Source organism: Oryzias latipes, chromosome 13 (assembly GCF_002234675.1).
Source record: "Oryzias latipes chromosome 13, ASM223467v1".
Classification (NCBI taxonomy): Eukaryota; Metazoa; Chordata; class Actinopteri; order Beloniformes; family Adrianichthyidae; genus Oryzias; species Oryzias latipes.
In genome coordinates, this window is record NC_019871.2 from 19,177,669 (window position 1) to 19,299,564 (window position 121,896).

Below are 121,896 nucleotides of genomic sequence, written 5' to 3' on the forward strand. Positions count from 1 at the left end.
GTACACAATACACTTATTTTTTAATGACAATAATATAAAAAGCAAAGTATTTAATAGATAAGTTTTAGTTCAAAAATACACAATTTACATCCTTTATAGTGCAACTACCATCTGAGCAATACCATTCATGCAGTTTTTTTTCAGCAAAACCATTAATATAAACTGAAATCCATGAAAATATTTGACCAAACCAAAAAAAGAGGGGTCTTCCAGTTATATAATTAAAAGAGAGTACATTTAAGTCTAAACTCCATTTTAATTTTACTTAAAGAAATTGGTCTAGAATTTTCTAGGCCTTTTTCTGAGGTTTCATAAAAAATATCAGCACCAAAAAAGTCATAAAATACATTTTCCTCCATGAAATTTTTTCAGCTTTTTTAAAGAACCTCTAACCTCCAGCAGGCCCAAACAGACCTGAGGAAAAAGAAAAAAAGATTTTTGCTGAAACAAATGAAAATATAAATAAGGTATCTCTTTCAGTCCTTTGTGTGTTCATTACATTTTGTGAGGTTGTCTTCAGTCAGCAACATTGTGTTGTTTTCATATATGAATTTTTAATCACTAATGTGTGTGTGTGAGTTTAATCTGTTTTCTGCCTCCTTCTTACCCTTCAAATGTCCTCTGAACAAAGTCTGTCACTTCTCTGTAGCCTGTTAGTGTTCGTTCATCTGCTGGATCAGCTCTTTCTGGTCCCCAGTCTGCTGCTGTTTCCCAATAAACTAAAGTGGCTGGCTCGCTGGCTCCAAACTGTCAACACATGGACGGAATCAATCAACAACTCCAATCAACTTTAATGGAAAACAGCTCTCAGTTTAACACAAAGTTGTGTCTCCTTTTCTAAGAGTGAGAAAATACTGTATATGCAGAACCCTTTAAACGTACCATAGCATCCAATGTTTCACTTGTGTTTTTTGTAATTACCATCCTCACTAGTACCTTTTGACATTTACAGACATCCTACTGTACCCAAGCTTCTTATAAATGGACACAATATATCAACTCCCAAACTCCCAAACCATCAAATCGGAGAATAATTTAACGAAACATTTCAAATCCAAATTATATAACCCAATATTTTAATAATTCAGAAAAGAAACAAAGACAAACTAAATATTTAAAACTCCCCATTCCTCTGAAAGCCAAGTCCACTTTAAAACCTTTTCAGGTATTTACCCTTCCAAGGAATTACTTAGAAAATGGTTTGGAATTCCTGAAATTTTTTTTTTTTTCGTCATGTGGATATTGAAACAACTGAGCATCTTTTCTTTGAATGTTTTATTCTAAAGTCTTTTGGAATAGTTTACATTATTGGCTTTTCCCCAAGATTCCACGTTTACTTTTCTATAAAGGACATCATTTTTGGGAATATAAACTTGCTATGGAACTCCAAAGTATCATATGTAATTTGCAGCTTTTTGATAATAATAAGTTAAGAATCATTAAAATATCTATGTAACACCTTTTTATTTTTTTATTTTAACATTTTTTATTCAAATTTGTATTTTTTCCGTATTATTGTTGTAATTTTTTATTTTATCTTGCATTTGTTGTTTGTATATGTCGTTTACATTTTTCTATACTTGTCATAATTGTAAGTTATTGAACATCTTATACAACTGTGACAAATTGTAAACCTCAAGTGTTTTTTCAATGAAAAAACAAAAACAAAACCTTTTGACTGTTTAACAGATTATGTGAATGAATATAATGTACATTACCAGCTGAAAGTTCAGTAGGGACTCAATAAAACTATAAGCAGGCAGATATGCCGGAGAATACAGGGTCAGTCCATGAGTAGAGCAATGATATATGGAAAACATGTTGACACAGTGTCCTGGAGTTACCCAACCCTGATTCACTGTTTGATGCTAAAAACAACCAGTCTCAGAGCTGCATGAGGTTGATATGGCAAGGTAAACAGACAGAACAATGAAGACAAAGCATTCAGTGGCAAAAATGTGTTTACAGGTAAAGTGTTAAAGGCTTTTTGGCACAAACAACATACAGTACTGTAGCTAGGTATTACATGGATAAATGGCTGTGGGAGTCACACTAAAACTCAAGAGCCCTGGACAAACATAGGGCAATGAAGAGATGAGGGTCTCACAAAAAAATTATGTAGCATGGTGTGGAGCACTTGAACATTGCAATGTAAAAAGTAAGAAATGCAGCCAAACCTACGTAAAGATACAAGATGTGTTGAAGTTCAATTGAAGAAAAAGACAAATGGCCATAGTTCCAGTAACAGAAAAAAATCAGAGTTCAGCCGATGTGCATAGCAGGGATCAATAGCTCTACAGATGAGGCTTGATCATGTCATCTTGCTAAATAGCAAGCAGAATGTGCTGCAATGGGCTTAAAAACAGCTTTTCTTGAAATTTAAAGTATTCTCTGAAATCCTTTACTTTAATGACAGAATAATTTTCACAATAACAGCTGCAGAAAGTGGGCCTCCATTGTTTTTCTGAAGCTGGATTACACTCAAAAAATCATCACACAACACAAGCACACACTCATACATGAGCAGGGCAGTCACCAATGAACCCCCAGCCTATCCCTTGTGGGCAGGGACAGCAGCTGGTGTGGGGTGGTGGTTGTGTCCTCACCACATTGGCTCCTTGGTCCCAGGGGACCCCTGTCCAATCCCTGAGGGTATTCCCTTTAATTAAGGAATTGAAGATCATGTTACATCTGAATTGGTGGTGGTGTGTGTGTGTGGAGGCTGGTTTTTGGTCCATTCTGGATCTTCATTTATATCTGTGTGTCTACTAAGGTGTTACTAAGGTTATATGTGTGCTTATCTGTCTGAGTGTGAATATGTGAGTGTATGAAGGCCAACTGTATAACAAAATCATAGGCTTCTAAATGATTAGTCTCTGCTGGATAGAAGAAATTAGTTAAAAAAATCTAAGTTAGTATGCTCCTCCCATGAAGGTACAGATCATAAATCCCTTTCCTGGTGGTTAAAGGTTGCGCCATGAAGGGAGCAGAGTTGCCATCAGTGTATGAATGTGTTTGTGTGTGTACGGGACTTTGGGCCTATATCAATGTAGAAAAGTGCTATAGATATATATTTTTCTGTCCCTAACAACACATGTTATACTACAGCAGGATATTTAAGTCAAAACTCTTAATCTCAAACTGGTGTACAGCTTAATCTTGAATATCTAAACTGTTGCCAACGACAGGAAATTCATGACTCTCTTCAAACATCTGTAACCTTTCAATCATTAATACAATTAACGTAATTTTGACGGATTCTGAAGCTGAGAAAAGCAGTTTGTACCAGGAAGTGCTGCATATCAATGTAAAACTGTTTTTCCTGACTTCAAAATCAGTTAGAATTTTGCTAATTGTGTAAACAGTTGAAGAGTTATAATAATTCAAAGAATGTCAAGACTGGAGCTACAGCTCTGGGGAATATTCCAGAAAGCAGGTTATGCTAGTTACCACGGTAAGTTTGAGACTAAGGAAGCGGATGACTTCAGCTTTGATTCCAAAAACAGAGGTATGTTTCAGGGTATGTCAAGTTGCCACAGCAACTCATGCTCTGAACATAACCTGGTCTGGAGCAGGTTTAGTTGAAGGTTAGTTTGTTTTCAGAGGTGAATCAGCATGACATGTCCATTTGAAGATGATTTAGTGGATGAAGAAGCTCAGATAATACTTTTTCCACCATGAGAGAGTGATAAGACCACATATGGATGTTGGAAAGTTAAACTTTTTTACATTATTCTAACTTTATTATTTGCTTCAGTTAAGATAAATAGTTTTTTGAGTTCAGTCAACTTAAAGATAACACGTAGTTATCAGACGTGTATTTTACTTTCATTCAAATTAATTAACTTTGGTGCTGCTGTTAGATCAGCAGCGCAAGGAATTGTGGGATACCATTCCATTTGCCTGTCTGGACAGATTTGTGGAGGTTTTTGTCTAACGTTTTGTCTAATGTTTACCGGTATTTTTTTAGCTGTTACTGTGTTTTGCCGAGTTATTTTACCCTGTTCTTAAGTACACTGTACTGTACTGTAAAAGAAAGCGTTACCAAGATATGAGCACCTTGGATGGAGTCAAAAACGGAGCTGAGGAGGGGTAAAGAATATTCATCTTTTATAGTGATTTGATTAAACTCCCGATAATCGATACATGGTCTCAGGGACTTGTCTTTTTTCTCCACAAAAAAAAAACCCAGCCCCAGCGGGAGATGAGGAGGGACGGATGTGCCCAGAAGCAAGCGCCTCTTGGACATATTTCTCCATGGCAACTTTCTCTGGACCAGATAGGTTGAATAACCTACCTTTGGGTAACGTTGCACCATCTAGTAACTGGATGGAGCAGTCGTAGGGTCTATGGGGAGGAAGAGAACTGGCTTTGGATTTACTGAACACATAGCTGAGGTTGTGATAACACTCGGGAACGTTACTGAGGTCAATGTCTTCCGACTGACCGCTAGGGGAGTTATTAATGGTAGGGACCGCTGAGCGAAGGCAATTGGCAAGGCAAAACTCACTCCAGTTGATAATGCAATGATTGGTCCAGTCGAACTGGGGATTGTGTTTTCTAAGCCATGAGACACCTAAAACTACAGGATTTTGAGGGGTGTGAGTAACGAAGAATTGAACCTCTTCCCTGTGGTTACCAGAGGTGATAAGTAATAGGGGCTTAGTACGATGAGTTATGAGGGAGAGGTGTTGCTCTCTCCGCACGGTGGGGGGGTTCATATTACACCTGAGCCGGGGGTGTTCGTGTCCCTGGGGGGTGGGTCCTGGTCCTTGCCCCTGAGCGCTGGGCCCCGCCAAACTTCCAACATGGCCGAGCCTGGTCGGGCCATATTTATAACACCCCTTGTGGGCCACCCTTTTTTCCCCGGGGTTCCCCCCTCCTGGGTGGGGGCGGTGGGCCCCTGCCTTGCTCCTCCCTGGACCAACCGTGGGCCGGGTGGGTGGCTGCCTGGAGTGCGGAGCGGGTCTCCCTTGGGGGGTCCTGGCTCGTACCTGCGGTTGGGGCGGGGGGATGCCCGGAACTCCTGGGTGGTGGTGGGGTGCTCGTCTGGGGCTGTGGGCGTCCTTCTCCGGTGGGGCCCTGCGTTGGGCCTGAGTTTCGCCTCTACTGTTGAAGTTCTTTGACTTATCACTCTTAAACTGTTTTCTCAATTAAGAAAAACTCCAACAGATTCTGAATCTGAGAAAAAGAAGCTTTGTGATGATATGCAACACTTTAAGATAGTCGTTTAGACATCTGCACGACCCTGCTTTGCCTTTGACTATAGAGAATCTATTGGATGGACCTATGTTGTATAAATGGTCAAAGAGTTATGGTAGCTCAAAGAGTGTGTGTTATTTTGTGTTCGCCAGAGACAGCTCTTTTATCAAAGAGTTATAGCAAACACATGAAGACCACATGACTCTTGGAGTGAAAGTAAGAAGTCACCACAGATTATGTCATAAGATTCTGTACCTGGCAATAAGTAAATCTGGCAGGTTGAGTCATTAGTTAACTGAAAACAACAAAAACTGCAGGATATAATGAACAGTCTGCTTTGTTACAGTTAGGCTGTAGGTTTGCCAACAGTAGCATTATCATCAGTGCTAACTGTTGTTGACACTCAGCAGCTGTGGCAGCAGGTGCTGTGGTCTGATGCTTATCTTGAGACAATGGTGTGTGTCATTTGCAAAGGTACATATGAGGATCACACATTACTTTCATGTGATATTTCACAGCAGGGGGAGTTGGAGGTTTAGTATGACTTGTCCGTCCCTGGAAAGAATAAATTACAACTTAAAGGCAGGAAGGAGAACATTTATTAGGTAGCACTTCAGTCTTTAGGATAAAGCTGTGCATCAGACCTATTGGGGAACACTCAACATCAGAAGTCCAAGTGTTGGAATGGTCCTTTCTCCCTTTCAGTGAGCAGAAAAGCAGGTATAACTCCCATTAAAAACATAAAGCTGTTTTCAATCCTTTAACACCAGGGGGGTATTCCAGAAAGCAAGATTAAACTACCCTGACTTTAACCCTGAACTCTGGCTGAAATCCCCCTGAACTTGCTTACATTGGGTATGTTGGTTCCAAAAAACCTGATATGAGTTAGCATAATTACGCTCGACTTGGTAACCCTGGGTTAATGTGTGTGCACGGCAAGTACATAAAGGAATTCTCAATGGATCCGGTGTCACCATGGAAACCATGGAAACGCGTGGAGAAAAAAAGATACAATCAAGTAAGACGTAGTCTTAGATTTAAATGACGGCGTATGAAGATTATACGTCCATCAAAAAAGTAATACGGCTGCATCAGCAGCAGCAAAGGAGTTTCTGCTTGGAGAAAAATAACGGACAGAGTAAACACACGAGTTTCTGATCTTATTTCCAATTACATTGTGATGTATATATATATATATATATATATATATATATATATATATATATATATATATATATATATATATATATATATATATATATATATATATATATATATATATATATATATAAAACTTATAAAACTTAAATGAATTGATTCAATTGGTAACAAGTAATTGAGTTAAATTTATTCAACCTAATTTCTTACGTCTATCCAATTCAATAATTGATAATACAACTCAAATTTACATATTTATCTAACTAAATGTCATATTACTCCAATTTAATTAAATGTCTTTCCATATTAATTTCAGCATACTCCTTCTCACTCATGGTGCAGAAAGAATTGGTAACGCTTTCTTTTACAGTACAGTACTTACAGTGTACTTAAGTGGTATTTACATGGTACTTATTGTGGAACTACTGGGTACTTTCAGGGTACTTTTTATGGAATTTACTGGGTACTTACATGGTACTTTTTGTGTTTAGTCTGTACTTACATGGTACTTACTGTGTATTTATGTGGTACTATTTGGTTTATACCTATGTGGTACAGTCTGAGTATTTATAATATACTTACTGGGTATTTACATGTTGTGCAAAGGTGTCTTTTATGGTACTTACCACATGGAAGAACAAGGTAAGTACAAATAAAGTACCTTGACCTTTAGGTCTGCACTCGTATGTTTCATGGTATTTACCATAAATTTACCACAGAAACTACTCCTTAAGTACACTGAAACTGGACTGTAAAAGAAAGTCAGCCCTATTTCCACTCAACTACATGGTATTTTCATTACTAAATACTGGGTATGTTCACTTGAATATTACTTGGTACTTACCCCTTAAGTACAATGAAACTGGACTGTAAAAGAAAGTCAGCCCTATTTCCACTTTATTACATGGTACTTTCAGTAGTAAATGCTGGGTATGTTCACGTATTACCTTCCTATACAGTGTACATACACACTTGGTCTTCTGACCTTACCAAAGGAGACAATGCTAATTTGTTGGTAAAGGTAAAGTAACTGCATTGTAAAAACATATTCTGGCCTGATTACTTCTTGTAACATGAGGAAAATTTAAATAGAAACAAGACAGCAGTGAAACGTCACATGATGTCTGTCAGACACTGCCGGCTAGCGTGGTCATAGACATTTACATGAGCGTGATGTCTGCATTAAAAGTTGGGAGAAAGCGGGAGAGTCCTATTTGGGACTTTTTTGAATATAACAGCGTAGAAAACAAAAGTAAGTGCCTTGTAGTCGAAGCAGGAGACAAAATTTGTGGAACACTCCTGAAAGGGAAAAAACCCTACAAATCTAAAAGTACATTTAAAATGCGCACACAAAAACGCAAATCAACAGTACCTAGACAAGCTAGCCTGTCGCCCGCCCTCCCCCGAAAAAGAAGCAAGAGCAGGGAACGTAATGCTGTTGTCGGCTGTTCTATTTTAATTTAAGGATGGTTGTCCTTGTGTCCTCTGAATAATAAGTGTTTCAAAATGGATCTTTGATTGAGTTTTTATTATACAATACTTATTCTGGTGATTTTGAATCATGCACCTGACAAATATCCTAATTTACAAAAAAAAAAAAAAGAAAAAATTAAAACTAACACTAAAACTAATAAAAACTAAACTAAAACGAATCAATTTCAAAAAATAAAAACTAATAAAAACTAGTAAAGCTGCCTCTAAAAACTAATTAAAACTAAATAAATTTAAAAACAAAACTTCAAAACGAAATAAAAACTAAAACTAATAAAAAATCCAAAACTATTATAACCTTGGTAAGTACCACAAAAGACACCTTTGCACAACATGTAAATACCCAGTAAGAATATCATAAATGGTCTGTACCACATAGATATGAACCAAATAGTACCACAAAAATACACAGTAAGTACCATGTAAATACAGACTAGACACAAAAAAGTACCATGTAAGTACCCAGTAAATTCCATAAAAAGTAACATGTAAGTACCCAGTAAATTCCATAAAAAGTACTGTGTAAGTACCCAGTAAATTCCAGAAAAAGTACCCAGTAGTTACACAATAAGTACCATGTAAATACCACTTCAGTACACTGTAAGTACTGTACTGTAAAAGAAAGCGTTACCCATATCTTTTCTAAACTCGATCTCCGTAACGCTTACCATCTTGTACGTATAAAGGAGGGGGACGAGTGGAAAACCGCTTTCAAAACCCCATTAGGACACTATGAGTACCTCGTCATGCCCTTTGGGTTAACCAACGCTCCGGCCGTGTTTCAACGCCTAGTTAATGATGTCCTCAGGGACTTCCTTATTCTTTTCGTCTTCGTCTACCTCGACGACATCCTCATTTACTCAAAAGACATCACCCAACATGAGAGTCACGTTAGGTCGGCTCACTCTCCACCTTCAGGGCTTCTCCATCCTCTGCCTATGCCTAGCCGACCGTGGTCTCACATCGCGGTGGACTTCGTCACCGGTCTCCCTGACTCCCAAGGTCACACTGTCATTTTTACTGTGATCGACCGGTTCTCTAAATTCTGTCATTTCATCCTTCTCCGTCAGCTCCCCACAGCCACAGAAACAGCGGACATTCTGGTTCACCATGTTTTTAGGCATCACGGCATTCCTTTAGACATCGTTTCGGACCGCGGACCTCAATTTATCTCCCAGGTGTGGAAGGCCTTCTGTTCTGCCCTGGGAGCCACAGTCAGCCTCATGTCAGGGTACCAACGGCCAGGCTGAACATGCAAATCAGGAGCTGGAGGCATCCCTCCGTTGCATCGCCGCCGATAACCCCGCTGACTGGTCCAAGTACCTAGTATGGGTTGAGTATGCCCACAATTCACATCCCTCTTTCGCCACAGGAATCTCCCCATTTGAATCATCACTCGGGTTCTCACCACCGTTGTTCCCATTCCACGAACTCGACCTGGCTGTGCCATCTGTGCAGGACCATCTCCAGCGCTGACAGCGTGTATGGCAACAGACCAAGGCAGCGCTCGTCCGCACCAGGGAGCACAACTGCCGGACGGCGAACCGTCACAGGGTGGTGGGACCCGAGTACCGACCCGGCCAAAAGGTGTGGCTTTCCGCCAGGAATTTCCCCATTTAGGCCACGTCTCGCAAACTCGCCCCCAGGTATATTGGTCCATACGTCATTGATAAAGTTATTAACCCCTCATGTGTCCGCCTCAAGCTCCCGGCCGCACTCAAAATTCATCCCTCGTTCCACATCTCTCAAATCAAGCCAGTCTCTGACAGCACCCGGCGGAACCCTCAAGCTTTGCCAAGCCGCGCTTTTACCTCCAGCCACGCCACAAGCCGCTTTCCTCTCCAGCTGCCCACCAACCCACACCAACTTTCCTGGAAGGAAAATAAAACTCATTTCTTACCTTTCACCTATCTTTGTCCTCTCTCTGGGTTTCAACGTCTGGGTATGTCAATCCTTCAAGTCATGACAGTAACAAGCAAACATGTTTTCTATGCAACTGTAATTGTCACTTCAAAAAGTTATGATGAATAAATAAGGAATTATTTAACATTAAGGAGTGGTTAAATTTATTTTTCATTACCGGTACATTTCGTTACATGTATAAGTTATATCTCGCCCTTTGAGGACAACCACTATGCAGATGTGGCCCTCGGTGAAAAGGAGTTTGACAACCCTGGTCTAAATACACACAAGCGGGCCCACTCTTCTTGGACCCTCCTCTTGGATCTTTTGAAGTGGTCTTGGATTGTTTCCAATTGAACTGATCTTCGGTCCCCTCTCAGTTTTTCTCAGTATGAATTGGCTCCATGCTCCGATTGCAACAACTTGACCAAACAGCCACGGAATCGGACGTTACGGGATATTAACAGGGTGGACAGGAAGCAGCCATGACAATGAGACACATCAAGGCAGACATGTATCTGCTGGACTTAATAACCAGTAACTTCATAACTGTCGGGTAGCTAAGTCACATCCACACGCATTCACCCGCTGTCCTTGAGTTTGTCCATTTGTTTTCCTCGTTACAGATTCTGTCATTCTGAATTAATCCGAATGTTTATGAGTGTGAATGGGAGTAGAGTACGGTGGTCCAGAGGTGCAAGACATGCTTACATTTAAGATACAACAACAACAAATCCCAGTACAAATTAACAAATACTGAACAACAAATCATGAAACACAACAGCAAATCATGAAACACAACAGCTAATCACGAAATACAAAAGCAAATCATGGAACAAATTACAGAGTCCTGAAACACAAAAGCAATACAGGTGCAAATTACCAAATACCGAATTACAAAAAATAACCCCGTTACAAATGACCAAATCCAGAAACACAACAATGAAAGCGGAGACACGACTTCTAACAGAAAGGGACGTAATATAAAACCAATCATGTTTGTTTTTTTAAAGTTATTTTTTACTATTTTCTTTATGTGGACATTTTAAAATATACATGAGACAATCCTAAAGCATTTTTTAATCTTTTGCTGTCGGGTTTTGCACTTGCTGGCTAGCTACCCTTAATACCGGAAGTGATGCAAAAACTTTACCTTGTTAAATACATTGTTGTAATTTTTATTGTAGTAATACTATTTAAAACTGCTTTCGGACTGTCTCATGTAGTAGTAACAGTAACAAATAAATGTAAAAAATCATTTACACATAGTTTTATATTACGTCACTTCCAGGATTTAGAACGTTCCCTTTCTGTTAGAAGCCGTTTCTCCGGTTTCATTGTTGTGTTTCTAGATTCGTTATTTGTACCAAGATTGTTTTTGTGTTTCGGTATTTGGTAATTTGCACCCAGATTTGCTTTTGTGTTTCAGGACTTTGTAATTTCTTCCGGCATTTGCTGATGTGTTTTGTGATTTGCTGTTGTGTTTCAGTATTTGTTCATTTGTTCCGAGATTGTTTTTTAGTGTTTCATGATTTGTTAGTTTGTACCGGGATTTGTTGTTGGTTGTATCTTAAATGTAAATGTGTCTTGCACCTCTCGGCCACCGTAGTAGAGTCCTCAAAGCATTGAATAAACGTAAAAATGTGTTATATAAGTAGACAGCATTTACGATTCATCTTTAATTCATGCTAGCACAGTCAGTAGTGTTCTGTGTCTTTCAAGATACTATTGCTGCTGCATCCAGCAGTATTTTAATGCTTTTTTTAAAACGTTTTTAGAGAAACTTGTATTGATGTGTTTCACCCTGTAATGATTTCTGTTTACTTCTTCATAGCAGCTCTTAGTCAGTTAGTAACTATCAGTTAAAAAAATGTAACTAACATTTCTCAGGAAAGTTTGTCAGTTTTTTTTTATTTCAAACATATAGAAACAACAATAGAAAAATTAAATAGATAGAACTTGAAATACAATTGCTGATTACAATAGCCATTCAGTCATTCAATCCTTTTTATTTTAGGAAAGAAAAAGAAAAAGAAAAAGGTCTCCATTTAACAGACCAAAAAAAAACAAACTTGTTGACAAAGGGATACCCATGAACCATAGTTTACTTATGCCCTCTCCTAAAGACTCCATTGACACACTTCAGGTGGAACATCTTGTAAACCATAGAAGCTTTGTGTTTGTGGAACATTTCTGCTTTTACTTGTTTTACCCATCACAGAAAAACATTCACTCAGAAAAGAAAAGCCATGATTTACTTAAAGCAGGTTACCTGACAGTTTAACTTGAATCTCGTGCAGAGAAAACGTTCCATATTTATTTATCTGAGACTCTGTGTTCTTTAAGTATGTTTGAAGTGCCAGTCTATGAGAGTGCCTATTTTGCTGCACAAAATAATCATACCATGTTTTGACATTACAGAGAAATAAAAAGCATTATTGGTTCTCACACCACCAGCTGATACTGTCACAACAGAAAGTCTTTCTACTTCAGGGTTTTGAGTGAAAGCTGAATAATGCCTTGGTCAGGATTTTCTTTGAAACAAAGCATTGGTCTTTTTTACATGAATAGCGTTGTTCCATGGCAGCCTGTAGGACAAAAAGCCCTTTTCTTCTTCCAGGAATCAGGTGTGGTGAAGCATGTTTGACACTTTAGTTGTTTCCTGCTGCTTGGAAGCAGATTTTTCTACCTTAGGTTTATGCTAAAGTTGCTGACAGCTTCGTTCAGTCCTGCAGCGTCCATGTCTTTGATCTTCACGGTTTTGTTGGAAGAGCCACAGAGGAGGTGAAGTGGCCAAGTGTTAAAGAAATGAAAGTAAAAAAGCAGTCATAGCAGGCAGTCTTTTTGCCTCTCAAACTTTGGACTTATAGCATCCAAATATTTTTGAGGCCCTGTGGTGTTTATTAGATGTTACTACTTGTTCCTGCTCACCTTTGGCCTGAGGTCTCACCTGCTCCTTGCATGAAGCTGCTTAGAGGACTTCAGTGACTTCTCTGCTTTTAATGATTTCTGGGAGTTTAGGAAGGCCTGTCTCTGTGGAGGTATTTGTGAAAAACACAAAAGAAGTTTTCCACCCTTTAGACACTGTCTAAAGTACTGCATGCTATTTGGAAATACATGTGAAATTTAAGTCTTACAATTGCAAATGTTAATGATTCTCTATTTCTACTTTATTTGTCGAAACTAAACATTTATACAAACTCAGTACTCCAGTTTCATGCAGAATGGGTTCTGACCAAGAATGAAACACTGTAATTTAAATTGACTTATTTTGTTTACTAAGTCAGAAAAAAAGAAATACCAGTATTCAAGAGATCCATATTAATTAAATTAAATATTATTACGAGATACAAAGTACTATAAATATTTGAAAGATATCCCAAGAAGCACAATGGATCTGAAAAATGGCAGACAAAAGGTGTAAAATATTTAAAGGAAAGTATTATAGAGGGTATATTACCTCTAAAACAACAAAGTTAAACTGAGAAAACATTAAGAAGAATTTACTGTCATTTATTACTCGTGTTATTTAACTAAAGTTTTTTATATACATTTTTTCTATGTGTACTGCACTGTATTTTTATAGTCAGGTTAGTATAGTAAAGTGTGTTACAGTTTTCTCAGTGTTTTCTTTAGTTTGGTGCAAAAGCTGCTCTTTAAACACATTCAGTATCTTCTAATGTGCTCAAAAGGAAAGTATTTAAAGGGTGATTCAAATATAAATACCGTGTAATTGTAAACATTTGTGTGTTTTGAAATTTTTTTGATTACTGCATTTTAGTTTTTCGCACTTGTTTCCTTCGTCATCTTCTCATTCCTGTGCAAATAATCTTTTTGTTCTCTGTCTTTTTGTGCTCATTCATCATAAGGCTCTATAAGCAGATTAATAGCTGAGCAGCCTTATTCACACACATGATGTACAAAACTGAATCCTGATCAACCAGAGATACAGTGAAAGCATCAACTGATTGAAAAGTTTTCTCAGGTTTTCTTAGAGTGGCTAAATTCTAACCAGTAACCGAAGCCAAACTGCAGAGACATGTGGGTATGTTTTCTGCTGGAGGGGACTTCAGCAGGATCCCTCTCTACACCCCCACTCCACCTCTGCACAGCTAGACAGTGACACCAATATTAATTTCCAGATCACAGGCAGGATGAGTGGGTTCTGCAGGTAATAACAATAAATGTCAGAATTAATGGAGTCCAGAATCCAGCATGCAGAACTGTGATTCAAAAAAATATCTTTTTAAATTAAAGAAAGCACTCATGTGTCGTAAGGTTAGTTCTGTTTATTACTGTTAGCTGCTTTACACCACATATTTAATCCACTGCATCCAGCTGCTTTATTTGGTGCTGGAGGTTGTACTTTACCTCAGAGATACGAAAAGGAATTGAACCTTGAAACCAGTTTTTCTACAGTGTTTGGGCCTCCTAAGTAGGAAATCTTGACCCATCCAGTTTTTGAAGGATGCAATAAACTGTTTTCCAATATATTTTTATATATTCATATTTTTGTTTTTAAAAATCTATTTCTGTCTTTACTAAGGCATCTCTCACTGTGCTTTACTACACTTTTCTGGTTGCACTAAGGCTGTGATGATTCATTTTACCAACAGTTCCATTTACATTATAATTTGTGGTCACCTATGTGATTAATAGTCAACACTGGTTCATTTTGAACGATCCATTTCACTGATCTAAGACCAATAGGACATCTTTAGCCAAAAATTCCACCAGTGCAACTCAGAGATAAAAACCTGGGTACTGAACAGTCCAGGGGAAGTTTTCCAGATTCCTTGTATTCTCTTCAAGATAATCAAATGTAGATTAATTTTGGGAACACACAAACAGGTAAACAAGAATTAATGGCAAATCTATTCACATTTTAGTTTCATAAAGTTAAGCCCAGTGTTGTTTTTCCTCATCAAAATAGTACAAACAGAACATTATTAGAACATTCTACCAAATTGTACAGTATGGTCACACGTCTTTACGAAATTCAAAGTGTTTCCACACATTGGACTGTAATGATGGTTTGATCATTTTTTGCATCATCACCTGTGTTGTCAGCACTTGGTTGTTTTTACGTTTCAGTAAAATACACCTATCACGCCTCAATCCAAAAGGTAATTTCCAATATTGATCTGATCAATTTATTTAATCTTGAAATTTTTTTATAATTGTATAGGTCAATTCGATTGATTAACAACTTGCCTCAAAAAGATCAATCTGGTTAGATAAACAGATTTATAGATTCATCAATTTATTGATTTGTTGATGCACCCCTAGCTTACACTCATTCAAAGGTAAACTAATGCTGCTCATGCGCAATGTGTTTGCTTCATCAAGTGCCAGGGTTTCTTTTTACTGAACATCTATTCCACCAAATAAGACACTTTTTTAAAAGTCTTTTGCCATTTTAATTTGAAAAACACTTATTTCTGAATTGTGTATAGATCAATAGAGTCTTATAGCTTCTGCGCGTGGGCGATAATCGTGCCTGGCGACTGGTATGTTATAAAGTTTCACCAGGATTTTTCTCCAGTCATTCACACACAAGCAAAAAACTCACATTAACTGTTTTTTCACCCAATGTTCTTCCACCACCAACTTCCAACAGCAGCTGGAATTAGACTGACCATTTTCTCAAGGAGTGGAGGCATCCGTTTGATTTTCCCCAGAGGCCACATTCAATATTGAGGTGGAGGAACATGAGGAAATGGAAGACATGGATGATAGAAAACAGGAAACATGATGGACTATGAGGCTTTGTTTGTAAGTGCTACTATTCTGCTCAGAAATTAAAGTCCAAACACATCAAATAAGTTTTCACCAACACAGTATAGTTGCTTGTTGTAACCCACAGACATGTGAAGCCATGAGAAGTTGCATTTTAATATATTCTGCAAGTAAATGATGTTAGATCTTTAACCAATGACATCCCATCTGCGTCTAGACCAAAAAAACACCACATTAGCTGTGAGGTTCAGGAAATACCAACAACATTTACAAACCCTTCAGGCTCAAGCTAAAAAGTGTTTTTTCTCCACAAACAATAAATGACAGCATTGCATTTTGCAAATAATAATTAAACAAACTTCTTTTTAAAAATCTAAGGGATTCAACCCTATTTTCATTGTTATTTGTTGACAAAGTCTGATGCTGAAAAGACAGAGGATGCAACACAAAGTGATGGTGATGGTTGTATGAGGACTTGTGTGGCAGGTTGAGGTGGATTTGTATAGGTGAGGCAGAAAGATGGAAGGATATTCAGGATGTCAGGGTGATCAAGGACAGAGATCAACTCTTTGACAAGATCTTGGAAAGTGAGAGGATATCTGAGGAATGGAGAAGATGTGTTCTGGTTCAATTTTAAGTGGAAGGGGGCTTAAGATGCTTGGATGGGAGTGACCAGGATGGATAGGATCAGGAATGAATCTATCAGAGGAACATATAATGGTAGATGTTTTGGAGCAGGGAAACAGGTGGAGATGGTTTAGACACATTGAGAGGAGGAACAGTGATTATGTTGGTGAAAAGAAGCTGAGGTTGGAGATACTAGGAAAGAGACCTGTGGAAGACTAAAGAGGAGGTTCATAGAAGTAGAAAAGGAGAACATAAAGGGGAGATGAAGAGGAGAGGATGATGATTCAAAGTGGTGCCTCCTAAAGGAAGCAGCCAAAGGGGAAGAAGGAAAATGTTGTCACTTTGCTAACACCCAATCAAAACGCAGATTACTGGGATTACTTCCTTATGGTATTCCAGGACTTTACCAAGAACCTTATGATAAAACTAGTTAAAGAACTGACTGAAAATATCAGCAATTACGAAGTTGTAACAACACTCTACCAAGCAAGAGGTAAACACTGCTTAGTCCTAATTAATATTAAACAAATTATGTAGCCTTTGGTCTGTAAAAATAAGAGGTAAATTTTGGCCCTGATTTAATTGGGTGTTTAAAGTTTAGCATCAATGGGTGACTATGGAGTTTTGGGTTCATATAATGTCCAGATTTAAATGATCGTACAATTTTGTTCCACCATTTGCAACAAATCACTTATTGGCAACATTACTGTGCCCTTATGTGGAGAAGGAGAGGGGTAACCTTGTTCAGATGTTTTTTTTTTTACCTGTATGAGATTAATTTGTTGAAGTGCGTGTTTGGTAATGTAGGAGACGCCTGTGAAATTCCTCAATGTCTGTGGTGACCCACATAACTGCAGCAAATTTATACTCTTAACTTTTCCTTCACGTTGACTGTGCACCCTGTTAAACTTAAAAAAAAAAAAAAACTAAATTATTGACCAATGAGTCATCAAACAGTTCAAATACACATGCACCAGGCTAAATTATTGGAAGTTTGGAGTAAAAGGAAGTCTGTGTGGAGATTCTTCATAAATCTGTCTGACAGTTTGGTGTTTCAACTGTCCCACCCACTAAAACTCATTTAATCCTATAGAGACTGACGAAGCACTGCAAGTGAACAGACTACAGTTCCTCCTTAATTTGGTGTGGCTGAAATGGAACAAAACATGACAGATGAGGAGGAGGATGGAACAGCAGCTAGCACTGTCTCAAAGAACTGCATCTTCATTTTTATAAAATTTAAATTTTTCTTGTAAACTCCACATGAGTTTAAAGTCACTTCTAAAATGTTATTTTTTTTCCATTTGAAGTTTACATATTGTTAGTGCAGTTTGTACAAACATGTTTAGAAACCAACAACATTTCACAAACACATTAAAGTTACAAATTATATGTGAAGGATTTGGTTAATCCTTTGCTGATGCTGTTTGCTAACAAATGAAAAAGCAACTGTCAAAAAAACATTATAAATTGACATTTTATAAGTAGTCTGGACACAGAGTCATGAGAACTTAGAGTTCACATAAGGGAACTTGAGAGCATCTTCTTCATATTCACCCTCCCCAAAACCTCTGCACTGCACAAGAAGCTTGTTAGTCCACATGATAAGAATCTTGCATGGAGAAATTAGGAAATTAGACAATCAGAGTGTATTGTGTGTGTTTGTGTAGACATCCTGAAGGGTTGTGTATCATGAGCACACTCTGTGCATGCAGCATTATTGCGAAATCAGGAGCCAGTACTCGCACCAAACTAATGTTTAGAGCAGGGGTCTCAAACTCAATTTACCTGGGGGCCACTGACGGCAGGGTCTAGCTGAGGGAGGGCCGCAACTTCAACGCACACACACAACTAGTGAGTGTCTGAGAGCCAATAAATTTGTATGTAACATGTACTATACTGTTAAATATACTCAATTATTAACTGTTTTCTGCACAAAATTTACTTCAAATTAAATACGTAAAAAAAAAAAATCAATAAGTAAATAAATCAGTAATACATTTCTGTTTATTTATTCTTCTATGTCTGCTGTTTTCTAATTTAAAAGTTCTTATTAACACAGTTCAGTTAACACTGTTGTATTCTAACTATTAAACACTAAAGAAGACTTAAATTCTACAGTTCTGCAACCTCCATCAATGGTTCTTCTGAACACTGCTTCTCTTGTCTTCTTACTGCTGGACACTTGGCAGCACTTCCTCCCAAACTGAGACCCTCAGTGTGGTTAAAGATGATTTTCATTAAGTCTGGACTGGACTTGGACTTTTTGAAATTGAAGGTGGAGACATCAGAGGGGATGTGCTCCCAATTCAATTTTGTTTTTTAAGTTTACTCTTTAGACCACAAATCAGTAAAGGAGAAACAAAATTCAGTAACCATTTTTGGATTTTCTATCTTATGACTTTTTCACATTTAAACCCTGGTCACACGTTATTGTAGAGCAGCCGGTCAGCCACTCCTATATTTTTTTATAAAAAAACGGATGGACATTTATGTTAGTGACACCAAATATGTGCAGCCAAGATGCACAATAAGCGTGTTTGAGATCACCCAGGTGGACGAAACGCAGCAACAGATCACCTGGTGTGTGACGGATGTTTTTGCTTTTGCTCCATCATCACCTGTCAATCATCAAAAAAATATTAGGAGAAAGGGACGGGAGCAGCAAGGTCCCAACCTGAGCGAACGCAGCTGGAAATGTACTGACTGCAAGCAGCAAATTGACTACAAAACAATGCATTGTGGGAAATGTGTCCTGATGGTTTTTGTAGTTGAGTGATCAATTAAAATCATTTAAAATACCTATTGATTAAAAAATGGCTACATACATTACAAAACATTAAAATCAACATAAAAAATACAATAACAGATCATACTAAGGGGGAGAGGCATAATAAAACTAAATTGAATTTGAAGGACAACTCCAACTTCCTGTCCTCCTTCAGTCTCACTGCAGATCCCCCCCCCCCTCCCGTGGCGCTGGTTCATCCTAAACACGGCTTACCTAAACCGTGTTGTTTTCTCGCACGTGTTTAATTTTAGAGCCCCGTTAGGTGTCACGTGTGTACGTGTGGGACATTTTTTTGCGCAGCGACCCGACACTCCTGCGGGAGACACGTTTGGTAGGGGTTGAACGCCGCCGCGCACCTAACCGTAACCATAACCCTCCTCCGGGTCCATGCAACCCAGAAACAAGTTCAGCAACAGCTGCATGGATTTAGAAAATTACGAGCGAATAGATCCGTTCTAAAAAGGAAAGTAAGGAACTCCTTAATGTGGTCCGGGGAGGGGGCTGTCAGGTTTCTTGCTTTAAATATTTTCCTGCTTTCAAGCCAAACGGTAAATGTCCCGCCCCCAAGAGTCATATACCCCACTGTGATTGGTTGGTTGTCAGCTCCGCGAACACTGAAAAGGCGTCATTCACACTGACTGGCGGGCCGTATTAACATTAAACTTTCATATTGAGGCGGGGGCCGCAAAATATAATCTTGGGGGCCGCAAATAGCCCGCGGGCCGCGAGTTTGAGACCCTTGGTTTAGAGTGTAGCGTAAGGACACAGCACAACAGTATCACCAGTATGTCACAAGTGTGTGCAACTTCCACTGCCATTACAAACACTCTACAATAGTACCACCTGTACATCAATGGTACGGTACATTTTCATGACGCCCTTTAAGGTGGTCGTACGAGCCTCGAGGGAACTGCAAGGCACACTTGCTTAAAATGCAGCTTCCCTTAAGATGTAGCTGATCCTCTCTGTGACCCTACATGGGCCCGGACAACACAAAAAGCCACAGCAGCTGTATGGGTCGACACCACCTATGAGTCTATGTGACTAAGGCTTAAGCAACGCCCCCCCCCCAAAAAAATAAATAAATCAATGGCTCTACTTGTATATGACACTAATTCATCAACTCAGCTGCAGTAAGCAAGCTGTTTCATGCAGTCTGTCATGGTTGCCTGCAGATGTTTGTTAATATCGGTTGCAAAGGGAAGAGCTTGAAAATAGTGAATCAAATTTTCAGGCTGTGACTTCATTACCAAAAAGGCAATTACACTTAAACTTTAATTGAGACAAAGCAGAGCAAAAAGTGTCTGCTCTTTACAGAGAATAATGAAAGTCACATCACGCTGTCACTCAGTTACACATCACGGACAGGAGCCTGCTGCAGACACCAACTGTGATCCAGCCTATTAAAGACACGCTTCTAGTTGAGCTTTGGAGTCCCTCTGCTTGGTTTCTTATCTCTCAGATCTCCCCTTGTCTCCTAAAGCTCCACTTGGCTACTGTCAAACCCAAATGATGACTATGTAGGTTCTAATTCTTAAGGCTTATTTCTGTCTCTGTTGTGTTACGTTAACACCAAAAAATAGAACGTTTATTAATCCATCAGAATGTTAACATCGTCGTCCCTCCGCACTGCAACTCAAGCTTTATGCAGGAGCTCTATTTCCAGTCAGTTAACACATCAATTTTGCGACAAAAAGCCGGGGAACTGGAAACAGATCCAGGTTTCGAAATAAAAACTTCTATTGTACTTTCAAAATAAAACTTTATAAGACTTAATTTCATATTTACGATTACATGCTTGCGCGATAACACTACAGATAAAACCACGGAAGTTTAATTGTGGAGGTTCAAAAGTATAATTTATGACACAAAACATGTATTTTACAAGGACTCAGTTAGAAAGGAAAGAACATAGGGTTTGATTATTTAAGTGTTGGATGAGGGAAGGGAGCAGGAAAAACTATTTGACTTACCATGGGGGTGACGAGATAAACCAGTCCTCCGTGATCAGGGGTGGGGTGGGGGGGGGGGGGGGTGGACCAGAGACACAATGAAATTAATCTAAATCAACTGACGGTCGTGAAAAGGACCCTTTTTACCCAACGCAACTGAGACACACCCTAGACAGACCAGTATAAATTCTGGTTTAAGTCCATAAGTGCTTAAAAAGCCTGTGCTTGGTCTTTGTGCCACCAAAGCACCAACTACAGATCTGGTTCTTAATAGGCACTAATTTTGCTGGAGCAGATTAAAGAACCTTCTAGCTTACAGGCCCTCACACCCCCAACCTAACAGTAGTGGAGCAACAAAAATGGTGAGCAAAATTGGAGTTGTCCAACCGTATAATTTTGAGCCAGATTCCAGCTCAGATGAGGAAAACAAAGACATACAGGGATCTGTTTTTCTGCACGTGGATGAATGCATTTGACTGGAGCAAAGCGGGGAGCTTCTGGGCCGCCCAGCCTATTTTCTTTGCCGAAAATACGTTCTTTTTCAAATGGCATTTGAATAAAGAGATACTTAGAAATGGAATTTTCAGCTTAATATTCTTTATATCCACTCACCTGTCGTTTTAATAGGTAATCCTTGCTAGTACCATTTGAGACCAGTGACCTCATTGTCATATTCAAGAAACCAGTCTGAGATGATTCCAGGTTTATGGCAGCTTTATGACAGCTTTTTGGCTTATCCTGCTGGAAGTAGCCATCAGAAGATGGGACACTGTGGTCATTAAGGGATGGACATGGTCAGCAACAATACATAGGTAGGCTGTGGCCTTGTAATAAAGCTTAATTGGTACTATGGGGCTCAAAGTGTGCCAGGAAAATATCCCCCAGAGTGGATCCATAATCTCATGTTGTTGACACCAAATTCTGACCCTACCATCCAAATGTGGCAGCAGGAATACAGACTTGTCCGACCAGGCAACGTTTTTCCAATCTCCTATTGTCCAATTTTGTTCAGCCTGTGTAAATTGAAGCCTCAGTTTCATGTTCTTTGCTGAAAGGAGAGGCACTCGGTGTGGTCTTCTGTTGCTGTAGTCCATCCGTCTCAAGGTTGGATGTGTTGTGCGTTCAGAGATGCTCTTCTGCAGACCTTGGTTGTAACGACTGGTTATATTAGATTCTGTTTGTCTTTCTATCAGCTGGAACCAGTCTGGCCATTTTCCTCCGACCGCTGGCATCAACAAGGCATCTCCACCCAGGGAACTGCCGCTCACTGGAAATTTTCTTTTTTCTGGATCATTCTCTGTAAACCCTAGAGATGGTTGTGGGTGAAAATCTTAGTAGATCATCAGTTTCTGAAATACCCAGACCAGCCTGAGTTATGTCCACAAGAGTAATGTCCTAATATGACCATTGACACAAGTCAAAGAGATTTCACTTTGCCCTATGAATGCGGGTGGCTTGTATGATGTTTTTTAAGTCTAAAAAAATACTAGCTAAAGGTAAACCTGTCTGAATGGAGCACAAGCAGCTCAAGCATCGCCTGATTATTGCTGGAGAGAGGCTTGATCTCTGGGAGCACATACAATTTAATTACGGCTGCCATCAATCTGATTTATGAGCAAACACACACACAGACACACAAACACACACAAACACAGACACACACACAAAGGTGCACCCAGGTCATTAATTTCTTTTTGCATAAGATTAAACCTAATCCAAACAGCAGAAGACACCACGGTCTCTGCTGGTGTCATGTCATAAAAGACGAGTCTCCAGACGTATCACACAGAGACATGCACATATCTCCCCCCAGGGAGCTAGAGCCACTTAATTTTGATAGATTGGCTGATTGATTGGAACAAACACATCTAGTTAAAGACATATTGTAAAGCATTGTTTTCAGCAGAAATGCTCCTCTGCTTCAGCCCCTGGCTTCATCAGCCAATATGACAGGAAACTGGGATTTATGTTTAAAAAAAAATGATGGATGGAGTGGAGGGGTAGAGGGGGTGTGGAGAGGTTACAGCCCTGAACTGACGCCACTTAGCCTATCAAGCCTGAGGAGGAACCAAACAAGTTTAAGAAATAAAGGGCAGTCAAAAGGGAGATTGGATCAGGAGTGGAGGAAGGGCCAGCAGTTGTTAATGGATGGAAGGAAGAACAGATTGGTAATAAAGATGGAAAGACTGAGAGATTGCTTGAAGAGGAATTGAAGGATGCAGTGAGAAACAGCTTTCAGGAAGTATGAATGATCAGATTTGAAAACAGTTAATTTTTTTATTTCAGGTTTGAAGAGGTGAAGTCCAACTGGGTAAAGACCTGAATTCAGGATATTTCAGCAAAGTTCAAGATGGAGCCTGACTGCAGAATATACTCAAGAACCCCCCTCCCGTCACCCCAAGAATGACTTGTAATAAATAAATATAGAAATGGCAGAAATACATTTAAGTGTTGGTTTGAAGTATTGTTCATAATGAAAGTAAAAACCAAGTGATGCCATGATCAGCTGTGTGTTTTAACGTGTGAAAGTTTTTTTAAGTTGGTGTGAGATGTTGATCATTGTGAAGAAAAGTCTTCAGTATGTTGTTGACAAAGGCTTCAAAGGAAGCAGAAATTTTAAAGGAAAATCTTCCCTGTCTGAGGCCTTGTCAAGGGTCTAATTTTCTATTTTGTCATAGAGATGGAAAATTGAAGAAAGTTTTATGAAAGGTTTAGTCGTTTGTAACCTGAGTTGACTTTGAATTAAGATGCAGAAAATGTATTTTTTTTTAATCTTTTTGGTTAATTTTTGCGCAAAAATAAGGTTAGGAAAAGACTAAAAACACAAGTCTGAAAAAAAGTTTGTTATATTTCTGTTATTCCTATATTTTATGACTGTCTTCCACACCAGTTCTGTCTGTTGACTAGGGATGCCACAATTAAAACAAAACATTATGTTGCACCATTGAACCGCATCATGGGAAACGTGAATTGTTGCATCCTTACTGCACACTCATTGACTAGTCTTAGTTATTTACACAAAACATTTGCACCGAACTGTCTTTGACAGGACCCTAAACTCTAGACATCGCCTCCTAAATGATGCACTTTCATGACTGTATTCTGGTTAAGTTGTTTAATGCCATTTTTGACAAATTATTTCCTGAAAGATACAGATGATGAAAGCTTTGTTTGCCATCATTTTTAACTGTCTGGTGAAATGATCTTCCTGAACTCCTAGCTTCCATTCTCATGTGTGGGTAAATGCTTTAAGATGAAATGTGTAGAGACACAAAATCTTTCCTGAAGGAGAAACTCAAGAAAGATCTCCGAAATATAGAGATGTCCATATTCTGGGACTCCAAACGATTCACGGTGTTTGCATTCAATGAAGTATTTGAAGGACTTTTACTTTAAAAAGTATAAAAACAGAAATTTTGCATAAATAAAGACCACTTGTAATTATTGCAAAGGTCCTGATGTGAACCTAATTCCAGGTGAAATGGGTTTTTGTGTCTTTTTGGCTGCTTCTCCCTACAATTAAATCAAACTTAGGAGGAAAAATGTTGGTTTTACAAAGAAAGGAAGTTTTGTTTGAGAGGAAAATCTTGAGTTTCTCTGGTGAAACTGATCACACATGAGAGTGGAAAGCTGGACTGTCTTTTTATGAGACTCTTATTGTCTGAGATCCACAAGACTCAATAGAAACATGATGTAACCACTTTGTTTCAAACAAAATTCTAAAAGCTTCAAATATTTTACTGTATTATTAAAAAATCTGTGTATTTTTGGTAATTCGTCTGTTTTTACACGAGGATTGCATCTTTGATTGATTGTTTAGTTTGATATAAAGTCCTGCTTACACTGATAAGGAGGTAGAAATTATTACTAATTCAGAGATATCTGTTACTTTAATAATCAGATTTGATTAGCAGTCAAAGGCTGTTTTTTTGTGCCAACGGACAGCTGATTTTAGAGAAGAAGCTCTTAAGGATTTACTGGAAACTGAGTGCTCTCATGTCAAACAGCTCATTAGTCCTCTGTCCACTGATGTTTTCTGGCATTGTTAAAATATGTATATGTTAATTTAAAAGCGAATCCAGCTAAAAATGCAGTTAGAGAAGATTGAGTGGACAAGATGACCAAAAGTGTTGTTTTTGTTTTTGTCAATTGTGGCAAACGCTGCATCTTGTCTTGGTATTGCCATTCTCTTCTTGCATTTTGTGATCAAAGATGTCTTTGTGGAGCAGCTGCAATCTATGTTTAAAAACTTGTGGTAGTGATTAAAGAAGATGGAAATATAGAAAACCAATTGTAGGCTAAAATAGGATTTGCTGAATGACTTGCTGAACAAAATTTACTAAATATACAATCAAAATAAGAGCTATGTTTTTTCTTAGTGGAGTTCTTCTCTTTTATGTTCGCCAGAAGTCACATTTTTGCCTACAGTTAGATGAATATGATCCTAAAAAGAGCTTCATAGCAAAAGTTTTGTATTCCGCAGAGTAGTATTAGGACTTTTTAAAATTCAAACATCCTAAACTATTGTGGATTCAGCTTTGTTGTAATTTCTTTAATGGAAAATCTTGCCTTTGGCATCCCCATTCAACTCCTTCAGTAAGACCGTTCTTTTTTGAAGTTTAACAACTTAAGGTACAGTTTAGATTAGACAACAGAAAAGTGTTGCCGTTTCTCCCTCCTTAACAGTGGCGCTTTGGGGAAGTGTCTCATTTAGGCTTATCTTTTCTTGACACAGTCAGCGTTGCTCTCCTTCCTTTGCAATAGCTTCATTTTTCTCTCATTCACTCATTGCTGAACATTTCCACTAACTAACGTACCACTGGAAGAAGAAGAAAGAAAACTTGGCGAGGTAGGTTGCCATGGACACTGCAAGGTTGACAGTAAACAGTGAAAAACCAGTGAAATACTTCTTTTTTTTCAGATTTCGCTATGTTTTGGAAGCAGATCGGGGGAGAAGCAAGAGCAAATCTGTTTTTAGAGATAAAGAGTCTTTAGGGTTTTTACAAACACATGTTCACATTTTTGCTGTTTTTTTTTAGTTCATCCAGTTTCATTATCTCATTTCCCCAATCTCCCTTTGCTGCTGTCACAGAAAACACACATTATGCGTTGAGAACATAGTTGGTGACGTTCAGGGCGAGCTATTGCAGCAACACTTATCTCTAAATGAACACTTGAATGCAGCGTGCTGCTGTGTGTTTCTGAATTCGACTGCTCTTTCAACAAACAATTCATTGTGTTATCCACAAACACTAAATACTGTAGCTAAAAAGTGTTGCTGTATTTTCAAATTATAAGAACAATCAAGGTAATATCCATTCATCCTATGTGTTTATTATCCATCTATCCATCTTCTTTACCCATATTTCCATTTTCTTCATCTATCTATTTTCTTCATTTATCCATCCATCCATCAATTTTCTTTATCCATTCATCCATTTTCTTCATTCATCCATTTTCTTCCACTGGCCCCAGTTGGATCCAGCCTGAAGTGATAAGACCCACTACCTGTAGGAGTGCTAAGGTACACTGTGGTTTGGGTGGCAGTCTGAGGCAGGTGCCTTGGCGGGCCAACCCCTGGTCATAAAACATGGCCTCTCTGGGAACATAGGAGCCTTGGTTTGTGCGGGAGGTTGAGAGGTACGGGTTAGATATAGTCGGGCTCACCTCAATGTACAGCCTAAATTGCTCTAAAATATCAGCTAAATAGCGAGACAGCAAAAGGTGACCTGCGTTATAGAGAGGGACCAATGTATTTTAAAACAGAAATGAAACCAATCAGCTGAGCAAAGATGAAGGATGTCCGTGAGGATGGACAGTTTTGGCTCAGCTATTGGCTCAGCTAATGAGATGAATGCAACTTGAGCCAGAAGACAAAACAAAATCCTCACACTAAAAACACAAAATCTAATCAGATAGAAAAACTACCACTGTTATAGTTCTAAAGTCCAGTGGTGCTACTTTTAAAAAGGACAATTGAAAATAAGAACAGAAAAGCTGACTTAGGATTTGGTTTGAGCAGTACTGAACCCCCAACTTTATAATTGTGTGAGGGAACAGGATTTCACCCACTTCCAAGTCCAGAATCCGCAACTGGAGTTAATATGAAAAAACATTTGCTGCACTTTATTAGTGTAAAACCACAATAGTTAGAACATGTTTTTACAAGTGTTTTTATAGAGATACAATATTTCATGATTGAAGCATTTTAACTCGTTTGTCTTTAACCTTTAATTAGGGTATAAACAGCCATCTCCATGGGCTTTTGTCACTAAGCAGCTATAAAGCCAAATTAAAACTCAATTTATGTTTTCATTTCACGCTGTTTTAGAGGAACTGATAATGTAAAAAGACTGGTGGGAGGAATGTGCAGAAGATGTAAATGTGAAGCTCTTCATCACGATGTTCTCTTCCATGCTCTGTGATTGAAAGTATCACCTCATATGCATCACAACAGAAATATTGGCAAAAATATTCAGTCACCTGCTTACACGCAAATGAACTTGAATAATGTCCTTTTTGTAGACCGTAGGGTTTGACATCAGCTCATTTTTTGCTGATGAAGCAGCCTAAATTCCTCTGTGAAGGCTTACTACAAGGTCAGGATGTTTGGCCCACAGTCTTCACACAAAGGTATTATATCCGGTCGAGGATGGCAGACCATGCCTGTGTCTGTATTGATATTGCCCTGTACACTGCTGTGCAAAAATATCCAAGCTCCCCAATATTATGAAGTTTGTGGACGATACTGATCTGCAACAATGACTAGATGCCAGGTCAAAAATCTCCTCTTCAACTTCAGCAAAACTAATAAGCTGATGGTGGACTTTGGCACAAAGCAGGTAAGGAACTTCTAGCCCCTTACGATCAGGGGACCCCAGTGGAGAGAGTGGACCGTCTCAAGTACCAAGTTATTTTTATCGCATATGATCTGGTTCCACTCACCCTGGTAAAGAAAGCTCAAGTTATTCTACACCTGCACAACTGAGAAAATCCTTATGGGAAGTATCGCAAAATAAGATGGGAAAGCTACATTTCCTGACATATTGTACTATCTATGTATATGTATATGTATAGGACAAATAACATTTGAATTTTAAACTCTCATTCACATTTGAATCGGTTAGTTTAAAAAGGGGCCCAAGTCCAAGAGGTTTGTTTTTCCAGGAAAGGATTTTAATACATAGCTCAAAGGGAGGCTACTTCAAATGATTAATACTTTACCCAGATTTAGCACCAATTCATAGCTTACAAATGCTATTATATGAAGCACCTCACTTTTATAATTTCAGAGGACTAGCAAACTAAAGTCTCTGGACTTGGGCCCTTCTTGAATTAAACAGGGGCGCTGTCATATTGGATAACTAGTGCTGCCATCTATGGGATAAAGCAAAACCCATGCAAGAGAGGCCCAAGTCCAGGAATTTTGCACTTAATGCATTTTAAATGTCAAGCATAGTCAATACATTACAACGGACTTGAGACTTTTTTTGCACGTAATCAGATAGACCATAGAACATAGAAAATCTCTATTTTGAAAAATTGTGGACTTGGGCCCCTTTTGAACTAACCGATTAATTTATCTGACAAACTTGCAAAATCAACAGACAGTTATATAGCAGGGAGCAGAAGAAGAGAAACAGTGGCAAGAAAACCAACAGAGATGACTGCAAAATAGAAAACAAGAGTTGCATCATCGGTGTTGCATGTCGATTTTCACAGAAAAGCTGGATTTTTGTGCAGAAAAATATATCCACACACTGAAACATCCATGCCTACACACAGAGGTGTATAGAAAACTATTGTCAGCCTGAATTTACAAACATACATAAATGCAGAACTACATAAAACTGAGCATACAAAATGCATTTACATATATATACCAATATGCATACAAAAGAAAACCATGTATATTTATACTTTAAGCATACCTTCATGAAACACATAAAACATGAGCCCAAGATTAGATTGGGCATCCTCCATGTCTTAGACGTTGTCCAAAGCCTAACCGTTACCGGGGCGTACAGTGCAGAAGAGCAGCAGAGGCTTCCAACAGGAAGCATGCCAACCCAAGACTGACCAGGTCCCATATGCCAAGGGGAAGGTGGTACCGTATGACCAGGAATGCATCTGGCCCCAAGGAGTCAATGCCTCCAGAATCCAAGTATAATATCTTTGCACCTTCCAGTCGCTTTAACCAAAACTATTCACCTTGTACATTCACCCCTAACTCCAAGGTCACTTCTCTATTAGTATTTTCAATTGTTTTGTTTAAAGCCTTATAATCTGTTTAAATTTATTTCCAGATCTTATTTTTTTTCTTAGCATCATGACACATCCTGGCATGTCACCCGAATTGGCCTTGTGCCTCAAGTTGAGATTTGTAATAGACCGTGTTATACACACTGTACTGCATTGTTATGAATATGTGTCTAATGAAGAAAAGCCATCAGATCCCTGCACAGACACTTGTTTCCCTCTGGGACACTATCTGGCTTAACTAATCGACTGCATGAGGGAGCGCACCAGACAAACTATGTACACCTGGCTCATCTATTTAACAGTTCCCTGGGGACCTTCTTGATGTGTCTGACACCCACCTATTCATCCACGCATACACAAACTCAAAGCCTGTCCTTCACCCACTACATTTTCAACGCTCCAATTTTTCTTTCCTTGGATTTTTTGACACATGCTCACTGAATCCCCTCTGCAACTCCAAACTCTAAAGGTCATTATCTTCAACTCCCTGCTTTTTTTGCAACATATTTAATAAAGTTAAGAACATAGAGTGTCTTGAAAGGTTAGTTTGAACTATCATGTCTACTTCTTAACCCTTTAACAACAGAGCTTTAGCTCCAGTGTTGACAGTATTTGAACTAGCGTAACTCTTTAACCGTTTATGTAAATAATGTAATTCCAGCAGAGTTTGATGCGGAAAAAAGCAGCTTTGTGGCATTATGCAACACTTTACTGTAATGAATTGTTTGTGCCAGGGGCGGAGCTACAGGGAAGGGCAGCCCTTGCCCCACAATTCTTGAGAAATGTTAGTTTCACTTTTGATTGAAATCTGATCGTGATCCTTTTGATTTCATGTTTTACTTCGAAGCCCATCGAGACGACTGTTGTTGTGATTTTGGGCTATACAAATAAAATTGAATTGAATTGAAAAATTGAATTAAGATTAAAGAATCATGCCTGGGTGGGGCGGGCTGGGGCGCTGCGTGGTCCTCTGGGCTTGGGTGTGGGGCTGCGTGGTGGGGTGGTGGGGTGGTGGTCTGACTTGGCTTGGGGGGGTGGTCCCTTTACCTGTGCTGGGGGGGGTTGGCGGGGGGCCCTGCTGGGGGGGGGGCAGCGGCGCTGGATGGGCCCATCTACACCTGGGGCTGGGATCAGCCCTTCCCTGGCTCTGGGACGGGACAACCCTCTTGGGACCCCCGGTCGCTCTGGGTTTCATCCGCTTCGGCTGCGGAGTCTGGGGTGGGGTGGGGTGGGGGGCTTTTCGGCCTTGTCCTGGGGGGGGGGGCGTTCTGGGGGGGAGAGGGGGCCCACTTTTGGTGCGGGACATGGGGGGTTGACGGGTCGGGGTCTCCGCTGAGGCAATCAGCGGTTGCCCCGGCCGGTTGGCTGCCTCAGTTCCGTCGAGGCCTGACCAGAGCTCTTCTAGGGCCGGCGTTTGGGGTACGGGGCCCTCTGCAACGGCGGCCGTGTCCCTTGGGTGCCGGTTTCCTGGGCCCGGTAGTGCTCTCTCCATGCGGGGGGTGGGGGTGTTCACATTACACCTGAGCCAGGGGTGTTCGTGTCCCTGGGGTGTGTGCCCCGCCAAATTTCCAACTGTGGCCGAGCCTGGTCGGGCCATGTTTACAACACCCCTTGTGGGCCCCCCTTTTTCCCCGGGTTGTCCCCCTCCTGGGCGGGGGTGGCGGGCCCCTGCCTTGCTCCTCCCTGGTCCAGCCGTGGGCCGGGTGGGTGGCTGCCTGGAGTGCGGAGCGGGTCTCCCTTGGGGGATCCTGGCTCGTACCTGGGGTTGGGGCGGGGGGGTGCCCGGAACTCCTGGGTGGTGATGGGGTGCTCGTCTGGGGCTGTGGGCGTCCTTCTCCGGTGGGGCCCTGCGCTGGGCTCTCCTGGCGTGGTGGGGGGGCTGCTCTCCTGGTTGGGCTGGGGCGGCGCTCTCTTTCCCTCCGTGCCTCCCTGCTCTCTGGCTCTGGGGGACTCGCGGCGGTCCGGCTGGCCCTGGCCTGGGTGGCGGATTTGATCGCCCGGGGGGCGGATTGTTCCCTGCCTGCTCCCGTGTGGCCTTGGGGGGGGGGGGGGGGGGGGGGGACCGGCTGCTGCGGCGGGGGTCTTGGTGTGGGGATGGCTGGGCTCTCTTTCCTTCTTTACACATTCCTCCATCCATTTTAGAAGAAGATAAACACTCACCTGAGCACAGGTGTTAGCTCACCTTTGCACTAATAGTTTGCGTGATAGAATTAATGAAATATTTCACACTAGTTGGTTTTAAGGCATAAGTATGCGTGTGTGAACACTATCTGTTTTGTGTGCATGTTGACATGTGGGCTTTTTTGCGGCTAGCAGGTGTGTTGATAACATTTGAGTGTATGTGGACAGGCCCCGCCCTTTTTGTACTACATTTAAACCTTACCGTAATGATAAACAACCAGTAAACTTGTTGCTTTATGCTGCTTCATTGTCTTATCCCCCCTCCCCTCCTATTATCACCCTCCTAACCCCCCCCCCCCCCCCCCCCCCTCTCTCTAACATCCCTCTCTCTTCTTCCCTTCTTTCCTTTTCCGTCCGGTCCAACACCAAAGATTTTCAAACATGATTGAAATTAATAAAGTTTTGCCTCAATTACAAAAGGGGTTTATTCAGACAGACCTTTGGTTTGTCTGAAGATTAATAACCCCTCTTGTTAAAGTAAAATATGTCCAACACAAGAGGCCGTCAGTTCTCATCTGCCTGCCCAGCTGTTGGACAGGACAAGTTAAAAAAAAAAAAAAAAAAAAAAAAAAAAGATTAAAGAATCATCAATACAAGACTTTTTAAGCACTGAAAATGCTTAAAGAAGCATTAACTAAATAAAACTTCAAAATTCAACTTTTAATCATTTCATTTGTATTGGCTTTCCAATCTGCAGTTCTCATTTGCCTTCCTTCTTTTAGTGTGTGAATTTGCCTATTAATGGGCTTCGGCCTGTTGGAAAAAGTCTATAAATAACTCAAATTAACAAATAAAGAGTGTGTGTTATTTAGGTGTTGCCAGTGACATCTCAAGTGTTAAAGGGTTAAAGGAAGAAGTGGGAGAATGTGGAGGGTTTTAGGGTTCGTATATGAGCAAGACAAAAGAGACATAAAGGAAAGTGGTCAACAAACAAAAAAGATTAACATTTAGATGACCTTCTCAGTTAATCAATTGGAAATCATAATTTGATCCGCCACATCCTCCAAAATCTCGTCTGCAGGCCTTCCTGTAATATACAGTAGATGCTCAACCAAAAATGATTGATTGGGTGTGTGGCTTTCGTAGAGGCTGGTGAACCCTGCTTACTCTGGCCTTGCATCCTCCTTTTTTTCTTCTGATTACCATATATCTATATTTGTTTGCTGGCCCTTCTCTAGGTGGTCTACTCAGTAATTAAACTCCAATCTCAGAAGCAGGCATATGGCCACTGTGTGTTTGTGATCCAAACACACACACACTACGACCAGCCCTCCACTCTCTACCGTGAATTCATAAAGATTTAAAAATGATTTATGACCCCGCCCTGCCTGCTGTGGAAAACCACCAATGGTGGCACTTTTTTATATTAAAAAGGAATGCACCATTGCACCATATGAAGTGGGCTTGTAAGCCTAAACAATAAAGATTTCTGGTTTCAGCAGAATCAAGAGCAGAGACTACAAGCTTCTCCACGGCTACCACACCGTTCCTCCAAGGCTCCACCCAACTCATAATACAGATATATTTGTGTCCTTTGCAGCAAATGTGCATTAAGATGTAGGTCGCTTAGGGGCTAAGTGGATATGTGTGTGTGTGTGTAAGTGCGTAGTGGGGGAGCGCGACAGTGACAGAGATGCAAGCAATGATGGCAGCTGACCAAAAGATCCATATAGAGATGACATCACCCTCAAAAGAAAAAAACGACAGAATAATTTTTTTTAAGCAAATAACAGGCTCAGAATACTAATGAGGATTGGTCAATACATCCCCACCAAAGAAGCTGCAGCCCCTTCCATACCTCCACCCTCTCACCTAATAGCGTCTATCATTTTTCAACAGCTCACCTTTTATCATGAGGTTGTGACATCTGTCCTTTTCTCTGCCTTTAAGTTTTTCTCGCAGAATTCAGATTCAAACCTAGTTTCAAAGTTTAAAACTGAAAGGTCACTCAGTCACTGACACACCACCGTGCTCAGTCAGCTGATTGACCAACATAAAATATATTTATTAGCTGTTTATAAAATAATCCCTTTTTCATTTTTTTCTCTACATTTGTGAATATAATTTTCTAAAGTTCTAAATCTTACATTCAAAACTCAGTAATCTCAATCAGAATAGATAATTGTAAAAGCCTTACTGAATGTGTGCCCACGGTTTTGTCATCATCTTGCCCAATAAAATCAAAATTGGAAAGCTTCTTCGTTTTTTGGCAAGAGAAGACAATGACTAATTCCTTAGTCACGTGGACCTGCTCAGGGGTTGACCTGTATGGGTGCCGTGGGTTCTTGAGTTCTTGTCTGGGCCCGTGGAGGGTAATAAATAGGAGTGGCCACATCTCAAGGGGAGCACAGGTGTGTCTGGCACACCCATGCTCCATACAGGTTTGACCATTTTTTACCCACAGACAGCCTGTATCTCCTTACGATGACAGTTGTGACTAAGGCTTTAGACAACATGACAACCTTTTAGCAACGCAATAGCAGGGAGCTTGTGGTCCGCCCATTGCATTTTCCACGTCACAAATACGATCTTTTTCAAACTTCATTTTTTTGTGTACTTCTGATTAACAATGATACTCAGAAATGAAATTTTTAAGCTTAATTTTCTCAATATGTGTCCTTTACTGTAAAAATAAAAAATGCCACAAGTACATGTTAAAAACACCATTTTCATCTGAGTGGGTCTTTAAACAAAACCCCAACTCATTTCTGCTGCTTTTGTTTAAACTTAAGCACCTAAAGCTCATGGCCCTAATTCGTGTTTTCAAAAACTTTAAAATCTATTTAACAAGGTAGAAAACTCTCAAAGTGTCAGTTATTAAATTTATATCAGAAAAAATGGAAGAAGAAATAGGATGAAGGGCTGGAGCTTGGTGGTATTTAGTGTTGAAGCCAGTGAGCAGTCACTGATGTTCATTATAAGTCCAGAGGCGGATGGAGGCTGTCATTCATGTGGAAAATGGACTCATTTATACTAATTACAGCAACATCTTAGAGTTAATGTGTTGCTGATTTACAGACGTGGAAAAGGCGACATGTTCATCGGAAAATTGCTTGTTGGGACTTTCCTCTGTTTACTTTTCTTGCACTGTGAAGCTGTTTGTTCCGCTTTCCCGGCCTTCGCGGACCCCTGCACTCCTTCATCTCTGCGACTCTGCAGGCCTCTCTGTGGAGCTCTCCATCCATCTCCTTCCTTCTAACCATATCGCTCCCCTTCCATGCTTCCCACATTCCCTAACTGTTTGGAAGAGAACTCTTTGAGGGTCTGCTGGCTTAATTACTGTAATGGGGTTTTTGACACTTGAGACTTAAGAAATAAAATAGATGGGAGGAGAGGGCCGGGGAGGGGACAAATGAAAGGGCATTAGTATTAAGTTATTAGTACGGAACTGAAAAAGAGGCTTCCTGGGCTCCACAAACCACAGAATTGCTTTCAGTTTAAAGATGCAAAGATGTCTCCAAACTGAATGCAGTGGCATGTATCTTTGAGTTATTCCATGCCTGGCCTTAGAAGACTAAGACCAATGGACAAATTGATTGTTGATTGATCAGATAGTTTAGCCGCATTCCATCCAGTGCACACAACTGCCTCTTTCAAAGCAGACACACATGAAGAACTTGGATTTGTCTCTTTTTATCAGAAAGCCCAGGCTGCAGACTGAACCAAAAGAAAACCTGATCTCTGCAGTCATGCAAAGATGTTTGCAGCATTCTGACGTGTTTGGAGATTTTTGAAGAAAAACACATAAACTATGCAAATAACCAATGTCACTCATGGGTTTGTTTTTCATATAAAAGGGTTTTTCTGTACAAACAGTTCCTTATTGGAATTTTTCATACAAGCTTTACCATTCTGCATTGTTTTTTTTTTTTTTTTCAGCTGATTTAGTTTAACATTTTAACATCAAATCTATTTTCAAATCATTTGCATTTGTTCATTTGAAATTCCTGCATTTTGGAATGTTGGGAGACATTGACTTAATTAAGAAAACATCCAAACATGTGGACATTACCGCAAAAATCTGTGTTTGGCAGGGAGAAACGAGGCACCTATACTGTAACAAGCAAGATGAGAAGAGTCAGGAATCAAAAGACAGCAGGAGAAAATGAAAACTGAGGAGGAAAAAGAGCAAGAAAAAAGAAAGCTGGAGAAGGGGAAATGAGGGACAACTTGTGTCTTGTGTCAAGCTACATTTTTAATTTATCTGTCAAAGACCCATCAAGACATAAATACGGAAAAACACATGGATATTAACATGAAGCTTAGTTCAGTTGCCGCTTCATTTAGCCATACATATAAATTGATGTCTTTGATTTTAATGTTTAAATTATTTACCTCGGAGAAGTCTGCACATAAATATGAAATACCACCTAAAAATCATTTTAAATCTGGTAAAATAAGAAAAAACAGAAAAAGTTATACTAATTAAAAATTACAGTGGGTTAAAATCAAGAAGCTGTAAAGTCTCCGAAATCTTTTAAGACCCGTCTGACTTTTGTCACATTATATGTGTTTCAAGGGATGCTTTCGAACCAGTTTTAAGTATCTGCAGAGTTTTGTAATAATTAAAGAAGACAGAGAACTTAAATTATCTTTCCATAGTGAAGTTTCAGAAAGCGTTGACTGTCAAACAGGGTTTGCAAAAAGCAAGAATGACAGCTGGATTTCATCTATAGTGTCTTATTTCTCTGAAAACAAGCACACAAAACAAAGGCTTTACTGCCGTCGGCAACAATACTTTTATTTTAGTGAATCATCTGATGGGAAACTGCTGTGCCACAGAGAAGAAAACTCATTTTGAAGAAGCAGAATATCCTGAGATACTGTGAGAAAAAGTAAAAGTCTCACATTACAATCTGTCTGCAGACGTTGTGACAGTTTTCCGAATTTCTCAAATAAATTCGATAAAGGTTTAAGGGATCCTTGTATGGTGAAAAAAAATTGATCAAAGTTAATTATATGTTTATAATTCACAGAAGTACCAACCGTCTGAAAATTGATCATGGAGAAATTAATAATTGCGGTTTGTGCCCGGCCAGAATTCTATGACACCAAGTCTTTCATGCATATTGCATTGGTTGGTGTGAACATAAGGCTTAGTTAGCTGTTCATTCGCTGGTTCATAACCTGGTGGACTGGCTAACAAACTTAAATCGAAAAAAATCGTTTTAACTGAAAGGTTTAGTAGTCAGTGATCATAATGTGGTGATGCAGGAAATATAATATTGTACCACAATGCAGAAGTAGAGCGGTCAGCCTCTTATAGGAAGGTCACAGGTTTGGTTCCCATCTTGCCAGCCCATGTGTCAAAGTGTCCTTGGGCGAGACACTGAACCCCACATTGTGCCTGGTGATTATAGGCGCCTATGTTCAGCAGTGGAGCTGCCATCAGTGTGTGAATGTGTGTGTGTGAATGGGACTATACCTTTTGGGCTTCACTGTCACAGGTAGTAAAGCTCTACATGAGTGTACTCTCTGCCTCCAGTGTAGCTCCACTGGTGTGTAAACGCGAATGAATGTCCCAGTGATGGTCAGAGGGCGGTAGGTGCACACTGGCAGCCACGCCTCTGTCAGTCTGCCCCAGGGCAGCTGTGACTACATCAGTACCTCACCTTCACGGAGAATGGATGAGTAGTGAATGAACATGCGAACATGCAAAAAACTTAATTGAAATTCTAGAAATATTGCAAAAAGGCAATTTCACAATCAAACTGTTTACAGTAATTCATAATTATGCGCATAAACACATACCAAACAAGCTTACGCTATGTAATTTAAAAATATAGATGTGAACAATATTTTGATATACAGCACATACATTCATAATTCTGCCACGGCTCTAGCACTTATCATCATCTATCAAAAGAGACGTCGACGTTTTAACCCTTGTGCTATCTTAGATGACCCCACCCTTACATTGACGTGTTCTCCCTACCATGACAAAGGTGGATAAAGGTGGAGAGATTTCATGTAATCCATGGACACCAGTGAAGATCACAAATCATTGAAGAAAAAAGGTTCAGAGAACTGTCTAGTGGGTCCTAGATGACCCAACTCCCAATGTTAAAGTGCCTAGGATAGCACAAGGGTTAATCAGGTCATGGAGTGGCAAGTTCCTTACACATGGGACCGGCTATAGAGGATGCGATTTTTGGAAATTGTAGCTGGTGATTTTACAGAGGAGCTGTGGATCCAACAATTCTGCATGACATGCTCAACTTTTGATGAGCTGTGTGATGCGGTGGGACCTCTAGTGGCGTCCACTGTCAGGTGCCTAAGGCCGCCAGTTCCAACCAAGAAGTGCATTGCCATCCGGTTGTTGACTCATTAAATTTTTAAAAAAAAAGTGTTTTAATTACAGTTTTGCAAACTATGTCAATTTCCATACATCTCAAAAACCACTTTCTCCAATCACTAAAACTTTTTTTCAATAGATGAGTTTTTTTCTAAACTGTTGTGTTTTCATTATGCAAATTTATTATCGCAAATCCAATTTGCTCACTTTCACATTCAGTGGAAACGCCGGCAGTGTCACACAGGTGGAGGTCTTCACAGATCAGTTGAATCATAAACTTTCAGTGAGATCTGCTCCAACTTATTACACTGGAGAGTAATGTGGGCAACTTTTACTGACTCCTCCAAAAACCCCTAAACGTGGTTTATAAAACACACACACACACACACAAGTAGACTTATTGTAATACCTCAAGGGGGTGAAATCGCTCTATCAGACAGCTGATGCTTGGTCTCTGTAGGGATGCAAGAAATATAAATGGTGTTCCCAGATGCCTATTAGTCTGTCTAAGAAGAAGAAGGTGGGGGGTGAACATGTGGGGTGGGGTCAGGCTCAGGTGTGGAGCAGAGAGAGAGAGAGAAAAAATCTCCTTGTTCTCCTCTTCTGCCTTTTATCAGGGCTGTTGTACCCTTTGGGAAAAGTGCCTCCATTAGTCTCAGGCTGGTTAAACCTGAAAGGGAAGCTAAAGGCTAATTCTAGCTTAGCATCCCTAAAGAAGGTGGAATAAGTTATCAGTGTTCATGTTCTTGGGAAATCATTTAATTTTGTGCAGCTTGTTCTTTCAGCATTTTTATCTTTGTCTCTGATAGAACTTCCTTTGCAGGAGTAATGCTTCATTAGGGACCTTGATGAATCAAATGAACCAGGGCAAAAGGGATATTTTTAGGCTCTCAGAAATAGACTTGCACACAACGTCTTATATAAACTCTTCAGCGAGTATCAAGAGAACGTGTTTGGGGTTTTTACAGCTTGACACGTTTGTTTGAGTAGATGTGCATGTGTGAGCAGAGGTACCCTCAGATGGCAGCAAGTGTGTAAATAACATCCGAATATGATGGATCAGAGGGCCGGGGGGACCTCTCCTTCACACTCCCCCAAACTGAAACTCAGCTCATCTGCTCATCCTCTGGGTTCCCCTGCCGGCCCCTCCCTTCTTCTCTGGTGTGCTGGGGCACTTGTTAAAATTCTGGGTCTGTAGGTCGCCATTGTGGCTTCATTTTGCCAAGTGTCCTGCTTCTTTGCAGACGGACAGCTGAACCCAAATCTACTGCTCCACTGAGCTGAGTTACAAGGCATGCTGCCCGGTTTGCCTCACCCCCAACCCCCACCCCAACCCACCCCCACAACTGTGTACTTGTTAGGAAAATAAACCCAGTAGAAGTAGAATAAAACGACCCGGTGGCAAAAATGAAGCATCTGAAAGACACGTCACACCAGTCTCTTTTATTCTGGATGTTTCTGGAAGTTTTTTATCCAGAAAAATTGAGCTATAACGAGTACCAGTAAGGAGAAAACTAAAAATTAAAACCTGAAAATATTAGATTAGAACCAGCCAACAAACTTTATTAGGAGAATAGAATTTGGTAAAATCGCCTAAAGAGAAGTCTCAAAAGTATATGTGTATTCAAAGGTTTAGTAGTGTGAAATGTCCTTACCAGAAAAATAGTACAATATAATTATAGCGGTGAGGCTTCCTAAGGTTGAAATACCAACCTTTCTGCAGGTTCAAAGATTATTTTGCAACCAAACTTTTATGTAAAAATTTTGTAACGTCCCTTTCTCGCACTGAGATGCCGAGACTTAATCCATTTTAAGCTTCTTTATTTCGTGGTTACTTTAGGCCATAACCAACGCTGTACAGTTTACCCAACAACTTTCATCAACAGAGTAAAAGAAAAATGCTCCCTAACATCTTAATTCCCTCTCTCCTGCACTGGTCGTCCCGTATATCCCCTGTTAAACCAATGGCTGATCCCAACCAGTCTAAACCCATGAAAACAGGTTGAGTGGCAGAACCCAAGGCCTACCAGCGTCTGCCTGGTGCTTTCAGTAAGCTCCAGATTTTAAAACATAAACAGAACCAAACTCAATTCGCTGCAATATGTACCAATTAAACTTTTTGTTAACCTGCTGACGCCGGAATTTATTTCCGACTATGAAAAAAAATTCACTAATATTTTTGCTTTAATGTAGCTGAAATAGTTTTGAGCACAAATGGTTTGATGCACATATGCATCAATAGGTATCAAGGGGTTAAAAAGTTACTGTAATAGAAGTTAAGATCAAAACAGCATGTGTCCTGTTGACTGGTTAAAAATGCAGAAATATCTGCTACTTTGTGGTATTGATAAATTAGTTTGAATGTATTTTTCATGGTGCTCTCATTTCACGTATGTTAATTGTTAATCATCAATATTTGTCATATTTAGAGTTTTAAAAATGTGATTTGTAATTAAGGACATTATTTTTGGTTCAGATTGTACATTTTCCACACCATTAACTTCACCACAGATGTATGAAATCCCTGACGATCTCTGAATTTAGCATACGAGATTATAGTGGATTAGATACATCTGCCATTTATAAGGGTTTAGTACTTAGATGACCATATTTACTAGACCTCTACAGGAAAACCATTTGAATCATGTAAAAGCCTCCAGGAGATGTTAATGGAGCATATGTCCAGATAAACCAAAGTGAGGCATAAGAGTGTGTCTAATCCCTAGTTTTAAGGATGATGAACATGAGATATCACTTTATGGCTGAGGATGATGCTTGGTGTGAAGGTCAGAGGTCATGTTTTTGACTGTTTTCAGAGAATGGAGCACAAAAATAAGATTCTGAGCATCTGCATTGTTGTTTTAACTTCTATCAAGACACAAGCAGTTGGTACGAGGGGGACATGGTAAGCTTTAATACTTTTTTTCACCAGACCAGAAATTGTGAAAAGACTTCTACCCTCCACTGCAGGGATGATCTTACAGCCATCAGCCTGTCCCTGCATCTCATGATGAACACTAGGAGTCTCTTGGTTTGCCACATCCCAACCCTCAAGCATTTAACATGCGGCAAATGTTTCACTGTGCACAGAAAGTGGCTGAATTTCTTCATATACAACATAGACAAGATCAGCAGTGGACAACTTTAAAACCTAAACTTTGTAAGAATCATTGTAAAGATAGTTTTAGCACTTTTTCATGGATTAATGGAACACTAAACTGCAGCTATGATCTCCACCTTTGCTGGACCTCATCCCAGTGTGAAGTATTTTATCAGAGAGATCATGATCTACACTAAAACAAATCCTATGTTGCATCTTATTTGCACTGAAGGAACACATTAATTGAGAAGTTTGTGGGATTTAAAAATTAGGAGAACCTTGTTTAATTGAAAAAAATTAAAATCCCTTATCTTTTCAATACTAAATCAATGTGGATAAAAGTATGCTGATACCCCTAAATTCTTGCAGCAGCAGAAGCAGTTTTGCAGAGCAGGAGAAGAAAGGGCAGATCCACAGCCTGTTGAGATGTGTGCAGGGTTTAAAACAAGTTAATCTCCAGCCTTTCATCAACTAATTAAAGAAAAGGACAATCCCAGATTAATAATTAAGTGTGTTAAATATTCAAAAGTCTATAAATGTGGTTTCCTTCAGCAAAGTCAACAAGTGTTCTTCTGAGCTCTTTCCTCCTTAGAACAATGGTGGCAGTGAAATGGTCAGTTAGTCACTCACTGATTTACATAATAATATTAGCCGACCTTTTGGTTTGATTAGTTTGTTTTTCAAAATACATGAAGATGAATGTTTTCTTCAGCTAATGACTAATGCATGTTCAAACCACAGAGTTTATTCAAATATACTTTGTAATGGACATGTGTAAAATGGAAGCCCTGCCGTTGACTGGAATTAGTCACTGGAACAGGCGTCCTAATTTAAGAATTAGTCCAGGTTCTTAACTGATCTGGCACCAAGGGAACTGAATTTGAATGCAGTGAAGGGAAAATCAAGACGGCTTCAGTGATGTGGAGGATGTATTCAAAAAGTGTGAAGGGTAAAGGCAAGGTCTGCTGTTACCTTTAATCACAAACTGTTTCATTAGTCGCGGAGGGAAAATTGGTTCATTTTTTATAGCATTTTTAACTATTTAGGACCAAAGTAATTAGGATCCTGACAGAATTTGGTAAATGTTTAAGATTTGGGTTGCTCTGTGCCTATTTATTCACAGAGAAACAAACAAAACCCAGAACACACACGTTTGGTTCTTTGGGAGGTTTTATTCTAAAAACCTGCGTGGCTTATTTAAGCAAGTCCCCCCCCCCCACACACACACACACACACACACACACCCCCCCCCCCTCATAGTACCCCCTCTCTTCTCTACCCTCCTTTTCTCTCCTCCTCCTCCTCACATCGGAGGCTGTGCGCTGCAGCTGCCGCGCAAACCCGCGCATATCCCGTCAGTGCGGTGGTCCCCAGAGAGAGGAGCGCGCAGGGATATCCAATTGGACTACCTTTTTCATTAAAAATAAATAAATCTTAACTATAATCGCTGCATGAGATATTGTTTTCTTCCACACAGGTAAGTTCCATTTCTTTCTGTACCACTATGCGTAAAGATGCTTTCCCGGGACTCCGGTTATGAGGCAGCAGAAACACTATTAAACCATTGGGGGGAGGGGGTGTAGAGGTGGAATACCTGGATATATCTTTATGTGTATCCCAAAGTTATGGTTATCCGCGGTCAAAGCAACCGTTTTAAGCTTCTATTTCTCATTCCAACCAAGGCATTACATTTTATTTCTCTGGTGTCTGTTTGCATGCGTCTTTGCGCTTCTGTCTGTGACCATTTTTGCAGCAAATGCTTTACAAAATCCCAAACTAGGATAACAGTGGATTATATTGGCATAAAAAAGCATTTAAGGCGCAAATTTGCGCAAAAAACTGAAACCGTTTGGTCGTTTTGGAATTGATTGAAGCTGCGTCCGTGCGCACATCGTTCCAAAAAGTTTGAATTGCACGCGACAGTTGACGGGACTCTAAGGTCCTTCACCTCTGAAGAAAACAAAATGAAAATGGTCAAATTAAACCATAACAATGAAAAATGACGCTATAACATCCTTCCTGCGTGTTTAACAAACGTTGTATTTAGATGTACAATAATAATCGGTTGTTTTGTTTTGTGTGTGTGTGCATTTTAACGCAGAACAAGAAATCAGAATGATTTTTTACAGTCTTTTAAATGAGCAAACGTCACTTTATAAAAAAACACAGGGCGCGTAGTTTCCCACATAAGTTAGTTTCTGCTTCCAGTTCCAGTCTGAGCAGAATGCTTGGACTCCTGAGCTCTGTGTCCAAACGTGGAGTTGCGCAAACCCACCGTGGCGCTCTGCTGCAGCCTCTGGCGGCTGGTGATAAGGCTGGAGGGGACTGACTCTCACTCCGAACCCTCCGGGAAGCCTCCCGCTCTCCGTGGAGGCTCTGTGACCGTTTCGATTAGCGGATAATACACCCATTTCTAAGGAGCTTTCAGGTGACACAGCTTCCCGGGGAGGAGATAAAAGCGCAGGGCTTGTTGCTATAAGCTCATATTTTCTCAAATATTTTCACAAACTTCAGTGATAGAAAAATGTTTTCAGCAAAAGGTGCAGAGAACAAAGAAGCTCACATCTGGGAGAATTTTTGGAGAAAAAAGTGAAATATGCAAAGTTGACAGAAGAGTTGTGATTCATTGATAAATATTCTTCCTTCAGAGGAATTAAGGCTCTTTGTGATTTTTCTAAATCCGTGTTTTTAACGTAACACATGTGACATTTATTGTACCTGATCCATGACAGATCTTTGAAAAAAAATTTCTGTTGTCATGGATGCCCAAAAGCAACTTTCTCAAAGCCTGTAGCTTTAAGGGGGGAAAAAGCAAAACAGAGAGAGAGAGCAACCAAACATCTTAGATTTACCTTTTAAGGTCTTTATTTCTACTTGAATAATATCCCTACTCTTACGTGGGTGCTGCACTGGAAGGTTCAAAAAGAAACATTATGAAATTTAAAAGAATTAAGTGGTATAGTCACTGTTTTATTGTTGAAAATGTACTATAAGAATGTTTGACCAAGATAAGAAGACTCCATGCATCACCTGGGAAGTGTTTGGGATAGTTTGAGGAGAAAACTGTGTGTCTATGCATGTGTTTGTGCAAGTTTATTAAGTGTGACTGCATATGTGTCTGCATGTGTTTGTGTGTGTGTGTGCCTGCATGTGCATGCATCTGTTTGTGCATGTTAGTCTGTGACAGCACGTTTGTTCATGTTTGTGTGTCACTGTATGTGTGTGTGCGTGTCTATGCATGCATGCATGTGTTTGTGCCTCTTCACGTTTGACTGTATATCTGTGTGTGCATGCATGTACGCAATTGATGCATGTTCATGTATGATTGCATGTGTGTATGTGTACCTTTATATCTGTGTGTGCATGCATGTATGGAATTGATGCATCTTCATGTATGATTGCATGTGTGTATGTGTATTTGCATGTCTTTGTCTGCACGTGTGTTTGTGCATGTATATGTTTGTGCCTGCAAGTGTGTGTGTGTACCTGCATTTTTCCGTGTGAGTGTGCATGCATATTTTTGTGCATGCGTGTATCTGCATGTGTCTGTCTGCATAGGTGTGTGTGCATGCATGTGTGTATTTGTGGGACAGAGCGCGTTCACCAGTATTAGTAAACCTCTCAGATATTAGGTCCTGTCATGTTAAGTAAATAGCCATTTATCAAGTATACCTTTCTGCAAGAGCACCCATGAGAACCAATCCATTAGCAATACACCAAATGTCCACTCGAAACGTGTGTGTGCGTGCATGTGTGTAACAAAATGGATTAGAGGGTTTAAGTAGTTGTGACACAGAGAAAATAGTCGTATATTTGATTGAGTAGAAACTTTTCACAAAGAGACGATGCGGCTGATTTTTGATCAGAAACCAGATTATATATACTTTAAAATGAAGTGCGAGTGGATTTGTGTGCAGGAATGTGTGTGACCTGATATGGAGGTGTGCGCACATGTAACAAAGGAGAGGACAGATGGATGATAAGGTGGAGCGAAAATGACACCGACTTTATAATTCCCCTCTCTTTAGTGTGAGCAGTTTCCTCAGCATCACTCCTGTCGCCTGTCAGCCTGCAGCTGCATTAAAAAGATGAAACTGGGAGAATTTCTTACAGGGTCCCAAAGATGAAACTCTGAAAAAAAAGTTGAGCTTTGGAAATTTGAAGTGGAGAGCACTTTCATTGACTCTTTCAGTATTAATACATTTTATGAGAGTTTTGCTGATGTAATCCATGCTCTCTAAATGTATGCGTTAGTGTATGTTTTATGTGTGAGTGCAAGAATCAGCTCACCGCTCCGTTTCTTTTCCCTTCGGCTTTTCCCTGCAGGGGTCGCCACAGTGAATCAGCTTTCTCCATCTAATCCTGTCTGCTGTATCTTTTACTCTAACACCAGCTACCTTCATGTCTTTGTTCACTGCATCCATAAACCTCCTCTTTGGTCTTCCTCTAGAGTCTAGACTCAGGATTCTCAAGATTTTTCTACCAATATATTCTCTGTCCCTCCTCTGGACTTGTCCAACAACCTCAGTCTGGTCTCTCTAACTTTATCTCCAAGTGAATCACTTCACCAATAATTGCAGAAAAAAAAAGACAATTTTCATTACAGAATTGCAGAAAATAAGTATCCTATTGTGTTGACTCAGGAAAAAATGAAACCTGCGACAATTCTTTGATTTTTATTCTAAATAAATATTGTGAAAATGTTTTGAACATGTTTACTATCACTGAGATATAAAAAGAAGCCATGTTATTGATGCATGAAAGCAGAGAACTCCAATAAGTATTTAGGACTTTGCAGAAATTCCCTCACAAATACTCAGAATGGGCTTGCTGAGTGATTTTGAGTTGATCAGCAGCACACACAAAAAAGTTGCAATTTCATAACCATCTAAAACAAGAGAAACTCTTCAAAGTAAGATTATATTAACTTCAAACGAAGACCAAACAAGGGAACCCTGTCTAGCCCGAAACCAAATGATCTATGTTTACCTATTAGGGATCTCTGGTGGCACCGACTGACTTTCCAGCTGACAATTTAGCCAATTTATTAGTTAGACAGTAAAAAGTGGAGGTTAAACTAAGGAAGCAACATATACCATGAGCTATATAAAATTCCCAGCAGAGAATGAGAAGCTGAAGGTGATTATTGATGTATAACACGCAGAGGACTAACAAAGCTAGCCCAGGTTCTTCTTCTTGTTTTTTCCTCTCGGTCATTAATCATTTCAGACAAAATATTTATTCATTTTTGTTTTGTGTCTGCTACCCGATACAAGGAGCCACAACTTGGCAGAGGTTCCACACCAGATGCCATTTGTAATGCAACTGCATAGTGGCTGAACTGGGTCTGAAACTGGATACTTGACAACTACAAGTCCAATCAGTTCCAAGTTTATCCCATCCCAGAGATCCGCCTTTCAGAAATGACTTCCCAAAAGAGCAGCAGTTGAAATTGTGTGATGTCTGCAGGCGGTTTGACTTTTCTCGTGGTCAGTGGAAATCAGAGCGACAGAACTTTCACATGAAGGTGTGAAGGTTCTGTCGCTTTCCACCACTTTGATCCACATCTGAAAGTGAGCCAATCAGATAAAAATTGTGTTTTAGATTCAATCTGCTTTTCTGAATATTCAAATCGTTGTGAATCATGAGCAGACAAAAGAATACTGTTTGAAAAAGATCGCATTTGTGATGTGGAAAATATTCTGGGCGGCCACGCCAACAGTCCAGCACATAACAAAGGTTTTATTTTTTTAGGTAAAAATAGAAAAAAAGCATAATCATGATTAAACGAGCACTGGGAACACTTTGGAAATAGATCAAATGATGATCCGTGTGGGATTTTAAACATCTAGGATTCAGACTACCTGTCATGTGCATTACTTAACCAACAAACCACGAATTATCAACTTTATCACTCAACAGTTGTCATGTAACAATCAGATTGGAAGTTTCACTCTCTGTGCAAACTTCTGAAACTTCTCAGCACAGCAGCACTCATACATTACCCCCATAGTGTAATTGCAGGGCTATAACAAAAAGCATCCTGTAAACATGGCTGTTTCCTTGATAACTGAGGTTAATGTCTAATTTAATGTTAACCATTTAAAATGGGATCAAACATGAATGTGGTTCTGTACTTTTGCTCAGAGTTTTCTGGTGCATTTGTAACATTTCTGAATGCCTTTTTTTGTTGTGACCCATGAGCGTCTAATCAGAAGCAAACACGCAGCCGATGCAGAGCAGAAAGGCATTGTGGGACGTTTCTGTTTTAACAAACAGCATAGCGGCATTCCTCTCTACTTCATTTTGGGATTAAAATGTTTCACAAAATGCTGTAAAATGTTCTGTTCTTTGAATAAATAAAAGTAATCAATGCTTTACACATTACGCCATCATTTGTTGTTGTACAGATTTACTCTTCTGGTCCACACATTTATGTTTTAGTGACTCACTTGGTTGTTTTCTGTGGAAAGCCTGTAAAAGCACAAGCTGGTTTCCTCTCAGCACATTCTGAACGTTTTGTAGCTAAAGACCCAGAAATTTCCCAAAGGACTTTGTTAATATGAAACCCAGACAGAAGGGAATATTAGGTTTAAGGTGTTGAAGTAATGAGCACCATGTGTTTGCAGGGAAGCTTCATAATTTCTGTCCTTTTCTGAAGGGTTATAAAAGTAGGTAGTAATGTTTGTATGAATGTTTGATCAGCTGCAACAATCTTAGTTTCGGTTTTCTGACCTATTCCAGTTTCCACAGTGAGAAGTTACGATGAAATCTTGTTAAATTTCACAGTAAGATGTTTCAACACTTAGAAATACATGTGCAACCCCATTGCTTATTTATAGCAATGTGGACACCTTTAATGTCCCAGTCACTGCTGTCTTTACAAATTGACAAATCTGGACGGGGCACGCTGGTGGCCCACACGAAATTTTAAGAACTTAGACCACTCAATCAGGTCGTACTGAGCATATGTACAACATGTCAGGGTAGGGTGAAGTTGATGAGATGCAGGCGTGCTGTACAGATTTTTCATTAATTCAGCACTAGCGAATTCTACAGACTGCACAAGCAGTCCGTTAGTGCTGTTCACGTGATAAGTGCACGGTCCTTACGTGCAGCCTGACTGTTAGAAATGAGTAAATACGATGATCAGAATGTAGTTTGTGAGGACATCTTACCGGCGTCCTAGGGGCATGTGCACACTGCAAGACCTGCGTTCCTTTTGAGATGCAGCCACTCCTCTCTGCAACCCTCCACAAGCCCAGATAAGCCAAAAACCTGCAGAACCTATACGGGTCAACCTCTTTATGGATACATGTGACTAAGGCATAAACAGATAAACACATTTTTTAAAGTGTAATAATCAAAGGAAGTTTATCAATTTTCTCCTTTTATTCCATGCTTTGCCCAAGATAGAGTGTAGTACATTCCAGATGGATGGATTACAGATCAGAAGGAAGGAAAATCTCTACTCAAAGATCTTTGAGGATCTTATGTGGTCTTAAAAAAACTGCAGCCTCAAATGAACTCCAGTTTTCTGGCTCTGTGATGTTGATCTGTATTTATCTCAGAAAGCAATTAAGATTTTCTTAAACTGGAATAAATGTTGTCACTTCCTTTTCCAGTTCTGTGCTTATACATGTAAATAAAGTGAGGTTTTTTTTTGGGAGACACTTTTTTGTCTAGATTTCCAGCTTTTAAAAATGTATCACACCACACATTGTTTCCAACAGTTTGAGGGGAAGCAATCATATGATAAAGGTCCATGACACCTGGACCATTGTGTGATGAATGCATTACTGCTTCGCACATTAATCTTCAGTTGTCTCATACACCGACAAATCATCTTAAGGCTCCTTCTGTTGAGATATCATCTAAAAACTTTAAAGTGAGTCATGTTAGTTTTGATCCAACCGGAAGTAGTAAAATTAAATTATGAAGATTTGATTTTAGCAGATAATATTTGAAGCACATTTATTTACCTCCATGCATTGAAACAGTGACAAAGACCAATGGCCTGTCGCTTGTCAAGGTGGAAAGTTGTGTGAACGACTTCATGGTGTTTAGACGGAGACGATACATTCTGTGTCCGTCTGCTGTGATGATAAATGTGGACTGACAAGAGCCCGGTTCTGGGGATTGTCGCGCCTCTCCAGAACCAGCTAAGCTAGCCTGTTTGCTGTCTAAACAGATCTGTCCTGAGCTGTGATTCAACCTGGGGACATCCAGTCTCTGAGGGATGAAAGTCAACAATCAATCAACCTGCTCCAACTGGAACTAAACACAGGGAGACGAGCAGGAGCTTCCTTCTGCTGTTCTCCGCTGTTGCAGTTTGAGCTTTCAACACTTGTTATGACCCACATCTTTACTCTGTTTCTATTTTTTTCAGCAGGTAACCTGTTACTGGTTGGAAAAAAGGAGAGGATGGAGGAATAATGAAAAGAGAGACCAAGTGATATTACCAGGATTCTTTATCCGCAATGGGAGCTCCTTGTTTTTCCGTTTTTTACTTGAATATATTAGAAAGGGAGTTTAGCTGAAGCCCAGCTGGATCCATAACGTTAGAGGTTTATCCTATTCCAGTAGGAGAGCTCATGGCTGGACTCTAAACCTAGCACTCTTTTGCACCGTTAGTCATTTTACTGAACTGCTGTCTTTTCGTCATGGAGAAAACGTACTCATTAACAGCCCATTATGATGAGTTCCAGGAGGTTAAGTATGGGGGTCGCTACAGCAGTGACATCTTAAGCAATGGCATGACCCTTCACCTTGGGGGCAGTCTGGACCGTCACATGGGGCGGGGACGGGGAGGGACCTGGTCTAACGGCCGGAACAGAGATCTGAGCAGCACCAGCAGCAGCGGGGGTCTTCCTCGATGGAGCCGGAGGGAGATCTGTCTTCTCTCTGCTCTGGTCTTTGCTGCAGGCATGTGTGTTATAATGGGAAGCATGCTGGCGCTGAAGTACATTTCTCTGGACTCCCCGCTGGACGCTCAGTGCAGAGAGGACTGCCAACGAAAGCGCTCCCTTCTGCGGGCTGCTCGCTTTGTCCAGGCCAACATCGACCCCACCATCCAGCCCTGCCAGGACTTCTATTCCTTCGCTTGTGGAGGCTGGCTGAAGCGCCACGGCATCCCTGAGGACAAGCTCAGCTATGGCATTATCACAGCCATAGGAGAACACAATGAGGAGAAACTACAGCGCCTCCTCCTGGAGCCGATTCGCAGAAGAAGCCCAAACTCAGCAGAACGTAAAGTCAAGGAGTTCTATCGATCCTGCGTCAACATCCAGAGGATTGACAAGCTCGGGTCTGAACCCATGACAGAGCTGCTGGACAGCTGTGGAGGGTGGGACCTGGTGGGGGCCCCTCCCAGTGCAGCTGGGTGGGTGCAGGAGGGCGCCCCACAGATGCCAGACTTTGATGAGCTGCTTTACAGGACGCAGGGAGTTTACAGCACTGCTGTCTTCTTCTCCCTAACTGTCAATGTGGATGACAAAAACTCATCAAGGAACGCCATCAGGGTGAGTATTCAGAGAAATCAAAGCCAATAGTTTGTAATTCATGTTTTTTAAATTCTTCTGTTAGATCTGTCTGTACAACCGAAAAACTGTTCTCTCATTTTGTGTGTGGCGAGTGCATCGTTAAGTATTTGTAATGCTAATGGAGGTTACAGCTACTTATGACGTAGGGGGAATGCTGTCGTATGGTGTCCTTCCGCCACACTATTCATTAGTAAGATGCGAGTACTGACCACCTTAAGCAGTGACGTGCGGTCAGATGAGGCAAGTGAGGCTCGGCCTCACCTGTCCTTGTAAAAAAAAAAAAAAAAAAGTACATTAAGTAAACATTCTTTTCCCACTGATCTGTGTTTAAGAACATTTTTTGTTGACTCAACACATTTTCCACAGTTTCTGAGGTTAAAATCACTGAATTTTAAGTGTTGCACAAGAACATACGGATCGGAAACTCCCGGTGAGGCTCTAGAGCAGGGGTCCCCAAAGTAGGGCCCGCGGGCCAAATTTGGCCCACCAATGGTTGTCTTTTGGCCCACCAAGTCGTGCCTGTAAGAGCCCGCAGAGTGTTTCGTTAAAATCCCTTAATCTTTCCCATTCATCCATGGAGCGACAACGGCAGTAGCAAACGGATAAGAGGCATTTTAAACAAATATGGGAGGAGGATTGTTTTTTACCAGAAATATCTTCTCAGGCTGTTTGTTTTTTTGTCAGCAGTCCGGGGCTGTACTTAAAGAGTACAATATACGCCACCACTACACACAGTTTTATCCAAACACAAAGGTAAGGCGCAAAAGACATATTCTAGGGAGTTCCAATCTAAACTTCTGTCACAGCAAGCCACCCTCATGATGCCCTCGGCAGCACAGGACAGCGCCACATTGGCAAGCTACAAAAGTTCGGGGCTAACTGCCGAGAATAGGAGATCGAGAGAGATTCAAAGACAAATGTTACTAACTTTTTTGTCTCACTAATGTGTGTTACCTTAAAAAAAGTACCAAATACAAATAATACCATTAATACAAATAATACCACAAATAGATACATTGTTGAGATGCAGTTTACAATGTAAAATCCATGAATTTTTCTGATTTCTCATCACATTTAGAGACATACATAAAGGAAGTGATCTCCTTTTCAACTTTGTGTGTTCCTGTGTTTGAAGATTGATCAAGAGGGGCTTACACTGCCAGAGAGGAGTCTGTACTTGGGACAGGACGAGGACAGTGTCAAGGTGAAATACTTTCCATCCTGGTTTCTCTGTTATTCCTTGTTACATCTTTATTATAGTTTTTTTCTACTTTTTAAATGAACTTCCCGTCTCCTGTTCCAATCCATCATAACTTTTTTGTCCTTCTTTTGAAATCCCAGTTTCTCCTTTGACTTCATTCAAGCCAACATTACCCTGTAAAATAAGCAGCTTTTTAAAAAAGAAATGTTTGTTTTACTGCAGATCCAATCGATGAGAGCTCAAAAAAGTCAATGTGAACATGTGTTGACATGCGTTTCATGTCAAAGTTGACTCTTGGCAAAATATGATCCCAATGTTTTTACAGCCCACTAAAAGTGAAGAACCTTTTCTGAAGATGATAAAAACAAAGTTTGTGGCTGCAGGTGTGGTTTTTGGCATCACATGGAGATATTTGTATTTGTAAATTTGAATTTGTATTTATAACTGAGCCCTCGGAGAATCCGTGCGCCCGGCTTAGTAAACCGTGCTCTGCTCAGAGACATGCAGATGCAATGTGTGCGTGTGCACGATTGCTCAACAGTACAATAACAACTATTTAATCTGTGCACACGGTTTATCACTTTTTAAAAAAAAATTTAACCTCTTGCACCTGGAAGGCTCAGTATTTCATAACACTAAATAGTGTCATGTTATTTGCTGGGAGACTCATTGCATGTAGTTAACAACACAATACATTTATCAATGTAGTTTTCCTTTTGGTTTCAGTTTAAGCCTTGTAGCTGCAGTCCACTGTGATTGCTTTTGTGCCCAGGCTTCAAAATTTTAAAAATTGTTTTCGTAGGCCATATTCATATTTTAGACTTTAGCTAAACAGCTACAAAGATGTTTCAAGGGACATAGTTTGAGGATATGTGAAACAACAACAATGACCTCTGAAAGGGAACTAATTTTGTTAACTAATTTGTCTGGAACCAGTGGGGTAGGACCAAAAATGCAGGAGATTGAGCCTTTGGTAAAACCCTAAATTAAAAAATGACAGAAATGTGAACAAAGGGATCAACAGGGTGACAAAACAGATGACAACCAGACACTTAAATACACTGAGGACAATCAACCAAATGAAGAGAACTGTGAATGATTAGAAGCTTGAACCTGGTTTGACTGTGACAGGAAAAACATAAGACCTGAAAACAGAACATGACAAGAACCAAGAGATCCACAGAAAAACCAAACTGAGGTGGTGCATCCTAACACATTTATGAGGGGAAACAAAAGATACAGAGCAGAAAGATCACATTTTTTTATATTTGTACATCCAGCTTGTAGTTATGAAGTAATGAAGTGCACCACACCAGGTACCTTTGCTTTAAAAGACAAAAGACCTCACATGTATATTAAAGTGTGTCAATAGTTTGATGCAACAGTAAAAACTTTGGTCCAAAAGGCTTTTATTTTGACACTTAAACTTTAAAAGTCTGAGTTTCTAATTAAGTTTGATTTTTTTGTTGTGTTCTTTTGTTGTGTTGTTCAACTGCTTCTGTGGTGTTTTTGTAAAACTATGAAGACTCTCATTTGAGATAATTAACTTTACCTAAAGTACTCTTTACGTTGAAGCACTGACCCCGTTTTCCTTACTTCTGTCCCTCGCTGAACCATTTCTTCATTCTTCCATCTGGTAGATTGACTCTTTTCTCATTTTTCTTCATCAGTCCACCTGCTTTGCTTTGTCCCCTGCAGTGCTTTTGTTATCCCTTCCACTTTGCCACATGTCACCCTTGTTGCTGCCCACTGCTGATGATGCTCTGCACCGCCTCCTGTCCGCTAACGCTGATGTTGCTCGTGTCCTCAGATCCTAGCGGCGTACAAGGCTCTGATGGAGCGTCTGCTGAGCATGCTGGGAGCTCACAATGCCACGCAGAAGTCAAAGGAGATCATACAGCTGGAGACTCGACTGGCCAACGTGAGCTGGTTGCATGTGTGCATGCATGTCTACATGCTGTGGTGCATGTGTTTGTGAATTGTTGAGTGACACCCCCCCCCCCCCCCCCCCCCCCCCCCTCTATTCCTCTTTAGATCACTGTGTCAGAATACGAGGACCAACGGAAAGACATCAGCACCATGTATAACCGCATCACCCTCAGGGAGCTACAGCACATTGCTCCTAATGTGAGAACTGCAAACACATGCAGAAACACACAGAAACTGCATTTACATGCATGAGTGTGCCCGCGCAGTTTATGGAAAATCAGACGGAAAGATAAAAAATTTGAAGCGCAGCTGAGGGTTTAAAGCGGTGTGCTGAGAGGGAGAGTGTGTGGTCAGGATGAGTGAGCAATGAAGCGCACCACACACACACGCACGGACATCCACACACAGACGCACACGCACAGACACAGGGGTCTAAGTGATTCACAAAAGCTGTTTGCCCTGCAGGGGCAGACGAGCAGATTGAGAGACGGAGCAAAGGAAGTTGGTGGAAGGAGAAAAGTAGAAAACATGGAAGGCTGTTGAAAATAACAGGAGGGGAGGAATGAGTCTGCAGAGAGAGGTGGTGTTAGGTTTGAAGCCAGCAGGATTGGTCTGTAGAGATGCTGAACTAAACGACTAATAACGCAGACATCTCTGCTCTGCTTCTCTGTCTGTGTTCTGTAGATATGGTTTTGTCTCACTGTGGAGTACAGTTTGAAAAGCCCACAGTCACATATTCCTTTTCAAAATGTGCTAACTTAAGACCAGGATGCTGTTGGTCTAAAAAAATACATTTCAGAGTGTGTTTTCTTGGATTTATTCCTTTGGAAAATTGAGGGTTTGGTGGTTGGAGGGATGTGGCACCACTGTTATTGCCCTGACGTTTTTGATGATCACAACGTAAAGTTCAGCAAGGGTGAAGTACCGGTAAGTGAGATGCAGGTGTGTCGTACAAATTTTTCATTTTTTAAGCCCCCAAAATCCTTGTGGACTCCACAAGGAGCCTGTTCATGTGATGAGTGTGTAATCTTTGTGCGCAGCCTGACTGTTAAAATGAAGAATTTAGACAATCAGCGTCGGTTGTATGGACATCCTACAAGCATCCAACGTGCACTTTGCGGTCCATAAGGGACCAGTACCTTATTAACAACGTGACGTAAGGACACTGTACGACTGCATCTCCTGTACAACATAAGTTTGAGCAACTTCCACTGGCCTTGCGAATATTTCACGAAACACTTACTACACCCACGACAATGGTGCATTCCATTTAAGTGACATCCTTTGAGGTGGCCATACAAAGATGCAGCTGCTCCTCTCTATGACCCTCCATGGAGCCAGACAACCCAAAAGCCCACAGCACCCCTCTTATGTTGACGTGACTGTGGCTTTACTGCAACTATTGTCCAACTGCAACCTGACATTCACTGACACAGTTCTTTGAAATTATTTATAAGAATATGTTATTGTCTCTGACATGTGAATCCGTGATGCAGTACCAATACCTTTTGTTATTGTTTCTATGAACTCAAGAGTCTTTCGGGTCTGAGACTGTACCGTGTGTCCTTCCACCACAGCTTCGCTGGAAACACCTGCTGGACAAAATCTTCCATGACAACTTCTCTGAGGACGAAGAAATTGTGGTACTCGCCACTGACTATATAAAGAAAGTCTCAAACATCATCAGGACCACTTCAAAGAGGTGAGGATGGGTGCTGGTGCTCAGTGAGTGGAGGGCTTTGTGGAATGAGAGGAGGAAGATTGTGGAAAAATCAATGAAATTGGATGCAGTTTTGAAGTAGTTGTTCTGGAGTCTGACTAAGCGCTTTAGTTTGAGGTTCTTTGTGTGTGTGTTTGTTTGCTGTAGGGCAGTCTCCACAGTTCTGGCCAAAACACGGTGTCATAAGGTGAATGGATCGGTTCTAAAACATTGCTCTGGACTGATTTGTGTATGCAGTCGTGTGACTGAGAGTTAGGGGGGGGAGTCACTGTTGGTTGAACGTGCAAATCTAATGCAGCTGATTAATATTGATCCCTCTCGAACGCCTTTCTACCTCCCAGTCTTCAACAGACACACATGGACGAGCACACACACACTTCTGTTCTCCGTCTTGACAGACTCCTGGGGAGGGCCTAAAGGGCGGCAGCACGTCAGGTTATGTGTTGCAGCTGCTGACAGCTCACCAATAGTCCCTCTGTTCCACACAAACACCCAGGAGCTTATATGCAGCTGACTGGCGAGTGGATTTCACGCTTGTCATTTGTGAGAGTGGAAACATGTCGGCCTAAAAGCATATCCCATTCAGACGTTTCCGTCATGAAACCTCAGTTCATACCGACACTGCTTCATTCACTGTGGCTAATAAATCATTTCAGCTTAGCGTGTTGGGCTGCATTGTTGTATGCTGCAATGTCTGATTGAGTTTGCTCAAATCTGTGGTCTGGTGTGATATTGATCTCTCTTCACATGCCATGAAGAAACGTGTCCAATGCAGGTTTGCTGGGGAAATGTGCATTGACAAGAATTGAATTTGGTGCTGAAACGCATCATCTACTCTGCTAATTCTGGACATGAGTGATGTTAGTGGAGATGAATGATAATTTTTTACCCTGAAATGACAGTTTGTGAACGCAAAAATCCACCAGTGATCAGGTGAAGACATCTGTGATGCACTCTAGAATCTTTGTATCAGTTGACAATTGTTACAAAAAAATATGATTTGTGAAGAAAAACAAACTCCTCTGACTCTGATAGAACCTGGTATGTCTACTGCACAATTACAAGGGGAACTGACCCACAGGTAAGACGTGTTTTTTTACCTGCTATTGCTTCCCTAACAAAGGACACATTGATTCAGTCTTTTTTTTTACATTGTTTTGGTTTGTTAAGTTTTTGTTGCTGTTCATAGTTGTATCTTTAAAGTATGCCATTTTAGATCATTTTGGGCTGTTATCAAGTATTGATAAAGCATTGTTTTGAAATATTTGTCTGAAGTATTTTCCAGAAAGATGGTTTTGCTCAGCAGTGTAGGTTGGACTTTGTAACCGCAGGTTGTCAGTGAAATGGCTCCAAAAAAGCACATTATTGCATAAAAAATGTTATTTCTAACAGGGGCCACAACAAATCAGAAGTTTCTGTTCATGTTTTGTCTTTGTTCAAATGTGATTTTGTGGACTTCATCAAATCGTCTGTGTTGTTTTCTAGGGTTTTCTTGCATTTCCACAAAATCGGTTGGTTCCAGCTTCTTCTGACCGTGCAGACTATGCTAACTGAAGCTTTACAAGCAGGTTCTTTTGGTACTTTTTTCTGCATTAACCAACCTTAAGATACATTTGCAGGAAAGTCCATTCCAGCTGATGTTATTAAAGATTTTAATTTGTAAATATTTTTAATATTTACAAATTAAAATTTTAATATTTTATTTAAGTAAATTACAATGAAAGTAAAAATATATTTAAAACAACATTGTTCTGTTTTGAAATTAATATTTTAACATTTTGAGCTTTAAATTGTTTGGATAAACGTAAACCTTATACTTTTCATGCTGCACATTATCAGAGTCTGATCAGCCTCATCTGACAAAAACATATCTTATTTAAAGCTTCTCCTGTTTATCTGATGTTTTCTTCCTATAACACTGGGATAAATGTCAGTAAAAATGATCTTAATTACACGTTTGAAAAAGATACTTAAAGTTCGATATATAAGCTTTTGCACATAGAATCCCTTAAATTTGGACCATCTTGTTTAACAGAGACTTTAATCTGAAGTGATTTTAATGTGAGGAAATGCTCAGAAACTTCTGTTTGAAATGAAAACAGAAATCCCAGAAAGTTCTTGCAGTGTAGAAGCTTTAGTTGTGCTGTTGGTGGAGGCAGCTCCTTTTGGAATTATTCACAGAAGCAAAGTCAAAAAGATGTGTTTAGGTTGCAGGGTTCAAATCTCATATAAACTCTGTAGGAAAACATTTGAGACTTGAATTCGACTCTTGCAGCCAACTGTTGCCAGATTAGGCCAAGAAGCAGCAGAGAAAAGTGTGTCCTATTTTTATTTTGGATCACTTTTTAAGACGCACACTGAGAGCGCTGCAGCCAGATCATCCCAGCTGTGAAAGTAGACGATAACCAAAGCTTGTACCAGGAATTTGTTGACACACTTAGTGAGGTCTGTTCTCATTTTTCTTTATGCTTTCAAATGCAAAGTGACATGACCATCGGGCATCTGAATGTGTTTGGATCATCGTCAACCATTGTCAGCGGGGTTTATTTCAGCCTCCATTGAAGTTACACATAAAGCTGTGGAAATAATGGCAGCGTTCCTTAAAGGAGGCAAGCATAAAATGAGTGGAGATTAGCTGAGATGAAGGGATTACCTGTCAGGAATAAACAGTGAAACATGTGGACAATGGGAACATGAGGAGCCGTATGAACATTCGAGAAGAAGTTCAGCTAAGGTAATTAAAAGGAGAAGAACACCAGTACCTGTACTTAAATAAGTCCATGGAGAAGTGAAAGAACTATATTATGTTACCTGAATTGTTGGTTTTAGCTGTACTATGTGTTCATCATGAGTGAATGCTGTTACCATGAAGAAAGACTGAGGTGGCTATGAAGGGAAAAACCTGAAAACCTAATGCTGTCTTTTCAAAAATGCAGTTTTTGATGGAGACACAATTTATTTGTAACGGTGTTGCCTGAAGATATGTGACCAAACACCTCAATGTCGCAAAAATTCAAATGTGGGCGGTAAAAAGGGAAGTGAGATTGTTTTCTTTAATCAGTCAATCAAAGACACATGGCCCTTGTAATGCAAAACTATGAGCTGGAAAAGAAAGCAGCTAACAAACAATAGCAACAAAAAATTCCTAAACAGACTCTAAAGAGGCTTATTATTAGGTAAAGTGCCCCTTTTGAAACCAGAGGTGAGGAGACTGAATGGATAGATGGACGGAGTAATTAATAGCTGATGAGTGTATTTGGCTTACCATAACGCCCACCTGATGTTATAAACAAAAATGTTTGAAAAAAACACTATTTTTATGTCACTGAAACACAAAAATCTGCATATTAGTCCCACAGCTGGCTCTGCCCAGAATTGTGTGTGGAAAAAAAAAAAAAGAAGAACAATTTACAATCAAGCCCAGTTTTAGCACTGATTCCCAATACATTTACTTTAGTATATAAAACTACTAATATATTAACTTTGGAGTCATTGGTTTTTCAGAGTTAGAGGAGAAAAGAATCTTTGATTTTTTTTTTTTTTTATTTCTGACATTTTCAAACTATTCCTTTTTACATTTCTCCTTTTCCCTGTTCTCCATCCTTCAGTTGTTCCATCTTCAGCCAATCAGTTCAATAACATTAAAGTCTTAATAGGATAATAAATTCTTTTTTGAAGTTCTGATGTTGTTTCATTGTACAGCAAATTTTCAGAGTCAACGTGCAAAATGTAGCTTCATTCTTCCTCAGACCTCCTACCTAAAGTGTTTTTCTCTCATTCATCCTCCCTTCAATCACTCTTTTCCCTCCAGTCTTTTTCTCCCTGACCTCTCCTGTCTTTCTTATTCCACTCTCACAGCATCTTCCTCAGCTTCGCCTGATAACATCTCCTTCCAGCAGCTTTATTTCAATCCCCCAACACCTCTCTGCCCTCCTTTTCTCTCCATCTACAGCTCTGTCCATCCCTTCCATCCATCTCTGTCTCTCTCAATTCTCTTCCTCTCCTCCTGAACCCATCCTGCTATTTTTCCCTGTCCTTAAAAGAATTTGCTTTATTGTTTTTAGCTTTTTTCTTCACCACCTTCTCTCCATCTCTGGGTTCAATTTTAACAGAGACGTACAACTTATACTTTTGTTTTTTTCTGAGGTTTTGAGAAAGAGTTGGTTTTGTTTCCTCCTTAGTGCTCGGCTAGTCAGCTTGTTTTATGACCTGAAGATAATCTTGAAAGTTTACTTAAACTTAGGCAAATAATATATAAACTATAAGTATAAAATTACTGTCAGGAGTGGCATTGTAGGGCACGTAGGCGCTATACCCACCTACACCCTCTCTGCCCCACTTTATTTTTTTTGTTGACGAATAGGTTAAACTCAAACTTTATTTACTTATATAGTGCCTTTCATTTCAATTAAAAACACAAAGCACCTAACATAAAAGCAGATCAAATAATCATAAAAAAGAAAAAAAATGAAAATTATTAAAAACAGAAAACAGAGGACAATCACACACAGATGGGACCCCTCCCTCACCTGATTCCTCCCTCCACCCACCCAGTTCCCCCAGTAGAACCCTGAACAAACAAAGAACTGCAGCTTAAAGAAGGTCTGGCTTGGTACTGCTGTGGAAACGATATCATGGGGATCCAGTCATTTCAAGGCCCAGCCCGACCCCGTGGGTCATTACTACAGCGTCCGCCCAATACGGAGCAGCCTAGGGCCCACTCTACAGCTATTAGCCCACAGAGCGGGACCCCAGCCGGCCCAGTGAGAACGGGTACCGCAGTAACAGCACCCCCTACAGGTGAAGCCGGCAGTACCCCAGAACAATGGATCCCCAAGAGGAAACACTGGAATAAAAAAAATCAGAATAAAAATTGTCAGAAAATAACAACATAAAAGAAATATAATATAAATAAGATATAACAATGTTAGTAATTAAGAAATAAAATACGTAAAATGATTAAAACATAACGTAATTATGTAAAATAGTAAAATAACAATAAAAAGAATAGCATATTAAAAACAAAAAGATAATAAATAAAAAGATAAATTAATAAATAGATAAATAATAAAAGACATAAGCAATTACCAAAGTCATGTAAAAGCCAGACTAAAAGGTGAGTCTTCAGCCTCTTCTTAAAAACCACAGTCTCTGTTGCCCTGAGGTTCTCCGGCAGGCTGTTCCACAGGCGAGGACCGTAATGGCGGAACGAGGCCTCACCGTGTGTCTTGGTCCTAACCTTAGGAACAACTAGGAGGCCAGTGCCAGAGGACCTCAGGGTCCACGAGGGCTCATATTTTAAAATAATATCATTTAAGTAAAAGGGCCCAAGACCTTTAAAAAATTTGTAAACCATTAAAAAAAAATTAAAATCAATCCTGAAACACACAGGGAGCCCATGCAGCGATTTTAAAACCGGAGTAATGTGTTCCCACCCTCTGGTCCTTGTCAGAACTTGTGCCGCAGAGTTCTGCAATAGTTGTAGGTTTGAAAGAGACTTTTTTGGTACACCAGAGAGCAGGGCGTTACAAAAATATAAACGACTAAAAATAAAAGCATGCACTAGCACCTCTGTGCTGGTAAAAGAGAGGAATGGGGGGAGTCTGGCAATGTTCTTAAGATGGTAAAATCCTGTTTTCACAACATTTCTGATGTGAGGAACCAAACACAGCTCAGAGCTAAAAAAAACGCCCAGGTTTCTCACATATTGAGAAGGTTTAAAGTTCCTAAGTTTGGGTAAAATAATCTCTCTCTTATCTTTAGGAGTAATGATTAAAACTTTTTGTCCTGGTTGAGCTGTAGAAAGTTTTCTGCCATCCATATATCTAAAATGCATTTTGAAAGAGTGTTTATAGGTTCAAGGTCATCCGGAGATACGGCGATGTAAAACTGTGTATCATCAGCATAGCTGTGAAAGTCAACGCCATGTCTCCTGATGACATCCCCAAGAGGCAACATATGTCAATTAAAAAGTATTGGTCCCAAAATTGAACCCTGAGGAACCCACAACCTATTTCATGGACTCCTGAGGACCTGAGTATCCATACTTAAAAAAAATAGCAGCTCTTGAGAGGTTTATGTCAATGTGTTATATCTTATTACATTTTCACGATATTTCGGAAAAAAATGTCTGAGCAAGAGGGAAATGCCAGAAAAAGGTTTTGTAAAAGAACATTCTGAATTATGAGCTTTGTTTCTGTATGGTGGACTTGGAAACCAAGACAACTCACACATACCTCATGAACCATTTACACAACATGAACAAGAGATCCAACGCCAGATCGGTTTGGCTAACAATGGTTGGATAAAAAGCTGACATTATAGAACAACCTTAGATTATAGCGTTTTGATGAAAACCACTGGAAATGTTCAAGCAGCAAACGCATTTCCTGTAAAGTCTCCTGCCTGCGAGCACTTAACATCATCACAGCACTTTCAGGATCACAGCATGTAAAGTTTCACTCAGCTAAAACTTCACCTGAACCACACAAAAGCTTTTCCTGTATTCTTCAGAAATAAAAAAAAAACAGTTTTTTTATTGACAATTTAGCTCCTAAACGGTTTAATTACCCAGTCTTTTCTACATTCCTCATTTTTTCCATTTCATTTTGTTTCTGATGGATTTATTTCGTCATCCAGTCAATTTCACTCTCCTTCAGTCTATTGTCTTTCTGTTTCTTTCACTTTGTTTCTTCATCCTTTTATTTCTTTGTAAGAAGTCTGTCTGAATTTTTCTTGATTATTGATTTTACCAAATCAATTGTCCATCTTTGCAGTTGTTTTTGTCAAAGTCCCTATCTTCATTTTTCCTAGTAATGAAGTTTCAAGCATACACGTCAGCTGACTAGTCACACATTGGTTCCTCCTCCTCCTTTCTTTTCCTCTAGTCTCATTCCCTGCTCGGTGTGTTTGTGTGTGTGTGGTCCCAGTGCACAGTGGTGACTGCCGCCAATCCCATTAGCCAGATGAGCAAGCCTCCAATGAAGGGGAAAGAATAATGAAAACACCAGCGTCTCCCCCACACTCCCCCTTTGTGCGCTCCTCCCTCTGGAGGCTGTATGTTTGAAAGTGTGTGTCTACGCTGTACATTTAGACGCCTCGCAGCGAAACCGTATGAGTGTTCATGATGAAGTCAGAGATGCAAAAGAGCCACAAATGAGAGTTCCTGCTGGGATCATCATCTCTGTCCAAGAAAAGCAAAACTGGGAACTTCTAGATACAGAAAGTTTAGGAGAAATGTTCCACAAAGCCTTCAACCATAAACACGATTGTTTACCAGCTGAGCATAAAAGTTGGATTACAAAACACAAACAAATCTGACTTTTGTTATTTGTCTTGAAACACAGCTCAGAACAGGTGGATTAAACCATTGTAATATTCACAGGTCTGCAGCTCTGCTGGCACAAAAGTTAAGGTGGCAGCAAAAAAAAATCTCAAATAACCTGATTCTGGGGTTCCAACAGCATTCATTACTTTATTAAACGATGTTGTGCAACCATGCAAACCCCAGTTGGATGGCTACTGACCTAGAAATACACGTTTAAAACAACCTACACAACCTGAGTGTCACAATGACTAAAACAGATAAAAAGAGTGTCCCAAAACTCATCAACTGTGATGGCGCATTTCAGTCCATGAAGGCAATCTAAAGTCTTATCATAAAAACACATTGACTGTCTAAGAGAAATGGACAGAGTGACTCCTCCCCCATGACGTTCCAAACAGGAAGTACTCACTGGCTCCAAGAATCCAAAATCGTATAAACGAAATGATTCTATTTGTCAGAATAACCATTCTTCCTCTGTTCCTCTTTTTTTGCAGCAGAGCAAGAATCACTATTGGGCAATCAATCAAAAGTTACAAATGTTTGATTGATAGATCTGAATTGACTTTATTTGGTTGGAGTCAGAAGAGGACCATTTTCTATGGATCACATCACTCTCATTCACTCCAATTCTCACATGCAGTCAGTGAGACCAACCTTCAGAGGTCTTAGACTGAACCAACCTGCAGTTTGCTTTTGGGGGGGTCATTTTGCGCTTCAAACCTCAAAGCATAGACTGAACTCAATGTTTACATTTTTTATAATTGTTTTTATACTTTTATTTTTCACAAAATGAACCCCATCCCCATCCATCTCTGCTTTATAAGTTGCTTTCCTAAATTCTGCAAGTTACAGCATCCCAAAAAATGTTATTATAGAGTAGAAATTTAAATATTTTAGACACGGAAAACAGAAGAGAAATTGTTATTAAATGGAAATACATTGAAAATCTTTCATGTATGATATTGAGGTGATGTTGGGACTGGAAAGTTGTAATGTTTCAATAAAACCCATGATGGTTTCACACAGAAAACTGCTTCCACAGTCAAAAGACAAAAAACTACTCAAACCCAATTTTCAGTGTTTGACATCTTGTTTTCTTGCATGCAAACAATGTTTCTTTAAAAGCATCCAATCTGTTTTACATGGACATTGATTACAATTTTGCTGCAATTTTTTAAAAAGTTTTTATATTTAGAAGGAGTGACAAATCACTCTGGAGCTCAGACTTCAAGGTCCACAGGAAAAAACGTCATGGGGTCCTTGAGTTTTCAGGTGCATCTGAAAACTTGCTTGTACTTCCCATTTTCTTACATTTGTTTCACAATTTAAAATTTGAAATGATCAAACTGCGGACATTTCCCATCACTATCAGTTTGTAGTAAAAGTGCAGCTCAAGAGGAGTTTTGTAAAGAGGCGCGCCTCTCTCTTCAATTACCTAAGGGGTCATTACCTGCTCTAATGTGTTAATGTAGAGCACGGGGACGGTGTCTTTTCATCTCTCTAACTAGCCCCATTAAAATCCATTCAGCTAATGAGGCTTTCACTCAGTCCTGTGTTGATTAAGACCTACTGCTTGATCTGTGAAGAGCTCTGGCAGACAATGCTTTCATTTAGCTGTGCTTTGACTCCATTACTGCATGAAGTCACACTCACAAAGACAGTTTAAAGCCCTGTTACACCTTTGATGCATTAGAGAATGAATGATTCCCCCATCATGTAATTCTAAAGTTTGCTTCTGTGTAAATGAAGATTGAGTCTTTAGACTTTTAGGTGTTTGTTCTGATGGTTACGTTCTGAACACAGAGTGATGTGTCTTGCTATTGACTTCAAAAAGACTTCTATGAAGGAATTTGCTAAAGTTGCAAACCTGTTAGTGATGTTACTACAGAAAAGACTACAGGTTTTGTTCTCAACAGGGAATCATGAGGAGAATCTGCTTCGCTTCAGCCTTATGGTACATTCACACCGAATGCAGTTTGTGCATCAAATTTCCATCACCTTTATTTGGATGCTCTTCGAATTTACTGCTCAACACCTGTCCAAAAATGTGTTTATAAACCACACCCCCAGACGCGTGAGGGAGGAACTACTGCCAAATGTTTTTAGCCTTATCGCTACATGGAGCAGTGTATTTATTTATCTCATTTACAAGGTATAAAAGACAAGAATGATGTTGAGAGATCAGACGTTTTTATTTTAAAGAGCTCTACAAATGAGATCAGTCAGAGACTCTCCATGTCCCAGTACGGGGAGGTTCACCCCTGCTGAGGGAGCTGTGTCTGAATGACGGCCAATCGCAGCGGTACTTCTGTCTCTCTGTGTGTCTGTCGACTTGCTGTCCGGCATTACTCCAACCAGGAAAATAATAAGAATAATAATGAAAACTGACCTTTTTATCATTGCCTTGATACAAAAAGGAAAATAAAGTTCAGGAGAAGAACGATCAGAATTTCCTCCAGTTAGCTTTAGGCACCACCCACTGATTGTGTCACTAAACATGTCACATCAGTGTATCCGCTGAGCCCCTGATTGGTTGACGCGACGCGTAATCCAAATCCCACGGTGGCGCTTAGATTGCAATGCTGCTGAACTTGTGCGCTGCAGGCCGCAGGACATCTCATCTGTGCGTTGACTGAAGATTGAAACTAGACACCTCTGCTGCATGAATTGTTTGAGTCACTTTACGGGTGGATATGGGCTGTCTGCGGTTGAGAAATGGGGTCTGTCTAGGGCATGCAGGAGACCTGCATGAAATATCAAGGTCATAAACTACTGGGTGAACCCATAGAGCAAAACTCTTTATGCTAAATTTTTTGTATGGGCATGCTGCAAGCAAAACATTGATGGAATCATGGTTTTCCATCCCAATAGTCATCTAAAAACCACCAGACACCACAAAAAACGCTTGAGAAATTAATCAGTAATTAATTAGCCTGAAAATGTGGAAAGAGTCATTAATATTATTGTAAAGACACCTTTGCACAAGTGAGCGACCTTGGGAGCATTTCAGGGAGACTGAAATTACTCCCCTATGGCGGTTCAGTTAATCAACTCACCTGTTCAGCGTCCTATTTAAGTCCAGGTGTGCAAGATGTTCATTCTCTTCCTTTACCGCAAGCGCTACTTTCGTCGCCCCACCCTCCTCCCTGTCTTCCACCTGTGAGCTCCGTTAAGGGTAGTTGTTACACTAAAGTTTTATGGAAATCTTGTTTCATGGAATTGTACGGAGCCTTATGCCAAACTAAAAGAATGTGAAAATAAATAATTTTACTGCATGAGTTGTCTGATTGAAGTCCACCTTTGGCTGCTGTATATCCACAACACTTTGCTTAGTCTGAAAAATTCCAGCAGTTTCTGAAAGCTTAGAGGTTGCGTTTTCCGGCCAATGTGGGGTCATTATGGTAATTCTATCAGTAAGCCTGCAATCCCCCTTTTGTTTCAGCGGGTGAAAACGGTCAAAGATGCAGAGAGCACAGTGGAGAGCAGAGTACCAAGAGCAGAACAGAGAACATGACTTTTAGAATATTATGGCTGTGCATTTGGTTTTGTGCATCTGAAATGCTCCACTCTTATCCTGCAGAATGTCAGACAGACTGCAGAAATTGATGTGTAGGGACATATGTTGCAATGTGGAGTTCATGGCGTTTCTGGTCGTCCCAATTCTGAGCACTAATATCGATGCCACCAGAAAATTCTTGACAGCGGGATGATGCTTTGTTTTGTGCTTCTTTGTTTTGGCATGGTCCTTAAAGTCTTTGAGATGGGCCCAAACGCCCATGTTGCAAATTTGCATTGAGCCTTGCTTCCATAATTTTCTGATGGTGCTATCAACAAAATAAAATCACAGCCACTTTCCCTCTCTTCTCTGGTACTCCTCTTACATCACTAAGGCTGCAGGAGTTACTTACTGGAAAGTGAAATAAGGACACCATACAACAACATCACCCGCACGTCGTAAGTGTGTGTAACTTTTATTGGCCTCATAAATACTTCACGATACATTCACTACACAAACAACAATGGTGCGTTTCATTTTCATGATGTCCCTTGAGGTGGCCTCAGAGCCCTAGGGGAACTGCAAGACACATCTGCGCTCCCCTCAAGGTGCAGCCGCTCCACTCTACGACCCTCCATGTGTCAGACATCCCAAAAACCTGCAGCACTCATACGCACTCATGTGACTTACACTTAAAGGACATTCTTGGTCACAAAAGATTTTGATTGAATTTGACTGCCGTTGGGAAACAGTGATGGTCACATCAGGAAGATGCTGAAATTTGTAAAGCTCTTAAAAACATTTTTCACTTTTTTTTACAAGCCACCAAACAAAACCATGATACTTTTAAAGAAAGATTTATCAAGAATAACACTTTATGAATGACACATTTTATTAAATTCACAAGGATTTCTTTGAGTTTTAGTAAATAGAGTTTCAAACAATTCTCCTCAGTGTTTGCCAGTGAAGGACTCTGGTTTTCTATATGCACATCCTGCAGAATGGAGGAGAGGTCATTCTCAAACAGTTCTAACTGTAGTGTTCATGCCTGGTTCAAGGCACTGCCCGACAATCAACCACAAAAACAGAATATGCCTTTCTGTCATTACAGAACACCATGCAGAAACTCAACATGCACACACCCACTATGCTCTTTCCAGCATAAACTGTTTAAAATGTTGTTAATCTTCATCAAATCTGAGCAAATTAGTGCCATTAATCTAACTGCTATTTCATCATAATCCTGAGGACTTCCAGAAATGCTCCATAACTTATTAAACTAACTCGTAATGTGTGGCACTGAGCTGCTGTTCAATTACAGCTTCCTCCTTAATTAATGTTAAGGAGGCAGTCATATAATTGCAGTTGTGACTCATGCTTGTTCTAACGCTGTGGCTTTGGGACTTTTGTACACAGTTTCATGTGGATTATCTTCTGTCTCACTGTGAGATTTCCTGTTTCTCCCACAACCAAAGGCTGCTGCTGTTGTACCATTAATGTGGCTTCCACATGTTTGTGTGCTTCTAAAGACATTCGCTGGCCGGGTGCTCACAATGGACAAAAGGGACGTAGCACAGTCCCTACAATAATCATGCAAGACAAATAGAAGAAGCTACACCTGTAACAAACAGCCTAAAACTAGGAAAGGAACATTGATCTTAAGGAGAAACTCACTTGAAAGTAGTACACTTATCTGTGCATGCAACAAACTACTTTTACTGAACAAGAAATCTTGTAAGATATAAAATCTGGAAACAAGGCGTTCCACACAAGCGTTTAAACAGGGAAAATTAAGCTAAAAAAGTTAACTGTTAGAATTACCTGAAATTGAAGGCTATACAGCAAAATAAGTAATTTCTTGGTAGTTCCAAGCAAATGGTTTGTATTTTTTGAGTTTTTATTATTCTAATTGTAGTTAGTTTTGATTACAGTGACAAAAAAATAGTGTTTTAAATATAAATGAGCCCTTTTAGAACAAAATGTGAACAAAATGAGCACAAGTTGCCCATCTTAGTCATTTCTCATAAAATCTAATACTAGCACTTATTCTTAAAACATAAATCTACCTTTTTTCCAAAATAATGACAATGAATGTAAGTCTAACTTGTCAACATTTGTTGAACTTTAAAAAAGCATCCTACACTGGGATTTGTGGAGAAACAAAAATAAGTGAAGGTCAAAAGGCAGTGTCTCTCTGCATGTATCTCAATGATGGTTAATCAAAACACATTCATTAATCATGCCATACAAATGACGTGCTCATTGTCCAGTGTCTATCAATGGCGTATACTTACATATATATTTATGACTTTTCTACCCTCCTTGAAGGCCCAAAGCGCTTTACACTCACAGTCCCATTCACTCATGCACACATACATTCATGCACTGATGGCGACCCTGCTGCCGAACTCTGGCGCCAACCTATAACCACCAGAAGAAATGAGGGGCTCAGTGTCTTGCCCAAGGACACTTCAACAAATAGGGGGGCAAGGTGGGAACCAAACCTGCCATTCTCCAATCAGAGGTCAACCTCTCTGCCTCTACACCACAGCCTTAAAACAAAAATAAACAAAAGTACTAAACTTACCAAAACTTAACGAAGTTTATATTTTATCTTGGCTCCTACTGTTTCCTCCAGACCTCATCGCCTCATACATCCCATCCAGGCTTAATTCTTCAAGTTTGCACCTTTACTTCAATCAATTAAGTTCACTTCTCAACAAGTTGTCTGGACCTGCAGGGGTTGTTGCTGCCAAGACAGTTTTGACCTAATACCTTCTCTACATAGAGAAAATCACCAGGAAAAACAAGGATGAACAACAACATGCCTTGAGGTCTGCACAGAGCTTCACAACAGGAGAAAGGAGCGTTTGTCCCTGCAGGGCTGATGTGATGTGTGCACCCAGTGGGGGCACCGGGACACAGCAGCACTCCATCGTTTGAGGGGAGAAGAACAGCTTTAATACATATATGCATGATGTTTTTTCCTCTCCTCTTGTTTGACACTTTCCACAACCCTCTGCTGCTTCTTTTTTTTTTTTTCTTTTAGAAAAGAGTGATATTTGCTGGGCTTCAGCAACTTTTCATAGTTTGTTTTTTTCTATTTGAACTTTTCTCTCTGGATCCAGAAACCCTGTCAGAAAAAGTTTGTGAAATATGAAAAGCATTAAACAATTTAATATATGAGGAAATATAATTAAAGAAAATCTAAGTGTAAATGTTTGAATCCCCATGACTTCTTGAGCCCACTTAATTGTATTCACTGAATTTCTGGCATTTTTTAAAAATACTCAAGGGGACAAATTTGTTACTTGAAGCTTAAAAAAGTCTGTTTTAGTTCATAATAACTTTTCATTTATTACATTTATTTATATACATACATATACATTATATTTACATTTATTTATTACTTCTGATAAAGAAATGAAGTGTAGATTAGACTGGAAGAGAAAACTCACTAAATATTTACGTGTGAGTGAATTCATTTCAGTGAAAATAGATTGAAGTAATTTTTTTTTAAATAGAAAGAAATAGTTTAATATAACATTTTCAGTCAAGTTAATCAGCAGTTTTAATTATATTACTGAATAACATATTATTGAAATTGGTTTATTTAAAACAGTCAATTAAAAAAGCTAAAGACGAAGGGTCAAAAATATAGACTACAAAATGTTTTTGAACACAGGATGTTTTTCCCTTGTTATTAGTGATAAATTCTATTAATAGAACTGGTCTTATCTTGGTGAGATTTCTTTAAATAAATTGTGATGTCCTGATCTTGTAAGGCAAAATTTAATCTGGATATAAGCTAAACTTATATCCAGGTTATATGTAGTATATTGCTCTGATATTCTAAATATTATGCCATAAAGTAAGCATATATCCGTTAAAAAAAAAAGGTTTTAATGGAGATATTGTTTAAAAAAATGTTTTCAAGATCAAATGACTTGACAAGATATTCGAAAGTTATTGTCTTGAAAGAAGAAATGGCATAAAACTGAACATTGTTCATAAGTTAGCTTAGTCTTATGTCAAGTGTAAAAGATGTTTAAACTACAAACTAGACCAAAATACTACGTATACCAGTTTATGGTTAAAATATAATACAGTGATATTTTGTACTTTAACAGCCTATATATCAATACAAATATCAAACTTAGGAAAATTAGTCATGAATTGATTGAAAATTTAAAAATTAAAAAGAAAAAGGAAGATAGAGAAATACACATACATATTCATATACACACCATAATATTATTTCCCTTAATGATAAAGAGAAATAATATTTTCACTAATGCGTACAGTACACAACACATTGAATCCATTCAATCCATTCAATATTAAGTTTGTCAAATAGAGTTTGATTAATTGCTTGAAAAGGAGTGGGCGGAAGTGAACATGTTTTATTTTAATCCCTTAAAAATACCTTTTCACAGAGTTTGTCTAGTCCTTAACAGTTTTAATGATGAAATCCTGTATGGCTAACATTTGTCCCTTTTTCCTGTTTTCTATTCAGGGTCCTCCATAACTACATGCTGTGGCGCATCGTGGCGGCTCTGAGCGAGCACTTGTCCACGGCCTTCCGTAGCACCATCCATGAGTTTTCCCGGGAAATTGATGGCACGGAGCAGCAGCTGGAGCTGAGCAGGCTCTGCCTCACGCAGACCAACAAACACTTTGGCATGGCCCTGGGAGCCTTATTCGTCCAGCAGCACTTCTCCTCACAGAGCAAGGCCAAGGTTTGGGTTCTGCACACTGACTGATGGTGGTGCTGTGGTTGAGGAGTGCATGGGTCACTGATGGATGAGGTGTTTTATCTGTATCTGTGCTTACTAAAGACTAACGTCCTCCTCCTATTGTTCACTATCATGTGAAAAGTATTTCCCAAAGGTTTCTGCATAAATATACAAATATATTTCAGCTCAGTTTGTTCTCCTTCTTTTAGGAATTCTCAGTTTCTCAAATAACTCCTAATCATAAATTAAATGTTATCTTTATAAAATAGTAATGTGTGATATTACGAAAACAATTTTTTATTAAAATTCTTTGATCCATTTTCTGGTGAAGGTATTGCAAAAGGAGACAGACCTTTTGAACCAGTCCTGGTTCTCGTCTCTTATCCTGCTGCTCCAGCAGATGATTGCATATTAAGCTGTAATTTCTACTACAAAGTTTGAAATGATCAGCAGCATCACGGGACTCATTATGCTTGTCAAACTCAAGAAGTGAAGTTTCTTTCCTTCTTACTTATTCATGGCCTCTGTGTGCCGTTGAGGGTCCAGTTCAACGTCTGTAAATGCTGCCGAACTCCATCACTTCTCAGAGGACAAATGAGAAGTCTTCATCTTAAATCTGATGTTCCTCCCATCTCTTCTTGGTCTGGTGCGTCTTCAAATGAAGGGTCTCCTTTTCCTCTTTCACTATTTTGCAATTATATTTGAAACATGAACCCAATTGAAGGTTAAAGAACTCCAGTTGTTCAGAATGAGTCTATCCAGCTGCCCCTGACCCTCCTGTCAGAGATGAGCAACCAGACGGAGAAACAGACAGTGAAGGAACTGCTTTAAATTCAAGGCTGACATGGAAAAAGAAACTCTAAATATACGACAGGAAGGCTTTGGTTCCTGAGAGGGTTTAAGGTTGGTGGGATTGATGTATGTGGGGTCACCTGCTCCGGCTCTTCCAGACTTTAACCTCTTCCGTTATTTAAAGTCGGGGATCCTTCGTGTCGCTGAACTCAAACACAAACTTTGCTGGAGCATTTCTCTGTGGTTTTCTTGATGCTCCGTAGCTTTTTGTTCTAGCCTTGTAATAAATTCTTTTACTCAATTGAAGTGTCAGGATTTGGGATCCTCAGGATCACGATCCTGTCCTCTGATTGAGTTTGTACCATTCACGAGAGTCTGAGAATCTGATCTCCTCATGGTTGTCCATTCTCCATTTCACTGCCCGATCATCTGACCTAAATGGTCCCCAGAATGGCTCTGGAATGGGAGCGCATGTTTACAGATCCAGACATTTCTGCTGGCTTGGCTGACATAGTTTAAGTTAATCAATCAAACCTAAAGCTGTTTTGGTTGCTGGCCTTGGCTCATCGAGGTGTGGTCACAACCCTTGTTTGCCTCCCCAGAATGCTTTTTGAAAGATTCCACTATATGCTGCTCATGCATTAACCAAAGTGTGATTTGTTTCACTCTGCACCCCCCTTCTTTCCCTCTGAAGTCTCCAAGGTGACTTTTGGAATTTCACTTCTCTCTGGAATGGAATGGAAACAAATGTTGGAGATTTGTTTCTCAATTAAGGACTTTTTTTTCACATTAAGGGGTTTTTGATCCCTTGATTCCTGCACATGAAGCTGGACTCAAATAAGTAAGCAAATCAATGACAACACAAAGGATGACTTGGCAGCTCGTGACCCCGCCATCCTCTCTGAGCAGTCTGTGGAACTTGGCGGTGTGCATCGGATGCGTGAGACAAAAAGATAGAGTAACCAAAGTTTCATGATTGGTTCTTCCAAGTTGGACAAACTACATTTTTCTAGAAGACACTTTTTAATCCCTTGCAGCTGGGGCACATGTTTACCCAGATGCTTCTTTTCTGTTGAACCAGATCACCAAGCAGGAAAATTGTCCAATAAAAGATCAGGTTGAACAGGAGGGAGGAAGGCCAGACTGTTCTTTTCTTCCTGTCCTGTATTTGTTAGGACTGTCATTACTCTCTACTTTAAGGATTGTCCTGTTCTGGGAGAGCCGTTCATTGATTCTGGAGCAGACTGTAATTTCATGGGCGAGAAATTCGTAAAAGTCCTCTGGAACATAACAAGTCAAAAAATTCAAGAGGGGGGCGCAATTCACCAGGGGGCTGGGTGAATCTCACAGAAACATAGGCAATTGTCTAACAGTTTTTCAGTCTAACAGTCATCTCTAGCTCAAACTAGTTTCACACCAGATTACAGACTGCATTTACTGTGGATGTATTTTTAAAACCCAATTCCAGTCTCTCAAACATACTATAATAAGCATTGGTTTAGCCCGCAGCTGTTGTGATCCTAATGGTAGTTGGTGTCAGAAGATGCTAACTTGTTTGTCTTCGTAAGTGCAATAAAATGAAAAGGACAAAACCATCCGGTGACCGATTTAGAAAAAAAGAATAAAGAAGACCAAGAGACACGTGAAAAGGACAAAGGTTGAACAATGTTAATGCATTATGTAAACCTACAACTTTATTAAACATGCACAATTAATATTATTTGAAAGGTAGTTAGGCTATTGTTAGCCTCTACTTTTAGATAATTCATTCATCATTCATTCATCTTCTTGACTGTTTTTCCCTTTCGGGGTCACGGGGTTGCCGGAGCCTATCCCGGCCACTTGGGCGTAGGCAAGGGATGCCCTGGACTGGTTGCCAGTCTGTCGCAGGGTGGAATGTCCTCAATCACACATCCACTCACTCTCATACTCACACTCACACCTATGGAAGATTTAGAGTTGCCAATCAACCTATGAAGCATGTTTTTGGATGGTGGGACCCGGAGATCCCGGAGAAAACCCACGCTTGCACGGGGAGAACATGCAAACTCCACACAGAAAGGTCCCCCATTGATGTTGTGTTTTTCATGTCCCCCAGCTGGGACTTGAACCAGGGGCCTTCTTGCTGTGAGGCAAGAGCGCTAACCACTGCGCCACCGTGCAGCTCACTTTTAGATAATCCAAACTCAATTTGTGCACACAATTCAGCTAATTAAATACAATTTTATAATTACTTATATCCAACCAATTTGAATGAATTCATTCGCTGGTGCAAATAGCAAAAAACACGACACAATGAGCTGCTGTCACGTTTTTTAGATATTTGGAATTTCATATATTCAGTACTTTTTCTCTTATTCTCAGTATTATTACTATTACTTTGTGGTGGTTCCTCAGCTTGTCAGAAATTGTATTAAAATATACAGTTTCAATCCCATCTACTTTAGTATATTTGTCTAAATATTTTGTAAGAATGTTCCGTTTTTCTATTCATATTAGATGCACTTCTAAAATATTTGGAAGCAGCTGCTGTGGTCCCTTGGTAGATGGCTGTGTCCCACAGCCATCTACCTCAGACGGAGACAGAGACCACTTCAGAACCCGTTTAGGAAGTTTAGGATTTCATGTCTGGAAGCATGTCAGTTCTTTCATCAACTCACATGACAATAGCTCAGATCATATCCACTGCATGAAAACTTGGAAAGAATTAGCTGTAAGGATAAAAAGCTTAAGCTTATCAAAATGTTCCTAAGATCATCCATGGCTCAAGATCGGCTGTCTGATTTGGCAGTATAATCATAAAACTACACCATTGCTAAAAAACTAACATATGAGGATTTGATTGTTGACTTTGCCCATATTAAGGCAAGATGGGCACATTTTTAGTTTAAGAGAAGCAGACCAAGTTCATAGTGTAAGCCATGAGAATTTTCAATTTAATTCAGTTTTATTTATATATCCCAATATTACAGCAATAGTCATCTCAATAGGCTTCAAGCTTTAAGTTGCACTAGTTGTATATAGTTTTTTATCTTATAATGGAGGTCATTTGAAACCTCAAGCAAACATGTGTGATGTTATCCTTGTAAGAGTTGTTTTTACTTTTAGTATTTTTTTTATAAGTCCTATAATAAAGTAAACCATAATAAGCAATTGTACCTTTTTGGGTCGTAATTGGAGGGTACCGAGGGGCGGGACTGGTGTGGCTCGCCCAGGGCATCATTTGTGCCAGAACCGACACTGTGGGACTCATCATGCTTGTAGAATTGTCTCTGAGCTATAAAGTAACACCTTTCTGTTTGAAGAAAAACAAAGAACATCTTATATACCTTATAGAGGTTAGGATCTTTCTAACCTCTGTAAGGTGCAATCCCAATACCCAGAGTCCATTGAGGTTTTTAATAAAATTAAGGCCCTCTCCCAACCTCCTCACGTACCTTTTTGACTGTGCAATAGACATCTAATACTAACCCACTGATGAAACCATTTTACTCCATCAGGCTCTAGGTGAGAAGTCATGGGAAACATAAGACCACTGGTCGGATTCACCCTTCATGTCACCAGTAGGGACAGGGTCCTCCTTTGTTTAAAAAAAATAGAAATACAAATCAAGGCATTTTAGGACCATGTCCTCAGTTAGGACTCAGTCAGATAGCCATCTGTAGTTGCTAGCATTTGCCCTGCATAGCTTCTGGATTGAACTCTTGCAATAACTCAGATCTTATACCTAATTTGACCTACCCAAGGCCAACCATCTTGTTTGGGCTTGTGAAGTGAATGTATACTTCTCATGGACACCATGAGTATTTTGTAATCTGGTCTAGAATAACAAAGGCTTCTGCTTTTAGAATATGGTCAATGATGTGTTAAATGACACGGCCAACACATTTGTTTCGTGTATCTTTGATGATATCCTCACTCTCTAACATTCAAAAGCTGAAAATGTCCAACACAAGAGTTTCATGCGATCCCTTAAGCAGATGTCATAAAATTAATCTCATGATAAGACAAATGTTATGACATCTGCTCTACCAAAGGCTGTTTTGGAGTTTCATGCCAGCTGATACACAGTATTTCATTGTGTAGGTGGAGGCCTTGGACTGGAGGGTTGGAGCCCTCCTATCCCAAGGTCTGTGGACAATTAGGTACACTCCTACATCTTTTTCTTCCATCAGTTAGAATTCGAGATACTCAACCAGCATTTGGGGATTTTGAAGCACCCATTAGGCCTCTAGGGAGAAAGACCTGTTGGGTGGTCGTCTGAACCTTGGACACCTATAGAAAGCATGTTGACAACAGGAAGTGGGCTTCGTTATGTTAAAGGGGAGGACCACGAAGTCTAGATAGCCACTGCTGACATGCCTCTCAGGGTGGACCACAGGAAACTTACATCAAAAGTTACTATCTGGTGGCTGTTTGTCTCTGTCCGCCCTGACCACTTAGGGCCACCCCACTTTCCATGTCCTATGTTTGTTTGTTTTTTACTAAAACGGTATAATATTATTAAAAGACAACAGAGAATGCTTTACAAATGGGACTTTTAGTCATACTACTTATTTACGTTCTGCATAAACAGGTAAAGGAATTGTGTTTTAAAACATTAAGGTATTTCCTTCAAACCTGTTTCTTTGTGCTGCAATCTCCTTACAGGTACAGGAGCTGGTGGAGGACATAAAGCATTCCCTGGACCTCCGCCTGCACGAGCTGGACTGGATGGATGAAGCCACCAAGCAGGCGGCCCGAGCAAAGGTTCCAGAGTCTGAATCCGCCTTTGCATCCCAATCACAACTTGCTGCCAGATCTCATTAGTTTTTCAAAAGGACTTAGTTGTTTCTTTGTGATTCTTTTCTCAGGGAGACTTGATTGATTGCATGGTTAGATAGTGTGATAGGATACATCAAGGGCTTGACATTGAGAGTGAGGATTGCTTAATCCGCGATCCCTCTGTGGTGCTGATTTAGGGTCTGCACGGAAAGATATCCTTTCCAATTCTTTTACAGTCTAAAGTTATAATCCTTTTAGAGAGCCATGCTGAATATAAAGAGCTTCCCTGTAATCCTATTACACTGGGGTTGCCTGATTAGCTGATGTATGTGCATGCGTTTGTACGCGTGTGCGTGTGTGTGTTCTCAGATAATGTTAAAGCCAAGTATGTATGTGTGGTTATTAGTAACTGTACAATAAGTGAATGAGGGAGAGAGTAGCATGACTCACGATGTTCCTCCTCTCCTCCCCTCATCCTTCTCTTCCCAGCTGAAGCACATGATGGTAATGACGGGATACCCAGACTTCCTGGTCAAGCCTGAGCTCATAGATCAGGAGTACGGGGTGAGTAGCCTTTGCAATGACATACTCATCATGCATTTCAATCACTTGTTTCAGTACATCTAGTGTTGTTCAATTTATACAGAGAATAACATTACTTTGCCATTTCCAAGACACTTTATTGATCATCTCTTTTGAGATTCCACTGAAGTCTTGCGCAAAGGTTGATCATTTGCCCAAAAGTGAAGCTATAGACAAAATCCAAGAAATCCTGCAGATCAGAGACAATATTCAGCGTGAATGACGATGACAATGACTCTCCAATTGTTTTCCAGTTCATTGCAAATGAATATCCTTGAATTAATCCATCAAAGCTTCATTAACTCCCCAGTTCTGCGCATTCAGAAGGCAACGATGCAGAAAACGGTTTTCTTTCAAAACAGACAGAACTGTACTCTGAACGAGCTGCCATCTGCTGGTGGAGGACAAAGACAAAAGCTGTTGTGCTTTTTAAAGTGAGCTGTAAATGACTCCAAGGCTGTTTCTGGCTTAAAAACACAAGCTGTGGTCGAGGAACATGGGAGGAGCAGAACTGCCACCCACTCAACTTTTGGAAACTGCAGGAACCAACAGTAGTCTGTCAATGTGAAATGTTTTGTTAGAAATATTTGGAACTGTGAAATGTTGATCTTCAGTTAGTCCAGTCCTTTGGGTCAAACCAGTTTTTTTAATCTGGCCACATGATCAAGACGTGACATTTTCTTCCTCCCTTCTGCAGTCTGTGCTCCAACCTGAAACCCTCTCAAAATCTCTGTCAAACAGAACAGAAGTGTCCCAGGTCATCTTTCCCGGTTAAGCTCGTTCTTTTAGAGTGATCATCCTGCCTTTTTTAAACAGCGCACCCTGTTCTGTGTCCTGATTGGCTGGAGACCCAGTCAATTAATCTCCCCAGTCCGTGCCGTGTCTCCTGTTCAGAAACGCGGAGTTCTTCAAATCTACAGAAATCTGCGATCGATCAGTTCTTTGTTTTCATTCTAAGATCCTGGACCTAATTTCAATGAAGGTTTGAGAATTTAAACAAGAGAAAAGGATGAAAATGTTCATGCCTGTGTGAGAAATGTGTATGAAGTGTGCAGCAGTGAGGAGTTTTAGTGCCATAAACTTCTGTAATCAGACTCTGTGGATTTCACTGATCACGGTTATTTTTAGAATTTAACTCCTGCAATAAACGAGGGAACTCTGTAGTAGTGAAAAAGTAATGCAGATATATGCGTAGCTGCAGCAGAAGACATGGAAATTCGCTTTTTCCATTACTACTGGATGAGAAACACAGACGCGCAGGACACAGCACAGCTGTGCAAACTGTGAGACGTGAGTGGCTGTAGCCCTCAAAGTCTTTATTAGGATTTTGATGGGAGAGGATCGATTATTTATTGTTTTTTTTGTGTGTGTGTGTGTTTTTAAATGTATCAGTATATTTTTCCTGAATTTTTGTCTTTGAAAATCATAGAGTGTTATTTGGTCATTGTTTTATTTCATAAATAATGTTATTTATTTTATTAAAAAGATCATGAATGAATGAAACTTTATTCATACAGCACTTTACAACTCCTTGAAGGTACCAAAGGGCTTCACAGTAAAAATTGATCTAAAATGGGAACAAAAGTTTTAATCTAAAAACTCTAGAATATTCTGTTTTAGAATATAATTTTCAATCCAAATGTTTTCATCTACATTCCATGTTATAATATTTTCACTCCACGCATCTGCTTGTGGTCCGGCCCTTCTATCGAATTTTAGAACCCAACGTGGCCCGCGAGTTTAAATAATTGCCCACCCCTGGTTTAGTTCAAGCCATTAAACCCAAAGTTACACCCAAAAATCAGATGCCATAAATTTGATGTCTTTTCTTCAACAAAAACTCAAGTCTCACAAATTCCTTCCACATCTCAGCTGTCATTCATGAATGCGTCTGAAGCAGACAAGCTGTCAGCTGTTGGGGACGATGGTCCGCTGAGTGCAGATGCTATGAACTTACAGCTGTTTTATCTGTTTGCGGCCACAGAGTCAGAGACTCACTGCAACAGGCAGTGCAACACCAAGCAATGCAGACCAATTCAGAATTAACTATGATTCTGTAAAAGCTAGTTTTTTGTGGGGGAATAAACAGAAACACTGCTAAGTCATTTTATGGGTAACTGAATGTAGATTAAGCATTTCCGGGTGTTTATTTTTATTTTTATTTTTTGTTTTGTTTTTTGCAAAAGGGATCAAATGTTTAGTTTGTGCTTGACAACATTTCTCTGAGAGGATGAGTGTTTTAGAGGAAAATAACAACCACAGTGGGTCAGTGGGTGTGATGGTTTGTGGACACGTGTCCTATGTCAACACAAACATAACAAACCACACAGCAGCAGAACTCTGATGCCACTTACTTACAAAAATGAAAAGATGAGATTTCTGAAAATTCCCCCCAAAAAAGGTAATTAGAATGTCCAAAGATATATTGCTTTTATAGAATTGCAAAACTTTTGCTAAACTTCATTAGACTTTGCTTTACACTTATAATAGGTGCTGACAGCTCATTATTGTTGCATGGCAACCCAAACTGAGCAAATGTACTTAATTCAATCTAAAAGAAAAACTGTGAACATTTGAAGCCTTTTTTCTCCTTTAATTAAAATGTCATAAATTTATTCAAAATAATAATAGACATCACATTATTGCTTTTTGTTAACTGGGCCTGATTTCGTTGCTATTAGATTTCCTTTTTTTACCAAGCGTCCATTACTGCAAATTTGAAAAAAAGTTTTTTTTTCCTCTATTCTCCACCAGAACCAGGAACAGACCCATCTTTTGGGAAAACTTAATTTTTTTTTTTTACCAGCAGGATAAATTTCTGACAAGGATAAGTGAGGCTGCATTAATCCAAAGCGGGAACAGCTCAGCTCATCTAAAAACTGATGCTTCCTCAGCAGTCACACACAACTGTGCACTGTAATCTACTGCTCTGTACATTTCTTTTCAGGATCATTCTATATTCATCCCATGAGGGGAAATTCAAAGTGAAATTTAAAGTGTTCTTTTTTATTTCATCAACTGGAAAAAAGATACCATCTAAAACCCTTAAAGGATTGTCTCTTCCAAAGTGGTCTAAGATTAGATCTCCAGACCAGGATTTCTGAACTCCCATCTTCAGGATTCAGCAGTCAAAACATTTTTGGTTTTGCCGTTCAAACATGTCAACCTTTACTGACTGTTCTAAGCCTCATTAGTTATGACCTGCATTGAGGAAAACAATCAGAGAAACTGTTTTCAAGAGGGTCCCACTCTCCAGTCACAAACGTCAGATCATCTAAAGAGAAACCAGGAGGTTTTCAAGGTAAACAATAAATCTAATCTGGAGGACCCCTATGTAAAAACAATTTATCAGAAGTCATCTGAAAACCTCCTGAGAAGATCGCCAAAACTTAGTTCTTAAATTAATTTTTATCAGACACAGTTTGTTTTTTGTCAAACATACCTTACATGTTTCGGCGGAATACCTTCCACTTTGGTCAGAGTCGTCATCCGGTGGTAGTGTGTGACGTGTTTAAAAACAGAACTCAGCTTCAAGTTAATTCTAACTTCCATTATCCTTACAAATACTTCACGATACCCTTTCACACGCATAACAATGGTATGTTCTATTTTTATGATGTCCCTTGAGGTGACAAGACACACCTGCGCTTCCCCTAAGATGCAGCCGCTCCACAGACCTGCACAACCCAAAAACCCGCAGCACCCGTTCGGCTCAACGCTCCCTATGGGTGCTGTGACTAAAGCTTTAACTCTTTACTATGTCTGTAGGATTAAGTCCAAAGACCCTTCAGAAGTATTTCTGTGAAGTCCCAGGAGATGGGAGAGGTTCAGAACACAAAATGACTGCTTTACTTTTTGATTCAGTCCTCTTCTATTGCTTTTATTCTGATGTTTGATGGTTTTCTCTGGGCAGCATTTTGAGATTATCCTTGTTATGGAATGGCACTCTATAAACTTTGTGATGCTCCAACTACCGGCTCAATCCATACTTTAATTTACAGTCAAATGTCAATAGAACCTCTTTAATTTTAGATTCAGAGGATCAGTTCAGACTCAGGACTGCAGACAGGAACCTTTAGATCTTCAGCAGAGCTCCTTCCAAATCACCTTCAAGGTTTTGGATGTGATGAAACCAACGCATCTCCAAAAAGTAGACACGTCCCACTCTGAAGAGGTGCACAAGCCATGTGTCAAAACCATCACACAGATTTTTTCTCACAAAGAAACACACCAAGCTCTACCTGCTAACCCCCCCCCCCCCCCCTGTTACTGATTTATTTGCTAAATTTAATACTTAAACAATAAAGTTGAAAACATTTTTGTTTGTGAGACTTTTTTTTTAAAACTAAAATATTTAATTTTGCTTTGCTTGAACTTTGTTTGGACCACTGATTTAACAACAATATTCATTTCTGGAAAAAACAATAAAAATTTAAGTTCCTGTTAAGTAGAAAAGAGCCAAGAGTAATTTATTGGACATTTCAAATTGTTTCCATTGTTATTAAAATGTTTAACGTCAGTAAAATTATACCAGCAAGAGATTTATGTTTTGTGATTTTTCCACTCATCCACTCCGGAAATGTTAACATTCACTGAAGCTTTTCAGTCTGAGACTCACTTCGTATCTGTGCTTTTCAGTTTGACGTGAACGAGAAGACCTACTTCAAGAACATCCTCAACAGTATCAAGTTCAACATCAAGCTGTCAGTTAAGAAGATCCATGAAGAAGTTGACAAGACTGCGTGAGTGTCCCTGACTGATTCATCTCCTGCACCTGATGCTCACGCTGCGGTTGCGGCGTCTTCGCTCCTCTCCTCCATACGTTTGACCGCCTAACACATGTCAGTTCATGTATTTAATATTCACAAAAAAAGAAAAATCAAAACATAAAGAAAAGCAGTTTCACTTAGATAACATAATTCAAAAGATAAGTATAAAACAAATAGTTGCCATGAATTTGCTTTGCTTATGTGTTGCAGTCAGGCAGTGGGGGTGGCGGAGTTCTGTGGGACGTTTGGTTCCATTTACCTAAACACGGTCCAGTATGTTTGGATCGAGCCGTTGTGTTAGGACTCCACAGTACATCAGTATTCAAAGGGGCTCTTAGCGGCTGTATCATTATCTCCCACTCGATGACCTAAAGAGGGAATCACATTCTGACTCTGAGCTTAAAAAGTTACTCTTCAATCACTATCTGTCGCGGAAGGACCGCTCCTCCTCCTCCTCATCTTCCTCCTCCTCCTCCTCCTCCTCCTCCTCCTTTGAGTCCATGCACATGTGCATACATTAGTCCATCAGATTAAAAATCAATCACATTAATGACATTATTTGATTTTCTGCTTATTAGTGTCATATTTCCTGGTTTGTAATCCTTTTTTCCCTCATGTTCAGTCGTCCAGATTGTTTCTGTAATGTTTGCTAACTTTACAACCATATTTCATCCTTATCCTTCAAAATCACTGATGTCCAAACTGAGAGGAAGGGTCACCTTAATGTTCAGCTGCCTGAGGTCACCAACTTTAAATGTTATATAATAGCATCATTTTCTTTGATTTATCTTATAACCAATTTATGAACAATTTAATTGATTGATACTCTATTGATCCATAGAGAAATAGTGGTCCTTTGCTCCATTTATTCATCACACAAGGAATCACACACAAAAGATAAAGCATTGAGTAGCCTTATTGCACCGGGTACAACAGTGTAGCACAGCAGCAAGTTGGTCAGTGACAACACTCCTCTGGTCAGAGAAGACTGACAGCGCGGGATGGCTGTTATTCCCTGGGGTGTACTTTGAGCTTGGACAGCATCATCCGCTCCACCACCGCCTCCACAGAGTCCAGACTTGGTCCCACAACAGACCCAGCTCTCTTTAGTTGGCGGTTCCATCTCTTTGTGTCCACTAAATATCTGAAATTGATGGGATTATCTATTTCAGATTACTTCTTTTTGTTGTCTTTTTTTCTTGTTTTTATTGCTGAAATTGTCGAAAATCAATCCATCGATCAATCAATCAATTAATTACCCTCAAAAAATAACAAAAGCATCATAAACCAAAAATTTAGATGTGATGGCTTCTCTGTACAACATCAGATACAGCTACAGTAAAAGATGCCACACTGCCACCTAATGTTTGGTTGTGTTATTACAGGAAAAGTCATGCACATGCAGTCAGGGCCACTTATCTTGAATTTAGTCATTTGGGGATTTGGTGCCAATAAACTAGCCTTGGACAAGAAGTCTGTATTTCATGAGGACTTTCAGCTCGGTGACCAGACTTAATAAAACTTCTGAACGGGATTTTTAGAGGAATACAGATTTAGATGTTTTTTCCCATTCTGCTCACAATCCAACAAGATTGATAGGGGATTTGAGAGTGTGGGATAAGAAAAGTGTCTTTAAAATCATGCTTGTCTAATTCTCTTCTCCTCAGATGGCTTCTCCCCCCACAGGCGCTTAATGCCTACTACCTGCCTAACAAGAACCAAATGGGTGAGTGCTTGACTCTTCGTTGTACATGCTGATGCTGGTATCAGCCTCTGCAAACACAAACACAATCCTTCCTCCACATCCATCATGTGGACGGAAGCGTTAGTAACACACAATTACACCGCCGTGCTGTCTGACTTCAGCCAGAAACACGATGTCTGCCGGGAAAAAGAACAACATCCACCTCCTCATGTCATATTCTCGATCATGGCTCGCTACTTTCCACTTCGATCTCCACTTCTCCTGCCTAATTCCCCCCTGGAGGAAAAACAAGCAGCAACAGCTTCCTGAGCATTGAACAAATCTAGTTTGCCCCCAAACACCCCCCCCCACACACACACACCTCTCTGAAAATCAGCCCGTCGACTACGCCTGTCAACCTGTTGGATTAAAGTCATGGCAGAAAATCGATGGTTAGGAGTTGATGCAAGAAGACAAAGGTTAAACAAGCATACTCATCCGGACTCTCTGGGTCATATTTTTGCAGAGCCCAGCCATGAAGTCATCCATCTTTAGATGTTGGTGCTTTCAGGGTCAGCTCAGCATCACAGCACTAACATGTTACACTGCAATAAAAAGGAAGAAACGCCGTCCATCTCAGTTTGACTAGTTGGACCGCAGGCTAACATGCCGCCTGCAGACTAACCAGCACAAAGTAGCATCATGTCGCCATGGTTTTCTGGACCGGGCATATAAATAACATCCATGGACAATGAAGTCATTTACTTTATGATATAGTTTAATAATGCCATTAAATCTACAAAAGTAAGCTTTATTCACAACTGCCCTTAAGGTGGATACTGGCTGTCTGCGGACGAAAAATGGTCAATCCTGGACAAGCACACAGGTGACCCTCACAAAATATCAAGGTTGTGGAGCAATCGGTGAACCTGTAGAGAGAAATGTTCATGCACATGTTTTCTACAGGCATGTTATGGGCAGCAGGTCATAGTGAACAGTAATACAACACGTAAGTAAGAGTGAAGACGGTGAGACACAGGCATGTCGCACAGATGTTCCACTTTATCAACCCCCCCCAAATCCTGAATCCTGCGAATGGAGCCCTCAGTAAAAGGATGCTCCTTGCAGGCTGTCTGACTGATAGAAATAAGAAAATTACTCAATCAAAGTGTTGTCTGTGTCACACCTGTGCTACCTTTAAGGTGCATCCATTCCTCTCTATGACCCTCAATGAGTTGGAACAACCCAAAAACCTGCCGCACCCAAACGGGCCAAGCCCCCCTTTATGCATGGCAAAGGCTTTAGATAGCTGAGTCTGTTCCCACCTCTGCACCTTCAGCAGCTCTTTTCCTACTTTGATTGAATACTTTTGAAGGCCCCCTGATGCATTCAGCTGAATCTGACTGCTCATTCTGCTCCTTTACACCTGTTGCCCCTGTCAGCAGTGATGTTCTCATTAACTGACGGTTTACTGGTTGCGTTAAAAAAAAATTTCTGGAGATTGGCTGCTCGGAGACAACCATTCAGTCAGAGTTTGAGCTTTTTATTGCCATCTCATTTTAGCCTTCCTGTTTTCCCGTTTAATCCCATCAAGGTGTGACTTCAGAAACATAGATCAAAAATAATTTCTTATATTATGTGTATTTGTTACTAACAAAAGAGACCTTCTAGTATTCTTTACAGGAGTGGATGAACGGGAACAAAGAGTGGAGGGTTTTGTAAAAATGTTCATTCTTTGAGGGAATGCAATAGTATTCTGCTCCAACACAAGTTAGAGTTCATGAGCTTTTTCCTTTTTATTATCATTGTAGGTCAATTTTTTTGGGCACTACAGAAAACTTTGTTCCAGAACTCTCTATTTTAGTCTTTTATTGTGTAACTGAGCTCCAGCCTCTCGGTTTTTGATCATTAATTCAGTGAACCCTCTGAATTCACAGCTAGTTTTTCTTCATCACTCATTAGAAACAGCATAATCCGTTCCAAGTTACTGTGTAGTTTTAACATTTTTCTTTATTCATGTCTATGATTTTTCATTCACTTAATAAAAAAGATTAGTTTGGACATAAAAACTCAATATTTGACTAAAAGAGATTTGAATTGCATATTTAATTATGCATATTTAGGATACAGCAAAGAAGACAAGTATCCCTCTTATGATCCCTAACTTTAAGGGTTCCAGGCAGAGAAAAAGTCAAGTCAAAGTTTAGGTCTGTTTTATGAATAAATCCAGAGACAAAAACGTTTGCATCTTTTTGTGAAACGTGATGAGAAAGGTTCTCATTTATCCAGGTGATGTCTTGAAGTTTGATTTAAAGTCTATGACTCAACATCAAGGCAACATGTGACAGGAAATGATCTTACGTGCAGTTTGCTTTATGTTGCCATGGGCCCTCGTGAATCAAAGCAATGGCATCACACTTTAATCACATCTTAGTCTTCAGTCTTAGTCTTCACATTTTGGTCTTCATCCAGATTCAAAAAGTACCTTTTAAAATAGTTGTTATAAGTTGTTGTTGTTATAAACAGTTTTTAATTTGAAAGGCCCATAGTAAAATAGTAAAGAAATTCTTTGTCAGTTTTAGTGAAGAGGTTTTCATTCTGAAAAGAGAATGGGGAAATGAATATTCTAGTTGCCTGAAAACATCTCTTTGTCCAACCCTTTTTAATGCAAATAATTCCTTCTTTGATGTGTTTTCCAGTCTTTCCTGCCGGCATTCTTCAGCCGACTCTTTACAACCCCGAGTTTCCACAGTAAGTATCGCCTGCATCCCCTCAGATCTCTGCGGCGAGCCAACGGCTGCTCTGTGGCCTCAACCAAGGTCGTTACGGCAGCTCGAGCCTGGAAAGCCTCTGCTTTTGTTAGGTCCCAACGTACCTGATTAAACCAATTTAACTACCCACCAAGAGCTCAATTATTGAACAAGGCCCTGCTAATGGAAAAGATGTCATTGAGAGGTCGCTTCCCTGAATCTGAGCCCAGCATGTTGATGGGAATGTCACCAGCAGAGTGCCTACCTGACTTTCCCCGTTCCTCTGTCTTCTCCACTGATAGGACTAATGTCTAAAGATGTAAAGAAATGGATAGTTGGTTTACTATTTATTTCATAATTCAAACTTTAAATATATATATATATATATATATATATTTGTCAAAGAAACTCTACTTTTAAACTGACAGTTTTGATTGACTTTTGCTCTGTTGTTAGAATTATTTCTTTACCAGGTGAGGTCAAAATCCTCAGGTGACTATACTGAGTATGAAATCGTAAAGAGCCACGAAAATTAAATATAAATATTTTTATACTTTGCCAAAAGACACAAAAGGACAATTAAATAGTTTTGAAAATGATGCTGTTCATTTATAATTTATGTTTTTGTTGAGTTTTCAAACTTTTATAATTGGTTGGTAATTTAGTAGTTTTAGCTAAAATAATCTAATTTGTTTAGAAAAGAATTGGAAATATGTTTTTTTCTGACATGAGTGCATCTCAGGTTTAAGGTGTTGCATTTGTTAGGTGTGTCTAGAGGTTATGCTTTGCAAGTTCTTGATCTGGGTAAATCCAATCATTGTGTTCTATTTTCAAAGTGTTCCCAGTGGTCTTTTGATTATGATTATTCCTTTTTTAGCCAAAATCAAAAAAGATTTGTCGTTTTAAGGGACAGTTCCTGCAGAGCAGCAATAGTCCATTAGAGCACTTGACTCTGAGTTGTGTGCAGGACGCCAGAAGCCAGTTCGGACAAGGAAAAGGCATAAATAGATCTAGTCGACTGCAAATAGATCCATCAGAATAGAGCGAAGCGGGAAGCTTGTGGCCTGCCCAGTGTAATTTCTGTCTGAAATATGATATTTTTCAACGATTACTACAACGATTTGAATGAATAAATACTCAGAAATGCAATTGTAAGCGTAATTCTTTTTATAAATGTCCTCCATCACCAGAACAATGCTACAAGAACATTTTATAAACACCAAAAGCATATTTTTTATCAGAGTGGGTCTTTAAACCAGTCCAGCCTGATTTCATTACTGTATGTTCTGCTTTATTTTCCTAACATTCCTGATTTTTTTATCCTAACAATGTTTGATTTAAAATAATGCAAGTGTGTATACCTGCAAATATTTTAGAAAAGCTCAAATTTCCAGTGGGTGATGTGAGATTCTCATCTGTTTTTTGGGTTTTTTTAAAGTGATGAAAAAGCTGCACCGGCTTTGTCTTTTTTTAAAAGTTCTTGATGTTCTAAAGTGGCGTTCTTGCCCAAACATTTTTAAGTTTAGTCTGAGCGCAGGAAGTGAGTAAACATGTGTAGTGACTCCTAAACTCTTGTTTACCAACAGCCCGCTGCTGCAGGTGATGTTCAGGTGACGCCACAGTTCAGTAAGCTACAGCGTCTGCATTTAGAGAAACTTCTGTGAACGAACACACAGCAAGAATATCCAATAATTAGACCTTGCAGCCCCTACACCTCTATGTCTTCATTAAAGGATATCACTGCCACGACTCGCATGCTAATCAATTTTAATTAATGACTGTAGAAAACACATAACTGCCCCCTACAAGTTATTACTGCAGCAGCCCTGGTTACACACACATACACGTCCACTCATGTGGAGCATAATGAAGCTTCAAACAGCCTGTTAGCTGACGAAGGAGTCGGCTTGGTGTGAAGCATCTTATCGACGAGCCTCGAGTTGAGTCAGACGCTCGCCGCATCTGCATGTGTGACAAATGGCAAATCCAATGGAGAGTCTGGGTCAGTGGGAGGAGAGGTGACCCGCAGAACCCAGGGAGCACCGGGAGGCTTGATGGTTTTCTCACACGGTTCACATGTTATAGCAGGTGCTAAATATCCACTTCAGCAGTGAGGTCACGCAATGGGTCTGCTTTGGAAATGGTTCACCAAAACAAACCTGTGCTATTATTTTATTCAGCACCAATCAGACATGTAACTGTCACGTCCTGCTCCAGGAAGAAGGAGGCCGTGACAAGAACAAAGCAGATCATCACAAGAAAACGGATGTCAAACGTACAAACAGGCTTGTTGATGTTCTGAGGAACTCCACAGAATTCAACTTTAGTGGGTTCAGTTTTGAAAATTATATGTTTGACCTTTTAGTGACTGCAGATATTAAAAAACATCAAAGAAAGATGTAATTATCTTGTAAGTGACCAGTTTTTAAAACCTGCTTTTTGACTGCTTGTGACTTTGATACAAGAAATTCTAAAAATTATTAATTTCTGAATTCTCCTACATCCTCCAAATATGCATTTATGCTTTATATTCATATCCTTAATACATTATTGACTTTATGAAGCTGTTCCGTTGGTCAATGTGAGACACATGAGAAGAAAACGAGAACCTGTCAGGATGGATGATGGGAGAGGAAGTGGATGCTCCGACTGCTATGAACAAAAACAACAAAAAGACTAAACAATAAAACAGTTAAAACATCAGAAAAAAACAGGTGAAAAAACTGAGACAGACCTTAATAGAACTAAGAACTGATCACCTGGAACTGAAGCAGCCGCGAAGGACTTCAATGAATATCTGTCATGTCTGAGCGAGAAACAAACAAAGCAACCCTCACAGAAACATCATGACCTTCTAAACACTTTGATGTGATCCAAAAAATGTCACCAGCAATGAAAGAACTGCTGTTCTATAGATCAAGTACCGTACACACTCCATTTGCGGTTCACTTGTTACTCGAAAATGACTTCAGGCTTTTTTCATGGAGTTTGCTATGAAACATCTTTGTTTTCTCATCTGTTTGTATTAATAAGAACAATTTGGTGGGAGGTTGATTTGAATTATTCAGTTTTAGAGCTTCCCTTTTTTAAATGTTATTTAATAAAAGGACATTATTCAATAAAGGGTTTGATAATGTTCTCCTTCTTCTTGACAGATCTCTGAACTATGGAGGAATAGGAGCCATCATCGGGCATGAGCTGACGCATGGATATGATGATTGGGGTGAGAAGAACAACCTCTTCATCCAGAATTTCACTACTATTTGAAGTCTTATGTAAACATCTTTAGATCCATCCACATCATTCATTCGTTGTCACAAATTAAAACGTGTTTTCCAGTAAAAACTGATTCCCTTTCAAATGTTTACTTTAGGAAGAATCACGCATTTCCTCCATCCATCCAAAGTCAGAAATCAAATCCAGTGTAGGTACAGCTCCTAATAATAGAAGATTTTAAGAAAAAAATGGTGCTCGAGGACACACTTAAGGGTTCCGTTTTGAGGGGTAATCCCGGAAATGTCTTCAGTTTTCATTTTACAGACATGTCAGGGAAATAATCCCATTAAATAGGAAGTGATGTCAAATCAGTGCCAGATCAAACTTCATTGAAAAATGGTGCAGATATGGGAAATGTATGTGGAAGAATCCACATATGTTACCAATAGGAACAATAAAACTGTGCAATTCAATTAAGAGCTGAAACACCAAGTGAAAACAAATTATCATTAGTATTATTATTATGTATTACAATCTTTAGGGTTTGTCGTCAATTTTTGATGATTCAGGCTGTTTGGGTTTTTCCTGTTAAAGTCCTTATCCTCTCATAAAGCCTCCAACCACTTAACATTTACGAGAAATCAAATGAGCCAGATGTTGTAAACTCTTTTTACGAACATCTCCAAACGTGTTCAACAACATACATTTGTTTAAATCTGTCTGAATAAAAGCTTCCGTGGTGTGTTTGGAAAAAAGGTTTCTCCAATAAATCTTTCCAGGATGACAGTTGAGATCTAAGCCTTAAGTCTGTGTGGCTGTTTTGGTTTTTTGCATCAATGCTTTGTAGAAATCTAGTATCTAGCAACACGGAGGCCTCAAAAATATGAAGAGGTCCATGCTAATGCCCCATTTAACAGTAATGTGTGCTTTGTAGTTGCAGGATTCTCCTTGATTTCTTGATTTTCTGCACAAAACAGGACAACAAAAAAGTCATTTCTTCGCAAAGTAAAGTAGAAATTAGGAATGACTGTTAATCTTTGATCTCAATACTCTCTATTTGTTTAAAAAATACTATTTTATGCCTCGGGCACCTGACGCCTTCTGAATTCCCCCTAACACATTTTTCTTTTATGTAAATGAATCTCATTTCAGTTCTTGTATTTTGTTTTTCTCTGCGTTTTGTACTTTTTAATTATTTCTAACATGGGGATTTAAAATTATTCTAACAGAACTGTTAGCATCATTTTGGAGGGCATGAACACCTGAATTGAGATGAAACTGACTTTGTTGATCGTATCTTGATTGAGTGGCGTCTCCATCATCTCATCAGATAATGTCATGCTGGGCAGTTCTTTGGATTGTTCTTCATTCTAACTCTCACCCTTCCACCCTGCCTTTTGCCCCCTCATCTTAGTGATGCAATGGTTCATGTTCTTAGGGGGCCAATATGATCGCCATGGAAACCTCAAGCAGTGGTGGACCGAGGAGTCGTACAGAAAGTTCCAGAAGAAAGCCGAATGTATCGTCAAGCTCTATGATAACTTCACCGTGTATAACCAGAGGGTGGGCTTGCACACACACACACACACACACACACACACACACACAGTGCACACAGACACTCACCCTTCGTGGTCTTGCTGTTTTTTTCAGGATCAGGGATTTCATTTATCGCAGGTCATTTTTAGAACATAACTCCCGCGATAAATGAGGGAACACCGTGCTTGAATAAGGCCCCTCAATTTTTCAAATTAAAGTTTGTTTCTACAAATCTGTGGGTGTGAAATTTATTCTGCATACTGGCCCAACCCCTGGGGGGGCTGCAGCTCCACTCAGAAACCATTTGGTGGTTTAAACCCTCCAACGTGAAAATGTACAGACTTTAACGTGGCGCAACGGAGAATTTGAACTCAAAATCTGTCTCTCAACGCTGAACTCCATCTGGATTGATAAATTCCTCCACTTTCTGTCTTATTTTTTTTGTTTTGTCCTTTTAAAGCTTCTGTTCTGAACTACAGAATTTCCACTGATGCTGTTCAAATTCAGAAAATTCCACGCATGTTCAGATGTTTTGTGACAGATCAAGTTAGAATTTGAGGTCTTCTTGGCTTCAAACCCACCAGATCATCAGGAAGGAGATGAACTGTGTCATGCAGAGGAGTAAATCTGAAATAAATTACATTTGAAAGTTAGACCATGTTTAATCCTTACACTGTGTTTGGCCAGATATATTTTCTTTGTCTTATTCTTATTTTCATTTAGATTTTTGCTGAGTGCTGCTTGAGAAATAGTGGGTGGAAAATTCAAAATGTAGAGCCTCTGCTGCAGTTGAATATCTAAACCCCAGATCAGACAAACCTGTCTGACCCAAACTCCAGGCTTTGAGAGATGCTGTCTGAACCCATCTGTGCTCTGAAGGTGGTGCTTTGGAAAACATTAGCTTAGCAGACTCGTGGTCATTTCCATGGAGCTAGATCTCAGATAAAGCAAGGAGGATTATCCTGACAGTCACGGCGCCAGAGGGTAGCGAGGGAACGGCTTCAGCAATTCATTCCACGTGGTTCTGACTTCAGCATCCCATCTACAACCTTGTGGTATCTTCAGGAACGTAATCCTGAAGACACGACTGGGTTTTTAAGACCAGAGCAGCGGCAACTGTTACACATACCCCACTGAAGCATGTGAACATTTCTGTTCAGACTACCAACAGGTAAAGACATCTCCTTCATGTGGTTAGAGAAAGAGCAGCTTAAAACTTTCACAAAATCAATCTTTCTTAACACAGTTTAACCGTAAAAAAAAGCCCAAACTGGCTTGTTAGATCAGTGAGAAACTGCAGGAAAGGAAGAGTAGCAGTTTTAAAGTAAAAAGACTGCTTTGCTCTGAGAGAAGCTGATCTTCTGATTGTCATTGTAGAACTGAAAGCAGAAATGAAAGAATCCAGATGTAAAAGCCCTTGAGGAACATCTGTTCTAAAGTAGTTAGTCATGTGGACGTGTGTGTGTCTCCTTATGAAAGACTATGAGAGAAACGGGTTTGTGAGGAAGACTCAACACTAACAAGCATCTTCTGAAATGTAACATGAACATACCAGAGGAAAGGATCCGGTTTAGAACCAGCATCTTTAATCCAAATGAGGAAGACAAACCAGATGAAGCTCGTACGATAGACTATTTCTGGAACCAAACACTACCAAAAGCACCAAATCTCCCCAAGTATTTTTGTTTAGTTTCTGGTTGAAATATCTTATTATACTTGATATAAGACAAGACTGATTTCCTAGTAACTTTTCAGTCAAATGCATCAACTTGTTTTACGACAATGACTTTTTTGAGTCATTTGATCATGAAAACATCATATTTTAAACAATACCTATCATGAAACTAGTTTTTATTTACTTTATATAAAATTTTCAAGGAGAAATTTTCTTTGTGACGGTGAGCGGTCTTGATTCAAGACACAACTTGCGTGATTTAGGGAAACTGAAGATTTTTATTTATACATTTACATATAATTTTAAAGTCAACTTTATCTTGAAATATGTAATTCTAGTCTCCATTTAAGGATATTGGTCTATAAGGATAGCTGGACTAGTCTAGCCCTTAAAATACGATGGGAAGCGACAGAAAAAAATACATATTTTAAAGATATAGAACATTTTTTCAGCAATGCACATTTTTTTCAACAGATATTTCCAGTTACCAGACTAATACTGTATGCCTGAATATGAATGTTTGTAGCTAATTTCAAGATTTAATTTTGTCTTAAAAGGCAGGATATTATTCCTTATTTTAAGAAATTCTGCTCAAACATTCCTCTTGTTATTTTCCATCCATCCATCTTCTTCCAGGTTGCGGGGGCAGCAGTCTAAGCTGATGCCCAGACCACTTCCTCCAAATCCCTTGTTATATTTTTTTTAGAAGGACGAGTTTTACAGTGAACTTCTAAACACAGAGAAACTTCTAGATTTGCCCTTTTAAAGTCACACAACTGACATTCAGCTCCACAAAAATAAGCGTTAATGGAGATGCCAACTGTGCATGTTAAAAAGCGGCAGCAGCTAGAATACATGCACACACTGTGCATGACTTTTATAGCTTCTGTTTTTTTAAGTGTTCTTTTGAACCTCTGAAACACAACCAACATCTAAGCAAAGATGTCTGTGTCCAAAAAATGTTTGGACCAAGATTATGTATTGACCCACTGAACATAAACCCAAATATGCATTCTGCATGAAAGCTGCATTTGTGGAGATCGCTCAGTTCTGTTCAGGTGACTTGAAGAAACACTTGTTTCAACAGTAAAAACCAGGAAAGCACAATCAGGGGATTGGTTAACAAAAAGTACAAGTAAATAGTTATTTACCAAAACTCAAAATGAGTTCAAGATTCATTGGTTTATTTCTAGCTCCTCTGAACAAAGACAAATGAGTAAAGATATAAACCAAATCCGGCTCACATTTAAACTGATACTGAGCTGAACGCAACCAGGATAGCTGGTTTACACACTAAATCGAAATGTATGTCTATGTGTGTTCGTTTGTATGTGTGTGTACATGTGTGTAGGTCAATGGCCGTCTGACTCTGGGAGAGAACATCGCAGATATGGGAGGGCTGAAGCTGGCGTACTCTGTAAGTATTCCATGATTCCTCTTGTATTTAGTGGAAACATAAAGAGCAGAACTTTGGGGTTTTTTCTTGTCACCAAACTCTGAGTTTGATCCAGGAATCATCTCAACAATTTCTCCTGAACTTAAAAATCTATTTTATTAAAGTCACTTTTCAAAAATAAAGCATTGTTACTTTTGCCTCTCTTCCCTCCTGTCAGGCATATCAGAAGTGGGTTCGGGAACACGGCCCAGAGAGGCCGCTCCCCGGCCTCAAATACACTCACGAGCAGCTGCTCTTCATCGCTTTTGCACAGGTAGGACTCATTTCATTTTTTCATTACATTTACATATGAACTCCTTTTAGCTGCAGCAACTGATCACAGAGAGCAGGTGAGGTTGAAACCGAATCAGCATCCCTTGATGGATGAACATCCTGTTAAGCAAACCTGATGATGTATTAACCACAGAATTAAACCACCCCTGATCAATAAAGGGTATAGGTTTTATTTAAATCCTAACTTCATGTAATTTTGGAAAAATGTGAAGGTGCTTTGGAAGGAAGCACAAAGGGATTTTTTTAAACTCTTACCACAGGAAAGTGCTGCGAAAATCAGGAGCTCACTTTCACTCTACATTTAATCCACGTCGGAATAAAAGGCTTAAGGCTTTTTCCAACTTCCACTGAATTGAATACAGTCAATCCCCTGAAAGTTCACAGCAGGCCAACAGACAAGTCACTTATTAATAATCTAACTTTTTTTTTTCTGACACCAGGGATTTTAAACGTATTGATCAATGTACCGTGTTTTAATAAACTTCCGCCAATGAATGACCAAGCACGCAGGGATACGTCAACATGCTTTTGTTTAGACATCCGACACATTTGAGCTCAGTTTGATGCAGATTCTGTCGCTTATTTGAGCTCGGATTTCAGCTAAAACCAGAGAACACACTCACATAGAGACCTCTTGAGGATCAAGGCCGATTGCATCCGTTTTTGGAGTTCTTTATGATCATGTGTTTAATCTTGTGTCTGGAGTTGAAGACATCTTCAGATGAAAGGGAAGGACAGAGGAAAAACATGTACAGAGGCATTCACCTTCAGGGAAATGAAAGATTCACAGATCTGTCAGAGATTCCCAAAATGCTTTGCAGCTATATTGCTCAGGCAGAACACCAATGCAACATTTGAAAAGAGTGTGCATCTTCATAAACATATTTTGTTGTCTTTCATAGCATGTGTGCCAAAAACTTATTTTTACAGAATACTAGGTGTGAGTATGCGGTGGGGGTAACGTTTTTATACTCAAAGGTGCAGTTAGAAACAAGAATTGTGAAATTCAATTCAATTCAATTCAATTTTATTTGTATAGCCCAAAATCACAACAACAGTCGTCTCGATGGGCTTCGAAGTAAAACATGAACTCAAAAGGATCATGAATACAAAGAGTTCAATAGGAAAATACTAAAATGAACTAACAAACTGACTAAACTATACTGGCATCCCTGCCCTTAGACCCCCCTTCGCGGTAAGGAAAATCTCCTAAAAAACCGGATTCCGGAAAAAAACGAAGAAACCTCAGGGGTGCCCAGATGAAGGAGGGATCCTCCCCCAGGACGGACAGGCGATTTACCAGAACTCTTAGAGAAGAATTAACTTATCTAAATCTACAACTACATATGTAAAAGTCCAGCAGACGAGCTTCATCCAGCTGTGGTTGTGGGGATAGTCAAAGGCGCGAGTCGAGCCGGAGACAGGAACCACAGCCAGGTGTAAGAGCAGAAGCAGAGACGAGGTAAACGATCAGGAACAGAGCAGAGATCGGTACACAGTCAGGTACAGAGCAGAGAAGAGCCAGAGATGAGCCGGAGACAGGATCCACAGCCAGGTGTAGGAGCAGGAGCAAAGGCGAGGTACTCGGTCAGGAACAGGAGCACGGATGAGCCAACTGGAGTCTGGAAGCACTCCCACTCCCCAGGAGGGGAGAGGGAAAGAGGGACAATACATGAATCGCACTGTACCAAACAGAGGCATGGAGAACTAAATGATGAATTATGATCAAAAATAGAGGAGAGAAAGGGTAGAAGTAGATGAGAAAAGAGGACAGAACCCCAGAGCACCATAGTTACCCCAGCTTCAACTTCTAGCAGCCTTTAAAACAAATAGTTATTGTTATTAAGTTTAATTTAAACAGATTGACATTAAATTAAATAATCTCTGAATACTAACTAGTCTGATAATAAGCCTGTCCAAAGAGGAATGTTTTCAGTCTAACTGTGAATGTAGAAACCAATCTGGTCTGGTCTTTCGGTCGAGGACTGAATCATTTTCTGTGATGTTTCTGTGACGGTGGTTTTTGGTCTTTTCCGTCTGAGTTGTGTCCTTGTTTTCAGAACTGGTGTATGAAGAGACGATCTCAGTCAATCTACTTGCAGCTGCTGACTGACAAACACGCTCCAGAGCACTACAGGTACAAACATTTATGCATGACGGGATTCATCTCCAAATCACTGTGATCGGTGAGGACTTGGGTTTGATATTTTTGTGTTCCTGCAGGGTGATCGGCAGCGTTTCCCAGTTTGACGAGTTTTCCCGAGTTTTCCATTGTCCGAAGGATTCTCCCATGAATCCTGCCAGTAAATGCTCTGTCTGGTGAATTCTGCTGCACTTGATGACCCTCAGTTTTCATGCTGGCGTCCAAAAGTTTACTGTCACTTCTGGATCCTTCTCTGCAATGTCCTACAAAGCCCCTGGAAGCAAAACTGTGTCCCGTTCAGACTCCACCAGTGACTGCTGTCATGCATTTAGTCAGGATGGTCATTTATACACCAGTTTGATTACAGAAGCATGGATGATCATTCATTTGGTATTTCATTATTTATATATTTGTAAGTTTAGATTTGTGTTAAAATCTATTTTTATATTTAAAATATATTCATAATCATGAGCAGGATTCTTAGTTGTTTAATTTTCTTTAAAGCATTGAATAAAAATGAAATTTAAATGTCTAAAATTAGAAAAACTTTCCTATTTCATGCCAGCTGTGCCCTTTGGGTTTTTTGGGATGGACTTGTGTTCCAGTGCTGCCCTCTTGTGGCTGCAGAAGGCAATGGTTCCTGTTCTGACTGTTGTGTTGTCTGCCTGCATCTTTGAATGTTTGTAAGGTTTTTAAGATTTGTCCTATTTTGAAAAACAACATCACAGTGCGGCACCGAACAGAGGATCTTCAGGATTGTCTGCTCCTTCAAAGACGCATAAGATCCTCCAAACTCTGAAAATATGGAGGAGGAACGGTTTTTATTCCCTGGAATCACAGAGGAAAACGTGGCGCCGCAGAATGAACCAATCCTTTCTCTCGGAAACAGAAGAATTAACATCATTGAAGAAGCGAGAACTCAACAATCAAGATGTTGGAGCTCATATTCATCACTAAACCCCTTATTACAGAACATTCTGTTCAGTAAAGTGAACCTATTAAAGGAGAGTCATAGATTTTTATAGGGTGACAGGTAAAATACTTTACTTTGGAAGAAAGAATCTGTTGTGATAATGAGTTTTTTTTTTTTTTTTTAAACATTTGGAGAGCTTCCTCAGGTGTTGTTGAAGTAAGTGCATGTTTCTATCCATCAGATTCTGATTGATAAAAATGGATAAAATTCCACAAACAAATCAGTCTCACTTCCGCTGCTGTCTCCTCCTCCTCCCTGTTGGTCGCTGTTTGATGTTTGAATAAACGCAACGGTTCAGTCTCTGTGCTGACATGATGTTCCATGATGTTCCTGCATCACTTCAACCCAGTGGAGCGTCCACCTCTCACTGCACAGCCCAGCCAGCATCAACACATCCAGGAACAAACTGTGTCATAAACAAATGCCCTCCAATGAGAAGCAGAACAGCCAGGATCGGATGAGGGAAAAAAAAAGGTTCCTCTATGAAGATCTGCCAACTAACCAAGAAAAAGAAGTTAAATGTAGTACATGATGCACTGAATCCATTATATATTACATTTGTCAAATAGATCTTGACTAATTGCTTTAAAAGATGTGGAAAGAAGCAAATATAATCCCACTGCTGTTGTGTTTTGTTTTAATATAGTTGCTCCGCTTTTAACATCTATTTATAGAGTTTTTAATCATTTTTTCAGTGCAAATTCAGAAAATTAAATTAAATTACATTTTTCATCCTAATTTTCAAGAAGATGAGTTACGAGTACAGTTTCAGGTTTGGCTGAAAAATTATCCTACAAATTAAAGAAGTATGTCCTTTACTTTGACTCAAAATATTTAGTCTTTATTAAACTATTTGAAGAGCTTTCATCAAATCTAATGCTGACTCATTAAAGAATATGAATACAGAGAAATACATCAAATAAAAAAAATGTTTAATTTTGTTAACAGCAGCTTTTGAAATAAAGTTCTTTTTCTTCCTTTTGGGAAAAAGTAGATTGAAAATTGTCATTTTACAGTAACTTGAAACATGGGGAATGAGATTAAAAGAGAAAAACTGTAAATGAAACTATTGAATTATAAATAAAAGATAAATCTGGAAACAAAGACGCACAACCAAACATTCTGTTTGTTAAAAGCAGCACAGACCCTTACATAACGCATAGCCTATGCATTCCTGAACAATAAGTGTTTAACAAGACACTCCTTAACATTGACAAACTGAAGAAAAATAAATAAAATAAACACTGGCATAAACAGACGAGTTTGACAACATTGTTTTTCTGTTACTTTTTTAGATTTGTTTTTTCATAAATTTTGAATGAATGGTTGAATCAATGGTTAATTTTTGGTTTGTTTTCAAAATTTGGATTTTAAATTTCATCACAGAATCTGATAGGCATTTCATTCATTTACTATTTTCTACTTTCACATAGGCTATTAGAGCCTTTGTTCCAAATGTTTGCTTCAATAAGTAGCAAAAAAAATGTTTTTAATAAGTGGACTAAATTTCTCTTTTACGTCTTTTCGTTGTAGTCATAATTTACAACAAGTCCCACAATGCACCAAAAAGGCCACGAGACACAAGGAACCTATCGACATCTACAAAGTATAGAGTATTTATAAAATCATTTCACTTTCTGTTTAGCTAAAGTGGGAAAATATCTCTGCTGCCTTTTCAGCTTCTTCAAACAAACATTTAAATTAATGGAAAACAGGGAGGAGGAAGCGACGCGCACGTGCGGACATTGGTAAGGTTAAGTTAATATTTGCACGAGTTTATTTCTAAAGTCGAAACGATCAACATGATCAGATGTATTAGGTTTGATATGTGTTTACGTAAATCAGGTTGGATTAACATCGATACTGATGATCATAGATCGGGACTTTCCTCCCTGTGCTGCGGCTCTCTGTGGTTTTGTAAAATAACTATTATGGTCAAGATTGTCGTGGTGCCTTTAACATGTGTGACCGGGAAGGAGGAAGAGAGCAGCGTGGACGCGCGTAGGGGGCGTGTCTGCGGCTGTGAACGCGGACCAGAGTCTGTTGGTTATGGGACGGAAAGTTCTTCTAAAAGACAGTACATGTTGAATGAGAAGTGTATAAATCCTCATCATGCAGAACCTCTCCGGGTCGTCTGACGACTACTGTCGGAAAGCAGTAAACAGGGAAGGTTTATAAAATTGATTTTTTTTAAAAACAACTAACGGGCTGAGTTTTAGGTTTTAGAAAAAATCTTATGTAGACATTTTGTGGCGCAGTGGTTGGCGCTCTTGCCTCACACCAAGGCCCCTGGTTCAAATCCCCGCTAGGGGACCTGAAACAGAACAACCTTCCTGTGTGGAGTTTGCATGTTCTCCGGGGACTCCGGCCGTCCAAAAACATGCTTCATAGGTTAATTGGTCAATCCAAATTGTCCATAGCTGTGAATGTGAGCGTGCAAGGGTGTTGCGGCTCCGCTCCCTGTTTATGTCGGAGGGAAATTGGTCCAGATCAGATGGCTCTCTGAGTGGTAAAGGTTGCCGACCCCTGTCATAGATCAGAGTGATCGATCGATCGATAACAGTCACTGTGATCTTTTGCTGTGACCTGCAGCGCCGAGCAGGGGCGCACTTTCCTAACTGTCACTGCCGGACTTTTATTTTGAAAGCCACAGGGACGTTGCCGAGCCCAACTTCGCTCTGCACGAGAGCCACTGCCGCCGGTTCCTGTGCCTGTGTCCCGACTGCGCCGAACCGGTCCCCAGGGATCAGTTGGCCCGACACAAGGATGAACAACACGCACAGGTGCGCGCGCGCTCGTTCACCGGCACGTGCGTCACACACCATCATGCCGTCTGTTACAATTGTTTGTTGTGAAATTGTTTAAAGGTAAAATGCTCCAAGTGCCGCACGAAGATGGAGCGGCGCCACCTGTCAGAGCATCAGGTGAGTCACCTGCACGACCTGGCTCCTCCAAAGACGCCTGTGGGGGCTGAGGGATCACCTTACCCCCACAAATGAAAGTTTTCAGCAATTATGTTGGAAGTAACGCATTACAAAAGTAATTTGTAGTACAGTAACGCATTTATTTTATGAAATAAAGCTGATACTCTCAGAGTAATACACTACACTGTATGTTTCTGTTACTCTTGTTTTGAAACAGATTTGCTGAGAAAACTGTAGAAAGCAGTGAGATTATGAGAAATTCACAGCATTGTTTGTTTACAAACTAAATCTTTTTTTTTTTCCTGCTGGAGGGCCATTCACCGATCTCCATTTTAATAAATCTTGAATGGATCATTTTTGATTAATGGATCAATTATTTTTTTATGGTTTTATCCATTTACTTTGTTTGTTTGGGTTATTTAGTGATCGGTGACTGGTAACTTGGTTTTCCTTTGACCTCCCATGAGGGATGAATTTCTCTTTTGCAAGATGATAGTTTAATTGAAATTACTGATCAACGTTTTCCTGTTGGATTTGTTCAAATCACACTCTGAGTTTCCCCATGTTTTCTCACAGATACATCAGCTTTCTGTATTTTTGTTGTTAAAGCTAAAGGAGTATTTTAATGCCGCTTTCATCAGGTTACATGTGTTTTTTATTCTTTTCACCTTCAGGTTCTCCAGAGTTTTTTTGTTTGTTATTTCTTTAGTCAAAAACTAGTTTGTGTTTAGCCTGGATGTTCATTTCTGTGGACCGAAGCTGAAAGTTGGTCCTCCAGTCCTTCCTGTAGAAGCAAGCGTCGTCTAAAAGAACACTTTGAGCATCAAGGTCCCTTTACTCACCACCCTTTAACAGAATTGTAGTGTTTGTGATTCTGGCTGTCTTCTTTTTTATATATCATTCTCATACTTTCACTTTAACTGAAATAATAATAATAATAATGTTGTTCACCTTTCGGCTTATCCCGTAAGGGGTCACCACAGCAAATCAGCTTTCAGTGATTCGCACAGGTGGTTATACCCTTTCTGACACAACCCTGTATTTTCAAGGCACAGAGAGACCCAGACAGGCAGCAGCGTAAAGAGTCCCACACTGGATTTAGCTCATTGCACCCCTGGGAAGGGAACCCAGGTTTCCTGTGCACCAGTCCTACACCCAGCCAAATAATAATAATTATAACGCATTTTATTTAATAAGTGCCTTTCAAGAAACCCCAAGATGCAGATGGTTTTAAAGGTAAACAGAAGGGTTATTTATTTCATTTCATTTATTGAGAACCTTCCACCACCATCCAATGAGGCCCAAAGGGCTGAACACAATGTCAAACCAATAATTAATACAATGATAAAACATAAAAAAGGATAAAAACTATTAACCCTTGTGCTATCTTAGATGACCCCACCCTTACATTGGCGTGTTCTCCCGACCATGACAAAGGTGGATAAAGGTGGAAAGATTTCATGTAATCCATGGACACCAGTGAAGATCACAAATCATTGAAGAAAAAAGGTTCAGCGCACTGTCTAGTGGGTCTAGATGACCCAACTCCAAATATTATAGTGGCTAGGATAGCACAAAGGTTACACATGAATTAAGAATATAATAAAAGGTCCGTTAAGCAGATGCTAGGGCATGGTTGTGGAGGAACAGTCTAGCTTTAAAACTCTCCAAGAAGGTAGCCTCTCTAATAGCTGGGGGCAGTTTATTCCAGAGATTAGAAGCCAACACTGCAAACGTGCAGTCCTCCCAGAACCTGCATTTGGTTCTCTGAACCAGTAGCACACACTGGTCTGAAGAACATAGGGACTTCATGGGGGAAATATTTTTTCGCCAAAATAAAAAAAAAAAAAACCTGCGTTGTTTGCCGAAAAACCAATGTGCATCCATGTTCACTAGATTGGCGAATATAGACCACAATGCATTGCTTTTGAACAATTTTTGCAAATAAAATTTATTTAAATTAATTGTTTAAATAAAATTTAAAAAATTTTATCTTCAGAACACAGTGGATTCATGAAGTCATTGAGCACAACCCCGTGAAGAAATGCATTTTCCTCCGTGGCACAGCGTGACGAGAATTACCGTCGCGGCCGCGAAGGTTTCCCATTCAAAAAATCTACTATTTCAGACACCACTATCCCACCAAATGCCCCTAAAATCGGAGGGATAGGGGGCAGCCGGAGGCATAGAGGAAGAATTTTCGATTCGGCCACCCTCTCCCGCTAGCTTACAGCCCCTCACACCCCCAACCTAACATTACTACTGCAACAAAAATGGTGAGCAATATTGGAGCTATCAAGCTGTACAGTTTTGAGCCAGATTCCAGCTCAGACGAAGAAAACAAAGACGTACATGGATCCAATTATCTGGAAGTGGAAGCATCAGAATTGAGTGGAGCAATGAGCTTGTTACCCACTCTGTGTCTTTTTTTATGTGACAATTACACGTTTTTTTTTAACTGCATTTTTTCATCTGTTCCGGATTCACAGCAATTTAAACAAAGGAATACCGGTACTCAGAAATGCTATTTCGAACTTAATTATCCTAACATATGTCCTCCATTCACAGAGAAAATGCCACAAGAACATGTTCAAAACACCAAAAAAAATATGTTTATCACAGTTGGTATTTAAAGAAAAAAAAACAAAAAAAAATAATTTTCTGACTGAAGCTCTAACTGTTACAGCTTTTGACTGATTTCATGTCCAAGCACTAAAGGTCCATCATCTTTTACCGACTTCATCATAAGCAGGTTCATGGAGCTCATCCTAGTTATGCAGTTAAGACAGATGTCAGCTCAGACAAAAAGAAATCTAAGTTTTTCTGTGGTGGGCTTTGAGGGGACTCATTACTACGATTTCCTTCACCTGATGTCACATTATAACTCAGGTGTAAGTTCTTAGTTCCAGGTGGATTTCATGTCTGTTTTTTGTCTTTCAGTCTGACGAATGCCTCGAACGGCTGCAGAGCTGTCCAATCTGCGAGCTGGAGGTCTGCTTCAGGGAGCTGGACGAGCACCTTCTGGTCTGTGGGAGTCGCACGGAGCTCTGCAGCGACTGCAGCTGCTACGTCAAACTGAGAGACCTGCAGGATCACAGCTTCACATGCTCGACCAGAGGGAACCGCCCAGCTGCCAGTGATGTGCAAGACACAGGTTAGAAGAAGACCTTAAGCAGCACCAAGCCCAACCACTGCTCCTCCAGGAAAGAACTTATTTCCTTCTCTCTACAGATGGAGGAACAGGGGACTTTTGCAGAGGGATGAGCTCATTTTCAGCTGAAGACACAGAAGAACATGAGGTGTTTTCTCTATTTGTTTTAACGTCACAGTTTCGGGGGTCACCTATTTGTCCTCAATGTTTAAAATCTTTTTGAAGTAAAGGAACAAAATAAAATCAAGCGAACAATCAGACACATTCGAAAGACCCTGATAGTCCTCTAGGTGGTGTGAGAACATTGGATGAAAGCCAATTTAAGAAATGAAAAACAGAATCATTTCATCAAAGTGGAAACTGTAAATCTGTCTTCTATAGCCACAATCATCATCATCATCTTAAATAGAAATCTCCAAAGTTTAAATAAAAAACCTGGGTTTGTGGAGCCGAGGTTTAAACTTGAATCCAGGATTATTTTTCAGGACAAATTTGTGTTTGATGTTAGGGAAACTTTGAAGACGTTTGTCGTCACAGAGAGAAGAATGAACTGTGTCCAGAACCTCACATTAATGTTTCAAATTAGTGTTTTTGTTATGAAGAGTACTGGAGGTTTGCATATCCGAGCATCAGTTCTGGGTGTTGTTGATCCAGCAGTATTTCTTTATGTCATAGACTTCTTAGCTGTTAGTTTATTTGATCTAAAGCAGAGCAGGTTTACACTTTTTCAAACATAACATTTATGGAGTAAATATGGAGGCTAATTCCTGTGCTTGTGCCTTTCCTAAGCTGAAGCGTTTCTCAGGAACCGTAAAGGATTATGAAAAAGAAAAGGTGGAAGAGAAGGATTATTATTTCTCCTGGAAACGTGCGGCCGAGGCAGCAGCTTCCTCAAACTCCCACAGCCATGGTTCTCAGGATGACAGAGAAGATCCAGATCAGATCAGCACCTGCCCTCATTGTCTCCTGGCCTTACCTGTCAGAACGCTGCACTGGCATGAGGTAAATCTAGCATGAACCTCTTAGTGTCAAGCCTTTCTATTGCTAAGAAGTTTTTGCTCTGTGTGTTTGCAGGTGAGATGTCAAACTAATGTGCTCCTTAAAGGCAGAAAGAGTTAAAGAAGAACTCCAAGTGGATCTGCTGCCTCCAGCTTTAACCCCTCGATGCCTGTATTTATTTCCAGCTAGGAAAAAAAAATAAAAATCACCTAGAGTGTGTTTTTGCTTACAAGTTGATGCTAAATTAAGTAGGGAGCAGAAGTGGTTTGATGCATATTTGCATCAGAATGGAGCAGAGCAGGGATACTTAAGCCCTTCCATCGCAGATTCTACGTCCAAACAGAGCTTTTTCAAACTGTTTTTTTTTATTAGCTCTTAATTCCCAACGATTTGAATATATAAAAAAATCAAAATACAGGGATACAATACAGGGTTGTGTCAGGAAGGGCATCCGGCGTAAAAATCTCTGCCAAACCAAATGTGGGACACAGTGGAAGCTGATTCGTTATGGCGACCCCCTGGGGGGACATGCAGAAAGGTGAACAACTACAGAAGTTTGATTCACTCAGTAGTAAAATAAAAATCTGTCAAATAAAATGATGATGTTTTTTTTTTTAAATAATGTTCTTTTCACGGCTGCATGGTGGCGTAGTGGTTGGCGCTCTTGCCTCAATGCAAGAAGGCCCCCGGTTCAATGGGGGACCTTTCTGTGTGGAGTTTGCATGTTTTGGCTTCCTCCCACCATCCAAAAACACGCTATGTAGGTTAATTGATTACTCGAAATGGCCCCTAGGAGTGAGAGTGTGCATGGATGTGTGATATGTGGCCCTGCGACAGACTGGCGACCTGTACAGGATGTCCCCTGCCTTCGCCCACAAGTGGCAGGATAGGCTCCAGCAGCCCCGTGACCCAGAAAGGGAACAACCGGTTAGAAAAAGAATGAATGAATGAAAGTTCTGTTCAGAAGTTTTGTATGATCACTGCCTCCCTGCGCTGCATGCACACAACCTCATCAATGTACAGACAGTTAGCTTTGCTGTCGATGCTTTCCTGCAGCCTCAGCTTCCAGTTAAGCAGACGCCTCTCCTCATCCTCGGAGCGGTCTACTTCCTGTTGCAGTCTGACAGCATGAAGGGAAGAAACAGAACATTTAAGGTGCATGCTAACATCTCCATTCTGGAGTCACTCATCTGTAGGTTCTGCTTAAGGAAAACTCTCAGCCAGCCTTACTGCTTGATGTGCTCTGTGATCTTCTGGACATCGGCGAGGAGTTTACGCTGGGCTGGATCTCGCCACTGCTCTTTTCCGGGCCTCTCATGGCGCAAAGCCAGCCTCGCCTGAGTCAAACTCAAAAACTCCTCATTCTCTGCAACAGCAACTCGAAGATCTTCTCTGGTTTTCCTCTGGCTGCTGATCTCTGACTGAATCTAGAAATAGAGCGAGTTTGACACCAAGAATTTAGAACATTCAACTAAAATACATAGAATTACACGTACAGACATAAACATTACTATGGTTCTAGTACTAGCCTGTAAATGGCTTTCTCCTCCTTTTATTATAAACATGTAAAATCTTTAATGGAAAGTTGTTTTGTCATGTGGCAGTTTTAGATTTATTCAGGGCTGAAAACTGCTTAAAAACCTGTTTTATTGTAGTGAAAACCTATATGGAGCACAAAAATCTAATCTTATCTAAAAGAGTTACTGACCACCAACTGCTGTGTTTTGCAAAGTACCAACAAGAATTTGTTAAATACATTTGAATTGAAAATAAAACTGCAAAAAAAATTCCCAACCGCTCAAAAAAAACAAACAAGAATTAATCCTTCAACATTCTGGCAAATGGTACTTCTCCCAATTTTTCTGTCCCGTGGGTCTTAAACTTCTGAATAATATGTGCCGCTGTCGTCACAGGAGCTTGAAGCTGCTTAGAGATGGTTTTATAGCCTTTACCTTTACAATGTTTGTCTATAATTTTGTTTCTAATGTCCTGGTACAATTCTCTCTTTCACTTTCTGTTGTCCATATTCAGTGTGGTACACACCGTTTCACCAAACAGCAATGTGACTATTTGTCTCTCTTTAAATAGGCAGACTGACTGATTATGGGTTTGAAAACAGCTGTGATGTCAATTAAAGGACATACCTGAGCTCATCATGACCCCCTGGACAATTAGTTCTCAGTCTTTTATGGAGGTACCATCATTTTTGTCCAGCCCTATTTCATTAGTTTTTTTTTTAATAATTCTGTTAATCAACAACTCAAAAGTAATGGCTGATTTTGATTATTTAATTGTCAAAGAATTTTAATGTACTTGTTACTTTTGAACGTTTCAAGTCATTTCAGTGAGCATTGTGGACTTTCTTTCTTTAATTGAGGGGTACCAACAATTTTGTCCATCACTGTATTTATACAGAGCTTTGCTATCTTCTCGGATGGCTCAAAGCGCTTTGCATTCACAGTCCCATTCACCCAGAAACATTCACACTCTGCTACCAAACGCTGGCACCATCCATTACTACCGGGAGCAAGGTGGGGTCAGTGTCTTGCCCAAAGGGATTTTGACACTTGGGTGGACAGGGCTGGAACTGAACCCACGCTCTTCCGAACAGAGGCCGACCACTCCACCTTTGCACCATTTTGATCATTTATTTCAATTTTAATAGACTTTTTTGACCATTTGTAACCCCTGATGGCTCTGATCCTCCTTCAGGATGAAGGTTAGATTTCTCCCATTGGAGAAAGAAATCAGAGTCAACATCTTCACTATAGATTTGCTACGTATAAACTCTGTACCTTGACCAGTTCATCCTCCATCTGGTTTTTAGCATTCTTCATTTTCTGAACGTTTAGCTGGATTGCAGTTGTCGTGGCCTGGACCTGTTTTTGCATGTCAGCAGCTGTTTGGTCCAGCACAGACTGGACCAGAACCTGAAGAGACCTGGAGTTGGTCTTCTGCTGCTCCGCCTTGGCCATGTTGGCGTATGAGATGTTCTCCCACTGATCCAGGGTCAGCACTGAGCTGAGGAACATAAACAAGCGACTACGTTTTTAAATGTCTAAACTTAATGGTTATTTGCAGAAAGCTTGAAGAGAACCTTTCAGCCCTGCTCAGAAAGACTCCAGAACCTCCTTATCAAGAACAGGACGCAGAGTTTCCCTAAAAAAGCCTAACTCCTTCAAACACTGAAGTACATCAAGACCCCCTGGGGAAAACTGAGAGTGGTCACCTTGGTTCTGGTGTGGAGTGGGTTTTGGGTCTGTGGCGGTGACTCATAGAAAGGGTGGCCATTAATGTGCAGAAGTTGTCGACGTTCTGAGCCTCAGATTTCTCCTTCAGGTCCTTCTCTATGCCATATTTTGCAGATCGGTTCAGTCTGGATTTGAACAGAACAGAACCAGTGTAACTCCAATGAGTATTTGAATGAAATTCAGCACAAAATGATTTTACTCTCAGGATTTACCGGAGCTGCTCAGAGATCTGCTCCGTCACACGCTGCAGAAGAGACTCCACTCTCTTCAGACCTTCACTCTCCTTCAGCAGCTCACCATCCACCTCATCATGAAACCTCTCAGAGTTGGGTCGTTTCAGTCTGCAATAAAAACAAACTAAATCTATTTAACAAATCCAAGTTACCAGCTCATAGTTTGAGTTAACCTAACTGCTCTCCATCATTGCAGTGCATCTATATAATTTTTATCTTCTACTTCTTAAAAATATTAAAACACATACTGAAATGCTTTTATTTAAATCAAAGATTAAAACAAAAATGTAGAAAGAATGACTCAAGATTAAATTAAAGCGTAAAAATACTATGGCACAGCTGCTAAATTAAGGCCTGACACATTTTAAGACAAATATAACAGCAGTGAAGTTTTTTTGAATACAAAACAATGTAACCATATTTTTTTTAAGATCTCTGTTTTTTTAATTTTTGGATTGATTTTAACTTTTTTATTGGAATGTTTTTTTTTCACCCACTGTGATAACTTTTGACAGGATTAATTCTAACTCCCTCACATCCTGTTTTCTAACCACTCTTTTCAGTGCTTTATTTGAATGTACTTATTTGTTTCTTGTCTGTATTGTTTTATTATAGACATATTATCTGCATGATATCAGACATGTAAAGAGGAATGGACCATAATACCTGTTGACAGGTGAAAAAAAATCATCTTAGACAATCACTGACTACTGTAAATCAGTGTTATCACTGTAAAAGGATTTTTTTTCATGTGTTTCATTAATTTGATTTTATTCTTTTAAATAAAAATTCAAAAGCAGGGAAAAACTTTAATTGGTCAATTTTGTTGTAGTTATTTTTATTTATTGTTACTTTTGTCAGTTTAAATCTTTGAATATGGGTTCCTTTCATTTTACAGAGAAGTACCAATACATTTTTCCATGCGTGGATCCACATGGGTGTTTGTTGTATGATTGTAATGAAGATGTAAATATATATATGCCAGATCCCTTTTAATTAAACCTATAATAAACGTTCATTCATTGGTTTGGGTTTCCTTTGCTCCTCCTTACCGCTCCTTCATACAAAGGTCAGTGACCTCCAGAGGTTCTTTGCAGGCATCCAGAGCCTTGGTCACTCTGCTCTGCAAAACTACCAGGTCATCGATTTCCAAGTTAACTTCATCCAGCTTTAACTCCAGCTCCTTCTTCAGGAACTGGATTCTTCTGAGCTTCTGATCTGAGCAGCAGATACAGAATGTCACCATCCAGCCACATGCAGTGGACAGTCTGACGTGTTTTCTGACTCACCAAACTGTTGGTTCTCGTCCTCTTGCATGCGTTTGCAGATTTGTTTGGTCTCCTTGATCAGCTCTTTGCATTCTGCTCTGAAACGCTCAGACTGGTGCAGAGTTCCAGCAACATTTACTGGACTGAGACCTTCATGGCTCTGGAGAGTGCGGTCCATTATCGAAACGGTTCCACGCTCGCTGTCGTCCAGGCAGAAAGAAAAGATGAAAATGCAACCTCATAAATGACAACACGCTCTTCTCCTTCATGTAAAACAATCTGCCTTTTTCTCTGTGTCCAACTCCTTTTTTTAATGTTCTTTATAAAACAATCGTTGATTATGAGTTGAGTTTTTTCTAATAAAATAAGATGAAAGAAAATAAATAAAGAGCAGGAATGGATAAACTTTTTAAACTAGATTTTGTTTTGCCTTTTTTTTAAATGGATTTAAACTTGAATCTCACTTTTATGGAAACAAAGAACAGAGTTAAAACATAAAGAGAAAAATAAAAATGAAAGCAGTCATCAGAAAGCCCAAGGGCTTCCTGTAGGGCAGCTCAGAAAACTGAAATCTGGAACTTAATTTTAGAAGTTATTCTGAAACTAAAATATTTTAGATTAAGTCTTAGGATGCATTAGCTACAAACTAAATATAATCAATTAGCATTTAACATAAAAAGCTAACTAGAATCCTACATAACATAGAAATAAAAGGTGGAAAAAAAACTCTTTTTACTCATGATATGACAGTTTCTATTTGATGTTATCTTAACAAAAAGTTTGAATCAGACATAAACCGGAACATACCTCCTTCCACGCAGCGTTAGCTTGTTCAACAAACCGTTACCATGGTTACAGCCGGCACGCGTCTTCCGCTCGGGGCGTTTCCGTGTTGATTTCACTCGAAAACACGAATAAACAACTACTAAACTACTTTAACAAATTAGGGTTACTAGATATTTGGAAATGTGAAAATAAACAAATCTTACGCAGAGATTCATTTTTTGTAGAGGCAGAAGCCGTCAGCTCGTTTAACCAAAGAAAATATAATTACGCAAAAAGAAACGAGATTTGTGGGATTGTTGTCATTTTCATGCATCACATGATTTGTCCTCAGGATGAGAAAATAAAAGAACCTTGCAGATTTTTTTTTTTCTTTTTGTAAAAATGGTCTGCATTTATACTGAATTCTGATTGGCTGCAGGGTTTCCCTTTTTTAATTTGAACTTTAAACATACACATAATAACAACACACAAAAAAGAGAGAGAAACAATAAAATAAAAAAATAAAACAAAATATATAGAATTGTAGTTTACAATACTATGGATTGTGATACAGCATGTGATCTTCAATGAAAATACACAGTTTTATTGCATTTTTGTTTTTCATCAATGTCAGAGATTTAAAATATAAACGTATTTCTTTAAGAAATGTATTGAATAATGGTTTGGTTTTTAAGAATTTGCACTTGTGAATGAAAAATTTCCCAGATACTAATAAGGTATTGAATGTCAAATCAAATAGATTATCACCAGAAACTACTCCAAATAATATAATGTGCTTTTGTAATTGAATAGAAATAGGAAATAGGAAAGGGGAAAGGGCATGGCCGGCCCTCCCTATACGCGAATTACGCAGCCGCGTAGGGCCCCCGTCACTACCAGGGCCCCGAGGTAGCGAAAAAAAATAAAACAAAGAAGGACCCAAATCTGGCAACCCATTTCATAGAATTTCCGTACCAACGTGCGCTGTGAATGTTGTGCAAAATAAAGTTGCCTGCACTTTTGTGACACCCCCCCCCCCCCCCCCCCCCCCCAATAAGGACGTTACGCCCCTCTTAGCAACGATCGGTCAACATAATTGCATCTGAGCCTGGCACACTGTACAGTTACGAGCACATTTTGTTTCAATAAAGTTGGGAAAAAGAAAAAAACGAGCACATTTTGTCACACTGATCAAAGCGACAACAAGAGAACTTCATGCCAAAGATACTTTATCATCAGGAGCTGAAAAAAGATGAAGAACTTCAACACCAATCACAAGGTAAGTTTGGAGGATGTTGGGGCCGTCTTTTTTACATTGTCCAGTATTTCTGTGCAGCTGCGCAATTTACGTGAAAAACTAATCGATCCGAGGTAAAGATTGGACATAAAACGACCCTGTTTGTCGTTATTTCCAATGGAAAACTCGAAAATAATTCTGATACCCAAGTTTCCAAGATGAGGTCAGACATGACCTTCTAAAACGGCTGAGAGCAGAGAAAAGTAAATAATGATGATAGTATGGTGGCTGATAAATGTTTAAATAACTCACGTTATCGTATTGTTTCATTGTTTTGCTAACACATATTTAGCATATTATTTAGTGCGTTCTGCATTTTCCGGTTATGTCAGTAAAAAAACAGCCATTTATTATAGCAGGTCAGGTAGTCTGACTTATTCAATATTGAATGTGTCTTAAAATCTTGCATTGGCATAAAATATGGAGAATCAAAACTGCCAAATACATAGGAAATAAATGTTCTCATTTATAAATGATAAACAAAATAAGTGTACTAATTTAAAAATCATGAACGTAAAATAATTGATAAAGACGTGTATAAATGCTTATATTTCCATTTATACTCAAATTATTGTTCACATTTATTATTTATAAATGGGTACATTTTTTTCTTATTTGTATTTTGCAGTTTTGGTTTTACATAATAATGATGTTTTTGCTCAGTTCCGTCTTAGCCAACAGTTTCTTCTGCTCTCCAAAAGTATTGGAGGTGATGCAGCGTCCACATCCCAAGATGTTCTTGTCATCACTGAATATGTCATCTAAGATAATTTTATAGCATGTAAAGTAATAAAAAAAACAGTGTCTGCATATCCCCTTATGTTCATAAACAGCAGCTGAGGAGTATGGAGTCCCAAGTTGTTCATAATTAAATTAATAAATATGACCTCATACAAATATACAATCAAACAATAAATCTCTCATAAATATATAAAAAGATCATGAATTTGTGAAAAACCTGCACACAGATTTAAATGAGCCACTAAACTATTAGTAGTATTCTACGATGGAGTTGTAGAATAGTAGTTGGAGTAGTATTCTGCTTTAGGTATTTTATTAGTTTTATCATTGATTATTTTATAATAATAATTTTTGTTTTTTAGCTCCAGAAGAAACTCCTGTCACCACATCTACCGTTGAAAGGGAAAACATTTGACTGTTTTACTTTTCACTGTTTGCTTTTATTGAAGTTCTGTATCTTATGTTCCAGAGGCTCCAAGAGAGGCGTGTATGGAAGAGGAGCCTAGTGGATCCAAAATTCCACCTACCACCTCAAATCCAGTTGGTCCAGATGAATGATGGCCAACCACAGTCTCTGATCCAGTAAGAATGGATTTGGTGCAAAGAGGTCCTTTTCAGACTGAGAAAGACTATGGCCGCCTTTACACTGCAGGTCTTGATGCTCATATCCGATTTTCTGACTATATCCGATTTTTTTGACGACCCGCTTACATCATCTTTTAAAAGTGACCCGTATCTGATTTTTGCTTTTACACTATACAATGCTGAAACTATCAAACGTAGACATTCTGAGGACTACGTAGCAGTATTTCCGCATTCCGCGGACCTCCATCAGACTTTTGTGATTGCGGTTGTCATGGAGGCAAAGCTGCGACGGAAGGAGGCGTTGCCTTGGGCGCTCCAGAGGGGATGCACGGGGGAGTAAAAGGGAGGGTTGCTAGGCTCTCTCTGAGTTTTGAATGAGGAAGTGTTTGCAGACGTGCTGTACTAACAGTTTGATCCAAGTGTTGAACCTTTCCTGCGCGATGACTTCTCTTTTCCAACCGTAGTCAGAAACGCACAGGAGATTTCTCGGGGTTCACTTTCCGTTCTGAACCCTCAGCCTCCAGAGTGGGCTAAGAAAGACTCCAAAACTTTTGGGGGAGACACCTTATTTTTAATTTACGGTTCTCTGACAGTCCCCCGCTCCGCGCTCACACTCACTGTCTCTCCTTACACACACACACACGCAAGCACGCGCGCGCTAACACACACACACGGTCCCCATCATACACGCCCCCCAAAGAAATAAACAGCTTCTAGCCTGTTCTAGCAACGGTGTCCCGCTTCATTAGTTACCGTTTGCGTCCGGACCGGACATGACAGCAGTTTCCAACTACGGTCTGAAGCCTGAGGCTGAAAGGTAACACGCTGACAGCAACATCAGCGCACAAAAGCACCTTAACCCTCGTGCTATCCTAGGCATTTTAACATAGGGAGTTGGGTCTTCTAGACCCACTAGACAGTACTCTGAACCTTTTTTCTTCAATGATTTGTGATCTTCAATGGTGTTCATGGATTACATGAAATCTTTCCATCTTTATCCACCTTTGTCATGGTAGGGAGAACACGTCAGTGTAAGGGTGGGGTCTTCTAAGATGGCACAAGGGTTAATAAGTCATGTGATCTCAGTTGGTGGTGTCCTGAATTGACGTCACTGACGTACGACTCGCATTTACTGGGGAATATCCGATTTGTCTGCTTACATGGCACACGCAAATGCACGTATCCGATTCGTTTCCGATTTATTTCCACATATGAGAGAGGCCTGTATCCGATCTGAGAAAAACGGAATCCATGCGCCTTTGTCCTGCTTACACATTCACCGATCATATCCGATCTGTGCCACGTGAGAGGAAAAAATCGGAATTGGGTCACTTGAACCATGCAGTGTAAAGGCAGCCTATGACTTTCCAAAATCCCCCTCATTGAGCTGTTGTGTTCTTTATGTTGGATTGTTTTATCGTTATATAATTTGGTATTAAGTTGCTGTTTTTAATAAGTTGGAGTTTTGTGAATGTAATTTGTTGAGTGCCTAATGTTACATTAAAAAATATAGATCTATATATCTATATACATTTGTCATTCATATTTATTTCTTTGCATTTAAAATTTGTTCTGCACCACTAAATGTGCATCCAACATGCAGGCAATTTACTGTATTCAATTCTTCGGCAGCAACAATAATTCACAAATGTATTAATAGAGAGATCTCATTTATATTACAACAACAGTTGCGTTTTTTTTGGTGCTCCTGATCAGTTGGAGGGCCCACAAATTAAATTTCGCTTAGGGCCCCCAGAAGACCAGGGCCGGCCCTGGGAAAGGGAAACATTGAAGAGCACCAAAAACTGTAAACATATGTCGGGTGGCTTATCACATGTTTTTATTGAATATTTATGAGGGTTTCTGTGTTGCATGACTTTGTAGTGGATTCCTTGATTCTTTGCATGAACTCTTGCATGGACTGATTGGTGATGCATGACACCTGCTGATGAGCCGCACCTGAAGCACACAGGAGTCTATAAAGAGGAGAACAGTTGACTGAGCTGGGCGCGAGGGGAAGCAGCAGAGGGACGAACAGGAGCAGCACCACCAGACGAGCAGGTGCCGAGACCGACACAGGGGAGGATCGCTGCAGCAGGAGCAGACTTTAAAGGAACGTAACTGGTTTTGTGAGCACGAACGTGGCTACTGTCTGGCCTGGTTGAACTGCAGCTGAGTTTCCTTCTCCCCATTCCAGTGGCGTGCAGGAAGGGGGCCACTGCTGGAGCAGAAAAGTATAAATCGGGACCCCCTTCGTGGACTGCTGCTCATCCACTGCTTTAAATTGAAGGACTTCCTATTTTTTCTTTACTATGCATGAACTACCCAGATGGACTCTTGTGTTTTTATAGGCGTGTTTTTTTTAATCGATTTTGCTCCTTTTACCTGGCCATTTTATGCTTTTGGGACTTTTAGAATTTTTTAGCTTTTTTTCTCGTGGTAGTCACCACTGGTATATATTAAAGATTCTTTTGACACCAACATATTTTGCGTTCATCCTTTCTAACGGTGGAACTCGTGCTGGTTTCCCAGAACCTTGCGCTGAAGGCGCGACACATACATACATTCAAAAAACAAATGATCAAGTGTTTCAATATTTATATCACAAAAAAACAGTCTAAATCTGTGATAGTGAGCACTTCTCCTTTGCCAAGACAATCCATCCCACCTCGCAGGTATACCATATCAAGATGCTGATTAGACAGCATGATTATTGCACAGGTGTGCCTTAGACTGGCCACAAGAAAAGGCCACTCTGAAATCTTCAGTTGTATCACACAGCACAATGCCACAGATGTCGCAAGTTTTGAGGGAGCGTGCAATTGGTATGCTGAAAGCAGGAATGTCCACCAGAGCTGTTGCTAGGGAATTGAATGTCCATTTCTCCACCATAAGCCGTCTCCAGAGGCGTTTCAGAGAATTTTGCAGCACATCCAACTGGCCTCACAACCCCAGACGTCGTGTAACCATACCAGCCCAAGACCTCCACATCCAGCATGTCCACCTCCAAGATCGTCTGAGACCAGCCACTCGGACAGCTGCTGAAACAATCGGTTTGCATAACCACAGAATTTCTGCACAACTGTCAGAAACCGTCTCAGGGAAGGTCATCTGCATGCTCCTCGTCCTCATCGTGGTCTCGACCTCACTCCAGTTCGTCGTCGTAACCGACTTGAGCGAGCAAATGCTCACATGCGATGGCGTCTGGCACGTTGGAGAGGTGTTCTCTTCACGGATGAATCCCGGTTTACACTGTTCAGGGCAGATGGCAGACAGTGTGGGTGAGCGGTTTTCTGATGTCAATGTTGTGGATCAAGTAGCCCATGGTGGCGGTGGGGTTATGGTATGGGCAGGCGTATGTTATGGGCGACGAACACAGGTGCATTTCATTGAAGGCATTTTGAAGGCACAGAGATACCGTGACGAGATCCTGGGGCCCATTGTTGTGCCGTACATCCAACAACATCACCTCATGTTGCAGCATGATAATGCATGGCCCCATGTTGCAATGATCTGTACACAATTCTTGGTAGCTGAAAACATCCCAGTTCTTGCATGGCCAGCAGACTCACCGGACATGTCACCCATTGAGCATGTTTGGGATGCTCTGGATCGGCGTATACGACAGCGTGTTTCAGTTCCTGCCAATATCCAGCAACTTCGCACAGCCATTGAAGAAGAGTGGACCAACGTTCCACAGGCCACAATAGACAACCTGATCAACTCTATGCGAAGGATATGTGTTGCATTCATGAGGCAAATGGTGGTCACACCAGATACTGACTGGTTGTCTGAGTCCCCTGACCCCCTCAATAAAACAAAACACGATTTCAGAGTGGCCTTTTCTTGTGGCCAGTCTAAGGCACACCTGTGCAATAATCATGCTGTCTAATCAGCATCTTGATATGGCACACCTGCGAGGTGGGATGGATTGTCTTGGCAAAGGAGAAGTGCTCACTATCACAGATTTAGACAGATTTGTGAACAATATTTCAGAGAACTGGTTATTTTGTGTATGTGGAAAATGTTTCACATCTTTGAGTTCATACCATAAAAAATGGGAGCAATAACAAAAGTGTTGCGTTTATATTTTTGGCCAGTGTAGATGATAGATGTAAAAATTCCACAAAAACTGATGACTGTGCTTTGATTAATACTGGATCAACAAAAGTGAGTTTTAAGTAAATAATGACATAAAAAACTCCACATTAAAACTGATTTTTAATTTTTTTGTCTCGACTTTTGACCCATCAATATAAACCAGGAAAAACACTTTAATCTGACCTGAAACTGGACAGATAGGATGAGCATGCGCTGTCAAGGAGCAAGCTGCCCACCTGAGCACACCTTCAGTGGTGAACTCCCTCTCGTCAAGTCTGTAGACTGTCAATCATCCAGGTTGATTCCATTGAAGCATATCGTAAAAAAGTCATCAGCTGGACTCTATCAGTGCAGAAGTTTCACTTTTTCTCCAAGAAGTTTGAAGAAAGAGAACCAACTCCAGTTAACAGTTTTTGTAATCATTTTAGTCAAGTCAACCCCCCCCCACACACACACACACTGACCTCCATTCTGCAGCTGCTATTTCAGGAATGCTCCCCGCTCTGTTGCGTATTCATACTTTTGTTTTTCTGAATAAACTTGCAGCTTATTAACTCAGGAATGTCTTTTTTTAACAAACAAGAAACCCTTACACTAACACCTACACTAGTGGATGGAGAATGACTCAGGTTATTGTTTGATGTTTTCCTCTCACGTTAAAAGAGCGATCATAACTGATCGGCTTTCTGTCCGCCTGTTTATCCGGAATCACTCACCTCCAACAAAAAAGTAGAGTCAGAAACAAATACAAGCTTTGAATGATAGTTCAAAGGTTGTATTGTTGATAATTGTATTGTTGATAATTGTTCATATATTGCGCTAAAATACTTGCAGTGGCGGCCAGTTTCGATGTTAAGTCAATGCTACAAGCGCAATCCAAGGTTCTGGAGCAGTATTTTAGCAGCGGGCTCAGCCAGAGTTCAAGGATAGGTCACCATGTCGCATCTACCAATCGGGGAATCAGCTATGGGCACATGATGTTTTCAGGGAATCGGGCCTCCTGAATTTAGGCTATGCCCAAATTCTTTTCTAACTACTAACAAACGAGTGTGGTACTATGTAGTCCCCCTTGATTTTAAAAGCAATTTGGATACCATGCTCACTACTTTTTTCCCCCATTTAAACAGCAAATATGACGTCAGCGAAAAGTAACATTTAATAGCATTTTAAAACGATTATTTATAAATCCATTGTGTTCTGAAGATGAAAATTTTAATGGTTGGTTATTAAAAATGACATGTAAACACTTTTTTTGTTGCTAAAATTGTCCAAACGCAGACCATTGTGGTCTACATTTACCAATCCAGTGAGCATCGTTACACAATGGTTCTTCGCAGAGACTTCTGGGAAATTTCTAGGGCACTCGATTTTGGATTTTGATTGATTTGATTTATTTAAGTGTCATGCACTAATGTGCCCAGCCCACACGGGCTCATATGACACTGAAAAAACAAAATACACAATACATAAAGATACATCCCCATCACAAAAAAAAAAAAGAATCCAATAACCAATAACCCCCCTAATCAGAGTCTAACATAATAAATAGTGTCCATTCTTATTGTCCATGCCTTTGACACAAAATTTGACAAACAAAAGATTTCATTTTCAAAGAGCCAACGTAAAATTTTGTTTTCAGATAACCAAAACAAATCAGGACATTTCTTTTCTATAACGTCATACATACAAAGTCTCTGTTTCTCATACAAAGGACAATAAAACAAAAAATGAAATTCATCCTCCACCACTTGCAGCTCACAGACCTCACAGTCTTTCCTCCTCAGGAATGCCTTTAAAACGCCCTACTTCCACCTGTAGGGGGAGCACTCCTGCTCTCAGTTGAGCACATAAGGATCTTTGTCCTCTTTTTAAGTTATATATAACATATGGCTCAGCAGAAAATGTGTCCTTAATTTGCAAATAAGTTCGTAATTTTGGTTTTTGAAGCAGTTTCATTTTCCAGTCTTTTTCATAATAACCAACTAAAGTTTCCTTAACATTATCTCTCTTACGTTTCAAACAATTAAAAAATAATGATTGTAGATTTACAGAGGACAGAATGTTAAATACATCATTACACCAGGGATAAATATGAGCTCTATCCCAATCAAATATTTTACGTGCAAATCTCTCTGCAGGTAAAGTCACCAGCCGGTTCCATAATCTGAGAACTTCTGCTCTTTGTTTGATCACACAAGGTTCCCACCCCATGTCCCCCTCAATGGCGGCTTTAGTGGTGAACCTGTGTACACCCAGAAAATATCTCATTGCCCTGTATTGAACCTTATCACACTCAGGAGTGTCTTCATAACCCCAGACTCCTGCAGAATAAAATAACACAGATCCCACCATGGCATCCTACAATTTACTAAACGTGTCAAAACTCAACTCAGGACAGACCTTCATCTTATTTATCACTGCGCCAAGTGCCCTCCCAGCAGAATCTGATAACAACTGCTTCCCTTCTGAGAACATCATATTTTTATGAAAAACAAAACCAAGATATTTATAGGTATCAGTAAACATGAGAGTAGTTTTACTAAAATAAAACAGAAAATGACTTTGAGGTACTAAAGGCTTTCTAAAATGAACGATATGTGTTTTATCACTTTTGATAGTGAGTCTCCATTTGTTACACCAGTCATTCATTGTATTTAACATTCCTTGTAATTTTATTTCCTCATCCGCTATCAAAATAATATCATCAGCATAAAGTAATATGCTCAAGTTCCAATTATTGATATCAAGACCCAAGTTAGTTTTCTTAATTTCTTGAGCTAAATCATTGACGTAGATAGAAAAAAGAGTTGGTGAAAGAACATCTCCTTGTTTAATTCGAAATGGTGTGGAAAACCATCCTGTTTTTAGGTCATTCACCTGTACACAGGCTAATGGAGCCTTATACAGAGCTTTAATTGCTTTATAAAATTGACCATTAATACCATACATAAGTAATTTATATTCAAGAAGATCTCTGTCTATCGAGTCAAATGCTTTTTTTAAATCCACAAAACAAACAAAGGTACTTTTACTTTCTTGCAGTCTAGCTCTCACCACCGAGGACAGAACATAAATATTGTCAATACATGCTCTATTTCTCCTGAATCCATTCTGCTCCTCTACAAGGACTTTGTTTGTTTCTAGGTATTCAGATAACCGATTATTTAGAATACTAGAAAACACTTTATACACGGTACTCAGAAGGCTAATGCCTCTATAATTCAGAGGGACTCTTGGGTCTGCTTGAGGGGATTTTGGAATCAGCTTGATGATCGATTTATACCAAATAGATGGTATAAAGCCATTCTTAAAACAGAATCTAAAGAGACAATGTAAAGTAGTTAACAATTTGGGACACTTAAGAACCACGTTTGATAGTTCATCCACACCAGCAGCTTTATGAAGTTTAGTTTTCTCAATGACTTTTAGAACTTCCTCAATTGTAATATCTTGATTTATTTTGTCAGAGTAGTTCAGAGAAATTTTAAAACTATTGTCTTCAAGCAGTGTTTTGGATTTGCACATATTCAGAAAAAACTGGTCATCAAACAAGTGGGAACTACTATTACAGGTAAACAAGTTCTTATAATCTGACTCCCACTTGTTTAACACTTGCTCTGTTAGAAAAACAGATTCTCCAGAGTCTGTTAGAATCTCATGTGGAACCGTTCTTCTACTTTTAGGTCCAAGTTTATTTATTTCCCTCCAAAATAACTGTGATTTATTATTTTGCAAATGCAGTTGTAGTTGAAGAGCTTTACCCCTCCTGAAACGTCTTTTAAATAATTTTAACTTCTTATCAAAATGACTCTGACAGTTTTTAAACACAGAAAGAAGCTCTCTTTTCAGAACCATTTCTTTGCATTTTAAATACTTTTTCTCTGATAAACACAGTTTTTCCCATAGACTCTGCAGTTCATTGTTCCTGTAAGGTTGATTTCTTTTACATATTCCTTTATTGCTTTTATATTTCTGTTTTGGTCTATTTTTATCCAATTCTTTATACAAAACATTACAAAACCAGCCATAGCAATGGTTCAGATTTTCCTGTGTTTGTCTACCTTCCCTCAGCTGAAGACCAATTTCACATAGAGACAACAGACTTCTGACTCCAGAAAGTGAACACGCAGTTCTCTGATTGGCTTTTTATTTTGTAAACCAACTTGCATATTATTTGAAAAATTTGTTTCAATAGTTTTAAGACGCAAATAGAGCACTGAATGATCAGGGAGTTTACTTCTGTCATCAATGAGGTTCATCAGATCAGACTCGTTGCTTTTTATCAGCTCCAGAGGGGTGAGAACTTTAAATTCAACACACTCGCTTAAACCAGTGTGCGGAGTGACAATGTAATCCACCACAGCTTTACCCTTAAAAGACACAGAGGTGAAGCAATCATTCTCTGGATTTACCCTCCTATTCAAAAGACAACATTTGGAATTGTATATTCGGACAGCACTACAAAATGGCAAACGTACTATATAGTGCTATATGTAGTGAGTAGAGAAGGAATTCAGACATACCCTTGAGATATTTTTCTTATTTTCATAGAAACAATGATTAAAAAAAAGGCCCCCTAATTTTTTCTATTTTCCCCTTACAGCTTAACGCGGAACAGTGAGCCTTCAAACTGAGACAGAAACACAGCGGAGGCGGCCGTCGTGCAGAGACGGCTCTCGGTGCGGGAGTGAACCTCCCGGTACCGGGAGAATCTTTGAATGATCTCAAACCCAAATGTCGAGACAGGATTTCCAATTTTTTTGTATTCAATTCAATTCAATTCAATTTTATTTGTATAGCCCAAAATCACAACAACAGTCGTCTCGATGGGCTTCGAAGTAAAACATGAAATCAAAAGGATCACGAATACAAAGAGTTCAATAGAAAAATACTAAAATGAACTAACAAACTGACTAAGCTATACTGGCATCCCTGCCCTTAGACCCCCCTTCGCGGTAAGGAAAAACTCCCAAAAAAACCGGATTCCGGAAAAAACGAAGAAACCTCAGGGGTGCCCACATGAAGGAGGGATCCTCCCCCAGGACGGACAGGCGATTTACCAGAAATCTTAGAGAAGAATTAACTTATCTAAATCTACAACTACATATATAAAAGTCCAGCAGACGAGCTTCATCCAGCCGTGGTTGTGGGGACAGTCAAAGGCGCGAGTCGAGCCGGAGACAGGAACCACAGCCAGGTGTAGGAGCAGGAGCAGAGACGAGGTACTCGGTCAGGTACAGAGCAGAGACGAGCCAGAGATGAGCCAGAGGCAGGATCCACAGCCAGGTGTAGGAGCAGGAGCAAAGGCGAGGTA

The 121,896-nt window shown here is 39.8% G+C and overlaps 3 protein-coding genes across 4 annotated transcripts; 2 read left to right on the forward strand and 1 right to left on the reverse strand.

The window, feature by feature from the left end:
- Positions 1 to 42,018: 42,018 nt before the first annotated feature.
- ecel1 (endothelin converting enzyme like 1) lies at positions 42,019 to 97,587 on the forward strand. 2 transcript variants are annotated; one of them, XM_023961543.1, is made up of 18 exons: positions 42,019 to 42,177; positions 49,090 to 50,221; positions 51,378 to 51,446; positions 53,254 to 53,364; positions 53,478 to 53,570; positions 54,950 to 55,074; positions 70,432 to 70,654; positions 76,094 to 76,192; positions 76,697 to 76,771; positions 81,428 to 81,531; positions 83,226 to 83,284; positions 85,942 to 85,993; positions 89,148 to 89,215; positions 90,623 to 90,771; positions 93,774 to 93,839; positions 94,036 to 94,131; positions 96,212 to 96,288; positions 96,375 to 97,587. In XM_023961543.1, exons 2-18 carry the CDS (start codon positions 49,364 to 49,366, stop codon positions 96,472 to 96,474), a joined length of 2,424 nt encoding a protein of 807 aa, XP_023817311.1. In that variant the 5' UTR covers positions 42,019 to 42,177; positions 49,090 to 49,363; the 3' UTR covers positions 96,475 to 97,587. The 2 variants fall into 2 exon arrangements, with proteins under 2 accessions (XP_023817311.1, XP_023817313.1); XM_023961545.1 differs by having other exon boundaries at positions 42,020 to 42,177; positions 90,647 to 90,771.
- Positions 97,588 to 98,859: 1,272 nt separating this feature from the next.
- Positions 98,860 to 104,938, forward strand: xaf1 (XIAP associated factor 1). Its single transcript, XM_023961578.1, has 7 exons — positions 98,860 to 99,015; positions 99,915 to 100,050; positions 100,135 to 100,191; positions 103,132 to 103,345; positions 103,423 to 103,490; positions 104,132 to 104,344; positions 104,417 to 104,938. The coding sequence occupies exons 1-7, from the start codon at positions 98,972 to 98,974 to the stop codon at positions 104,459 to 104,461; spliced, it is 777 nt and encodes a 258-aa protein (XP_023817346.1). The 5' UTR covers positions 98,860 to 98,971; the 3' UTR covers positions 104,462 to 104,938.
- A 353-nt stretch (positions 104,939 to 105,291) lies between these two features.
- Positions 105,292 to 110,144, reverse strand: LOC101161072 (tektin-1). The gene is made up of 8 exons (XM_011482670.3): positions 109,901 to 110,144; positions 109,115 to 109,293; positions 108,878 to 109,043; positions 107,805 to 107,933; positions 107,571 to 107,717; positions 107,137 to 107,362; positions 105,572 to 105,768; positions 105,292 to 105,461 (listed from the first exon to the last, which is right to left on the reverse strand). Exons 2-8 carry the CDS (start codon positions 109,269 to 109,271, stop codon positions 105,302 to 105,304), a joined length of 1,182 nt encoding a protein of 393 aa, XP_011480972.1. The 5' UTR covers positions 109,272 to 109,293; positions 109,901 to 110,144; the 3' UTR covers positions 105,292 to 105,301.
- Between the last annotated feature and the right edge of the window lie 11,752 nt (positions 110,145 to 121,896).

Bases quoted from the DNA above. Each gene is read 5' to 3' on its own strand.
- xaf1 (XM_023961578.1), top strand. From the start codon at position 98,972: ATGGAAAACAGGGAGGAGGAAGCGACGCGCACGTGCGGACATTG. The intron at 100,051-100,134 runs GTGCGCGCGCGC...AATTGTTTAAAG, and splicing joins AGGATGAACAACACGCACAG to GTAAAATGCTCCAAGTGCCG. The intron at 100,192-103,131 runs GTGAGTCACCTG...TTTGTCTTTCAG, and splicing joins GCCACCTGTCAGAGCATCAG to TCTGACGAATGCCTCGAACG.
- ecel1 (XM_023961543.1), top strand. From the start codon at position 49,364: ATGGAGAAAACGTACTCATTAACAGCCCATTATGATGAGTTCCAGGAG. The intron at 76,772-81,427 runs GTGAGTAGCCTT...TGTGCTTTTCAG, and splicing joins TCATAGATCAGGAGTACGGG to TTTGACGTGAACGAGAAGAC. The intron at 81,532-83,225 runs GTGAGTGTCCCT...TCTTCTCCTCAG, and splicing joins GAAGAAGTTGACAAGACTGC to ATGGCTTCTCCCCCCACAGG.
- LOC101161072 (XM_011482670.3), bottom strand. From the start codon at position 109,271: ATGGACCGCACTCTCCAGAGCCATGAAGGTCTCAGTCCAGTAAATGTT. The intron at 107,934-108,877 runs GTAAGGAGGAGC...TTTTTATTGCAG, and splicing joins GACCTTTGTATGAAGGAGCG to ACTGAAACGACCCAACTCTG. The intron at 105,769-107,136 runs GTACAGAGTTTA...CTCTATTTCTAG, and splicing joins TGGAGGATGAACTGGTCAAG to ATTCAGTCAGAGATCAGCAG.